Source organism: Balaenoptera musculus, chromosome 19, assembly GCF_009873245.2.
Source record: "Balaenoptera musculus isolate JJ_BM4_2016_0621 chromosome 19, mBalMus1.pri.v3, whole genome shotgun sequence".
Lineage (NCBI taxonomy): Eukaryota > Metazoa > Chordata > Mammalia > Artiodactyla > Balaenopteridae > Balaenoptera > Balaenoptera musculus.
The window spans coordinates 32,398,510-32,522,990 of NC_045803.1; the positions used below are offsets into that span (position 1 = coordinate 32,398,510).

Sequence of the window (124,481 nt, forward strand, 5' to 3'; positions counted from 1 at the left end):
AAAGGAGATTATCCTCTGCATCTGAGTTGGCCTCATCCAACTAGCTGAAAGATCTGAAGAGACAAATTGAGGTTTCCAGAGGACGAAGCCGTCAAGGCCGCGGGTGGCAGTATCAGCTTCTTCTCAAGAGTTTCCAGCCTGCCGGCCTGTCCTGCAATGTCAGACTCACCTAGCCAGCCTCTACAATCATGTAAGCCCATTTTTTTGAAAGACAGAAACAAGCAAATAATCTCCTATGGGTTCTTTTTCTCTGCTAGAACCCTGACTGATAAAGGGTCCCAGCTCTGGAGGTTAGGAGTCCTGCCTGGTGCACCATACTGACCAGTGGGGTTGCTGCCAGGCAGGCTGTGTCCCTTGTTCAGAATCAGGTGCCCCCCGGCTCTGCTTGAGACCAAAGGCATATGGGGGCGGCTCCAGAGAAGGTATAAGGCTTTGCTCTGTGCCTCACAAAGAAGGTTTCCCGTTCCAGAAGTGGGCTGGGCAGCCTTGGGGAAGTGGGAAGAGGCGGCCTCCGCTGGAAGCACATCCTTAGGGTGGAAGGGGTGGGATATAAACAGTGCAGGGAGCACGAAGTGAGGTGGGGCTAGCTGTCTCCGACGTGACACATCCAAGAGTGGCTTTGCCCGCAGTGGTACCCAGTGGCCCGGCAGCAGCCAACTCGGACGCTCTGATGCCTGTTGTACTCAGGCAAGCCTGAGTGTGCAGGAGCTTGCGTTCCCTGCCACACAGCTGGCTGAAAAGCACGCAGGCAGGCACGTGTCATGGGGTCAACACTCACAATTATGCACTCAGGACCTTCCTGGTGCCAGGTGTTCCTGCCCTCATGGAGCTTACATCCTGGCAGGATGACAGAAACTAAAGAAGGAAACAAGTGGACATAAAATGACAAGTACTGGCTGGGGGAAAAAACAGAAAAGAGAGTAATGGGATGGGGGACATTCTAGATAGCCGGGGGTTCGGGGGAGGACAAGTGGTTAGACAGTGGTCAGGGAAGGCCTCTGAGGAGGTGACACCTGAATGATGAGCTGGAGCAAACCAAGCAAAGATTTGAGGAAGAGTCTTCCAAGTAGAAAGAGAGGCGAGTGCAAAGGTCCTGAGGTAGGAACAAGGTCAGCATAGCCAATGCCTTAGAAGGTGGCAGGCGACTGAAGTTGAGTGAAGGGATCCAAAAGTGGGGGGACAGATCATATAGGGCCTTCTAGGCCATCGTAAGGAATGTGGGTTCTAGTCAAAGTGAGATGGGATCCATTGGAGGAGTCATAAGGGAGGGAACAGTATGGTCTGATGGATTATAGTTCAAGGAGCTGGAGTTTTACGGGGGCAGAGAGGGAGGAGAAACGATTTACACACAAGGGGTATAGGAGGGAGGACTGCTCACTGAGAACCTGCGGGGAAGGCCTTAAATCCAGGGTCAGAGCAAGGAGCTGAGGGCATGGAGGAGAGTGCCAGTGACGACAGAAGGCAGGTGGGAGGATTTGGGGTCAGGGAGGACTGGGGGGTGGGTTGGCTGAGGGCTGCAGGGAGCTGCAAAGGGTAAGAGTCCTTGTGTGGGCTGACTGGGAGACCCGCATCTAGGTGGTGCTGGAGACAGACAGGGAGGCGTTGGCGGGATGAGGCCAGAGAGGTCGGCCCTAGGGAAGGGCAGAGGGTGCAAGGGCAGGAGAGCTGGTTTGAGCCCTGGGGCCTCTCCAGGCTGAGCCCCTGCTCCCTCATCCAAAACATAGGCCCCTAAGATATACAAAACTGCTCTGTCCACCCCACAGGGGCCATGAGGCTCAAAATAACGCAGTGTTCTCCAAAGGTGGCAAACGTGCCCTGGGATGGGTGTGCAGAACCAAATCTAGAGGGTCTGTCCCTTATTTTAATAACCGTGTTACTTTTCAATGTATTAGATAAGCGTATTTTTCTACTTAAAGTGGAGATATGAAGTTCCCTTTTAAAATACATTTAAGTAAAAAAAGCGAGTCAGTTTAAAAGGTTAAGTAAGTAACAGTCTAAAGCATGTGCAGAGAAGGCAGAAATCACGGCAGTAGTTTTTGAATGATGGAGGTCAGGAAACACTAAAAGCTTTGTGAACATATAGCCCGTGAAAATGTTTAAAAACAAAAAAGACACGAATCTCATCGCGATCGTTTGTGTTTGGGTGGCTCTCATGGGTGCATGTGCACATGTGTGGGCGTGGGCGTCTCATAGGCAGATGTAGCTGGGTTGGTGTGTATCAGCCTGTGTGTAGGGGGCCCACGTGTGTACGTGGGATGTGCACATGTGCACGCAAGTTTATCTGCATGTACACACGGATTGCTTTATCTGGGCAGGGGTGTGGGTACAGGTACACCAGGTATGCGAGCATCTTGAATTACAGCCGCCTCCCCCCTCCCCAGCCCTCAGTGCTACCCAGTGGCACTGGGCTGGGCCGGAAGCCTGGGGCCAGCTGGTCTCCAGCCACCAGGGGGGCAGCAGAGGCCGAGCAGGGCCTTCTTCAGGACAGGTCTCCTCTGAGTTTGGCATGCGAGGCCCTCTGAAGTCTCCCTCTGTTCTGTCCCCACTTCCCCTGATCGCCCCAGGCCTCTGCCAGATTAGCCAGTGGCCCCTGGCTGAGGCTTGCTGGAAGACCTAGGACTCAGAAAGTGGACCTGTGGTCGTAAGTGGTTTGGGTCTCCTGGGGTCATGGGGGAAGGGACCCGGGTCCCTGAGGCGCTGGCATCTGGAATTCCGGGGGGGTGTACAGCTGGCTGGTCACTTCTGGCTCTTCTGCAGGCTGGGCTGTGGGTCTCTTCTCAGGGGTGCTCTGTAGCTGTCTGTCTCGCCTACTCTCAGCCCCAAGCCTGTTCAGAATACAGCTGAACCCTTGGGCTCACCCCTGGCTTGTGGGGAGTAGGCCCCTCCGAGGCTCCCAGGTTGGCATCGCAGGGGCAACTGGATCCTAGAGCCCTTCGGCTCTGTCCCCGCATCCAGGGCCACCACCCGCACTAGCAGGGAGGAGCACCCCCAGGTCAGCCCAGTGGCGGCAGCGACTAACCAAATCCCGGAAGCTCCTCACCGTCTTTCCATCCACAAATACGTAATGAGGTCCTACTGTGTGCCGGGCACTGCTGCAGAAACTCACCTTCTAGTGATGGGCGACTTCTTCCCTGCCAGCCTTGAGGACCGAGGCCTCGCTAGAGCAGAGTATATTAACACCCAGCAGCTTTCCTCCCAGCTTGGAGAAGAGGATGAGCCATGATGATAAGGCAGCCGACTGTGGGCCAGGCAAGCAATACCTCCTTTAATTCTCCCACCGACACTAGGAGATGCGTAAAATCCGCCCATTTTATGCTTGAAGAAACTGAGGCTCTGAGAGGTTAAGTGGCTTACCCAAGTCGCACAGCCGGTGAGTGGCCCACGCTGGGAGCCACGTGTAGCCTGCTCACATTCAGAAGTTCTTTCTTTAGAGACCCCTGGGCATGGCGTAGACACAGCCGCCTACGCTTTGTTGTGACTGAATATGAAGGAGCAAGTCAGTCTCCCAGGGACTCAAGGGTGACTTTATCTCCCCCATCCTTGCCCTCACCCCCCACCCCAGGGGACCAAGTTAACAATCTAGTGTGCGTCCTTCCAAATAATCCGATATGGACCTACATATACATAATCAGGGTCTGGGGCTGTCATCATTATCTGCTTTAGAGACATTTTTCTCCCTCAGTGAAACTGTGGTAAACTGAATAATGACCCCCTCCCCCCTCCCCCCACTAAAAAGATATCCCCGCCCTAATCCCTAGCTGACTTTTTGCACTTTTACAATCATCATGATGTAGGATTCCATTTATACAAAAGGTCCAGAGCAGATTTGTGGTTGCCAGGGGCTGGGGGGTTGGGAGGAGTGACTGCTTATTGGGTATGGAGTTTCCCTTTAGGGTGAAGAAGATGTTCTGGAATTTGACGCTTGCACACATCATTGTGAATGTACTAAATGTCACTGAACTGTACCTTTTAAAATGTTAAATTTTAAGGTATGTGTATTTTACCATGATAAAAGTAAATAACAGGATTAAATGAGATAATGTAAACAGCATATAGCTCAAAAATATAGCTGATATGATGATGATTATTAAGTTTTAAGAATTTAAGATGCAGGGTTCTAAGTTTGAAGGGATAGATTTTTTTAAAATCTTTTTTTGAAATATAGTTGATTTACAATGTTGTATTAGTTTCTGGTGTACAGCAAAGTGATTGTTATATATATATATATTCTTTTTCAGATTCTTTTCCCATACAGGTTATTATAAAATATTGAGTATAGTTCCCTGTGCTATACAGTAGGTCCTTGTTGGTTATCTGTTTTATATATAGTAATGTGTATCTGTTAATCCCAGCCTCTTAATTTATCCCTCCCGGCCAGGGATAGATTTTTTTTTTTGGTTTTGGTTTTTGGTTTTGGTAGGTTGCTTGGTTGGTTCTATTTGTTTTATTTTGCTTTTTAAACCTTTTTTTTAAAATAAGTTTATTTTATTTATTTATATATTTTTGGCTGCGTTGGTTCTTCGTTGCTGCGTGCGGGCTTTCTCTAGTTGCAGTGAGCGGGGGCTACGCTTCGTTGCGGTACACGGGCCTCTCATTGTCATGGCTTCTCTTTGTTGCAGAGCACAGGCTCTAGGCATGTGGGCTTCAGTAGTTGTGGCGTGCAGGCTTCAGTAGTTGTGGTCCACGGGCTCAGTAGTTGTGGCGCACGGGCTCAGTAGTTGTGGCTCACGGGCTCAGTAGTTGTGGCTTGCGGGCTGTAGAGCGCAGGCTCAGTAGTTGTGGCGCATGGGCTTAGTTGCTCCGCTGCGTGTGGGATCTTCCCAGACCAGGGCTCGAACCCAGGTCCCCTGCATTGGCAGGTGTATTCTTAACCACTGTGCCACCAGCGAAGCCCTTATTTTGCTTTTTAATCCATTACCCCCTGGGCCTCTCACACTCCCGTGCCAGGCCCCCCAGCAGCCAGCTGCACTAAAGGATTGGCATGCCTCCCTCTGCTGTGGGTACAGCCACAACCGCCAAAACCCTGGCCGGGGCACCCTCAGTCACTGCCCTCCATGACCCCAGGAGTGGAACATGAAAGCAGCCAGGAGGACAATAGCACGCCAGGGAGTCTTCCGGTTCCTGGGAAATGGAGCCCAGGAACGAGGCTCCCGAGCCCCAGCCCGTGGATGGGGGTGTTGGGGATTGCTGGGCGGAATCTCTGGCCTCCAGCCCCCCCCCCCCGGTGAGGCCAATGGGCACATGCCTGCTCATCATACCCTCGTGATGACTGTGGGTATGTACCCCCCAGGGGCTGGGTGCCCAGGGGAAGTAGGCCCCCCCTAGCTGGGCCTTGGGAATCAGTGAGGCTCACCCAGTTCTGTGAGTGAGTGTATCACATGCGGCTAGGGAGGGCGAGAGTGGGCTGGGCAAGCCCTCCCTTTGTGGATAGCATCCTGTCACATCCTTGCGGCCCTGGCACCCTGCCTGAGGACTCTTGAGAAGGAGGAATCGGCTGTTTGGTCTCAGTTGCTAAGGGGAATTCTTGGCCCCAGCTGTGAGTAAAACACTGTATGTTACAGTTTTTGAAAAATAACACATTCATGTGACCCAAAATTCAAAAGGCATGGAATTCCCCCACCCCTTTCTCCCAGACACCCAGTTCCTCCCAGAGGCAGCCCATGTTTTCAGCATCTTGTGTACCCACCCAGAGATACTTTGTGCCAATCAAGCAAAAGCCTATATATAGAACTCATTTTTTTTATTGGAGTATAATTGCTTTACAATGTTGTGTTAGCTTCTGCTGTACAACGAAGTGAATCAGCTGTATGTATACATATTGGGTCCACTGCCTTTATCTCCTTGGATGCAAAGGGCAACGGTCAACATTTTCCCATTTTACAGATGAGGCAACTGAGGTTGAGAGAGAGCCAGTGACCAATCCACGGTGACACAGTGAGTGAGTCAGGGGCCAACTAGACCCGATCCCTGACTCCCAGTGTGTGCTCCTACCCCACCCGCCACTCGGGGCTCGGGGACTTGTGAAAGCCCTCTGCACAGAATACAGACCTTATAGTTTAAGTCCTCCTTCTAATGTCCATCAGCTTCATCATCTAGAATATGTTAGTGCACCTCTCTGAGCTCAGATCTCTCGCCTCTAAAATGAAGATAATAATTGATAGCTCCTTATGAGTTTATCATAAGAGCCAAATAAGATAAAGCATGTAAAGAGCTCAGCACAGCACCTGGCTTTTCTATGCCATTCAACAAGCTTTTATTGCGGGCCTACTATGTGCTGAGCACCTACTATGCGAGGATCCAGTGCAGCCACAATCCTGGCTCAGGGAGCTCACGGCCTAGCAGGCTCACAATAAGAGCTCAGTGAACGGTGGATGTTATTATTCAGCAAATAGTCATCTTGCCTCCTGGTTCTGGGAAGTGGAGGTGAGACCACGGTACCTGAGTCTCCACCCAAGTCTAGACTGTGGGACCGTGAGAGGAGGGGCCGGCATCTTGTTCCCCACCCTCTGTGTCCCTGACTAGGGTCACATTAGTTGAGTAGGTGCTCAGTAAATATTTGTAGAATGAATGTGCAGAGGCAAAAACCTTCGTGGAGGAAAGCCCCTCACCCCCCCGCCACACACACACGCACACACACATGCACGTACGCACACACACACACACAGGTTGCTCCAGGACGGGAGGACTGACAAGTGACTTGATTTCCTTTTCTCTGTGACTTTTGACTATGCAGATACCAGTGTTATATTTTAAAACTCAATTGATTAATATTTAAAAATGGAATGGCACAAGAGCTCATCCATGGTGAACCATGCTATGTGTCCAGTGACTGGTACTGAAGAGAATTCAGAATGGGAGGGGATGGCAAGGACGAGGTACGTACTCCAGGAAGGCGTCCTATAGAGGGTGGCCACAGAGACTGAGACCGTGGCGCTGGGAGCCATGATCATTGTCAGCCTGGCTCCTGTTACCATCTTAGGACGTGGGGTTAAGTTCAGTGTGGCAGAACGCCGTTCTCGCGGTGTGCCCCCAGGCCTCCTGCCCTGCTGGGCCTAGGCTTCCCAGACCTCTGGAGCTGCAACTGTGAGGTGCCAGGTGAGTGCCAGCACCTCCGTCCGTGTGTTTGCCTGTCGGTAGAGCTCCCGGCGGCGCGGGAGGGGGACACTGACGGTGAGTGCGCTGCTGGGCCTGCGTGTGGCAGGCGTTCACTCAGAGTTGTTCCCTTCCTACCTCTCAATCCTCTGGAAGCCAAGGACATGGGAACCCAGCTGGCAGGAGTGGTCCCGACACCCCCAAAATTCTGATTCCAGGCTACTGTAATCGCAAAGAGAACTTGAAGGGTGCCAGCATGGGGCCAGGGGTGTACTCCAAGATAGCCCCTGGCCTCATTCTGCCCCAGAGACAGGCTGTCGGTGATGGAGGGGGTTTGGGAAGCTCCAAGGAGGGCAAAAGCTCTGGGGAGACAGCAGGTCAATGGGGGCAAAGAAAGAGCCCAAGGTGGGGAGGCCCTCTCACTGACTGCTGTGTGGCCTCAAGCAGCTCGCTTCCTGTCTCTGGGCCTCAGCCTCTTGCACAGTTCAATAAGGGAGGCTAAGTGCAATGATCTCTAAACCAGAATACCGAAGCGTGAGGCACGTGCCCCTGGGGGCGTGCAAGATGATGCTGCGTGGCACACAGATGCGGCATTAAGTGCCCTGGTACCAAATTCCAGCGAGGGAAAACCCACAAGGCTGTCTCCCTTTTTGAACTGAGTTTTGATTTACATGCAGCAGCGTGCCTCAAACTTAGGGTCACTGTCAAGAGAGAGTATCTGGCAACAATGAAATGTCTTCATTTTATTGTCATTATATGTTAGCCTCTTTCTAGTTATGGCAAAAGAGATAACGTTTATTTTTACATACATTTGTTTAAGTAAAAAAAAAAAAGAATAAATTTTGTTTTAAGTATTAAGCAATTATCCAGATACATAGGAGAGGGCAAACATGGTGCCAGGTGGCAGAGGGGAGACGAGCAGAAGGTGGGAATCCCGGCTGGATGCCTGGCTCTGAACCTGAGAGAAGGCCGGAGGGGCAGCGAATTAGGCAAGACCCTCTGCCCCGGAAGTGCCTCAGGTCCCGTGGGAGCTGTGCAGACATGGGTTCCGGGTGGGCCCGCCCACGGCTGCCCGAGAGCCACGCTCGCTGCCTCTCTCCTGCCCCCAGCCCTGCTGGGCAGTGACCGCACCGCCCCAAAGGCATTTTGTACCAGGCGTTGTGTACCGACTTACCAAGCCTGCCCTCCTGGGGTGTAAGTACCACCACCACTGCTCTGTGCATGCATCTGTCTGTCCACCCATTTGTCTGTCGGTCCAGGGCTCCTTTGTGGGGCACCCACTGAGAAGGAGACTCCCTGGCCAGAAGCCAGCTCTGATGCAGGGGCTGCCACACTGTAGCCCAGAGAGAGGACAGCCCTGGGCTGAGTGGAGCAATCCTCACTCTCTCCTGTCCTCACCTTCAAGTCAAGCTCTTTGGTGAGAAGGTCCCCGAGGGGCTGCAAACAGCCTGATGTGGGAGTTTGTGGTTTTCCTGGGACCCAGGATCATTCTGGGGTTCGAGTTAAGTTTCAGAGCAGAGCCAGGTTGAGGGTCAGGTTAGAAGGTGAAGGTTAGGAGGTCCGTGTGTATTTGGTGTTGGGGACCCTTCCATGGCTGGAGTCAGGGGTTAGCATGAGCCCAGGATGGCGAGGCTCTGTCACTCACTCGCTGCTGTGTGACCTTGGTCAGCTCCCCTACCTTCTCTGGGCCCCAGCCTCTTAAAATAAGGGCATAGGGAGGCTAAACGCAATGATCTCTAAAATGGAGGATCTCAAAGTTTGAGTCCCAGGACTACACACTCAGTTTGTATTTGGGGGAGGGGGTGTCCTGGCACAGTCTCGGTGACGCTGGGCTTAGTGTGTGGCTGGGTTCAGAGGCTGCCATTTGACTAGGATCATGGGGTTCCTGTGTGTTGGGATCCAGAGGCTAGGATATGACTGGGATCTCTGGCCATGGTCAGGGGTCAGAGCTCTCTCTATGTGCCCTGAGCGTAGCCATCTAACTTATGCCAGAGTGAGGCCAAGTCCAACCCCTCATCCCAAAGAGGCTGAGCCACAGCTGAGGCCAGGGGACAGGACACTGGTCCTGGGCCTGCAGCCCCTCACCACTGCCCTCCCTTCTCATGAGCCAGGAGACCACCAAGGTGATCCAGACAGCCTCCAGCGATATCAAGGGCAAAGGGCCATGGTGATCCTTGGCCAAGTGAAGTAAGGTCTGCACAAGTGAGTCAGGCCTGGGGGTGTGAACAGTTGGGGATTGGTGGGGAGTAGCCTGAAACTTGCCCCCAGCCCCCAGAGAGGAAGGGCAGCCAGGAGAACTCAGACCCCCCCACCTGACTTGGTACCAGGGGCAGAAGCCTGGTATTGCACAACCTGCCCCCACCATGCTTCTTCAACCCACTCACCCGTTCCCCCAGTGCCCCTGTCGGGATTTATTGGAATGTATCAGTCTCTCCAACAGCCCCAGTAAGATTCGGGCCTTAGAACGGCCCTTTCTCTCCCCTACTGATGGGGTCTTTTTTGGGTAGAGGGAGGCAGGGTAGTAAGATCTCTTGGCAAACTGAGTCTCCTGACTTTACCTGGGCTGAGGCTGTGCTATAGGCCAGGCACCTTTACAAACAATACCTCATTTTACCTTCAGCACATCCCTCTACTGGCCCTGCTTACTGAACAAGGAAACAGGAGCTCAGAGAGGCTAAGCAGCTTGGAGGTCACACAGCGAGGCTAGCAGCGGCAAGCTCAGGTTCCAACCCAGGTCTAAGCACTAGGCTTGGCCCCTGGAACACAACACATCCACCTTCTGGGCCCCTCAGGCTTCAAGGGAACAGGTTCCATGTCTGTATGTCTGTGTGAGGCCTCAGGGATGGGGAAGACACTGTTCAGGGACCTTATCTTTGTCCTAAAACTAACCTCATCTTCCCCAACCGCCCCCCCCCCACAGCCCCCCGCAAGGACAAGCTCAATAAAGGTAGACTCTGATTTGCACAGGTAACCAACCTGGTGCTGGAGTCGGTGTAAACACTTTACTACCACTAGGGGGCGCTGGCGACGCTGAATGCCACCGTTACCTCTCGGGAGGAAAGCACCTGCCACCAGCAGCTGGAGTGGGGGTGTCCCAGGTCTAGTGGGGCGTCCAACGGGGCTGCCCCAGCCCCGCACTCTCTGTGTAACATTAGGCTTCCGTTTCCCTTCTGTAAAATGAGGATAAAGCCATCTTAGACCTACATCACAAGAGGTCAGAGATGGCAAAGTTGCCTGGAGAAGTTAAAAGAGATATTACCCTGAACAAATCATCAACAATTCAATAAGACCAGATTTCCATAGAATAAATTTCATTGATACATAACTTATCCAAAATAAACATGGGTGGAGTAGAGATTAAATGTGATTGACCATGACTGATATTAGGTGAAGCTGGACTCAGCTCCAGGAGGATAGGACAGGACTTTGCCCACTGCATCCCTGGGCAGCGCAGGATGACAAGAAGTGGAGATGTGACAAAAACACCCCCTTGCCTCTTCCCAGGCCCCCGACGCCCTTCCTTATTTCCCTTTGTTCTCCCAGCGTCCAGATCAGCCACCTGTCCGTCGCCAGCAGCCAGGTAGAGTTGGTGGAAGACAAGTCCACCAATGTCTCCATTCAGAATGCATCTGTGATCTTCAAGGGGATCCTGGGGCGCCTGGAGATAAGCATTCCCATTCAGCTGACATGCCTCTCCCTGGCCCTCTCTGGGCTGAGGGTGGAAAGAGGGTCTTGGGCCGTGACCTCCTTGCAGGTTGAGGGTTGATCAGTCTGTTGACTTTGAAATCGATTCTACTGACCTTCAGATCAACACACATAGCTGAATATGTGTCCTACTCCCTCTGGGGAGGCAGGGAGGCTGGACTCCAGGAATCGGCCTCAGTGGAGAGGGAAGGCTAGGCAGACTGAGGATTCTGAGGCTGTCAAAGACGGTCCAGCCTGGGAAGTTTGCTGGCTGGGGGAGCCCAAAACTAGCCTAGCTCCTGGCTGGCCTGGGCAGCACATGGGTTCTGCCTGGAGGCCGAGGCTGCCCTGATGTGGTGTCAGGGGACTCTGCAGCCTGTGATTCTGGCAGTGTGTGGACCAACGCCCCTGAATGCTACCCATCTTTCCACAGGCTGCTCCTGCATCTCCAAGGGGAGCGCAAGTAAGTACGCTGCCTCTGTGGCCCCCATTTCTACTTGTGCCCCATCCTGTTAGCATGAGCCCCAGGAGTATGGAAGGGTGGTGTGTCCACTGCCCCCCCCCGAGGGTCAACCCCAGACCATGCCTGTGGCAGCCAAACCTGGGGGATCAATCTTTTCAGTGGGGTCATTACCTACCTCTCCCCATCAACACCCCCTTAAAGGCTGGAAAAAAATAATCACTAACAGTTACTTGCTATGAGCCAAGCACTTTTCCAAGCCATTTGCATGGATTAGTTAATTACATCCTCACAACCCAACCCTGGAAGGTAGATTGTGTTATTAACCCCATTCTTACATATGGGCAAACTGAGGCACAGAGAGCTTAGGAAGGAAAGAAAAACTCATATCTGCTGGCATCCCAGGCATCACACAAGCTCGTAGCTACAATTCCTAGCCAAGCTAAGTAACTGGCTGAGGACACACAGCTCGCCACTAGGAGGTGGGGGCAGGATTTGAACCCAGCAGCCCCCCTGACTCTGGAACCTGAGATCCTGAGTACTCTACTCAGATCTTTGTCTTGGCCAACCCTCTGTCAAATTGCTGTGAGCAGCCCTGATTCAGGCCCCTCTCTGCCCGTGGAGCAGATGGACACATGTGTGAATCTGGATTCAGGCATATCCATGTGTGTGAGTGTAACAGGTATGAACATCACGGGCAGTGGGGCCTCCCGAGGGACTCTGGGCTGGTTAACACTCAGGTCTGAGGCTCCTTCTGAGGCTCAGTGTTCTTAGCTGTGAAATGGGGTTATAGCTGGGTTATAGGAGGATTCCAAGGCTGGCAGAGCCCTGAGCAGTGCCTGGCACACAGTAGGCACTCAGTGGATGCACAGGACTGGATCACCGCAGCACTTGCTCCCTTCAGGCCCAGGTGGACCAAGCAGCTGTTCGCAGACTTCATCTCCTTCACCCTGAAGCTGGTCCTAAAGGGACAGGTGAGTGGGGCTTGCCTACCCCGCTGGCCCAACCACTCGTTGTGGGGAGCAGTCCAGGGTTATGCCCCAAGGCTGGGTCCTCCTCCCCCCATTGCCCTTCCCTGAGAAACGGCCACCACTTCCCAGTGTGGTCAGTCCCCTGTGCCTGTTCCCAGCACTGCCACCCCCACGTGGCCCTGCCCCTCTTCTGGTCTCCTTGCCAGCCTGGTGAGCCGCCTGCCCTGTCCGCCCCAGATCTGCAAAGAGATCTGCATCATCTCCAACATCATAGCCAACTTAGTCCCGACAAGGGCTGGTGAGTGTGCTTTGGTCTGCATGCCTTTGAAGGTTAGTGGTGGGAACCAGGAGGCCACCTTTGGTCACTGTGCAACCTTGGGACAGTCATTGCCCCTATCTGGGTCTCACAGCCCCTGTGTGGCTCTACCGTTTGGTGATTAGTTGTGGTCAGGCTATGGCAAGTCGCTTCCCCTCAGGGCTGCAACCTGTCAGGCTGTGACCTTGGGCAAGTCACGTAACCTCTCTGAACCTCAGTTTTCTCATCTGCAAGATGGGGGTGGTAATAGCAACTACCCCATAAGGCAGCTGTGAGAATTGAGTGGAAAAAAATGTATATAAAATGCTTAAGATGGTACCCGGCCCAGTTGGTCCCTATTATTACTACTGCTATTACTAGCCTGGTACCCCCAGCATGAGCATACTGTCAATTACTTCTCAAGCAGCAGTAAACAACGGGTGAAAGCTAAGAGGAAGGAAGTGGTTTGGAGATCTAAGACTCCCCTGCCCTTCCCTGAGTCTCTTCCCTCCCTTCCCATACAGCCTTGGGCTAAGGGGAAACTCCCACAAGGCTGTGCAGTGAAGAAAAAACTACTCAGGACCCAGGAAGGAAGGTAGTGCTAACATCCCATTTTATGGATGGAGAAACTGAAATTTAGGGAGTCGAGGGGACCACCCCCCCCAAGCTGGGAAGCAGAAGAGCAGAATTTGAGCCTGGGCCATCTAAAAATTCCGAGTCCCTGTTCTTACTACGTCATAACTGCTCCCACTGTGGTTGGCCAGCAGAGGGGGAGGTGGCCAGGCTGAGGGATGCGCCCGGCTCTTTGGACCCTGGCACATAGTAGGTACTCAGTGAACAGAGGCAATGAAGGACAGTGAAACCCCACTGGGTAGACCCTCTGGGCTCCTGTCGGGGCCTTAGGAGGGGAGACCCCTGGCGGCACCAGGTCCGGGGCAGTGTGGGCTGGCAGTGTAGGGATGGAAGAGGGGGTGGCGTGAGCGTAATTCTGTCTTCCTGAGTGCTAGATCCTCCCCCTGCCCCCACTCCCATCACTGCCCAAACCTGGAACAGGAACCTTGCTCATCTCTCTGGGAACACCACGCCAGGGGCTGTGCCATCAGAGTGCATGTAGCAAAGCTAATGCGAGGGTGAGGCCAGCCTCCCCGGACAGGCCCAAGCAGCTGCCAGAGCACAGACAGGGCCAGGGGGCCAGGGGGCCTCACCAAGGGCATGGCTCTTGATGCAGTACTACTACACTCCCCCGCCACCCTCCAGCCCTCGTGCTGGTTCTGCACCAGCAGTTGGAAACTACCTCCCGAGGGCCGAGTTCGTCCTGCTGTCTGCTTTTACAAATAAAGTTTTATTGGCTCATGGCCACGCCCACTCATGTAGATGCTCTTGCCCATGACTGCTTTTGCCCTGCAGTAGCAAAGTGGAGTCGTTGCACAGAGACTGCGTGGCTCGCAAAGCCTAAGATATTTACTATGTGGCCCTTTACAGATAAAGTTTGCTGACTCCTGGTCTGGCCTGTTGAACTCCATGACACAGACCAGAGCTGGGGGTGGGGGTGATCTCCAGGTTTCTCTTGGGAGAAGATTAGGAGGAAAATTAGAGTAGCTCATGTTACTGGGCGCTCTCCCACTTTTACCAGATTGTTCCATTAAATACATAGCTCTGAGGTGGATGCTGTCATTGGAGACGAGGACACGGAGGATGCTGGGGGTGAGGCTCGGTCCCTGCCCACGGATCACCCAGCAGTAGAGGGCTGGGATTACACCCCACGTCTCCGACTCAGAGTCCCACACTCTGAACCACTCTTCTAAAAGGGCTCCTGCAGGGCAGGGCCACCCAGACAGACAGAAGTTGAGAAGAGAGAGAATGGCAAAGTGCACCCTGTGCACCCCAGGACCCATTTTACAGATGGGAGCCCTGAGGCTGGAGGCACCTGTGAGTGTTGGGCAGGGGCAGGAGGAGCAGGTGAATCAGGGCAGGCCCCCCATCCTGAGGCTCCACCCTGATCTCTCCCTCCCCACAGCCGACATCCCCTCGGTTGGAGACATCGGGTGGACGTTTCCCTGACAGGATTGCCTGTCATCAAAACCACCCACCTAGGGTCCCATCACGAGGTGGGAGTGGTGGGAGGGCAGCTTCCACGCCCTCTCCAGCATCTGTTATTTGTAGACTTTTTAAAGATGGCCATTCTGACCGGTGTGAGGTGGTACCTCATTGTAGTTTTGATTTGCATTTCTCTAATAATTAGCGATGTTGAGCATATTTTCATGTGTCTATGGGCCATCTGTTTGTCTTCTTTGGAGAAATGTCTGTTTAGGTCTTTGCAGCTCAGAATCTTAAGCTTGCCCTTGACCTGCTCTTCTCATCATCTGCATTATTGAGTCCCTATTATGTCCTCAGTATTTCTGGAGCCTGTCCACTTTTCTCTGTTTCCATCTCCACCTGGGACAGGCTACCATTATCACTTGTGGGGACCCATCTACAGCCTCCTGCGTCCTGACATCTCCTGAATCTGTTCCCCACAGTAGCCTCCAGAAGCAAAGCTGATTGTTCACTTGTCTGCTTAAAACTCATCAAGAATAAAAGTCTTAGGATAAAAGCAAAATTCTCTGACATGGGCTCCAGGGTCATGTATTTTCTGGCCCCTGTTTACCTCTCAATCTAGTTGTTTTGGACTCAGCATAAGCATTCAGTTTAAGGGATGGTGTCTTTCGTCAGCTTTGCAAATTTCTCAGCCACTCTCTCTCCAATTATTGTCTCTCCTCTATTTTTTCTATTCTTAACGTCTTGAATTTCCACTAGATGTATGTTGGGCCTTCTCATTTCATTCTATGTCTCTTAGTTGCTCTGTCATAGTTTCCATCTCTTTCTATCTCTATGCTAAATTCTGAATCATTTCTTCAATTATCTCTTTCAATTCACTCATTCTTTTTATAGCTGTGTCTAATCCGTTTACTCATTCACTGAGTTTTTCATTTTAAAATTAATAATTTTCATTTCTAGAAATTCTATTAAGTTCATTTTTTAAAATTGAAGTATAATTGACCTTCAACACTATGTTAGTTCCAGGTGCACGACATAGCGATTCAACTCTTCATTGTGGTGCGTGGGCTTCTCACTGCAGTGGCTTCTCTTGTTTCAGACCACGGGCTCTAGGCACACGAGCTTCAGCAGTTGTAGCCCACAGGCTTAGTTGCTCCGCAGCATGTGGGATCCTCCCAGACCAGGGCTTGAACCCGTGTCCCCTGCATTGGCAGGCGGATTCTTAACCACTGCGCCACCAGGGAAGTCCCCATTTATTTTATAACTGGAAGTTTGTACCTCAGTCTCCCTCACCTATTTCATTCATCCCTCCAGCCCCCTGCCCTCTGGCGACCACCTGTTTGTTCTGGGTATCTACGAGTCTGTTTCTGTTTTGTTATGTTTGTTTTTTAGATTCCACGTGTAAGTGAAATCATACGGTATTCGCCTTTCTCTGTCTGACTTACTTCACTTAGCACAGTACCCTCTGGGTCCATCTATGTTGTTGCACATGGCAAGATTTCACTATTTTTCATGGCTGAGTAATATTTGTTATACCACATCTTCTTTATCCATTCAACTATTGATGGACACTTAGGTTGCTTCCATATCTTGGCTTTTGCAAATAATGCTGCAGTGCACGTGGGGGTGCATGTCTTTTTGAATCAGTGTTTTTGTTTTCTTTGGAAAGATACCCAGAGGTGGGATTGCTGGATCATATGGTAGTTCTATTTTTAATTTTTGAGGAACCTCCATACTGTCTTCCATAGTGGCTGCATCAATATGCATTCCCACCAACAGTGCACAAGGGTTCCCTTTTCTCCACATCTTCCTGAGTTTATTTTCAAGTTTTCCTTTTCAAATCTATCTTTTGTTTTTCCCCCCTGGAGTCCTATGCTTTCATTATGGCTCTGTTTCCTTAATCATGGAAAAATTCGTTCCTTTGTAGTTTCTTCCATGTTCTATTACGTCACAGCCTTGGGGTGCTCATCTTCTTGTTGGCTGTGTTTGCTAGCTCCCTCTCGTGGTTTCCTTGTGTGGCTTGTAATATTTATTTTCTTAGAAGCTCACCTTTAGCGGAATTTGGTTTTTCTGTGGACAGACTCTGCTCCCTGAATCACCCACATTTTCCTTAGAGAATGATTTTGCACTTATTCCTGCCAGGGACCCCAAAGGTTACATCATTCATTCCTTCCTGTTTTTGTAGGTCATTTCTCAGTTCAGGAAGTCCTGCACCATGCTGGCAGTATAAATACTTACATAATTCAGAGCTGCACATCTGAATTATGCTGAACCCGAGCTGCAGGCTCGGGTTCTCAAGTTATACCCTCCCAGACCCACCTTGACGTTTCTTGTGGCTTCCTTTGGTGGGTGAAGTCATTTGGTCTCCTTTTCACTGAGAGGAGGTATTTCCATCCCCCCTCCTCATCTCACTTCTCTCCCTCTGACAGTGTTAAAACCCCATGCTAGTGTGGTCTGAACCCACATCCAGTGCTTGTGTCTCTGGGCCACCTTACTTATGGTTTTAGCTCTCGTTTCCCTCTTTATCTTTAGTACCTGGGATTGTCCCTTTCTTTTGTTTGAGCTCAGCTGTGTATTAAATAAAACTTTTTGTTGCAAGGTACCTATTGGTTCAATTTTTTGATGGGGAGAGGTCTCCCTGAGCCCAGCCCAACAGTCTGCAAATCGGAGGTCCTGCCCACCTGCCCACCTGCCCAGGCCACCTCGAGCCATACTTCCCAGCCCCTGGCTGCCTGTGCATTCTGTGCATTGACCATGCTCCCCACCCACCACAGGGCTTTTGCACATGCTGTGCCCCCCTGCCCAGAGGCGTCCCCTCTTCCTTGCCCCATCTCATTCCTCCTTATCCTCAGGGAGGGCCTCCCCATTCCCTAACTAGGTGAGATTTGCTCTCCAGGGCTCTCAAACCACAGCCCGGTGCATCCGTCCTTTAAGACGCTCCTCAGGTGCCATTTTACATTTAGTTCTGGGATTATCTGATAAACGTTGAGCCTCTTGAAGGTAGAGACCAGGTCTATTGAGCTCTGCACTGTCCCCCATATCCTCACCCAGGGCTGAAGCATAGTCAGCATTTCATGAATATTGTTACACAAAAGCAATGGCAGCTTCTTTTGGAGGGTGACCATGCGCAGGTCCTTCTGCAAGTTCTTTATGTTGATTCTCTCATTTAACCCTTGCAACAACCCTTGGAGGTAGGTACTATTATTATCCCCATTTTACAGATGAAGAAAGTGAGGCACAGAAGGCCTTTCCACACACTAAGAGGTGGGCAGGGCAAGGGATTACTTCACTATCACAAAGGTGAGAAAACCAAGGGCCAGAGAGGGCAAAAGTAATGCCTAGATCACTGGCAAATTAGTGATGGGGTGTCGTGGGCCCCAGCCACTGCCCTAGCTGCTTCCTTTTTTTCTCAGCCCTGGGAACCCCGAGTCAGCTTTGTCCCTTGTGTCTCCAGAGGCAGTGGCCACAGCTGTTCTGATGGGCCCCAATCCTAGCCATGGGACCCCCTCTGTGTCTCCCACTGCTTTCCCATAGCTTCCCTGGCAACCAGGCCCAGGTAACTGTCTACAGCCTCAAGATGTCCAAGCTCTCGTGTCAGAACAAGGGTATCATGGTTCTTCAATGATGGTGTAATTCCCCTCCCTACGCCCAGGCAGGCAACTTTTTGTGGCTTACACATTTTTTTTTTTTGACCACACCAGCAGCATGTGGGATCTTAGTTCCCCGACCCGGGATCGAACCCATGCCCCCTGCATTGGAAGCACGGATTCTTAAGCACTGGACCACCAGGGAAGTCCCTGCGGCTTACATTTGAAGAGGTGAAGTGGGTACAGACAGAGGAAGGCAGGGAGATGGGGAGGCCGGTAGTTGGTAACCCCTCCACAGATGGACCTTTGAAACCTCCAAGTTCTTCTCACTGCTTCTGCTGTGATTGGTTGTTTCTAAAACATGGCTGTCCTCCTGATCATCAAAATCACACAATACAAGTTATGAATGGGGCACACATGGGGGTTTTGACAGTTTTAGTAATATCTTATTTCTTAACCTGGGTGGTGGGATGTGGGTGCTTGTAACATAGGTCCCCAAACCACTGTCCATCTCCATTAGGGCCACATGACTTTCCAAATCCAGAATTTTGTGTATTTTAGAAGGTAGTACAGGTACATGCACACTGGATATATTGCAGGACACCCCCATGGGATCTGGGGTGGCACCCCACAATCAAGTCCATTGATACTTCTCTGCATATGAATTTTCACATAAAGCAAGGTAAGTACTATAAACAGCCTTCCATCCAAATGGCCAGGTTTGCTGACAAACTTAAGAAAAAAACTTGTAGCCTTCAGAGCTTGTTTGATTTTGTCATTGTAGGTAAGGAATTGATGATCAGTACTACTCCTAATGCCCCTCTGTATGTCTTCAATATTTCTTCATACATGAAAACGACAGACGAAAGTAATGTAGGCACATAGTGGAAAACAGAGAAAAGTATAAAGAAAAAACCCACCACGGTCATTCACAACCATGGCACATTTGTCATAACTTAAGAGATTAATGCTGGTATATTGGTATTAACCAAACTCCAGACTTTGTTTGAATTTCACCAGTTTTTACACTGATATACTTTTTCTGTCCCAGGATCCAATCCAGGTTAGCACATTGCATTTAGGTTGTTTTTTTTTAATCTTTAAAAATTTTGTATTATTTACTTTTTTTTAAATCTAGGAATCTGAAAAGTTTAGAGTACTCTTAACACCCAGCTGTAAACTCCACCTCCCAGAATATCCCATTTCATTTCCCCTCCCCTGACTTTTCTTAGAGTGCCCTCTTGTTTCTGGCTCCTGAGGACTTCCCTTCTTGCTTCTGAGTCTGACTGTGGACATGCATGCTTTTTAGGAATCTGTTAACCAAGACTTCCATGTGCTGGAGTGCTTCCAGAAGGCAGTTTGAACTGGCTCTTAAGGGGCAGGGAGAGAGCCAAGCGCAGGTGTCCTGGCTGGGGAAGAGCAGTGACAGGACCAGAGGGAGGACGGAATCCCAGTGTGGCTGAGGGAAGGGTTGTTTGTGGGTAAAGGAGTTGCAGATCAGGCCAGGAGTTAGGTTGAGATCATGTCAAAGGGACTTAAAAGCCAGAAGGAAGCAGTAGAAGCTCCAGAAGGCTTTGGGGTGGGGTGTGGGAGGAGACGCCTTGGTTGGCGCTGGTGCGGGATGGCTGGATTGGGGAGGCGTCAAACTGAGTCTCTGCTAAAATGGTAGAGAGCGGCGTGGCCCTCAAGGGTCAGCTGGACTCACCCCTTCGCTGTACAAAGGGAGTTCCAGAGGCTGAGAACTAGAAGGACGTTTGTTCAGGGTCACATGTCACATTCATATCAGAGTCAAGAGTTTCTGTGGCCCCAGCATTTTTATGTATGGATGGATGTATTTTCAACAATATCTGTTGAGTTCTTACTCTGAGCCAGGCCCATATGGTTCATGACTTTGTGAAGCTTATAGTCTAGGGGACATAGGCGGAGATAGATAATAACTAGCCAAACAAAAGACTATATAACCACTAATTGTGCCTGGAGCTATGAAGAAAAAAGGGGTGGGTGGTTGGGTGCTTATACAACTCATAACCCCAAATCAAGAGGCTATTTGAAAGTTATCTAGTGCTATGGGTCTCAAACTTTGGCCTGTATCAGAATCACCTGCAGGGGTTGTTAAAACACAGATTCCTGGGCTCATTCTCAGAGTTTCTGGTTTGGTGAGCCTGGGGTAGAGCCTGAGAGTCTGCATTTCTAACAAGCTCTCTCCCAGGTGGTAAAGCTAATGCACCTGGTTGAGGACCCATACTTGGTCTCTGGAGTGTAAAAATGCAGCTAAATCCAACTGCCAGCAGATGAAGTGTCACCTTGTTTTGCTGATGGTTTCATTTTAGAGGTGGAGGAAGTGAGCCATGCGGGAAAGTCCTGGTGCCGGTTCAAACCAGGAAGAAGCTGTTGGGAATGTGGATGAGTGAGAATCCAGGAGAGGACATGCCACATAATCCCCAAGCGGCAGGTCCTGGGGAACTCCCTTTTGTTTGTAGAATATCAGTGCTAGGCTGACCGCAAGAGTCCCCAGGGTCCACCTCTCCCCACACCTCTCCCATCGCTCAGCATAGAGTTGAGGGTCCTGGGCTTGGGGGTTGCTCTCTGCTCTGAGGAGGGCCCCTGCTCACAGTGAACCTGGTTTCTCTCCCCAGGATACCACCTGTTGGGCTGCAGTCTGCAGGCCTGCGAGCCTTGTAGTTGCCCAGCCTCAAGACCATCGGGGATCTTGGACAGGGGATCTTAAGCAAAAGGTCCTGGAGCGACACCTCACCAGTTATGGCCGGACAGGGCGGGGTGGGGCGGGGAGAAGGAGGCTACCATTCATAGGGTAATTGACATCAGGTGGGGTCATCAGTTACCAGGGAAACCAGCATCTGGGGCGTGTCCCTCACGGGCCCTCAGGTTAACCACCATCAGGAGGGCAGTTGTTTCCCTTTAATAAACTAGCAGGTGAAGCCACTCTGGCCTAAGGATTAAAACAAGCACTAGCCGGCCGTGGGGGGCAAAGGCGTTAACGTGAGTGTGGTGGAGGTGAAGCGGGGACTGGTCGAGCACCGGATGTACAAAGAGAACTTCTCGAGTGGCCTGGCCACACACCATCACTACCATGCAGGCCTCCTACTCCAGGAAGGAGATCTTCTTAAGCCTCTTGGATTCCCAGTATGTCTGCAGAGAGGGGGTGAGTGGTTGACTCAGCAAATCCCTCCCTTGTCCCTCTGATGTCAGGCACAGGATACTGGTGGGGAAATATGGCTCCTTCCCTCCAGGACTTAGGACCTGACTTCTGGAGGGAGAAGACTCCTACCTAGAGTCTTAATTCAGAGGAAGAGGCACCATGAAGGATGGAGGGAGGGCATAGCCAGAGGAAGGGCCTGCCCGCGCAAAGGCCTGGTGGCTGGAATGGCAAATCTCATGAGAGAGCCCAAAAGGGCTCTCTATGGAGGGCCCTAAATATAGACTGAAGCACTTGGAATAATTCCTAGAGTTTCTTTTCTGGGGGATTAGGAGCACAATGGAGGGCCAAATTCTCATCTTTTTGACTTCAGGATTAAACGGACTTTTTCCACGTTGACCAAGGTAGGTGGTCTTGGGTGCACCTGGAGAAATAAGCGCCATAGAGGGACTTCCCAGGCGGGCCAGTGGTCAAGGCTCCGCACTTCCACTGTATGGAGCAAGGGTTCCCGGGGGAACTAAGCTCTCGCATTCCTTGAGGTGCGGCAAAAAAAAAAAAAACACAAAAAAACCCCATGTACCTCATGTGCTTAAAGAAAGCGGATACAGAGTCCTAAAGGAACGGGACCAGATGATCCCTCCCTTATCTTGTGACCCTTCTTGCTGTGTGTCTGTTGGGAAGACACTGAGATTGCAGAGATGGAACCCTGGTGGTGTGGATTAAGGGGGTGGGGAGGGCAGGAGAGCACTGGCCAGCTGGCCGCTCCCCGGGCCTTGGTTCCTTGGACGGGATGCAGTCACAGCCCTCCCCAGGGCCTAGGAGGGACCACGCGGGAGAGGTACCATTTTGGGGGTGGGGACAGGAGGAGAGGGTGGGTTGAGATGTAGTTTTTCATGGGCATATGGATGAATGCCCTGCAGGCTGTGGGGCCGTCTGCCTCGTGGGTCACCTCTGTGCCCCAGGGAGCGCCCACAGTGGGCTTGTGATCTGAGGAGCAGTGTTGAGCCCACCCAGGACCTCCTGTGGACCAGGGTCACCACAGTGGGCACCCCTGAGGTCATGTCTCGAAAGTCTGGGCTGGAGGAGGCTTTGGGGACACATGCCTGACAGGGAGGCTCTCATTCATCTTCTAGGCCCTTCCCAGGCGGAGCTGCAAGTGCCCCTGATTCTCCAGTCATCGAAGCTTAGCCGTCCTGGGTCCTCTTCCCTCCAGGTGCCTCCTCCTGTGGGTGGCAGTGCACACCCCTGACTTGGCCAGAGCATGGATCCCTGTTCCTGCTTCACTGGAGAGTATTGTCTCTGCCACCCCACGGATAGCTCAACCCCCCTTAAGGGCACGGGTCTCCTAATGGCACCTGATGTGGCAGGAAGAGCCCTGGGCTGGGAGGCTCGTTCACGCCCGGCCCCGAGCCTCAGTTTCCCTTCCTATAAAATGAGAGAGTTAGACTTGATGATCCCCAAATTCCCTTTCCATGCTGACCTTATAGGATATTTGTCCACATGAGATGACTCTAATGGTGGAATCTCAGGCTCCATTACTGGGGCGTGCAGGGGGTATTTGGAGAAGGCCCTGCCCAGAGCTTTCTGTTTCCCCACAGGACGTTGAGCTGACCCTGCCGTCTTTTTGAATATCTGCCTGTGCGTGTGGCTTTGGTAGAGAGAAAGGGAGCAGGAGCTGTCTGGGTCTTTTTTTTTTTTTTTTAAGGAGAGGTTATTCATTTATTCATTTGTTCGTTTATTCGTTCATTCGTTCATTCATTTATTCATTTATTTATGGTTGTGCTGGGTCTTCATTGCTGCGCGTGGGCTTTCTCTAGTTGCGGCGAATGGGGGCTACTCCTCGTTGCGGTGTGCGGGCTTCTCATCGCGGTGGCTTCTCTCGTTGTGGAGCATGGGCTCTAGGCGCGCAGGCTTCAGTAGTTGTGGCGCACGGGCTTAGTTGCTCCGCAGCATGTGGGATCTTCCCGGACCAGGGCTCGAACCCGTGTCCCCTGCATTGGCAGGTGGATTCTTAACCACTGCGCCACCAGGGAAGCCCTGGCTGGGTTTCTTAGCCTCCCCATCGGTCAGCAGAAAGCATCTCTCAGACCATCTCTCTTCCCTCCCCCACAGCACTGGGCCCTTTCACCCTCTTCCCCACCCACCCACCAAGGTCCCATTTCCTGTTCTGACCAGCTTTCTGCATGAGGTGTCACTCATTCTGTGTTCCACATGGCTCCAGTGCTGGATAGGAAATATGGCACCATAGGGGCTTCAGATCCGGAGGATGGCAGGGAGGGTAGGGGGCCCTCACAGAGGTCTGGTTTCTGGTAGAAGAGGAGGAGGATGGCGCCTCTAAAAAGCAAATCAGACGTTTAACATGGAAGAGAAACCTCTCATGAGCACCAGCCAGACCACCTTGTGATGCTCAGAGCGTGTCTTCTTCCCACTCAGGCTAGAATACAAAAGGTTTCTTTCTGCCAGCTCAGTCTTGGGAGGTACCAGGCTCCAGGGAGGGTGTGTGAAGAAAATCCCTCGCTGCCACACTGGCCAAATGGAAGGGGGAAAAGCATAGGAAGACACTGGCATGTGCAAAGTCCCTAGGAGGAACCATGAGAGAGTCAGGAAACTAAAGGAGGCCGGAGTAGCACAGAGAGCAAAGAGGAGAGGGAGGGAGAGGAGGTCAGGGCCCACATCATGAAGGTGCAGAGGGGGCCTGGCCTTTATTTTGGCGGGCAGGAGAGACGGCCAGGAGGCAAGATCTGGGGTGGAGCTTCGCAGAGGGACACCTCTTCAGGTTTGGGAAGACTTGAGGGGAAGGCACCATCTTCTGAGCCCGGTTCCTTCCTCCTTGGTCCCCTCTAAATGCTCTCTTGGGCCTGTTTCTCTTCCTCCCTCAGGGTCCAAAGCAAGGGTCTGACCCACTAAGCTGACCAGGCGTGCTCCTGGGGGCTGGAAGGCAGGGCAGTCCCCAAGTCCTGAGTCCAACATGGAAATTCCAGGCCTTGGGATGTAAGCCTTCAGGATAGTGACACCAGTTGGGAGACTCACTCTACCCAAGAGATAACCCCCGAGGGGGTTGGGAAGCCCAGGCCCCCAACTTGATGCCCCAAGAACAGTATCAGGATGACCTGGCAGCCCTGGGCAGCTCCTTCCCCAAAATGAAAACTTTCACCATCACAAGGGGCAGACCGAGAGCTTGCTTGGAGTCTTGCTCCTTGTGGACCCCAGCCCAGCTGGGACCCTGGAAGGCCCTGGGGCTCATTTCTGCTCCAGAAAGGTGCAGCCCCTCAGCTTCCTTCGCCGCCCCAGGCGCAGGAGAGTGTCTCAGCCAGGTCTGCGCAGGAGGACTTACAGACGTGGAAGCCCAGAGCTTGCCAGGACAGCACCAACCTGCTGGACCCCTCCCAGTCCTGACCCTTCCATCCAAGCCCAGAAACTCAGACCTAGGCCTACGACAAAAGACCGGGAAGTCCCCCAGCATGGGTGGGGGCATTTGCTGCTTCCTCCAGGGAGGAAACAAGGGCTGCCCAAGGCCAGGTCCTGTGGAAGCACATCCTGCCACCTGGGCTGCTGACCCAGGACAGGATAGGCCCCTGGTATTCAGGACCAGCCCTGGGCAATGGGGAACGCAGAGGGCAGGCTTGGCCTTCAAACCTGGGTCCAAATCCCAGTATCCTGAAATACTAATTTTGGGTCCCTCTGTGCCTCAGTTTCCTCATCTGTTAAATGGGATGATAATAGTACCTTCCACATAGGGTTCTGGTAAGGACTGGGTTGGCCTAGAGGGAGTATCACATGGTGACCAAGAGCAGGGGTTCTGGAGCTGCCCTGCCTGGGTCCAAATCCAGGCTCCTGCGCTGCTAGCTGTGTAATCTCGGCATGTTACCCTCTCTGTCTCTGTTTCACCTGTAAAAATGGAGATAAAAGGGCTGCCGTGAGGATTAGAGGAGCCCATGTACCCGGGACACATGTCCTAAGTGCTTACAAGTGCCACCTATTGGTTACACTGCACGGAGATGGTACTTGGCACACAGAGGTGCCCAGCAAATGTGGGCTCCATCCTCTGGTCCCCCTGACTCTCACATCTTGTGTTTCCTACCCCCAAATCCAAACACCCAAGACTCCCTTGGATCTCCCACCAATAAAATCTTATTAGCTTGTTCACACTCAAGCGTAAATGATGGACGGCCATTTAATTTATACCAGGGGAGCATATGCACACCTTCAGCCAAAGGAGCAATGTGCTGATGGTGGACTCCAGGCCACAGGCCAGGCTGGGGGTAGGGGGCATTTGGGAAGGTAGCTCTCCCAGAGTCCTTCAATGATAACCTCCTCAGCAGACCAGGTATCTCCAGGCTGGAAAGGGTATTGGGTTTAAGACCCAGCTCTGCTCCTGATTGCTGTGTGACTTTCAGCAACTCACTTGACCTGTCTGAATCTCAGCTTCCTCATCTGCCTAATGGGATAACTTGTCTTCTGCCATCCTCAAGGGGCTGTCCAAAATTAAATGCATCTGAAAATGGTCTGCATTTGTCTCTCAGGATTGTGGTTATTTGTCCGCGTGTCCATCTGCTCTTCCCAGCCTGGATAGGGAGCAGGTGTTCAGGCCAATAACACAGCAGGTGTTCAGTGAACATGAGCTGAACCGCACATCCTGATCTTGGGGCATAATCCCTCCACACCCAGTCACAGCCACATTCGCATTCTCATCCATTCCCCACCATGTCCCGCAGTGGCCTGGGGAAGCTTGGAATACCCCATTTAGCAGATGAGGAAACTGAGGCCTGGGGAAGTCAGGTTATTTACCTGAAGTGGAGGAGCTGGGAATCACCCACAAGCACTCGACTGCAAAATCCATGCTGTCATGTGATTTCTGGATATCAGAGTTGGTGCCGGAAGGGGAGCAGTTTCCCTTCTCACAGGGATGTGGGACCGGCAGAAGGAGACAAAAATACAAGGACACCTACTGGCTTCAGGCACAGGCTACATTAGCCTGAACTTTAGGTCATCAGATTCTCGTGACCTCTCTGCGTGGAGGGGTTCTTATCCTACAGATGGCAAACTTCAGGCTCAGCGAAGTAAAGGCATTTGGCCAGTAAGTTGAAGAGGAGGACTTGAAGCCAGGGGTGTCTGACACTGATAGTTGTGCCTGTGGCCATTACCATGCAGTGCCCTCACCCACACCCACACACACCCGGCTGGCTTGAGGGGCAGGGGGATAGAAGATCTGGGAGTGAACGCTGCTGCACCGTGGGGATGTCACGGGAAGGTGGGCGGATGATTTTCCTGGAGGGCAGACCTGTCCACGGGGATGGATATATCCTCTGCAGGACAGGAGCTCCTGTCCCCGGAGGAATGCAAAAAGCCAGGGAGGTTGTAGTCAACTCTGAAAGGGTAGCGGACTAGTGGCCACTCAGGGCTGCCGCTGACCCCCGCCTGGGGGAGGCTTCTCACCCTCTTTCTGCTCCTCCTTTCCTCTTTGTCCCATCTCTTCCTCATCTCTGCCTGTGTCCCTTGTGTGACTTGGACAAGTTCCTTCACCTCTCTCCTAAATTCATAGCGTTTAACACCGTCCAGAGGGCCAAGGGCTCAGTAAGGGCAATTATGGTCGTTTTTCTTTTCTCCCCTCCCTTCATCCTGGCGAGCACTGAAGAAAAGGAGGCTGGACCCCCTGGGTTCTAAGTCTCCTCCTGCACAGGGAGCATCTCCTTCCTATCCTGTCCCATTCCTTCTTAGTCTCCAGGGAGGCAGGGAGAGCCGAACTCAGCCCGGGGTCTACTGGCGCGACCCGGGTATGCCAACCCTCATCCCTTCGCCTCAGTATCGCGTCCACGAAAGGGGCGAGCGCTCCCCGCGTCCCTTGGTGCCATCTCTGGGTGTCCTCCGCACAGGTGGCTGAGCTCCAAGAGGCGCGGGACGCGGGCCCTGCAGGAGCGCGTGTGCTGCCCCCGCCCATCCTGCGCTCGCGCCGGGGCACCGAGAACCCACGTGATTTCCCGGCAGAGGCAGCCGGCTCTCCGCACCCGCCGCCAGGCTGCTCTCCGCGCCTACTTTCAGTTTCGTGCGGAGCGCGGCGAAGCCGGGAGCGCAGCTGGGAGCGCAGCCGGTGAGTGCCCACCACTTCGCGGGGCAGTGGGACCCGGCTGGGGCGAGCGGCGCAGGGAGGTTCGGGGTGCAGACGCCGCGCGGAGCGGGGAGGAGGGGATGCCAGAGGACTCTGGAGCTGGACGTACCCATGGCCAGGTAGCTGACCTGATGGATGGTCGGGGCCACGGACGGCTGGACTGATGACCGGGTGGGCAGATGGGGCGCCGGTGGCGGGGCAGCGCTCAGCCTGCCACCCTGCAGAGTTTGGGGGATGAGTTTCGAGCCGCAGAGGAAAGCAAGTCTGGGTCACCCGGGTTGGGTTTCGGGACCCGGCTGCAGTTCCCGCTCCCTCCCATTCCTCCCCACCTTCGCACCGCTCCTGTCACCTCCTGGAGCTTCAACTTCTAATTGCCTTTTAAAGAATTCAAGTCCCGCTGCTCACTGCGTGGGACTTTTTAGCCTAAAAGAGCTTTTTGTGATGGACAATTCCAAACAGGTGCAAAAGTAGAAGGAATAGGGGCTCCCTGGAGGCAGCAGTGGTTAAGAATCCGCCTGCCAGTTCAGGGCACACGGGTTGGAGTCCTGGTCGGGGAGGATCCCACATGCGGCGGAGCAACTAAGCCCGTGCGCCACAGCTACTGAAGCCCACGCGCCTAGAGCCCGTGCTCCGCAACAAGAGAAGACACCGCAATGAGAAGCCCGCGCACCGCAACAAAGAGTAGCTCCCGCTCGCTGCAACTAGAGAAAGCCCGCGCGCAGCAACAAACGCAGCCTAAATAAATAAATAAATAAAAATAATAAATAAAAGTAGAAGGAATAGAATTAGGTTGAGCTGTACAAATATGTCAGTTTTGATATAACCAAGCCCCACGTAACCGCCACTTAGGCTTCAACAGTCATCACCCCAGACCAGCCCAGTTTCGTCCCAACCACACTTCATTTTGAAACAAATGGCAAACAGACGTAACAGCATCTCAACCGAACTTTCCCACAATGTACTAAAATAAGGAGTTTTTAAAAAGACATAACCACAGTACCATCAGCATAACTTTAAACATTTTAACAGTAATTCCTTAATGTCAGATCTCCACAGACTATTCCTGATGAACGTTTTAACCTCATAAGTAATAGGTGAATACAAGGGTGCCCTTTTGTTTACATGGGTGTCGTTTTGCTACTTGCTTTTTGCGTTTCCAAGTCGTTTTCAGCCATTTTCTCACCCGGGGGGCGAGGACCTGGAGTTTGCTGGGACGGCCATTGGGGAGGTTCAGGGAGGCCCCCCACCTTCAGCACCATTTGCATCCATTTTATACGTTGGGATTCTTATGTTTCCTTTTTAAGAGGTAGGGGGTTCTGCAGGCTTCAAAAGCAGTTTGAAAAGCAGCACTTCCCAGCCTCCCAGACCTGGGGACGGCAGGAGGTCAGGTGCACCCCGGGCCAGTACATGGAGCCTCATCCCTCCAAACTGCTTTTCTTTCTAAGAAGCAGTAAGCTCAGTAAACACTAGGCTTGGTCTCTTACCAGAGAACAGAGGCGGGGTAAATATGATTTCATGGTGCATGCAGGCCTCCCATCCAGCGTGCTTTCCTCAAAACTTACCGATAGCACCGACTGGTCATTGATTATGCCCACCTGCCTCCCCTCCAAAGCACAGCACCAGGACTTCCCTGGTGGCACAGTGGTTAAGAATCCGCCTGCCAATGCAGGGGACACGGGTTCGACCCCTGGTCCGGGAAGATCCCACATGCCGCGGAGCAACTAAGCCCGTGCGCCACAGCTACTGAGCCTGTGCTCTAGAGCCCGTGCTCCGCAACAAGAGAAGCCACCACGGTGAGAAGTCCACGCACCCCAAGGAAGAGTAGCCCCCGCTCTCCGCAACTAGAGAAAGCCTGCACAGCAACAAAGACCCAATGCAGCCAAAACAGAAACAAAAACAAAAAAACAAAGCACAGCACCAGCTTGATTGGAGCCTGGCATGGGAGGCAGAAGGACCAGGGCTCTCAGCACCTTGAATTTGCTTGGTGACCATGGACTATTTTATCTCTCAGAACCTCGGTTTCTCATCTGTAAAATGGGGATGATAACATGTCCTTCAAAGTGTGTTTCATGGGTTGGATGAGATGAGGTATCCCTGTGCATGGGCAACCTCAAGGTACCGCACCAGCATGAGGAGTGATGGGTCCTTGATGAAAGCAGACAAGCGGAAGGGAAAGTTCTTTGGAAGAGTTTCCCAATATGCTTAGCCTTATTCCTCCACCAGATACAGAGGTGCCTGGATGTTTGTAGGGCCAAGTCAGTCTCCTTACACCCAACACATATACCCACCTCCCCTCTGAGAAAAATTCAGCCAAATTACTTAGTATGTCTTCCCCTGTCTGTTATGGATTGAATTGTGTCCCTGAAAAAGATACGTTGAAGTCCTAACCCCTCTACCTCAGAATGTGGCTTTATTTCGAAAAAAGGTCGTAGCAGATGTAATTAATTAAGATGAGGTCATACTACAGTAAGTGGGTCCTTAATTCAGTATGAATGGTGTCCTTATAAGAGAGGAGGCCAGCATAGGAAAATAGAGACACACGGGGAGAAGACAGCCATGTGACACAGGCAGGGATTGGAATGAGGTATCTACAAATTAAGGAGGTCCAATGACTGCCCAGAAACCACCAGAAGCCAAAAGAGGCATGGCAGGGCCCACCCCTAGAGGCTTCAGAGGGAGCATGGCCCTGCCCACACCTTGGTTTCAGGCTTCTGGCCTCCAGAACTGTGAGAGTATAAATTTCTTACATTTTAATCCACTCAGTTTGTGGTTCTTTGTAGCAAAGCTAGGAAACTAATTTGCCATCCCAGAATCTCTCCTCTGCTTTCCACACAGAGTCCCACTAAGGATTAAGCAAATTAAATACAGGTGCAAATACTTTGTAAATACTTTTTGGAGGCCTTCTAAGGATGTAAACTACGGGTTTTCTTTACCGGATCTATTTTTTGAGTGTTGCTGGTAGCCCAAAGTCTATCTTGGATGAAACTCAGTCTGCAAGGCAAACACCCAAATGATTTGAGAAGGAAACAAACAAACAAAAAGTCTGAAAAATCGATCAGTCTGACGGTTAGTGCAGGCTGTCTGGAGAAGGGAAGGCTTTTGGTCTCTCAGACCACCCTGAAGATCATATCTCTGCCATCCACTGCCCTTAAAACCAGGAGGAAGTGGTGAGGCCGGCAAGCACTTGGTTATATGTGGGACTTGTTACCCATAAAATAAGCATGCTTATGTAACCTGTATGCCATCTGGGGTTTCCTAGATCCTTGAGAGCCGGGTGAAATTGTCATGAACCCCCATTATGCTCCTTTGGGAGGCCCTAAGTATTCTCAAGCTCTCTGTGGATCTGGAAGGTGGAGATGAATGTCAGTGTAGTTCTTCTGGCCACCTCTGACCCCAGACTCTTCTGCTCTGCAGTCATCCTCTCTCACTAGTAGAGCAGGGCATGAAGCCAGTAGGTTTCCTGGGGTGAAAAGATGGGAGACCTGGGGAAACCTGAGTTCACTCGTTTACCCTGCCTGTTTCAACCCTGATTCTCTGTGATGGGACTCCTGCTACATCCTGTGAGTCACTCCAAAGTCTTCTGATAAATTCCCAGACACAGGAGTCTTTCCCAGAAAGGTTTTTAGCAGCCCTTCCGGCTGGGATGCCTCTGACATTTGGCAAAGGAGAACCTCAACGAACTTGAGGGAATGTTGAGTTCACACTCAGATGACCTCTATTCTCAGTTTGGTTTTCTTCCTTCCAGACTTTTTTCTATGTGTGTATATTCCTATCTTTTTTAATGGACTCATAACATAAAAACCAAAATGGAGTTACACTTTTTAAACTAAATAACGTGGAATTATGTATTAAAGGAAGATTAAATGCTATGATATCCTTTTTTTAATTGTTTAGTTTTTCGTAGCTAGTACATTCACATAGTACAATAATATAAAACAAATAAAAAGGTATGTGATGAAAAGTAAGTCTCCCTCCCTCCCCAGTCTCCTGGCCACCTGATAACCCTTCCTGAAAACAACCAATGTTATCAGGTTCTTATGTCTCCTTCCAATGACAGTCCAGGTGGGCACATGGAGATAGATAGATTATATATATATATGTATATACATATATATATGTGTATATACATATATATATACACACACACACACATATATATATATATCCCCTTCTCACAAATGGTAGTATACTGTATAAAGTGTTTTTTATCTTGTTTTTTAAAATTTAATGTAATTTGGAAATCTTTCCACATCAAAACAAAACAAATCTGCCTTTTTTCTTTTTCTTTTTAACGGCTACATAGTATTTCAGTGCATGGTTGTTCCATAACTGATATAACTGTTGTTGGGCATTTAGGTTGTTTCTCATCTCTTGTTATTTCAATCAGTGCTGTAACAAATATCCTTGTTCAAGCATTGTTTTTGCCTACGGGAGAATAAATCTTTAGGGAAAACATCCAAGAGTGTGTTTGCAAGGTCAAGGGGAAAATATGCAGTTTGAGCTTTGATAAATCTGGCAAATTACCCTCCTTAAGTGTTGTACTAATTTTCACTCCCACCAGCACATATGAGGAAGCCAGCTTCCCACCCCTTCCCCAACACGTGTTATCAAACTTCTCCATATTTGCAGATCTGGTAGACAAGTAATGGTGTCCTATTTTTTTTTTCATTTCTCTTATTATGAATGATTTTGGGCATCCTTCAAATATTTAAGGCTCACTTATAGTTCCTTTTCCATAAACTGTTCATATCCTTTGCCTACTTTTCCATTGAGTTGTTGGTCTTTTTCCTATTGAGCTGTAAAAGCACTTTACAAATTAAGGAAATTAGCTCTTTGTAGTATGAGTATACTGTCATCTTAAGTGGCTGCATAGTTGTCCAAAGAATGGCTGAACCGTAATCTTTGTTAAACATTAAATTGGATCTTGTTTTCTCCTACTACATATGGACTGTTTCCTCTGTTTTATATAAAAAAAACAAGAGGTGACATTTTAATTCTTTCCATAGCCCTTCCCAGAATTCCTCTCAGGGAAGGAAGTATTTCTGGAAAAATACCTTGATAGGATTGGGTGGGTGGGGCCTGTGTGCAAAGAGGTCAGCAGGGACCAGGACATGGGGGGGCGGGGCAGACTCGCGGCATGGAGCATGTATATGGGCTGGGAGTGCAATATTTGCTCCTGAAAAGAAGGAAGAAGGAGAGAGGAGAGAAGGGAGGATGAGGAGAAGGTGGAGAGAAGGTAGGCCACACAGGAAGAAGACCCCCAGAAACTTCTTGGGGGTAGGATAGCCAAAGGGCATTTTCGCTAGGGTGATGCCCCTACTTCCCACGAGGTGGGTAACTGACAGCACAGACTCCAGCATGGGCTCCGCTCTGCAATCATTAACCCGCTCAGCACACATTTGCTGAGTTTCTACATGCCAGGCCCTGCACTAGGTACTGGGCTACAGCTAGGAGTACGACAGAGTCCCTGCCCCGGGGAGCTGATGTGCCAGCAGAAACAGACAGTACACAAGTACAAAAAGATGTGTGGTAGACCTCAGGTAGTGGCGACTATGGTGCAGGAAGACAAGGCAAGCAAAGGGGCAGGCATGCTGGGGGCAGAGGGAGGGTTGTGTTTGGAACAGAGAGGCCAGGCATGACCTTTTCATAAGGGGCTTTTGGGACAATTGAGGGGAGTGAGGCAGGGACTCATGAACCATGATGGTGCCTGGAGTGGAGAAGGGAGGGGAGGAGGGAAGGGAGGGGGAGGAGGAGGAAGGGAAGGAGGAGTTGATAAACTCACAGTTGTTAAAGCCTCTTATGAGTGAATTGTTTACCTGTAACTTAACAAAGGGCTGGACCTGGAGCAGGAGCCCTCTGTCAGAGGAGCTCTGCCGGTGGGGAGGCTGTAAGCTTCCCCAGGCCATGGTATTTCAGGTGGCTGTCTGAGCCAGGTCATCTGTAGCAGGAAAGATGGCGCTGCCCAGGTTGACATCCAGCCTTGCGATGAACATCCTGGTGACCAGAGCTCTGCTCACAGTCTGGATGGTTTCCTTCAGCTCCGTTCCCAATGTGGACTTCTAAAGCGATATATGGACTTTATTTTTATTTTTGATTTTTTTATTGTGTTAAAAAGACATAAAATTTCCTATCTTCACCATTTTTAAGTGTACTACAGTTCAGTGCTTTTAAAGACATTTACGTTGTTGTGAATCCATCACCACCATCCATCCCCATGACTCTTTTCATCTTGTAAAACTGAAATCCTATGCGCATTACCCAGTAACTCCCCATTCTTCCCTCCCCCCAGCCCCTAGCAACCAACATTCTACTATCTATCTCTATGGATTTGACTACTCTAAGTATCTCCTATAGGTGGAATCATACATTATTTGTCTTTTGGGGACTGGTTTATTTCACTTAGCTTACATGTCCTCAAGGTTCATCTATACTGCAGAATTTCCTTCCTTTGAAAGGCTGAATAATATTCCATTGTGTGTATAATCACATTTTGCTTATTCATTCACCCATCAATGGACACTGGGTTGCTTCCATGTTTTACCTATTATGATCAATGCTGCTATGAACATGGATGTACAAATATCTCTTCAAGACCCTGCTTTTAATTCTCTTGAATATATATCCAGGATCCAGGGTCGTAGGGTAATTCTATTTTGAATTTTTTGAAGCACCTCCATACTGTTTTCCACAGCAGCTACACCATTTTACATTCCTACGAAAAGTGCACAAGGGTTCCAGTTTCTCCACATCCTCACCAACACTTTTTGTTTTCTGTTTTTTAGATAGTTGCCATCCTAATGGATGTGAGGTGGTATCTCGTAGTTTTGATTAGCATTTCCCTAATGATTAGTGATGCTGAGCATCTTTTCATGTGCTTATTGGCCATTTGTATATCTTTGGAGAAATGTCTGTTCAAGTCCTTTTCCCATTTTTGAATTAGATTGTTTTGCTGTTGTTGAGTTTTAGTTCTCTCTATATTCTGGATATTAATTCTTATCAGATATATGTTTTGCAAATATTTCTCCCATTCTATGGGTTGCCTTTTTACTCTGTGGGTAGAATCTTTTGATGTATGATTTTTTAAATTTTCATGAAGTCCAATTTTTCTGTTTATTCTTTTGATGTCTATGCCTTTGGTGTCATCTCCAAGAAATCACTGCCAAACCCAGTGTCACAGCTTTCATCCTATGTTTGCTTCTAATAGTTTTATTATTTTAAGTCTTAGGTTTAGGGCCTTGATCCATTTTTGGGTTTTTTTGTTTGTTTGTTTAAATTTTTTTATTTATTTATTTTTGGCGGCATTGGGTCTTCATTGCTGCACGTGGGCTTTCTCTAGTTGCAGTGAGCAGGCTTCTCATTGTGGTGGCTTCTCTTGTTGTGGAGCCCGCCTTCTCTAGGTGCGTGGGCTTCAGTAGTTGTGGCTCGTGGGCTCTAGAACACAGGCTCAGTAGTTGTGGCGTGTGGGCTTAGTTGCTCTGCAGCATCTTTCCAGACCAGGGATTGAACCCGTGTCCCCTGCATTGAAAGGCAGATTCTTAACCACTGTGCCACCAGGGAAGTCCCCCTTGATCCATTTTGATTTAGTTTTTATATATGGTATTAGGTAAGGGTCCAACTTCATTCCTTTGCATGTGGATATCCAGTTTTCCCAGTACCATTTGTTGAAAAGACTGTCCTTTCCCCATTGAATGGTCTTGGCATTCTTGTCAAAAATCATTTGATTATATATGTGAGGGTTTATTTCTGGGCTCCCTATTCTGTTCCATTGGTCTGTATGTCTGCCTTTATGCCAATACCACACTGTTTTGATTACTGTAGCAAGTTTTGAAATCAGGAAATGTGAGTCCTCCAGTTTTGGTTGTTTTTTTTTTTTTTTCAGGATTGTTTTGACTATTTGGGGTCCCTTGAGATTCCATATGAATTTTAGGATGTGTTCTTTAATCTCTGCAAAAAAGAAGTCATTGGGATTTTGATAGGGATTGCATTGAATCTGTAGATCACTTTGGGTAATATTGACTTTTTTTTTTTTAAGGAAAATACTTTTTTAGTTTTAGTTTTAGTTTTTTAATATTTACTTATTTATTTGGTTGCTCTGGGTCTTAGTTGCAGCTCACCAGCTCCTTAGTTGTGGCACGTGGGCTCCTTAGTTGCCGCTCACCAGCTCCTTAGTTGCCGCTCGCCAGCTCCTTAGTTGCAGTATGCGGACTCCTTAGTTGTGGCATACGAACTCTCAGTTGTGGCATGCGTGTGGGATCTAGTTCCCTGACCAGGGATTGAACCTGGGCCCCCTGCATTGGGAGCATGGAGTCTTAACCACTGTGCCACCAGGGAAGTCCCAATATTGACATTTTAACAATAGTGAGTCTTCCAATCCATAAACATGGGATGTGTTTCCATTTATTTATGTCTTATTTAATTTCTTTCAGCAACATTTTGTAGTTACATTGTACAGATCTTTCACCTCCTTGGTTAAGTTAACTTCTAAGTATTTTATTCTTTTTGATGCTATTATAAATGGAATTGTTTTGGTAATTTCCTTTTCAGATTGTTATCTTTCATATTTAGAAACACAACTGATTTGTTTGTGTTGACTTTGTATCCTGCTGCCTTGCTGAATTCATTTATTAGTTCTAACAGGTTTTTTGTGGAGTCTTTAGGGTTTTCTACATAGAAGATCTTGTCATCTGCAAACAGATTATTTTACTTCTTCCTTTGCAATTTGGATGTCTTTTATTTCTTTTTCTTGCCTAATTGATCTGGCTAGAACTGCCAGTTCTGTGTTGACTAGAAGTGGTGAAAGCAGGCATCCTTGCCTTTTCCTGATCTTAAAGCAAAAGCTTTCAGTCTTTCACCATTGAGTATGATGTTTGCTATGGGTTTTTCATATATGACTTTTATTATGTGGAGTAGTTTCCTTCTATTCCTGGTTTGTTGAATTTTTTTTATCGTAAAAGGGTGTTTAATTTTGTCCAATGTTTTCTTCTGCATCAATTGAAATGATTGTGTGGTTTTTTTTCCCTTCATTTTGTTGATGTGGCATATTACATTGATCAATTTTCATATGTTGAACCATCCTTGCATTCCAGGAATAAATCTCACTTGGTCATGGTGTATAATCTTTTTAATTTGATGTGCTGAATTTGGTTTGCTAGTATTTTGTTGGGGATATTTGCATCATTGTTCATAAGGGATATTAGTCTCTAGTTTTCTTGTAGTGTCTTTGTCTGGCTTTGGTATCAGGGCAGTGCTGGCCTCCTAGAATGAGTTAGGAAGTGTTCTTCCTCTTCAGTTTTTGGGAAAAGTTTGAGAAGGATTGGTATTAGTTCTTTTCTAACTTTCTGGTAGAATTCACCAGTGAAGCTGTCAGCTCCAAGACTTTTCTTTGTTGGGAGATTTTTTTTATTGCTGATATATCTCCTTACTAGTTATAGGTCTATTCAGATTTTCTACTTCTTTGTGATTTAATGTTGGAAGGTTTTGTGTTCCTAGGAATTTGTCCATTTCATCTAGGTTATCCAGTTTGTTGACATACAACTGTTCATAGTATTCTCTTACAGTTCTCTTTATTTCTTTAGAATTGGTAGTGATGTCCCCACTTTCTGATTTTGGTAATTTGAGTCTTCTTTTTTCCTTAGTCCAAAAGGCTTGTCAATTTAGTTGAAGTTTTTGAAGAACCAACTTTTGGTTTTATTGATTTTCTCTATTATTTTTCAGTTCTCCTGTTCCTTTATCTACACTCTAATTGTTATCCTTTCCTTTCTTCTGCTAGCTTTGAGTTTAATTTGCTTTTCTTTTCTAGTTCCTTAGGTTGTAAAGTTAGGTTGTTGATTTGAGATCTCTCTTGTTTTTTATTGTAACATTTATAGCTATAGTATTTCCCTTTGGCACTGCTTTTGCTGTGTCCCATAAGGTTTGGTATGTTGTGTTTTTGTTTTCATTCATCTCCAAGCATTTTCTAATTTCCGTTGTGATTTCTTCTTTGATCCATTGGTTGTTTAAATGTGGGCTGTTTTGTTTCCACGATTTTGTGAATTTTCCAGTTTTCTTTATGTTATTGATTTCTAACACCATTGTGGTCAGAGACTGTACTTTGTATGATATCTATTTTTAAAATCTATTGAGATTTAATTTGTGCCCTACATATGGTCTATCCTGGGAAATATCCCATGTGCAATCAAGAATGTGTATTCTGTTGTCGTTGGGTGGAGTATTCTGTATATATCTGTCAGATCTTATTGATTTATTGTATTGTTTAAGTCCTCTATTTCCTCACTTATCTTCTGCTTGATTATTCTACCCATTATTGTGAGTGGGGATTAAAGTCTCCAACTATTTTTGTAAAACTGCCTATTTCTCCCTTCAGTTCTGTCAGTTTTTGCCTTGTATGTTTTGGTGGTCTGTCATTAGGTATGTAAATATTTATAACTGGTATATCTTCTTGCTGAATTTAACTTTTTATTAACATATAAAGTCCTTCTTTGCCTCTTGTAACCTTTTTTTGATTTAAAGCCTACTTTATCTTATATTAGTACAACCACTCCTGCTCTCCTTTGGTTACTATTTTCATGGAATATCTTTTTCCATCCCCTTACTTTCAATCTGTTTTTGTCCTTGAATCTCAGCTGAGTCTCTTGTAGACAGCTATAGTTAGATCATGTGTTTTTATCCAGCCAATCTCTGTCTTTAGATTGGAGAGTTTAATCCATTTACATTTAGGTTATTACTGATATGGAGAGACTTATTTCTGTCATTTTGCTGTTTGTTTTTTATATGCCTTATAGCTTTTTGGTGCCTTATTTTTTGCATTCCTCTCTTTTTTTTGTGTTTAGTTAACTTTTTGTAGTGAAATGTTTAAATTCTTTCTTAATTTTCTTTCGTGTATATTCTATAGCTATTTTCTTTGTGGTTAACATGGGGATTACATTTAACATCCTAAAGTTATAACACTCTGCTTTGAATATAGTGGCTTAACTTCAATAACATACAAAAACTCTGCTACTTTACAGCTCCATCCCCACTGCTTTCTGTTGTTGATGTTACAAAATTACATCTTTATACATTATGTGCCCCAAATATAAAATAATAATTTTTAAAAAACACATTAGTCTCCCAGTTTATGAAGAAAACAAGATTTGGAATTACAAACCAAAGTTACAGTACTGTATACTAGCCTTTACACTAATAATTGTTTTTCTTTACATGTAATAGTCTCTTAAGTCCTGTAAAAAACCAAAAGTACAGTTACAAACTATTGCTACAATAATACTAGCTTTTATAATTGTCCATGTACTTACCTTTATTGATATCTTTATTTTTCCTTATGACATTGAGGTACTGTCTAGTGTCCTTTCATTTCACCCTGCAGGACTCCCTTGAGCATTTCTTGTTGGGCACATCTAGTGGTCATGAATTCCCTCAGCTTTTGTTTATCTGGGAATGTCTTGATTTCTCCCTTACCTTTTTGTTTTGTTTTTTTTTTTTTTGGCTGCATCAGGTCTTAGTCACGGCACGCGGGATCTTCGTTGAGGCATGTGGCATCTTTTGTTGTGGTGAGCAGGCTCTTCGTTGCAGCGTGTGGGCTTCTCTCTAGTTGTGGTGTGCAGGTTTGTTTTTTTTCTCCTCTCTGGTTGTGGCACACAGGCTCCAGGGCATGTGGGCTCTGTAGTTGTGGCACGCAGGTTCAAGAGTGGGTGGGCTCCGTAGTTTGCAGCACGCGGGCTCTAGTTGAGGCGCACGAGCTCAGTAGTTGTGGAATGCGGGCTTAGTTGCCCCACGGCATGTGGGATCTTAGTTCCCTGACCAGGGATCGAACCCATGTCCCCTGCATTGTAAGGTGGATTCTTTTCCACTGGACCACCAGGGAATTCCCTCTCCCTTACTTTTGAAGGACAGTTTTGCTGGATATAGCATTCTTGGTTGTCAGTTATTTTCTTTTTGCACTTTGAATGTATGGGCCTACTGTCCTCAGGCCTCCAAAGTTTCTGAGGAGAAATTTGCAGATAATCTTATTGAGGAGCCCTTGTATTTGATTATTCATTTCCCTCTTGCTGCTTTCAAAACTCACCCATTGTCTGTGGCTTTTGAAAGTCTGCTTATAATGTGTCTTGGTGTGGGTCTCTTTTAGTTAATTTTACTTGGAATTTATTGAGCTTCTTGAATGTTTATATTCAGCTTTTTCATCAAATTTGGGAAGTTTTTAGCCATTATTTCTTCAATTTTTCTCTCTGTCCTTTTCTCTCTCTTCTTCTGGGGCTCCCATAATGTGTATGGTGGTCCACTTAATCATGTCTCACACATCCCTTAAGCTCTGTTCACTTTTCTTCATTCCTTTTCTTTCTGTTTCTCAGCCTCGATAATTTCCTTTGTCCTATCCTGAAGTTCCCTGTTTCTTTCTTCTGCCTGCTTAAATCTGCCCTTGAATCCCTCTATGAATTTTTCATTTTAGATACTGCATTTTTTCAGCTCCAGAATCTCTTTTTGGTTTCTTTTTAGGTTTTCTATCTCTTTATTGATATTTCCATTTTGTTAACACATTTTTTTGACTTTCTTAGTTCTTTAGGCATCTTTAAGGCAGTTGTTTCAAAGTCTTTGTCTAATATATCTGTCATTAAATTTTTTTCAGACAGTCTTTTGAATTGATTTTTTCCTTTCAGTGGGCCATTGTTTCTTTTGTATGCTTTGTGATTTTTCTGTTGTTGTTGCTGAACACTGGACATTTGAATCTAATAATGTGGTAACTCTGGAAATCAGATTCTCCCCCTTGCCAGGGTTGCTTTTTTTTGCTTTTTGTTTTTTGTTTATCGTTTTTGGTTTTTTGTATCATTGTGAACTGTCTTTGTGCCCAGGATCAACCTGAGGTGTTAATGCCTTCTTATGTCTTTTCATCTTCTTATGTCTTTGCTGAGCCTTTCCTTGGGCATGTGCAGTCACTTTGTAATGTTCCCCATATGTGCAGTTGTTTCTGAATGTCCTAGTCTTTAATGTCTGGCTTCCAAAAGGGGAAAAGGAAAATTGAAGGAGAGAACAAAAGGCACAGGCCTTTTAAATCTCCCGGAGGTCAGTTCAGCTGGAGGGGGAGGGGCTTGCCACCACGGAGCTGGTGGTGGAGTGACAACAATGGCTGCCTGCTTCTGTCTGCACCTCTGAGATCAGAAACAGCAGTCAACAATTATGGTACAAATCTCCAGTATCTGGAGGACAGGGTCCTTTTTACCCACCCTCGCTCCTGCAAACTGCGTGCAAGCTGCTTCAGGAACATGTGCACAGCTGGCTGCCACAAGACCTAGGGGTGGGGGTTGGCTACCTACTACTGTACTAAGAGCTGAAATTGACCAAAATGAACCCAAAAAAATTTTTTTATTGGAGTAAAATTGCTTTACAATGTTGTGTTAGTTTCTGCTGTACAATGAAGTGAATCAGCTATATGTGTACCTATATCCCCTCCCTCTTGGACCTCCCTCCCTCCCCATCCCACCCATCTAGGTCATCACAGAGCACCAAGCTGAGCTCCCTGTGCTATACACTAGCTGTCTATTTTACACATGGTATTGTATTTATGTCAAACCTAATCTCCCAATTTAAAATTAACCAAAATTTAAGAGTCCAGATTAACCCTGGAAGCTGTAAGCTTTCAACAGACTCCAGAGTTCCAAAACAGTTATACCAGATTCTGCTCATACAATCTTTGTCTAAGTGAGGAGACAGATTCCTGGTGCTTCCCACTCTGCCATCTTCCCCGAATCCTCACTGGAACCATTATTTTCAAAATGTTTGAGACCGTGTTGCTAAATTTCTCTCCTAGAAGACTGTGTGGCTATAGAGGTTGCAGGCAGCTGGAAAACTGCCTGATCCCTCAACACCCATCTCCTGAGGGGAGGGATGGAGCTTGTACCATCACGAAACCCCAAACCCCCATCAACCCCTTGCCTGGGCGGTTCCTTCTGCCCCTCATGCCAAATGGAGGGAGGACTCAAATCATGGTGAGCTGGTACTCTGAGGTATTCAGATCTTGTCACTGCATCTTGTTTGAAGAGAGAAATAGCTTGCCGTTTTATTGGTCTCACAATAGTCTTTTCCCTAAGTTCTTGAAGGTGTCCTGTGCATTTCTCAGCCTCAGAATTCTCTTCTTGAAATGCGCAGGTGAAGGTTTGCCTTGTTAGAGACTTACACGGTAGAGTCAGCAGGATGACGTTTAGGAGGTGCACGGACGAGGCGCTGGCTGAATCATAAAGTGAGAGCAGCTGTCCTCTTTTCACTTCTCTTTAATCCTTCCTGTTTAGTCAAGGAGAAAATCTCAGTTGGCTGCTAATGTCTGTAAGGCCTCTCACACTCCTGATCACCTTTTCCGCAATGCGAGGCCAGGCCTCAGGCCTCAGGCAGCAACACCCAGGTCCCGTTCAACGGGCATCATTTTGGTTTTTTTTCCCTTGGGTTTCTTTTAGGGGTTATCTTCCATGCAGGACAAATGATACTTTAGAAAATCAAGTTCAAAGTGAAATGATTTCTAGAAAATTTTTAAGGAAACGCTACTCTGATTCTCAGATAAGGCAAAAATGTCCTCCAACATGGGTAAAAAAGTCTTGGAAATTGTATTTCTTTCCCTAAAGGGTAAGATTGTGGGAAAGTTCACGTTCTATAGTTCCGCAGTGTTTAGGACTTTTCATATGAGTGCAGATTATGTTTTATAGCAGAAAAATAATCAAGAGCTATGGGAATGATCATTTCGTTTGGAAAGATCATTGGTTGAAGGCAGTATGGTGCTTCAGTTAGGAAAGCGCCTCTGGGTTCAGCAGAGGTTTTAAATCCACTCTTTGCTTCTTGACTTCCCAGAGTCCATTTCTTCACCTGTACAATGAAGGCAATATCTGCCTTGAAAGGTTGATTGAGGATCCACTGAGGAAATGCAGGTGGAATACTGTAGCATGATGCCCCACCTGTGCTGAGAACCCAATATATGAGATTAGCATCAACTAGCATCAGCTGCAGATGGGCAGTCCCCTCATTGTGCTGTAATCTTTATATGAATTATTGTCCCCCATCCTCAGAATGACCCTGTGAAGTAGATGCAAAATCATCACCGCATTTGCCGGTGAGGAACATGTGGTACAGGGAGGTTAGGAAACTTGCCCTAGGTTGCGCAACACAACATGTTGAAATCAGGATTTGCACCCAAGCCTCCTGACCCCAAAGGCTCTTTTATCAGCTCCACAGATCCCTGTGAGATGGGCTGATATTAACCCTGCTTGACATACAAGCGAGCCATGGTCCAGAGAGGGCAGGGACTTGCCTGGTGTCACCTAACAAGTCAGTTTGGGGCAGTGGGGCTCAGAACTGAGGCTCCAACCAACCAATCCCCTAACCCCCAGTCCCAGCCCCAAGCCTTTCTTCTACCCGTGTTTTGCGTGTCTGGCATGGGAGAACGTCGGTCAGGTGATCCATCCCGGAAGCAGAATTCCTCTTCTAACTTAAAAGAGTCCAGCTTTCTGGTCACTGATCTTCGGTCTTCTTTCACTTTCAAAAAAATGTATTCAGTTTAAACCATACAGGTAATACATGACTAAATTCTCTTTTCAGAAAGCTAAACACCTTATACATCAGGCTGAAATCCCCATTACTCACTGCTTCCCGCCCCAGGTCTGTCCTCTCCCAGTTTGAGGTAACTAGTTGGGTGTGTTGCCTTCCAGAACTTTATCTAAGCCTTCGCATTAAAAAAAACAAGCAAGGGAATTCCCTGGCGGTCCAGTGGTTAGGACTCTGAGCTCTCACTGCCGTCGGGGAACTAAGATCCCACAAGCTGTGCTGCACGGCCAGAAAAAAAACCCAAAACAAAACAAAGAAACAACAACAAAAAAAAAACCCAAAACACTTAAATTGGGCTCACTCACTGCGAGGCCCTGTCTTAAGTGCTTTACGTGTATTAACTCATTCACAACCCTGTGAGGAAGGTACTGTTATTATCCTTGTTTGATAGATGAGAACATTGCGGCTCAGAGAGGCTATACAACCTGCCTGAAGCCTCACAGCCTAAAAATGGTGAAAAGTTTAGTCCCAAACCTAGACAGCCTGGCTCCAAAATTCATGCTCTTACCCTCTAAGTTATAAAAACATGTTATTATAGAACTGGAATATTGGTGTTTTGCTTTATATGTATTCTTCAGACAAATGATGTCATATTATACGTGTGTCTTGTCTATTCAGTAATACATATGGAGGATCCAGCCGCATCAGTGGCCTTCATGCCCATACCCCAGAGGTGTGGTAAACCAAACTATATTAGGTTATGAGTTATTCAAACGCAGCTGCAGGATTTTCCTAGTGCACTCTGTGCCTTGCGGGCCATGTGGCTCTCCCTGTAGCTTTCTGCCAGGCAGTTTGGTTGTAGAGTCAAAGGGCGGACACATTTTTTTTTTTTGTGGCCGCGTTGGGTCTTTGTTGCTGCGCACGGGCTTTCTCTAGTTGCGGTGAGCGGGGGTTGCGGTGAGCGGGGGCTACTCTTCGTTGCGGTGTGCGGGCTTCTCATTGGGTGGCTTCTCTTTTTGCGGAGCACGGGCTCGAGGCTTGTGGGCTTCAGTAGTTGTGGCTCACAGGCTGAGTAGTTGTGGCACGCGGGCTTCAGTAGTTGTGGCACACAGGCTTAGTTGCTCCGCGGCATGTGGGATCTTCCCGGACCAGGGCTCAAACCCGTGTCCCCTGCATTGGCAGGCGGATTCTTAACCACTGTGCCACCAGGGAAGCCCAAAGGCTGGACACATTTTAAGTTTTAGAAATCATTGCCAATTTGCCTTTGAAAGCGGGCAGACCAATTTCCAGGCTGTGAATTCGAACCTCAGGATCTAACTTCTCTCCTTTACATCCCGAGCCTTCATCCCCTAAGTTCCAAAACCAGCACAAGATTCCTCCGGCATCCTCACTGACCGCATGGCTGGAGATGAAGGGGGATCTCCAGACCTCGGCTCCATTTTCAGTTTGGTGTGGGCACGAGAGGAGGTGGCAGAGCCCCGAGCTGGGGCCTGATGGGAAGTGCAGGAGGAGTGTTAGTTATGAGCAGAGACCCTTAGGGTCTCACCTAAATATGGCCACCTCGGTGACCTTCCCATCCCCAGCCTCTTAGAAGGCAAGAATCATTCGGCTGTGGTTTGCTGGGGAAGCAAGACACCGGGTACAAGGGAGCAAGGAGCCACTCTCCCCACTGGGAGCGGAGAGCTGGGTGACAGCGTGGCCTGGAACAGTAGTCCCCAAGCTCACCTGGGCTGCTTCCAAAAGTGCTGATGCCTGTGTTCTGCCCTCAGAGATTGTGCTGTGATTGACCAGGAGTGTGGCCCATTGGCAGTTTTAAAACCCCAGATGATTCCAACATGCAGACAAGTTTGGGACCCACTGCCCAGGACTGTGCTGGGCAGGACCCTTCTCACGGGGGCCTCACCGGCCACTTCCTGTGGGTTCTGGGCCCAAACTGCCAGGGCTGAGCGGGAGAGGCAAGGCCACTACCTGGCCACCTGCTGTCTGAGCCAGGCCAGGGCTGCCTGTGGACACCCCGGTTTCGGGAGGGGGGGGCAGGGTACATCCAGAAACCCTAGGGGGTCTTTTGGTGGAGAGTCTGAGCCTTCCAAGCAGGAAGGTAGCTGGAGTAAAGGAGACGGTTTCAATTCCAGTGATGGGGGCTGGGACCCAGCTTCCTGGTTTCCAGTGACAAGGAGAGAGAAGCCTTGCTGGATTTGGAACGGGGACCGCCCAGGCCTGAGGCCCGGAGTGCAGGCTTGTGCCACCTTCACAAGGGCTTTGAGGCAAGAAGATGTTCAACTCCCAGCTCTGGGACTGTCTAGCTAGTGACCTAGGGAGGTCCCCTCACTGCTGGGAGCCTCGGTTTGGGCTTTGGTAAAGCGTGTGACTGCATTTTAAGTCCTGCAGGACCCTGTCATTGTGAGGGACAATAAAGATGATTGTTTTCAAAGGAACAGTACGTTCAGAACAATCTCCTACGTCATCATCCCCCCACGGAAATGTGCTGGGGCAAGGACCCCTCTTGCCCACTATGCCAGCTTTTGTGGGTGAGGGAGGAGATAGCCGCTGACGTCCCCCTGAAGGTAACTCCCGTGGGGCCCCATGAGAAGAGGGTGATTCCTGGGGTGGGGCTGCATCGGTGCCCCAGAAAGAGCCCACTGGGTCAGTCTGGTCCCACTTCTGCTTCTTATTTGCTGTGAGTGTCAGCAAGGCCTTCCTTTCTCGGGACCTCTGTTTCCCAATCTGTAAAATGGGCCTGGCATGGACCCCACTGCCAGGATTCTTCCAGCTCTCTTCCCCTTTGCATCTGGGCTCAGGCATCCTCTGAAGCCTCGGACTGTGATCAGCCACCCTGGAGGAAGCAGAGGCCCTGGGTTCCCGGTCGGCAGCCCTGTAGGGCTTGGCGTGGAGGATTCCCAGAGGGCTTGAGGGCCTCTGTGGACTCTGGTCCACCCTGGGGTCCCCAGGCCTGACCTGTCCACTCAGTCCTGAGAAACCAGCTTCAGCAGCACTTTCTTTTCTCAATTTCGGTGATATTTTGGTCCAAATGTCTCGAGTGGCTGTCATGGCCGGGGGTACTGACCCCACCAACCACATCCTTCCTGATCCTGAGGTTAGCATTGGCAGCCTTCTTATTTCTGTCCCTCTCTTCCCGCTGCCTGGCCTCAGTCACCCCCTTCTGTCCTCTTTTCTCCCACCCGGGCCCAGGAGCTGGGGCAGAACCCCGGGGTCTGCCAGTGCCCGGGGGGGGGGGGGACAGGGCTTCCAGCCTCCCACAGACCCTGATCCTCGGCCTGACCCTCCCAGACAGCCCCGGGAACAGGGACAGCTGGTGGTGTCCCCCTTGTAGAGATGAGGAAACAGATCCCAGCAAGTGGGAGGGGTGCTGCCAGCACCTGTTACTCCTGAGCCCCAGCCTCAAGCGGGCTTCCTCTCCATCCAAGCAGGAAGAGGGAAGAAGCAAAAGAACAACAGCCAGAAGCATGTGACTCAAACCATATCCTCTCCTCCCTGCCTTCCTTCCTTCTACCCTGTGCTAGGGGCTGGGGCTACATAGGAAACAACAAGAATAGCAGCACTGGTAATAATAGCTAATGGGCCAGATGCCATGTCAGGGGTGTTGCCTGCTTCATCTCCCAGCGACCTGGCCAGGTAGCGCTTATTACCCCCAAGGCGGACCCGGCTGGTGCTCCCTCTCCCCAGTCTACTGGACGCCCTCCTAGGCCAGTCCCCCTCCCCCCATCCATTGTGGGTGTAGGCCCACTAACACCTGCGCCCTGCCCTGAAGGATTGCCCTTGGCTGATAGAATGCCCCTCCTCCACCCCATAGGCATGGCCCGTAGCCAATGAGTGACAGATGTGGCAGATATGGGCAAGGGAACAGCGCAGCCCCCTTGCCTCTTGGCAGGACAAACTCTGGAGTGTTGTTCACATCCCAGAGTTCCCTGTGGTCAGGCTAAAGCTGGACTGCTCCTGAAACCACATCTTTGCCTAACTTCTTCCCCCACCCCATCCTGTTTCCCTTCCCACCTTAATAAATAACTTTGACAGACACCCCTGTCTTGGGCTCTGCTTTTAGCAGCCTGACCTAGAACATCCCCATTTTACAGATGAGGACGCTGAGGTACCAAGCCATGGAGTAACCAGACCATAGCCACACAGCTGGTAACTGTGTAGTAGAGACTCAAATCCAGGGCCCTGGTGCCAAGGTATTTGCCCTTATCCAGAATCAGGCAGTGTCCCTGCCCTGGAGGTGTACCCAGCTGCTGAAGGAAGGGCGGGCCAAGAGGAAATGATGATGCAGAGTGACAAGCCCTGCTGTGGAGGAGAAAGGAGAGATTGCTAGGGAGGGAAGCCCAATATTGGGGGTGCCACTCGGTCTGGGAAGGCAGCTGGGAAGACTTCCCTGAGAAGGGAGCAAAAGTCGATTGGAGCTAGGTCCAGAAGGATAAGGAAGAGTTTGCAAGACGGAAAAAAAGGGCAGGGCATTCAAGGCAGAGCAGGGCATGTGTGCAAGGCAGGGAGTTGTGAAAGAGGATGGCGGGGTGGACATGGGAAGATCACACCCATGGAAGCATGGTCACATGGCAGGGCAGCAGGGGTGGTGTGAGGGGGCCCGGGGATGGCCAGGACCCAGACGGTGAAGGACCATTTGTTTATTCATCCTTTGAGCCTTTCTTCGGCACCTGATGTGGACCTGCTTTGTGGAAGTCATGCTAACGTGGTGCCACTTCGTCTTGCAGGTGGTGGGAAACTATAAGAGGTTTAGACAGAAATGAGGCCAGACCAGAGCTGAGTTTTAGAGACAACTATGGCCAGAGGCGTGTGTGCTGGCGTGCGTGCACGTGTGCATGCATGTGGACTGGAGGTGGGGGGTGTCTCCAGGCGCAGGGAGCAGCGAGGGCAAAGGCCCTGGGACTGGGGCAAAGGAACTGGCTGTGATTTCTCCACTCCACCCCCTAACCTCCACGGCAGTGGCGTTCCCTGGATGGCAGGAGAGATTCCCCAAGAGCACAGCGATGAGGGCAACGGAAGGGGCTGTCTGCTTAAAATTGAAGCCAGGATGGAGTGATCCTTCCATGCCCACCCCTCAGTGAGACTAGCACCCCAGCAAGGCCCTTTTCCCTCTTGCTGTCTGGACCTCGAGTGGCAGGAGCACCGGACTGCAAACCCACATGCCTGGGTTCCCTTGGCATGCTGACTGTTTCTGATTGTGTGATGCTGGGCGTTTCACTGCCTCTCTCTGAGCCCCATGTTTGATCGCCCTATCCCAGGGATGCATTGGTGATTCTTAGAAGTAACACTGTTTTGGTTTTTTTTTTAATAAATTTATTTATTTTATTTTTTATTTATTTTATTTTTGGCTGCGTTGGGTCTTTGCTGCTGCACGCAGGCTTTCTCCAGTTGCGGCGAGCAGGGGCCACTCTTTGTTGTGGTGCGCGGGCTTCTCGTTGTGGAGGCTTCTCTTGTTGCGGAGCACAGGCTCCAGGCGTGCGGGCTTCAGTAGTTGCAGCACACGGGCTCAGTAGTTGTGGCTCACGGGCTCTAGAGCGCAGGCTCAGTAGTTATGGCACACGGGCCCAGCCGCTCTGTGGCATGTGGGATCCTCCCGGACCAGGGCTCAAACCCGTGTCCCCTGCATTGGCAGGCGGACTCCCAACCACTGTGCCACCAGGGAAGCCCATAACACTGTTTTTTAGCTGGAGATCCCGGTGCTAAAATGCAAATATGAAGGCTTGAGAGTTTATTGAGGTTTATTTTCTTTGTTCTATTAGCAGCGCTCCGCTATCTTGCTTTCTGTAGAACAGTAATAAAATTTTATGCATTTGGGTAACATGAACCCATAAACTTATCATCATTTAAAATTTGTTATTTAAATTCATATTTAAATTTAAAAACTGCTAGCTATGCATGGAGAAACTGATAGAAGCACAATGACTAAGAATGTCTCTCTCATTCTCTGATGGCTACCCCAAACCACATAAATACCAACATAGGAGATTTGAATGACAACCAGTATAGGTGAGGTAATAGATATACTCGATTTTTAAAAAACTAATCTTGTTTAGGTAATACATGCATACAACATAAAATTCTAAAAGTTCTCTTCCCTGGGGACAATTACTATTATGAGTTTCTTCTAGAAATATTCATGTATTTAGAAACATACACATTTTTTTTTCTTTACGCAAATGCAGCATAGGTACCCTATTCTGCCCTTGACCTTTTTTAAAATGTGATATATCTTGTTCCGTATCATTCCACATAGTTCTGCCTCTTTCTTTTTAATGGCTGCGTAGGATTTCATTGCATGGCTGTGCCATAATCTTTTTTTTTTTTTGGCCGCTTGGCCTGCGGGATCTTAGTTCCCCGACCAGGGATTGAACCTGTGCCCTCAGCAGTGAAAACGTGGAGTCCTAACCACTGGACCCCCAAGGAATTCCCAGGACCTTGTTGTTTATCTGTTCTTCTAGTACTTTCATGGTTTAACTTTTTACATTTAAATTTTGACTCCATCTAGACTTTATTTTGGTATAATTTGTGAGACAGAATTCCAACTTTATTGATAAAGAGTATCTTTTAAATGTTCAAGGAATATTTTTAAACTTCTCATATACCAAGCCAAAAAGGGAACTCTCAACCTATTCCCGATAGCAGAAATTATGTAGGATTTATTCTTTGTACAGTATAGTAAAGCAAAAAATTAATGACAAAGATTTTTAAAAGAACTCACCCCTCTATTAAATGACTCAGTTCAAAATTATAATCTACTAGTAATCCAATATAAATTTGCTATAAACAATATAAATTTACGGAAATTGGCCAAAAGTTCTTTTAAAAGGAAAAAACTCAAAATGGCCTAAGGCGTAAAGTTCAGAAGTTTAAAGAATAACAGTCTCAGTAAATCAGGGGAAAGAAATAAGAAAATAAAAACAAAAATTATAAAACTAGAGAAGGGAAAATTCTACAGAATTGATAAAAGAAAACAAAAGTTTGTTTTTAAACATAAGAGATACCAACTGCTGGCAAATTTAATAAGGAAAGAAAGACAAAGTAAGAGAAACTAAATTAAGTACAAAAATGTGAAATTTAAAAGTACAAGAGGGAATTCCCTGTTGGTCCAGCAGTTAGGGCTCCGCGCTTTCGCTGCCGATGGCTGGGTTCAGTCCCTGGTCGGGGAACTGAGATCCTGCAAGCTGTGTGGTTCGACCAAAAAAAAAAGTACAAGAAAAATATTATACACAACTGTGTGCTGCATACTAAGTTTGAACATTCTTGACGAACTAAGCAAATTTCTCAGAAAAAAACCCATAAATTGCCAAAAGTTAATTTAAAAATAAGTGGAGGGGCTTCCCTGGTGGCGCAGTGGTTGAGAATCTGCCTGCCAATGCAGGGCACACGGGTTCGAGCCCTGGTCTGGGAAGATCCCACATGCCACGGAGCGGCTGGGCCCGTGAGCCACAATTGCTGAGCCTGCGCGTCTGGAGCCTGTGCTCCGCAACGGTAGAGGCCGCGATAGTGAGAGGCCTGCGCACCACGATGAAGAGTGGCCCCCACTTGCCACAACTAGAGAAAGCCCTCGCACAGAAACGAAGACCCAACACAGCCAAAAAAATAAATAATAAATAAATAAAAAAAAAAAAAAAAGGTGGAAAACAACCAACACAGTAAGGGGAATGTTAAAGTTATCACATTTGATTTTTCTTTTAACTGTTCAAACCACTTGATGGTGTTGAGAAGAACTTTGGCTTTTCCTCAGGGTGCGATAGGAAGGGGCAAATGTATGTGGCATGGGCCACGTTTTAACTTGACCATCTGGCTCCCTGTGGAGGATGTTGGTGGTAGGCCTCCTGGCGCAGGAATCCAGGTAAGAAATGATGGTGCCAGGTCTAGGTAGCAGTGGGGGAAGTAAGATTCTGTGATATGCTTGGAAAACTTAAGCCACCTTTGGCCTGAGCTTGAGGAAGCTTGAGGCGGCCCTTCACTGAAATGGGGAAGGGACAGTTTGGGAGTGGAGATCAGGAGCTCAGCTTTGGACCGGGAAATTTTTTTTTTTTTTTTTTTTTTTGGCCACACCCCACAGCATGGCATGCAGGATCTTAGCTCCCTGACCAGGGATCGAACCTGTGCCCCCTGCAGATGAAGCATGGAGTCTTAACCACTGGACGGCCAGAGAAGTCCCCGGAAATTTTTAAATGCATAGGAGGTATCCAAGAGGAGTAGCTGTGAGAATTAAAATAGATACAGCCTAAAGGCACTTGCCTGGCATTTAGCAAATATTCATTACATTATCTGTTCAACTTTTTCAACACTTTCCCAGTGAAAATGTAGTTTTGTCCCTATAACACACACAGAAACATTAAACAAAAAGTAGAATAAAGTATTTCCTCGGTGTGTATGAATTACTTTTTAATTTGAATTTTCAGTCTCTGTCATACTTAATGCAGATATTTATCCTCACTTATTGCCTTCCTAATTCTGTTTTCGTTTTAGTGTTTCACATCATGTAGGGAACTTCCATTCATGTGAGAAGCGCTGATAGTTTCTTGTGCTTACTCAGCATTGTGAATTTCTCTTCCTTACACACTGAGGAAATATCTATTCTAGTTTTTAATGTGAACGTTTTATGGCTTTGAAAAAAAAATTGAAATGCACCTGTTGAAAAGTTTTAATGGTACAAAGTGGTCCAGAAGGGAATGGTCGTCCTTCCGTATCCCTATCCTCGGTTGCTCAAGTCCCTTACATATAATGGCGTAGTACAGTTGGCCCTCCGTATCCGCGGGTTCCACATTTGAGGATTCAAATCCACAGATGCAGAACCCACAGATACAGAGAGTGAACTGTACAGTGTAAAGGGCTCTCCTTTGCCTGCATCCCCCAGGTTCCCTCCCCAGACACAATCCTGTCACCAGTTACTTGTGTAACCCTAGAGTTGGTCTCTAAGTACGCAAATGCACACAGCACATTTAAAACATCCATGTGCCATAGCTTTCAAAAGTTGAATTCACTTACTAGTATACTTTGGAGCTTTTTTCACTTAGCATGTTTTTGCTGTTCATCCATGTTGCAGTATGTATTGTTACTTTGTTCCTTTTTATTCCTAAATAATATTCTATTGTATAGATAGATATACCATATTTTGCTTATTCATTTGTGAGTTTTTGGACATTTGGACTGTTTTCACTTTTTAGCTATTAGGGATGATAAACATTTGTGTACATGTTTTCGTGTAGATGTATATTTTCATTTCTCTTGGGTATAAACCTAGGAGTAGAAAATTGCTGGGTTATAACTCTCTGTTTAACATTTTAAGGAATTGCCAAACTTTTTCAAAGTGGCTGCACCATTTTGCATTCCCACCAGCAGTATATAAGAGTTCCTGTTTCTCCACATCCTCATCAACACTTGTATTATCTTCTCTTTCATTACAGACATTCGATGGGGGTGTGAAATGGTATCTGGTTGTGGTTTTAATTTGCCCATACAGAAAAATTTAATTTAATTACGTAACTAAAAAATAGTTCTTAAAAAAAAAAAGGAAATCCCCTGGCAGTCCAGTGGTTAGGACTCCGCACTCTCACTGCCGAGGACCCAGGTTCAATCCCTGGTCAGGGAACTAAGATCGCACAAGGGGTGCAGCACGGCCTATAACAATAATAATAATAATTCTTTCCATTTAAAACACTTGTATTGCTATGTATTTTTTATATAGTTGATTTACATTCAATGTTGTGTTAGTTTCAGGTGTACAGCAACATGATTCAGTTACACATACATATATATACATATATATATTCTTTTTTTTAATAATCTCTTCCAATTTACCATTATAGGTTATATATGTGCTGTGTTTTGTTTGTTTGTTTGTTTTTGACTACATTGGATCTTCGTTACTGCGTGCAGGCTTTCTCTATTTGTGGCGAGTGGGGCTACTCTTCGTTGTGGTGCGTGGACTTTTTATTGTGGTGGCTTCTCGTTGCGGAGCACAGGCTATAGGCACGCGGGCTTCAGTAGTTGCCACACGCGGGCTCAGTAGTTGTGGCATGCGGGCCCTAGAGTGCGCGGGCTTCAGTAGTTGTGGTGCGTGGGCTCAGTAGTTGCGGTGCGCGGGCTCTAGGGCACACGAGCTCAGTAGTTGTGGCACACAGGCTTAGTTGCTCTGCAGCATGTGGGATCTTCCCGGACCAGGGCTCGAACCCACGTCCCCTGCATTGGCAGGTGGATTCTTAACCACTGCGCCACCAGGGAAGTGCCTGGTACCATAAAGTTTTAATGACAGTTACTTTATAAAATGCCTTTGTTTGGAAGCCTCTCCATTATTGCCTGCCTCTCCTAATGAATAGTCTTTGATATAATTGCCTTCGTTTTTTTTATTTTTATCTAATTCTAATTCAAAATGTTTATTATGAAATAGTTAATACATACAAACACTTGTCATTATCTGCCATTTTTTGTCTAAAAGACCATTATTATAATTTTACCAAGTTCTCAGAAGTATCCTACTGTAATATATTGAAGGCATTGCCTTAAATATGTCTATTAACTTAGAGGGTTTTTTCCTTTCGCTTTCTGTAGTCACAGGCAGGCTTGTCTTAGTCCAAGTCCAAGGTCAAGGTGCCCGCAGATCCGGTGCCCAGTGAGGACCCTCTTCCTGATTTGCAGATGGCTGCCTCCTCCCTTTATCCTCCTCACGTGGCAGTGAGCAGGGAGAGCAAGCACATCTCTCCTGCCTTTTCTTATAAGGGCACTAAACCCATCATGAGGGCTGCATCCTCATGACCTAATTACCTCCCAAAGGCTCCATCTCCAAATACCATCACACTGCAGATATAAGCTTCGTCATGTAAGTCTGGGGGGAACACAAGCATTCAGTCCATAGCAAGGCTTTATTTCAATTTGCTCATGCTTCTCTCCATTTCTTCTGTTAGAATTTGACAGTTTTCTTTTTAAAAAAACCATTATTACCTCAGTAGCCCTTCAACAGGCCGTGTTTTTTTTTTCCTTGTTTCTAACTACAGTACTTATCTCTGTTATATTAGAATATGCTCTCCTTTTTAAAAATTTATTTTATGAAGTGTAGTTGATTTACAATGTTGTGTTAATTTCTGCTATATGGCAAAGTGATTCAGTTATACATATATATATATGGTCTTTTTCCTATACTTTTCCATTATGGTTTATTATAGGATATTGAATATAATTCCCTGTGCTACACAGTAGGACCTTGTTGTTTATCCACTCTATACGTAATAGTTTGCATCTGCTAACCCCAAACTCCCAGTCCATCCCTCCCCCCACCGCCCCTCCCCCTTGGCAACCACAAGTCTGTTCTCTGTGAGTCTGTTTTGTAGATAAGTTCATTTGAGTCATATTTTAGATTCCACATATAAGTGATATCATATGGTATTTGTCTTCCTCTTTCTGACCTACTTCACTTAGTATGATAATCTCTAGTTCCATTCATGTTGCTGCAAATGGCACCGTTTCATTCTCTTTTATGGCTGTGTAGTATTCCATTGTGTGTGTGTGTATATATACATATATACATATATATACACATATATATACGTGTATATATATATATATATATATATACACACACCACATCTTCTTTATCCATTCATCTGTTGATGGACATTTAGGTTGCTTCCATGTCTTGGCTATTGTGAATAGTGCTGCTATGAACATAGGGGTGCATGTATCTTTTCGAATTATAGTTTTATCTGGGTATATGCCTAGGAGTGGGATTGCCGGATCATATGGCAACTCTATTTTTAGTTTTTTGAGGAACCTCCATATTGTTCTCCATAGTGGCTGCACCAGTTTACAACAGTGTAGGCGGGTTCCCTTTTCTCCACACCCTCTCCAGCATTTATAGACTTTTTAAGGCCGGCCATGCTGACCGATGTGAGGTGGTACCTCATTGTAGTTTTGATTTGCATTTCTCTAATAATTAACAATGTTGAGCATCTTTTCACGTGCCTATTGGCCATCTGTGTATCTTATTTGGAGAAATGTCTATTTAGGTCTTCTGCCCATTTTTTGATTGGGTTTTTTGTTTTTTTTGTTATTGAGTTGTATGAGTTATTTGTATATTTTGGAAATTAAGCCCTTGTCCGTCACATTATTTGCAAATATTTTCTCCCAGTCCGTAGGTTGTGTTTTCGTTTTGTTTATGGTTTCCTTTGCAGTACAAAAGCTTGCAAGTTTGATTAGGTCCCATTTGTTTATTTTTTGCTCTTATTTCTATTGCCTTGGGAGACTGACCTAAGAACATTGGTACGATTTATGTCAGAGAATGTTTTGCCTATGTTTTCTTCTAAGAGTTTTATAGTGTCATGTCTTATATTTAAGTCTTTAAGCCACTGAGTTTATTGTTGTGTATGGTGTGAGGGTGTGTTCTAACTTCATTGATTTACATGCAGCTGTCCAACTTTCCCAGCACCACTTGCTGAAGAGACTGTCTTTTCCCCATTGTATATTCTTGCCTCCTTTGTCAAAGATTAATTGACCACAGGTGTGTGGGTTTATTTCTGGGTTCTCTATAGAATGTGCCCTCTTGATGTGGATTGATCTAAAGTCTGGAACTTTGTTGTTACATTCGTCATACTTCAGAGATAATCAGCGCACACTAGTCTGATCTTTTGCCTTTCTTCCGTTCTTCCATGTACTTTTTAGCCATCTTTTTCCTTCTCTATTCCTTATTGTTAGACAAGATCTCTAAAGCTGTATTACGTAGGCATTTGTGCCAGAGCGTCATTTTATTTTATTTTTTATTGAGATATAGTTGATGTACAATATTATGTAAGTTACATGTGTACAACATAATGATTCACAATTTTTAAAGGTTATACTCCATTTATAGTTACTATAAAATGTCAGAGCATCATTTTATTGTCCTCTTGGTGAGATAGTGATCGATGCCTCTGGGTTTTCTCATTAAGAAGGATGTTTGCTCTTGATTATTTAAAAACTTCTTCATGATGTATTAAGAGAGAAGACTGCACATTCTAAGCTCTTTGGAGTTTTATTAGGAAAGGAAGCTGACATCTGTGGTAAGGATTATTCCATTTTCATCCAATAAATTAGCTGTAATAAGTCTGCTGAATTTGAGGGGCCTGCAGTGACGTCACAAGTCACTGTAAGGGGAATGTGCAAGTTGGAAGAGGAAGAGGGGCATCCTCTGGGCTAGATACGGCGGGAGGTGACACCAGGGAGGGCTGGGCTGTGAACAGTCCAGGGACAAAAAGATTCTTGGTTGGGGAAGAACAAGATCTGTACCTGAAGACGAGGATACTGTTTCTGGGTTGATGTCCTCAGCGGTGTCATGGGTAGGGGTCAGCGCCTTCTTTACAGAATTCCTCTTGGAACTTGGAATAATGATGGGGAGAGTGCACTGTCTCCTCTCTCTTAGGGGCCTGTCCTATGGAAAGAACCTGAAAATCCAGCTCAGGGACTTGGCCCAGGAACCCATGAGACCCTCTCTGTGGACATCCTAGAACATCTATGATGAACCAGGAAGCCAGGTAGGTGATCATTCCCCTTTGCCTCCTCTCCTTCCCTCCCATCCACTCCTTCATCCCCCACCCTCCTACTGCCAAGACTGCTCCCTACTGCTCCCTGGACTGCCCCCAATGTAGCAAAGTTACCCTTAGTCACCCTTCAGCATGAGAGTGAGAATCATCAGACACAGAACATCAGCAAGGGCCTGCGTCAGCATCTACCCTTTTCATGGATCGTGTGACCAAGGGCCTGACAGAGAATAGATTTGCTCATATTAAGAGTGTATCAGTTAAGATAGGCTACTGTATGCTGCAGTAACAAACAACCTCCAAAGTCCCCGTGGCTTATGACAGCAAAAGTTATATCCTGATCTCAGTTCTCGTCTAATATGAATCGACTGGGGCCCCTAGTCCGCATTATCCTCTTTCCTGGACCCAGGCTAAAGGAACAGCCAAGATCTGGAATACTGCTGGCCACTGTGTTAGAGGAAAAGAGAGAACAAGGTGAATCACACGTTGGCTCTTAAAACTTCTGCACAGACATGACGTGGGTCATTCTTTAGCATATTTCATTGCCAAAGCAAGTTTCGTGGCCATACCCAATTTCAAAGGGGCAGGGAGATGCAATCCAACCAAAGGCCTAGAAAGAGAGTATCTGTGAACAGCCCTGATTCTGTGAACAGAGAATTAGTTACAGAGCTGGGACAGGCACACCCGTCTCCTAACTCTGGGTCTGAGGCTCTTTCTACTTTAAACCTCTGTCTCCAAGGCTATTTCCCACAGACTTTCACAATGACCAGTAATAATGTAATGTGCTTTTTCTTCCAGGGATGGTTATTTTTAAAGAGCTTAAGGTCTTACCGCCAGGGGATAGAGCACTCATGGTGGAAACAACGGCATCATGTTAGACTGGCTGGAGGGGAAATTTGAATTTGAAGGACTTTCCCAGAAATTATACCATCCAGGCACTCCTCACTTCCACCTGGCACCTTGCTGCCCTGGATGATTTCTTTATGGGCCACATGATTTTGGACATTATAGCCCAGAAAAGAAGCTGTGCCCTAGGCCATGGTCACATCCTTGTGCCAAGATCACACAAAGGGCAGGGATTAGCCCTTGTCTGGTGCCACCTAGGGATCCCAAGCCTTGGACATTTACTGGCCTGAGAGGTAAGAAATCTCAGTTCTGAGCCTGGCTCTGCCATGGACTTGTATGATGACCTTGGGCATGTCCTTTACCCTTCCTTGGCTTAGTCTTTCCATCTCTTCAGTGGGGATGGTGATCCCTGCCCACGCCGTAGATGTGAGCATGTTTCATGAATTCTAAAGCCCTGTGTCTGAGCAAGGAGTTGTTGCTATTAGTTTAGTTGGGGAAGGGTGACCAGAGGGAGCTGGGGACATGTGCCCAGTAGGCCTCTGCCGAGGGTCAAGGGAGAAGCTGGGGTCTGAACCCCAGGACACATGGTCTTTGCCCCAGCCTCTGGGAGTTGGTAAGGCTGGCCCCTGGGCAGGCCTCCTACCTTTTTCAGAGTTAGAAGTGGAGTCTCTGGAGTTGTGATGATTAGATGAGACACATAAAGCACGTAAAACAGTGCCTAACACATAGTAAGTGCTTTCTGAGTGTTTGCCTCTATTATTAAGGAAATAGTACCAGAAAGTACATTTGGAAATGTTATAGTATATTCCACTATATTATGGATAACCAGTTAGTTAATCTCCCACTGTTGGATATTTAGGTTGCTTCCAATTTTTAACTATTAAAAATAATCTTGCAATGCACAGCTTTGTAACTAAAAATTCTGTGTACCTCCATGATTGTTTCCTAAGGCTAGAGTGTTAGGAATGGAATTGCTGAATCAAAGGGCCTACAGACTTTTTAGGCTTTCCCTACATGTGTCCCTTGCCTTATATTAGTACTCCTACCAGCAGGTTGTTTGAGAGTTCCAGTTTAGAAGGGGAGAATTTGCTTAGAGAGAGAGAGGAGACGGTCTGTATTAGCTAGGATTATATTTCACTGTGAAGAGCAGAAAGGCCCAAGCAACAGGGGTTTACACAGAATAGAAATGTATTTCCTTGTCATGTAATAGAAATTCAAAGTCAGAGAGTCCAGGGCAGGAAAGCTTTACCCTCCATCTTCCTCAGTACTGGCTTCTACCTCATAATCCAACATGGCTGCACAAGTTTCAGCCATCACATCGGCATTCCAGCCAACAGGAAGAAGCAAAGAATGATATAGAACATTTCCGCCTACATCCCATTGGCCAAAATTTAATTACATGGATACATCTAACTCCAAGGGAGGCTGAGAAATATAGTCTATTCCAGATGACCAGGGAATATTCAGGGGTTCTAGTACTAAGGAAGAAGGGAAGAACAGATTTTGGGGGACAGCTAGTTGTCTCTGCCATGAGCTTAGCTCAGACAGAGAGCAGCACAAATGGGTCCATGGAAACAAGAATGAGTAAAGCATCGTCAGGGCATTATCCACGGGGGATGAACTAGACCATTCCAGAGCCAATACATAGGCACAGATTAATTTTGCAAAGGATGCAGAAGAAGGAGATTAATTTCTGGGACCGAGCTCTGGGCAATGGCATTGAGACTCCACGGAGAGGCCACTTCTTTGTCTTCTGTGTCTGTCTCTTCTCTTCCCCTCAGATGTAGGGGGTGGTTTTTGACTGCCCCTCTTGGCTTCCCCCTAGCTGAGTTGTCCCCCAGCTCACCTGCCTCCCAGCTCACCTGCCTACCTGGTCCCTGCAGGGCCGGGCTGCTCATGGACCCCATTAGCCTCCAGCTGGGCACCGAGAACCTGTGCGGATGTCTCGTGAGGCTGCTCAGCAAAGACCCAGAATGGCTGAGCGCCAAGGTGAAGTTCTTCCTCCCCAACATGGACCTGGGCTCCGGGGACCAGTCCCCAGACCCCACACAGAGGGTCATCCAACAACTCAACAAACTGCACACCCAGGGTCAGACCACCTGGCAGGAGTTCATCCACTGCGTGTGCATGGAGCTGGACGTACCACTGGACCTGGAGGTGCCGTTGCTGAGCACTTGGGGCCACGGAGACGGTAAGAGTGGCCGTGAGAAGTGCAACGCCGCCAGCTAGCCCCGGGGCGTGGGGAGCCAGAGAGGCCCAGGCGAGTCCGGGACCTGTCTGGCTCAGAGACAGTATGGCCAAACCAGGAACAAAATTCCATGTTTCTGCGCACCTCCCGGAGCAAATGCCCTAACACCACCAAATCCGCTGGGGACCTGGAGGACTCCTCCTTCCACCTTGTACCACCCCAGTTGCCCAGAAAGGCAGGGTGCACAGAGAGAAAGGACCAGGTGACTTCTTCCTGCCAGGAAATTCCAAATAGCCTGTAATGCCCAAGAGGTTTCTTTTCGCAATGCAGTCAGAAACAGTCATAGGGAGAGCCCTCTGACTACTGCTTCTGCGCAGGCTGATTGAACTCTGTTCTGTCCAGCGAACGTTTCTTGGGCTCCTTCTATTTACACAGCACCGTGAGGAAGCCCAGAACACTGAGGGGTGACGGTGTCCTTGGAGAGAAAGTGAGAACTCACTCGAGAACTCTACAAGGAAGAGTGCAGGGCAGGCGGGGAGGCACAGTGTACACACGCGTGGACACACACGTACGTGCATGCACACAAGCAGGCACAGACGTGTGTGCGTGCACACGTATACCTGTATGTGCACAAACCTTTAGATACGCACATGTGTCTGCCCCCAGCTGCCTTCAAGGCTCACCACCAGCTGTGCCCTCCACAGATCGCTGAGTGTAGATTTCTCCCTTGCTGGGAACCTACCCTGAGGGATGAGCCCCGAGCCAGACATGGGGCCAGAGCTGGTCCCAAGGCATCCTAGCACATGCCCATAGCATATTATCTCCTCCTCTCTTCCAGGCTTCCCCAGGCAGCCTGAAGTTGGCGAGGAAAGCCAACCAGACTCTCAGCTCCACCCTGGTAAGGCCTGGGGTTGGGGAGTGGGAGTGGGGGTGAGCATGCTAAGTCCTCACCTCAAACCCAGAGCAGGCGGGTGGTGGCTGGTCACAGCCGTTTCCCATAAACCAGCCTCCTCATCCTTGGACCCATTTGCACGCTTCCCAGGTCCCTCACCACGACTCCCAGCCTCACCTGCACCCCCTCTCTGCCCCTCAAGGCTTTGGCCTGTCCTGATACATGTTCCCAGGGGTCTAACCTGGAGCCTCCTGGGAGAGTCTGAAGTTGTCAGCCCTTGACCACTGCCAGAATCACCTCTCTGGTTTCACTAGGGGAAGCCCGTTCTCACTTCCCTGTCCCCAAGCCTCAGGGCCTCGTGCTCCAGCCCCACAGACTCAGGCCCCTCACCATTCAGACACCCGCAGGCCTGACACTAACCCACAGACTGCCGTCCACACCCAGGGAGCCCCTGACTGATTTTCTGATGGAGCACAGAGAGGTCAGCGATCAGATGGCCCACCTCACTGATTCAAAGGCCGCACTCTATTCAGAATCTTTCTTTCTTTTTTTTTTTTTTCTGTGGTAAATTACATGGCATCAAATTTACCATCGTAACTACTTTTGAGTGTACAGTTCAGTGTATTAAATACACTCACATTGTCGTGCCACCACCACCATCCATCTCCATAATTCTTTTCATCTTGTAAAGCAAACTCTACCCATTAAACAGTAACTCCCCATTCATCCCTCCCCCAGCCCCTGGTAACCACCATTTACTTTCTCTCTCTATGACTTTAACTACTCTAAGTACGTTGTATAAGTGGAATCATACAATATTTGTCCTTGTTGATGGGCTTATTTCACTTAGCATAATGTCCTCAAGGTTCATCCATGTTGTAGCAGGTGTCAGAATTTCCTTCCTTTTTAAGGCTAATATTCCACTGTATGTGTAAATCACATTTTGTTTATCCTTCGGTGGACTCTTGGGTTGTTTCCATATTTTAGCTATTGTGAATAATGCTGCTATGAATATGGATAAACAAATATCTCTTCAAGACCCTGCTTCAATTCTTTTGAGTATATATCCAGGATCCAGGGTCATATGGCAACTCTATTTTTAAGTTTTTGAGACACCTCCACAGTGTTTTCCACAGAAGCTTCACCATTTTACATTCCTACCAACAGTGCACAAGGGTTCCAGTTTCTCCACGTCCTCACCAACACTTTTTTTTTTTTTTTTTTTTAATTTATTTATTTATTTATTTATGGTTGTGTTGGGTCTTCGTTTCTGTGCGAGGGCTTTCTCTAGTTGAGGCAAGCGGGGGCCACTCTTCATCGCGGTGCGCGGGCCTTTCACTGTGGGGGCCTCTCTTGTTGCGGGGCACAGGCTCCAGACACGCAGGCTCAGTAGTTGTGGCTCACGGGCTTAGTTGCTCCGCGGCATGTGGGATCTTCCCAGACCAGAGCTCGAACCCGTGTCCCCTGCATTGGCAGGCAGATTCTCAACCACTGCGCCACCAGGGAAGCCCCTCACCAACACTTTTTATTTTCTGTTTTTTTGATAGTTGCCATCCTAATGGGTGTGAGGTGGTATCTCATTGTAGTTTTGTGTGTGTGTGTGTGTGTGTATAATAGCATTAATTTTTTTTCTAAATATTTTCTCAAGCTATAGAGATTGTTTCTACTATAGTAATTGTTCTAAAGTTACATAAGGCAGGTTTCTGTACATAAAAGAACAGATATTAAAGCCAAGTCAAAACATTGAACAAACTTAATAGTATATGTATACATACATACCATATAAACATTTGGCAGAGATGCTCAAGTGCAGAGCCTTACATAGGGTAGACAGTTTGAATAAATTATATGGGCAGGCCCTGCTAATGCTGGACCTATAGGCTGTGTTGGGAATTTTCTTCCTTTCACCCCCAAATTTATTAATTCATTGAGAAAACATTTATTGCCATCCACTGGGCTAGACTCTGGACCCAGGTCCTCAAGGGAAAAAAAGCCAGGAATAAAGATTCCTCAGCCTCTTCCCTGAGCCAGAGGAAGTGAGGTAGTATGGAGATGTCAATTTTAGGGACTATGTTATACAGTCTACAAATAAGGAGTTGTATTTGCGGGGCTCAAAGGCAGAAGTACTTCAGGTACTACTTGCCTGAAAGTCGGTATGCTGTCTCACAGGAATCCATATTCTAACCCCCAACGAATGTCTCAAAGTACTTTGACTACCCCTTCTAGTCACCCTGACGATGATCTCCTCCTTGAATAACTATTCTGAAAACAACAATAGTTTATTAGTTCAATTCAAGCTTTACTTAGTTTTCCTGCCATTTCACTAGAGAAGGTTATGGGAAGTAGATCGTAGGCACAATTTGCACTTTCTTCTTATATGTGAACATTTTTCACAGGCATGATTATTATACAGTTATGATTAAAGCCAAATGTAGCAGTGATGACAAATTAAAGATTTGTGGTATCACTGCTTAACTATTTCTACCAGTTACCTTGGGATTCTGGAACAAAGCATGCTACGCCCCTTTTTCATTATCTGAAAAGTGCCTTTTAGACTTCTCTATAATCCCTTCACTTCTCATTGTAGTTTTGACTAGCATTTCCCTAATGATTAGTGATTTTTAAAATTTATTTATTTATTTATGTTGCACTGGGTCTTAGTTGCGGTATGCGGGATCTTTAGTTGCAGCGCGTGGGGTCTTTAGTTGTGGTGTGCAGACTCTTAGTTGTGGCATGCAAGACCTAGTTCCCCGACCAGGGATCGAACCCAGGCTCCCTGCATTGGGAGTACGGAGTATTACCCACTGACCCACCAGGGAAGTCCCAATGATTAGTGATGTTGAGTGCCTTTTCATGTGCTTATTGGCCGTTCATATATCTTTTTTGGAGAAATGTCTGTTCAAGTTCTTTGCCCATTTTGAATTGGCTTCTTTGTTTATTTGTTGTTGAGTTTTAGGAGTTCTGTCTATATTATGGATATTAATCCCTTATCAGATATATGTTTTGCAAATATTTTCTCCTATTCTGTGGGTTGCCTTTTTACTCTGTGGGTAGGGTCTTTTGATGTATGATTTTAAAAATTTTTATGAAGTCCAATTTTTCTATTTATTCTTTTGATGTCTGTGCCTTCGGTGTCATCTCCAAGAAATCATTGCCAGTCCCGGTGTCGTAAGCTTTCATCTTATGTTTGCTTCTAAGAGTTTTATTGTTTTAGGTCTTACATTTAGGCCCTTGATCCACTTGGAGTTAGGTTTTGTATTTGGTGTTAGGTAAGAGTCCAACTTTATTCCTTTGCATGTGGATATCCAGTTTTCCCAGCATCATTTGTTTAAAAGACTGTCCTTTCCCCCATTGAATGGTCTTGGCACCCTTGTCAAAAATCACTTGACCATATATGTGAGGGTTTATTTCTGGGCTGTCTATTCTATTCCGTTGGTCTTTATGTCTGTCTTTATGCCAATACCACACTGTTTTTGATTACTGTAGCTTTGTAGTAAGTTTTGAAATCAGGAAGTGTGAATCCTCCAGTTTTGTTCTTTTTCAGGATTGTTTTGACCATTTGGGGTCCCTTGAGATTCCACATGAATTTTAGAATGGACTTCTCTATTTCTGCAAAAAAAGGCATTGGGATTGTAATAGAGATTGCATTGAATCTATAGATCACTTTGGGTAATATTGAAATTTTCAACATTAGTAAGTCTTCCAATCCACGAACATGTGTTTCATTTATTTATGTCTTTAATTTCTTTCAGCAACATTCTGTAGTTTTCATTGTACAAATCTTTCACGTCCTTGGTTAAGTTAATTCCTAAGTATTTTGTTCTTTTTGATACTACTGTAGATGGAATTATTTTGTTCATTTTCTTTTCAGATTGTTCATTGTTCATGTATAGAAATGTAACTGACTTTTGTGTGTTGACTTTATATCCTGCTACTTTGCTGAATTCATTTATTAGTTCTAACAGCTTTTTTGTGGTTGTCTTTGGGGTTTTCTGCATACAAGATCTGATCATCTGCAAACAGAGATAAGTTTACTTCTTTTTTCCAATTTGGATGCCTTTTATTTCTTTTTCTGGCATAATTGCTCTGGCTAGAACTGCCAGTTCTATGTTGAGTAGAAGTGGTGAATGCAGGCATCCTTGCCTTGTTCCTGATCTTAGAGGAAAAGCTTTCAGTCTTTGACCATTAAGTATGATGTTTGCTGTGGTTTCAGAACCTTTATTTCTATAGAAATATCGACTTTTACTTATAGCTGTGCACGGCTGTAACAGAAAACATCCATCCCGTAATCCTAGCTCCCCAGTAAATCAAAACTGTTTGATACCTGGTCCCTCTGTCCCTTATCACTGAGCTGGAATACTTGTCACCTGGCTGTGACCAGGCCTGGTTGATATTTAGCTAGTGAGTCCGTTACTAGTAAAAGACTCGTTAAAATATTGAAATACAAGGGAATTCCTTGGTGTCCCAGTGGTTAGGACTCGGTGCTGTCACTGCCGAGGGCCCAGGTCCAATCCCTGGTCGGGGAACTAAGATCCTGCAAGCCGCTCAGCGCGGCCGAATATATCTTACACTGATTCCAGCCCCTCTTCGGGACCCCTAGGTTTCCCTGCAGACCAGCATCTAAAAATTTAACACCTGGCAGGGCAAGGGGCCTGCTGCAGCGGCCATTCTGATTAATCACCAGTGCCTGGCTGTACGAGTGTCCTGCTTTACTTCTTAAAATTCTTCCATAGCCCTCTTTCTTTCTTCCTCCCCTCCTTTCTGTCTCCCCTTCCTTCTTGTTCTCCTTCTTCCTTTCTTCCTTTCCCAACCTCTTCAGAAAGGTATTAAAGCGACTCTTGAAAATCCATGCAACCAGACAAGAACTCAGGAAACTAGTAAGAGAAGTGAGGAAATTTGGAAGATGTGAAATAAGGGGGATAAAACACACTGGTACAGGAGGGAGGGCACAGGCCTGACCAAGCCTCGTGGAAGCTCCACTTTTCCAACCAGCAATGCCCTCGACAGAGCTGGGTGCTTTCCAAGCCATTTAGTGCTTGAGGCTATTGGCTGTGGGCCCTGCTTCCTGCATTCTGGGCTGGGAGATCCCCAGGCCCAGAGCCTCCAGCCCTCTCACTTGGGCCTGGGACCCCTCTGCAAACAGGAGCTGATGCTGATGCAGCCTTTGCCTGCTGCCTGCCTTCACTCAGTCCCTGAGTGTGGATATACTTGTCCGGCTGTTGCCTGTCTGTGGAATGGAGCTCCCTGAAAGTGCCGGCTACCCCCTCAGCCCAGGCCCCCAAACCTCACCCCTTACTCCTTCCTTCATTCTTTCCAGGCCTCAAGCGGCCTCACCAGAGCTGTGGGTCCTCACCTCGCCCAAAGCAGTGCAAGAAGCAGCAGCAAGGTGGGTACCAAGGTGGGGAGGGACCCGAACACTGGGTTGGATTGCCTTGGGGCAAGGACACAGATCCTGGACTCTGTCCCCTGATAACAGGCTTCCAGTCACGCGCCCCCTGACTCTTGTCTTTCAAGCTCCCAGGAGGGAAGAAGAGGAGGTCCTGGGTGGGCAGAGGAGAGAGCTAGGTCTGGCAAGGAAGCACCTTGCCCAGTGGGCCACAGCGGGGCTTCTCCAGAGATGGCTCAGCTGAAGGAGCTCAAAGCATCCCAGCAGGTCGCAGCTTCACCATCCAGGCTTTTCCGGGGATACTCCCACGCGCTCAGGGTTGAGGGAGCTCCAGGGATGTGACCAGCATGACCTCAGAACTGGGCTCCCATTGGCCAGTTTAGGGCTGAGCTGGATAGCAAGGCAGAAAGAAGCCTTGAGGGCCCCTGGGAAGACATGGGGGCTGCTGAGGACCGGTCAGGCCGGGACAGAAACTTCTGTCATTCTCCACCGGTTGTCCCACCAGCTGGGAAACCCAGCCCCATGGGGCATAGCCAGAGGATTCACAGCTGGTCAGAGGATTCATATCTGTATAAAATAGGACACTATGTCGGGCGCCCCCCCAGCAGGGGTATCCAGTGTCCCCCAACAGTGGCCCAGGGCCCTCCCCTGGGCCACCCAAGATCTCCCAAATGACCCAGCAATTAAAGTCAACAGCCGGCAATGTAGGTATTGACTATTGACCAGCTTCCGCAGTTCTGATTGTTCAGTGTCTGGGCCCACAGGGTGCTCGTGCTCATCCTGGGCATCGCACAACTGAAATACTGTGGGCATGGGGGCCGCAGGCAGGTTACTTCGATCTCACAGTAAAAGCTTGTTCCAATTTGATATTGCAAAGAAAGTGCCCCCTTTCCCCTCCCCCATCTCACTGCAAACTTTACACCACTTACATTGTTGCAAAACAAATAGAGCCGTGGTCCACACTTCCCCATTCCTCCTTCCCTGTGTAAATGGCTGCCAGAGCCTGTGCTTCTGTAGAACCAATTAATTCTAGGAATTTGGGGGGCACAAGAGCACCTGTGTGCTCTTGCCACCCCCCCCCCACCCCCATACGTACACGGCCAAGGCTACAGGCTCCCAACAACCCGATACTGTGGTGAGCGGCGCGGGGAGGCCCTCCGCTCTCATGCAATCTCCCTGTCCCCTGCAGAGCTGGCCAAGAGGTACCTGCAGCTGCTTAGAACTTCTGCCCAGCAGCGCTATGCCGACAGGACCCCCGGGCCAGGGCAGCCGCTTGCCTTCCCCCAAGCCTACATCCCTCCAATCTTGCAATGGAGCCGGGCCTCAGCACCCTTCGACACTCAGGAGGGGGCCATTACAGGGGACCCCAAGGCAGAAGATGGCACCGACGTGAACATTCGGGACCTCTTCAATACCAAGGCCAACAGGGGCCCAAGAGTGACGGTGCTTCTGGGGAAGGCGGGCATGGGCAAGACCACGCTGGCCCACTGGCTCTGCCAGAAGTGGGCTGACGGTCAGCTGGACCGCTTCCAGGCCCTGTTCCTTTTCGAATTCCGCCAGCTCAACCTGATCACGGGTTTCTTGACGCTCCCCCAGCTCCTCTTTGATCTGTACCTGAGGCCTGAGGCTGGCCCCGAGGCTGTCTTCCGGTACCTGGAGGAGAATGCTAACGGAATCCTGCTCATCTTTGATGGGCTGGACGAGGTCTTCCACCCCTGCTCCAGCAAGGAGACTGCAGGCCCTGAGGACCCAGCATCAGCCCTCACCCTCTTCTCCCGCCTCTGCCGTGGGACCCTCCTGCCTGGCTGCTGGGTAATGGCCACCTCCCGTCCAGGGAAGCTGCCCGCCTGCCTGCCCACCGAGGCGGCCACGGTCCACATGTGGGGCTTTGACGGACCGCGGGTGGAGGAGTACGTGAGCCGCTTCTTCAGCGACCAGCCATCCCAGGAGGCAGCCGTAGCAGAGCTGCGGACAGACAGACGTCTCTGGAGCATGTGTGCCGTGCCCGCTCTGTGCCGAGTCGCCTGCCTCTGCCTCTACCGTCTGCTCCCGGGCAGCTCTCCGGGCCAGTCTGCGGCCCTCCTGCCCACCATGACCCAGAACTACGTGCAGATGGTGCTAACCCTCAGCCCCCGAGGGTTCCTGCCTGCCGAGTCCCTGCTGGGCCTCGGGGAGGTGGCCCTGAGGGGCCTGGAGACAGGGAAGGTCATCTTCTCTGCAGGTGACATCCCTCCACCCGTGATGGCCTTCGGGGCTGCCCTCGGCCTGATGACCTCCTTCTGTGTGTGCACGGGACCCGGGCACCAGGAGACAGGCTATGCCTTCACCCACCTCAGCCTGCAGGAGTTTTTTGCTGCCCTGCACCTGATGGCCAGCCCCCAGGTGGACAAAGATACACTCTCCCAACATGTCACCCTCACTTCTCGCTGGGTGCAGCGAACCAAAGCTAGACTGGGCCTCTTAGACCACCTTCCCACCTTTCTGGCTGGCCTGGCATCCTGTGCCTGCCGCCCCTTCCTCAGCCTCCTGGCACAGCAGGACGAGGCCTGGGTGGGTACCAAGCAGGCAGCAGTGGTGCAGGCACTGAGGAAGTTGGCCACCCGCAGGCTCACGGGACCAAAGGTTGTAGAGCTGTGTCACTGTGTGGGTGAGACACAGGCGCCTGAGCTGGCTGGCTTCACAGCCCAGAGCCTCCCCCATCAAATGCCCTTCCACAACTTCCTGCTGACCTACGCCGACCTGGCCGCCCTGACCAACATCCTAGGGCACAGGGATGCCCCCATCCACCTGGATTTTGAGGGCTGCCCCCTGGAGCCCCGCTGCCCCGAAGCCCTGGCCGGCTGTGGGCAGGTAGAGAATCTCAGGTGAGAGTAAGGACAGGGGAGCTCTGGGGAGGACCTGGGAACATCCCTGGGAGAGAGCTGGACTTTCGGGAGAGCGGAGGCCAGCCAGTCTCGGCAGAACCCTGCTGAGGAAGACTGAGGAAGAATCTTGAATATCAGAACAGAAAGGTCCCTCCGTACTGCCCCTTAGCCTGTGACACAGTGAGGAAGCTCCTTGCCTCTCCAGGAACTCTGGGGTCCAGTTAGATCTCCTCTAGTCATGGTTTCTGGATTCAGTCTTTCCCTCTCTTTCTCTCAGTCATGGGCTGGAGCATCTGACCCAGGCTGTGCTATTAGAGCCTCTTTGCTTTGGACAGGGTATTTAAGCTCTCAGCCTGAGTTTCTTTATCCCTAAAATGAATCAGTAATAATACCTACTTCACAGGGTTGTTGGGAGAATGAGATGAAATAATGCATGAAAAACACTTCGTGCCACAGTTCCTGGCACAGAGTAGAGGCTCGATATGTGTAGTAGCTAGAGAAAAGTTTAGGCTGCAATAACAAAGAATCCCTCCCCCACATAGACAGTGGATTCAATAATGTAGTTGTTTTTGTTGTGTTTTCCATAAGTCTTCTCTTATGGAAGACTCAGAGGTAAGTGGTCCAGGTCAGTGGGATGGCTCAGCTCCACATGGCCATGAAGAGACCCAGGTCCCTTCCATGGTTGCAGCATAATCTCCTTGGGCATCTTGATCTGCATGGTCAAAGCTGGGTCACAGACACATCTGTGCTCTGGCTTGGGGGAAAGTAAAGAGAGAACACGGATTAGACATGCCCAATGTGTTAAAGCTCAGTCCTGGAAATAGAGCACATCCTTTCCACTCACATTCCAGGGGTGACAGCACAGTCGGAGTCGTATGGTCACACTGAGCTGCAGGGGAGGCTGGGAAACACCACCTCTGGCTGGGAAACCATGTTCCCAGTTATAGCTACAGTGGAGAATGGGTTTTGGTAGACGATTAGCAATGTCTGCCATGATATGTATTTGTTACTACTACAATAATTACAGCAACAACTACTACTATTGCCATTACTGGATTAAATTCCATCTCTCAGAGGAGGGAATGGATGATGAACTCTAAGTCCTGCCCACCATTGATCTTCTGCCACTTCACCTCTTCCTGTGGCAGCTTTAAGAGCAGGAAGTGTGGGGACGCCTTTGCCGAAGCCCTCTCCAGGAGCTTGCCGACAATGGGGAGCCTGAAGAAGCTGGGGTGAGTCAGGGCTTGGAACCAAGATGGATCCTCAGCCGGCGATGCTTGGAACTCTCCTCCCGCCCCTCAACCCTACACAGGGCAGATTCCTGGTCTATCCCCTTTCCCATCCCCATTCTTCCCACTATCTTTGCTTACCCTGTAGGTTAGCAGGAAGTAAGATCACTGCTCAAGGCATCAGCCACCTGGTGCAGGCTTTGCCCCTCTGTCCACAGCTGGAAGAGATCAGGTGAGTGATCTCCAGGAGGGCTCACTGGCTGAGGGGAGGATTCACTGTCCAGGTCCCAGGGCCCCCCCCCTTGAGACTGGACTGGGTCCTGTATATTGCATTAGGGTCTGGCCACTACTTTTTCAGTGAGACCCAGAGAGGAGAGGCATCAGTCCAAGAACTGGGTGGGACTGGATCCAAACACAAGGCTCCCAGAGACCCCAGAGAAGTGCTAATATTTTGGGACATCTTGAAGGAGCTTGAGTTTTGAGGGTCCCTCCCTTCTTTCTGTGACCCTGAGAGAAGGGATGGCGTTGTGTAGGCAGGTGCTGTGTGGGTACACATAAAGGCATGAAACACACACATACACCCACATTCATGCACATATGTGCACACACACTTGCACTTGCCTGCTCACTTAAGTATATGCCACACATACATGCACATGTGCAGCACGCACATGCCTGCACACTTAGATCCACATACACATCTAAGCACGTATGTATGAATATACTCCTGCCCTATGTCTGTGATGAGTGGCCTGAGAAGGGTGGGACCAGGGATCCTCCTCAGCAGCTCTCTGGCAGGACCACTGCTACCTAATATGGCACCTTTATGAGATTTAGAAAAGACACTCTTTCATCCAAGCAGATGCAGCCCAGCACTAGGGTGCACTGCTTGTTGAGTGGAGCATTAGCTGGTCCAGAGCTCTGCTCTGTCCCCTCTGCTGGGTGTCTTTGTTCATGATCACTCTGGGTGATGGGGGAAAAGATTAAGGTCACTCACGGACTTCCCTGGTGGCGCAGTGGTTAAGAATCCGCCTGCCAATGCGGGGGACACGGGTTCGAGCCCTGGTCCGGGAAGATCCCACATGCCGCGGAGCAACTAAGCCCGTGCACCACAACTACTGAGCCTACATTCTAGATCCTGTGAGCCACAACTACGGAGCCTGCATGCCACAACTACTGAAGCCTGCACTCCTAGAGCCCGTGCTCCGCAACAAGAGAAGCCACCGCAATGAGAAGCCCGGGCACCAAAATGAAGAGTAGCCCCCGCTCACTGCAACTAGAGAAAGCCCGCGCACAGCAAGAAAGACCCAACACAGCCTAAATAAATAAATAAATAAATTTATTTAAAAAAAAAAAGATTAAGGTCACTCTCAATAATTAAGAAAGAAAAGTAAATGTCAACAAGTTCACTATTTCTGATCCTTTGTCCTGACCAAGTGATTACACACAGAGGCACCCTTATACTCCTCAGCTGTTTTGTCCCTCTAGCTAGGAACCCAGGCAGGGCTGTTTGTGGACCCCATTTGCCAGGTGGGGAATGTGAGGTCAGAAAGGAAAGTGCTTGGCCTAGGGCTTTGGGTGAATCAGGGCCAGAGATGAGGCTGGAAGCAGCTTCTCCTGCATCCCAGTCTGCTCATCACCTGGGAACCAAGAGGCCCTGCTGAACTCAGGCCTCAGGCACATCCCAGACAGAGCCTAGAGAGCAGGGTGCTGGGTCCCCTCATCCCACCTCATGAGGCCTTCACAGTCCATCATCTGGATCCCTTGGGCCACCAGGCAGAAACTCTCCCAGAGGGACTGAACTGGGATGGAAGTGAGGCCATCAGAGGGCCTTTCCTCCTAGCTGGGCCTGCTGGATACCACGAACTTCTCGTGGGCCCCTATCTTGTGTCTCCTGCATGAGGATGGCCACGCCTGTCACCTGCCACCTGGGGCTCCCAAGTCTCCCAACCCCAGGGCTGAGGGACTGGGCCTCGGTCTCCCTGCAGCTTTCGGGACAACCAACTCAAGGACTGGGAGGTGCTGAACGTCGTGGAGGTGCTCCCTTGCCTGCCGCGGCTCCGGAAGCTTGAGTAAGCTGTCTTTCCACCACCCCCGCCTGAGTCACCTCCCCCTCCTCCCTTGGAGAGCAAAGAGAGTCTGGGGTGGATGGGATGGGGGATTCACTCCTGACACCTTTGCCACAATCATGCAGGCTGAGCCTCAGCAATGTCTCCGCGTCAACCCTACTCTCCTTGACGAATGTGGCGGTCACGTGCCCTACCGTCAGGATGCTGCAGGTCAGGTGAGCAGGAGTGGGGTCCTGGCCTTCAAGGTCTTGAGAAAAGGGGAGGAGAAAGTGGGGATGGGAAAAGGAGGAGGCCACTGGTCTGTAAGACCTACGTGTGCATGCATGAGTCTGTTTTACTCACATCAGTATCTCCAGAGCCTACCTCAGGCCTGGCACCTCGTACTCAATAAACAGTGAATGAGTGGAAAGATAAATGGATAGACGGATGGATGGGTGGTTGAGGGAATGAATCAACAAATCTAGGAACAATAGGCAGAGTGGAAAGAATCCTGAGTCCCGTGTCGCTCTCCGTGGTGCTGAACTAGCCAGTTCGGGTCACGGGGTAGATGACGTGTCATGCTTCTTAATCCCAACACTGTGGCTCCTATAAAAACTCTCAGCATTCCTAACTTTTATAATTTTTGTAGCAAAAATTGTTTTCCTGACTTTTTAAAACGCTCAGGATTCATCTAGCAACGACATAGTCACAATTTTACATGTCTGATATTGAGCACTTTTGCCAGTTCTGTTGTTTCTCTGTCGATTACAAAATCAGCTTTCTCTGGATGTTTGGGGCAACACAGGGTGCACAGGTAGGGGGTGATGTACTGGTTTCACGGCTCAGTGTCTGACCCTGCAGGAAGGCGGACCTCATCTTCCTTGTCTCCCCACCCACAGAGACGGCTACAGAGCTACAAGGGTAAGAAGCTAGGGATGGGGTGGGTTTGGGCTCATTCTGAGAAGCAGTCTGGGCTTAGGTAGTTGTGGGGAAAAGGGGCAAAAAGAGCTTAGGAAGAGCTGGAATGCGGGGATTTTTCTTTCCCCTGGGAAATGACTGACTTCTCAGAGTTGGCCAAGGACTTAGCTTCCTCTAGTGTCTCTGGACCACATCCAGCTCCTGTGATGAGCGGGCATCATCAGAAGTCTCAGAGTGAATCAGACCCTTAGGGAGGACATGAAGATATGGTGAGACTGGCGATACTATGCAGGGAAAACTCTTCCAATTAAAAAAGGAGGAAGGCAATTATGGTACCAACATCTTAGACTTGTTCTGAGAATTAAATGAATTAACACATTTAAAGTGCCTAGAGCATTGCTGGCATCCAGTTGCCATTCAAGCGCTAGCTGTTCCAGCTGTGCGTGGATTCCAGCTTGGCCAGTCCTTACTGGGCAGAAAGAGGGAAGTTGCCTTCCCATGAAAGAACTTTCTGTGTTTCCCTCACACCCCTCCCTGTGAGACTCAGAGACACATGAAGTTGTATGTCCTCATGCAAGTCCTTTCCCTGCTCTGAGCCTCAATTTCCTCACCCATACAGGGATCTGGGAGGACCAATGTCTTTTTACCCTCTGACTGCATAGAACTATGATGCCCAATACGGTAGCTACTAGCCCATGTGGCTATTTAATTTTATATTAATTAAAATTAAATAAAATGAACATTTCAGTTCATCAGCCACTTTAGCCACATTTCAAGTGCTCAATGGCCACAGGTGGCTAGCGGCTCCCATAGTGGATGGAACAAATAGAAAACATTTCCATCATTGCAGAGAGTTCTTTTGGACAGCACTGATCTAGAAGTCTATGGAAATCCATGATGTTCCAGCATCCCTGCAGCCCCAGTCCTCCCCTGGCCCAGTTGGAGAGAACACTTGGCGGTGCCTCGGCTTCCCACAGCCTGCACCCACATGCAGGCCATGCTCCTGGACTTCTGATTCACAGATGGTACATCTACAAATGGAGACTGTGGCATCTTAGACAATAGCAGCTTCTTTTCACTAAGCTTGCACTTTGTGCCTACGCTGGGCACTTGACCATACATCGTCTCATTCAATCCTTCCATCACTCTATGTGTTGGATGTTGTCATCCCACTTTAGAAAAGAGAAAACTGGGGCTCAGATGGGTGAAGTGACTTACCCAAGGCCATACAGCTATATATGGCAGAGCCAGAATTTGAATAAAGGTCCCAACTGACCTTAAACCTTTTTCCCTGCTGCTTCGCTGAAGCACCTTTAGTACCTTCAGGCAACCATCTTTGTTATTCATTCACTGTGGGTCATGCTATAGGGTCTTCAGTTCCTAGAAACCAAGGGAAGAGGTTTGGTCCATCAGGCCCTGGACTCCTGAGCCCAGGCCACTGTTGGATTTGTTCTTGCCAGAGACCCAGACCTACAGGGAAATGCCAACCAGAGGAAAGAGGCTCAGAGGAGAAGCCTGGCACTCAGGTACCTCAGTGGGATGGGATCCATTGCTTTGAGGGGAGGGATATGATATGGGGGGAGGGTTCCTACCCAGAGGAGGCATGGCAGGGGCAGGGAAGATAAAGGGAAAAGCAGATGTGGAGCGGGGAAAGGACATGAGTAACCCATCCCGGCCTGAGCAAGGAGCACTTGTCATAACAACAATAATAGCTGTAATTTAATGGGCCCTTGCTTTGTGCTTGGCACTGTAGTATTTTATATCCATTACCTCATTGTGATTCTTTTGAAAACCCTGCAAAGTACACATTATTAGTCCCATTTGATAGAGGAGAAAACTGAGTCTCAGATAGGTTAGGTGCCTTATCCCAGGTCACCCAGCTACTGAAAAACAAGGCCAAGATTAGACCCAGGCCTGCCGGCCTCCTGGCTCCTCCAGCTCCTTCCTGGTAGCTGCACTCAGAGCTACAGGAGGCATAGTGTAGCTTCTTACCTTGAGCCTCTCGTCCCTACCCCCGCCGCAGGCTCCAGAAGTGTCAGCTCGGGGTCCATGATGTGGAAGTACTCATAGCCCAGCTCCGGGAAGGTCCACACCTGGATGAAGTGGAGTGAGTATCATGGGGAGCGCTGGGACAGGAGACAGAAAGGGAGGGCAGGGCAGCGTAGGCAAGGCCTCAGCTTTGGGTGGACGGTGTGGGGAAGGGCATGCCGCTTCATTAAGAATTTGGGGGAATCAGATCATCCTAACAGCGACCATTATTTAACACCCGTCCTGTCCCAGGTGCTTTTACATACATCCTCTCATTTAATCCTTATATCTCTATGATGTAAGTACTGTTACTATGTGCATTTTATACTGGAGGAAATTAAGCCACGGAAAGGTAAATTTGCTCAAGGTCACAAGGCTAGGAAGAGTCTAGGCCAGGGTTCAGGCTCAGACAGTCTGGCTCCTGGCCTCATCCTCACTGAGATCTGCGAAGCAGAACCCTCATCACATGTAGGTCTTATCTTCCAGCCCACAGCCCTCAGGGTCCCCTCACCCTGTCTTCCTCCCAGAGTAGCATGAGATGACCTTCTCTTTTTGGACTGGAGAAATTCCCATGATGTCCAGCTCCTGAGCAGAGCCTTTGAGAGTGGGGTTTGGGGATTGGTGGAGGTCCTGTCATGTCACCAGGAAGGGACCCCTGCCACGATCATCCCAGGAAATCAAATGGGCATGAAGGTGGGGTGATGGAATGCCATCATGTATTTTGAGTGGCCCCACCCTAGGGCGAGATGGAAGGGGTGAGGGCTGCCTTGATGACCAAAGCTTGAGCCTTGACCTTGTCCCATGGGGAGAACCAAGACAGGATTAGAAGGTGGTGTTTACCCAACTCACATACTTCCACCCACCTCGCCACCACCAAGCCTGTCCCTCCCCCAGTTTTCTCACCTGCAGGTGTGCCCCGTCACCCAGCTGGTCACACAGACCAGACGCCTCTCAGCTCCCTTGCCCTCCTCCTATAGCCAGTCATCCTGAGTCGACCTACCCCCTATATAGTTCTCAAAACCGTTCTCTTGGGGACTTCCCTGGCAGTCCAGTGGTTAAGACTCTGCCCTTCCACTGGAGGGGACATGGGTTCGATCCCTGGTCAGGGAACTAAGACCCCGCATGGTCTGGGACTAAGATCCTACATGCTGTGCAGCGCTGCAAAAAGAAAAGAAAAAGTTCTCTTTTCTGCATCCTCTTCATCCACCTCCCTAGTCCAGACCACTCTCATCTTTCACTTGGATACCTCCGCACTAGGCTCCCTGCTTCCACCCTGGCCGCCTCCACCTGGCAGTGAACTGCCTTTTACTGCCTGCCCCCTTCCCAGTGCTCAGGATAAGCCCAAATCCTAAAATCCTGTGTGATCCAGAACCGTGCCCCCAACCCCACAAGCCCCATCTGACCCCACCCTCCCACTCCATCTTGAATGCAGACATACCGGCTCTTTTTCAAGTCCTCTAATGTGCTATGCCATGGGATCTTTGTGCTGTTCCTACTGCCAGGAACACCCTTCCCCCATCTCTCCCACCCTTTACCTATTGAACTCCTAGTTTTTCTAGCAAGTAGCTCAAACATCAGGGAAGCCTTTCCTGGTCCCCAGACTAGATCAGATTTCCCTATAGGCATGGAGCTCATCACAAGAAGTCATTATGTAGGTTGCAGCATAAAGAAACAGTTGAGGATGGGGTCTTGAAGTCAGGCTGCCGGAGTTCAAATCCCAGGCCCAACTTTGAGCAAGTGTTTTAACCATCGGTTAACTCATCAGTAAAATGAGGATAATAATAGTGCCTACTTCGTAGGGTTGTTATGAGGATTAAGTATCCAATAATTGTAAAAGCATCCAGGACAGTGCCAGGCATGTGGTACGCAATCTTTCAATGTTCATTATAATTGAGTCTCATTTGTTGGAGGGATGCTTTGCCTGTGTGAACGCTGAGGGTTGAGGGGCAGCACAGGACATCAGACCCCTCTGTCTCAGCCTCTCAGGGAACCGGCTGGAAGATGAAGGCTGTCAACTGATGGCGGAGGCTGCACCCCAGCTGCACATCGCCGGGAAGCTGGAGTGAGTGGCCCACCCCACTGTTGGCTACCAGGGAGGGCCCAGGAGAGCCCCAGCTGGTCCCTGCCACCCCTGGTCCCCGTGCCCACAGTCACCAGAAACAGGACTGCTCCACCGACCGGCTCTGCTTTTTCCCCCAACTCCAGCGTAGTTGGAGTGGTTCAACCATGCCTTGCCTTTGCCTCTGGCATGAGCCGCTTTGTTCCAGTTATTAAAATCCCTTGAACATGTAGAACGTGTTCACTGTACATCAGTAGCTTGTATTCCAGTTTGTCCTGACAACAGCCCCGGGTGGGGCGGGGTGCAGAGTTGCACTGGGGCAGCGCTAGGGTATTGGGTGGATGGGTGCTGGGCTGTTGGAGTGGGAAGTGGTGCAGTGGGATATAGTTTTGGGGTGAAGGAGTGGGTGGTGGAATGAGAAGAAAGGATAGTAGGCTATTGGGCGTGCTGTGGTGTAGCACGTTGTGTGCTAGGGGTGCTATTTGGGGGGGTGGGATGTGTTGGGGTCTTAGCATCAAGTGGGAGTGGGAGTGGGGGAGTGTTGAGGTTAGGGTGTCAGTGGTTTGGAGTCTTGGCTTTGCATTTAGACCCTGGCTCTGTCACTCAGTAGCTTTGTGACCCTGGGAAGGTAGCTTCATATCTCTTGGCCTCAGGTTCCCCATTGGTAAAATGGGATTTAAATGGTGGTTATTTTTCAGAGCAGAAAACTGAGGATCAGAGAAGCAAAAACAGCGAGTCAGCTCCTACTGCTCCAGCTGGAGAGCTTTATTCTCTGTGTGGGGCAGGAGGTCATATGCCTCATGGCTCACCCTTTAAGACCCCCCTGGTTGAGGACCCAGGACATTCCACGAGTGACAGCCAGCCAGCTGCTGAGCCAGGAGGAGGCGGCTGGAGCTGTGTGGGGCTGGGGACTCCAGCCGCCCGCTAATGGCTGTCTCCCTCCTCCTCTCCGCAGCCTCAGCAGCAATGGGCTTTCTCTGGCCGGGGTGTGCCGTGTGCTGAGTGCGGTGAGCACGTGCCGGACGCTGGCAGAGTTCCACGTCAGGTAGGGACTCCCAGTGGACCACCATCACCCACTCTCACCTCTAGCGTGGAGCTCTTGGGCTCTCCTGTCATTCTCTCTAAGTCCTTGGGATTCTTTCTGGCCCCAGGCCTCTGAGACCTGTAGAAGATGCTGCTAGTGCCCCGCCCAGACCCCCTTTACAGCTGGGCGCCCGTTCCCAGCTGCTGTGGGTGTTGGCTGCGCACAGCTTAGACCTCCTCCAGAGAAATGCCCTGGGCCGATAAGAGCCAGGGATGCCTGGGAGGTTACACACCCCCTTATCCTCCCAACCAGGAGTGGCCAATGGCAGAGGCAGAGGTATAACCCTCTGGCCCCCTTACCTCCGGTGGGACAAACTTTTAGTGCTATTGACGTTACCAAGTCCAAGCTCGCTCTGCTCGCCGCACGGACAGGCCAATGAATCGGAGACGAGGTGCTGAGGCAAGGAAGGCGACTTTATTCGGAAAGCCGGCAGACCGAGAAGATGGCAGACTAGGGTCTCCGAGAAACCATCTTATCGGGGTTTGGATGCCAGTTTCTTTTATAGAACAGAGAGGGGGAGGAGATGAGGAAGTAAAAAGGCCATAAGTTTTGCAAATATCCCCTGGAATGCCCAGCCTTGGGGAGGGGATGTGTTAATTTCTTCTTTCCTGCAGCCGGCCACAGGTGGGCGGGGTCAGGATGCTTCCCTGAACAAAGGCACTTTGGTTTAACATTCAGGCAGAGGGGCCGGGTTCTCGAAGGCAGGCCATTATGTACAGACAGTATCCTTTTGGCGAACAAAAGCAACGGGAAGCAGAGGTTAAAGTAAAAGAAACAGATCCAACAGGTAGTCAGATTTGGCTCTTCTGTTTTACATTCATGCTCCCTGTGGGATCAGGCTGAGGACCTGCCCTGTTCTGCTTCCCTCGGTCCCTTACTGGTTTCTCCTGAGATCAGGCCCTCAGTACATCATGTACACAGTGACCAAGTGACTGTGCTTCTAAGGGAACCCGACCTCAGACAGGGCCCAACCTTATTTCTGTAAGTCTCCGCATTCAGTCTGGGCAGCTGAGGACAGATGCTAATTAATGTCAACACAGTCCCCACCCATAGGGGCTCTCCTGCTTTCAACACCCCTTAAAGGAGGAAAGGGAGACCAGATTCACCCACGAGGTGGTACTAGGGGCCTTGGTTCACTGTATATAATGATTCAGTAAAGGCCCCTAGGGCGTTCCAAATGACACTGCATTCACTTCTAGGAATTTATAATGAAGAAATCACCGTGACTGTGCAAACACTTTGACCTGCGGGATGTTCACCTCAGTATTGATTATAATAGGAAAAAAATGAAAATAACTTAAATCTTTAACAGTAAGATATTAGTGATACTAGTTAAGTAAACTAAGTTGCCTCCAGAGAGAAGAACTGATGGAACCATGATATAGCTGCAGCTTTAGTGTGGAGGGATGACTCTGGCATATTAAGTAAACATAAAAATTTTAATTCATCAGGGGGAATTCCCTGGTGGTCCAGTGGTTAGGACTCGGTGCTTTCACTGCCGTGGCCCAGGTCCGATCAGATCCCACAAGCCACGCGGTGTGGCTAAAAAAAAAACAAAAACAAAAACTTAAAAAAACATTTTTTTAATTCCTTGTTTTTATTATAAAGCTTTTCAATCAAACTGAAAGCTAGAGAGAATGGTATAATGAACTCCCCAGCTCCCACCAATAATTATCAACATCATGCAACCCTTGCTTCATCTGTCCTTTCACATATTAATTTTTAAAAGGGAATCTGTAAATTTAATCCCATCTTTGAAGAAAGAAAAGGAAAGAGTATTAACTGCATTAAGAAGACAGAAGACTTGAAGGACCCACTCCACATGTTATTATCAGTGATAATTGATATGTGGAAGAGATTGTGGGTGATTTTTCTTTATTTTCTTCTTATTTTACTATATTTTCTAAGTTCTCCAGAGGGAAGAAGAATAACTTTTGTCATAGGAAATATATATATAACATTCACTTGGAAAGGCGAGGTTAGGGATGTTCTGGACTCTGTGTCTGTCTCGACCTGGCAGTGGCCTCACCGCACAGGGGTGAGTACCCTCAGGCGAGAGAAGACATCAGGGCAAAGTCAGAGGAAGCGCCGCAGCTAGAGGCAGGGGGATGGCACCTTAGAGGTCCCTGGAGGCCAGGCTAAAAATATGACGCAGCAGCAGCTGGGCACCCCCGCAGCTGCCTCCTCTCTCCCCTCCTCTCTGCAGCCTGCTGCACAAAACTGTGGTCCTCAAGTTTGCCCCAGAGCCGGAGGAGCAGGAGGTGACCCAGAAAAGGTAGGGCCAGGACCGTCCCCTCCTTGACCACCACAGCTGGACAGTGTAACTCAACAGCCGGGGGGCCTTGACAAATTCACGAAGGCACAAGAAGCCAGCAGGCTTGGCTGGGGATGAAGCCCTGAGGGGAGGCTCAGAGGACAAACTGCCTCCCCATTTCCCAAGTGGTACCTGAAGAGGGCCCTGGGATGCCAGATGCAGACGGCAGACTGGGGCAGGGGTGGGGTAGCCAGAGAGCTACGCGTGGGAGATGGAGACCCTTCAGCCTAAACCCAGAGGATCGCCTGGCCTGCAGCTCTGCTTCTGGTCAGAACTTCTGGCTCCCTTTGGCACAAGGACCCTTTAGAGGGTGTTTGCCTCCACCAGGGTTCCTTCCTGGATTGCGCCAGGCCAGCACCTGAGCAGAGACTCAGCTCTTTGCTCCTCAGTGTGCACCTACAATCTCTTCTGTAGGGTCTGAGCTTTAGAAGGCTTGCTTGCAGCTGAGGCTGACATCTTTGAAGGCACTGCTGGTGATGAGATTAATGATCCTAAGAGCCAAGGTTAACTGAGCACTTACTATGCACCAAGCAGCAAACTCAGGCAATTCACCTATGTTCTCCCAGTACCAGGCTAAGTGATTTGTCCCAGGTCACACAGCCAGGAAGCCGAGAAGCCCAACTGGAACCAAGGTCTGACTGTCCCCAGGTCTCATATAGGGATTGAATGGTGGGAAGTGAGTTTAAGGCTGGAGTGTGAGGCAGTGGATGAGGTGTCTGCTCAGCATGGCCTTGGTGTCTGTCCCTCCAGGGCTGCGTTTCCTGACAGCCTTACGTTCCAGACGCCCTCTGATCCGCCCCTGTGCGCCCCAAGGATCAGGTACCGTGGTGGCCTGCAGGCCCTGAGCATGGTTCCCGCCTCCCCACTTCCTGGGCACAGAGCCTGTCCCCAGGTCCCCAGTGCCAGGTGCTCCCCAGAGGACACAACCTGCTGTCATGTCCTGGTTTTCCTGCCTCCCGTCTCCCCCGCCCAGCCCAACCCAGAAGGGGCTCACACGGCAGACCCCCAGTCACCTTCCCTGCCCACGGTTCCCACCCCCCTTAGCTCCCCCGACCTCCAGTAGCTGAGGGCTTGCGGGAACTCTGGACGGAGAAAATGGGGAGCATGCGGCCCCTTCGTTCCCGATCCTGCGGCCTAGGCCTGGGGACTCAGCTCGGCCCCCCCAGGGCTCCCATCACAACTCTTCCAGCCTCCTCTCTGATTCTGTGTCCATCTGAATCCCCCTCCCTGTCTGTCTGTCCTCCTCTGGCACTCAATTTCTCTCTCAGTCTCTTTCTGTGTCTGTCTCCTTCCCTCCCTCTCTTATCTCGGTGTCTCTCCATCTTGGTCTCTCTCTGTGTCTCTGACTCTCTCTGGCTCTTCTCTGCCTGTGTGACATCTCACGTGTGCTGTGTGTTGGTCCCTCTTTGCCTGTCCGGGTGCCCGATGCGTCCCAGTCCCCTTTCCACAAGCCTCTCTGCCTGTGTATCTGGGGGTGGGGGGCCCCGCTCGCCTCTGTTGAGCGGGGCAGGGGCTGCAGGGCTGTGGTCCTACCCTCCCTAGGCTGACACACTGTGCCCTGCAAGCCCAGCACCTAGAGCACCTCTGCAAAGCACTGGGAGGAAGTTGCTGCCTCTGTCACCTCGAGTGAGTGGTTGCTGGAAGGCGGGTGGTGGGGCCCATTAGTGGGTAGGTGTTAGTGTGTTGCGTTTTGTTCTGTGTTTTAAGATTTAGGGTCATCTATTCTTTCCCCGCTGCAATCAGGAACCCCTTAGAGAACCTGGTGAAAGTTGTGACTCTTCCCCCTAAAGTACAGGTTCCCCCATATTTGACACTCTCTGAAGCCCAAGCTTCAGGAACCCCAAGCTGAGGGGTTACCTCAGGGGTCACAAACCTGAGGATAAGAACCCGAGGGGAGGGACTTCCCTGGAGGTCCAGTGGTTAAGACTCCACGCTTCCAATGCAGGGAGCGTGGGTTGGATCCCTGATCGGGGAACTAAGATCCCACATCCACATGCTGGGAGACCCCAGCTGACCCCGTGCCATGTGCTGAGATCCGGCCTGGCAGCCCAGGACCGTATCCCAGTTTCAGGAGAAGCTGAGTGACTGGGGTGGAGGGCAAGCTCCTGCTGTCTCCACCCTCCGCCCTCCGCTCACCTGTCCTCCGCCCTTGCCCCTCCCAGCTTATCAGGCAATGCTCTCGGGGACAAAGGTGCGGCCCTGCTGGCTCAGCTGCTTCCGGGGCTGGGCGCTCTGCAGTCCTTGAAGTGAGTAGCCCTGTGGGCAAAGCCTCTGAGGTTTGATCTCATCGGGATGAGAGGAGGTGTGTGGGAAGCGGGGGATGGAGATGACGGGGTGGGGGATATTCTGTGTCCCATCTCACTCCCTCCCGGGGTTATCGTAAAGATTACATCAGACAATTCACGTCAGCCACCCGGGCCAGTCCCTGACGCATGGCAAGTGCCCAGGACAGGGTAGTTACTACTGCGTTTCTCACTAAAATAGACGCTGGTCTCTGTGACTCAACGATCCAGCTTCTGAGTTAGGCCTTCATTTCTCAAACCTGTCTCCCTGTCTCTGCGCAGGCTCTCTGGGAGGCCCAGGCAGGCAGGGCTGGGAAGTATTACCTGATTAATATAACAGCTGGCAGCCATTCTGGCCCTGGGGGGCGGGGAGGGGCCGTTTGACGGGGTGGGGGGGGGGGGGGTGGCTGGCCAGGTAGGCAGGGAGGGTTTGGACTAGAGAAGACACCCAGAAAGGGTGTCCGGGGAGACTTGGGAGCCCTGAGCACCTGGCAGAGAGGGGGGAGATGTTCGCTACGGGAGGGAGGCCCTGGAAGGAGGCCGTGAACCCCCAGACTTTGCCTGCAGCCAACCAGAGTTTCTAGGCCCTTAAAGGTCCCCGTGTTCCTGGCTCACATGCCCCCTCCTCCTCCTCCCTGTCTCTTCTGGGCCCAAGGGAGAGGCCTCCTGGCCTCAAGAACCTGGTCACAGACCCTAGGTTCCCAGTGTCCCTGGACAAATTACATCACCTTCTCTGAGCCCCTGGTTCCCAGTCAGTTAACACAGAAACTCTGGAGGCGGTGGCTATGGTTTTCGCTGTAACCAGTGCTGTGGCCTGTGGGCACTGCCTGCTCAGGCCGCCTTTCGTTGGGAAGCTGGGACCAGAGGAGGTTGCCTCTGTTCCCGTTCAGGGCCTGCGGGGGGTCGGGGGGCGGGGAAAGCCTCGCTGCCATTGCAGGCAAATTTTATGCAAATTGGAGCTTTCGGGCAAATCCCCCATGACCTTCTCAATACTGAGAATGCCTGGTGTGATCCTGGCCTGTGAGGTCTGCACTCGCCTGCCAGTCTCCCAGTGCCCGAGGAGTGCAGCGTTAAGTGGCAAATATAAACCACCAGGACAGACTGACCACGAAAGAAAGGGAAAGCTCTGTCCCTGCTCCTTGAACAAGAGGCCCCACATTTTCACTTTGCACTGGGCACTGCCCCTCCTTGATCAGGTGGGGAAACTGAGGCACATGTCTGGCTCATAGGCGGAGGGAACCACTGAGTTCCAATCTCAGCTCTGTCACCAACATGTCTCATAATCTTGGGCAAGACCTTGCTGCTCTCTGGACCTCAGTTTCCCCATCTGTGCAATGGGGAGTTGGCAGAGGTGCTCTGACCATCCGGGGTTCAGTGTGTTCCATCATCTGGAACAGGGAGGGACAGCCCTCCCCTGCCCTGTGCTCTGACCACAAAGAGGGTGTTTTTGAGTCCTGAGTGACCTCTGTCAGCATCGTCCCTCTGATTCTCCAGCCTCAGTGAGAACGGTTTGTCCCTGGATGCTGTGTTCAGTTTGACCCAGTGCTTCTCTACTCTGCCGTGGCTTTTGCACTTGGACTTCAGGTGAGAGTGTCCCTGGGACCCCACTCTGTCCCTCATCTGTCCCATTCACGATATAGCATCCTCAGAGCCCTGGTATGATACCAGGTCCAGTGAACATGCAATGCGTGTCTGTGAAATGAATGTATAGACGAATGAGTGAAATATAGCTCCAGGGACACTCAAATTTCTCCAAATTCACCACGGGGCACAATCCATCGACTCTCCCGTACTTACTCTCTGGATTGTTCTGGGAGACTTTTAAGGAAACTGGGAGCTCCCTGGTGGGAGCTTGAGTTCTCAGGGACCCGCCTGAATTGTGGGGTCTCTGGAGCTGATGAGAGTGTAGAAGGGAAGGCACCTAGCCAAGCGGCCCCGGGGAAGGCAAAGCAGATCATCCATGGTTTCAGGTGAAGTCCATCTATTCCTCCCCTCCCCCTTCCAAGAATGGGTGTTACGGTAGCAGACAGACCAGGTTCAAATACAGGCTTACCACTTACCTGCTATGCCGCTTTGAGCAGGTCACTGCATCTCTTGATACCTCAGTTTCCTCATCTGTGAAGCAGGGGTAAGAACACTTCCTTAAAACCATAAACAAGACGAAAAGACAACCCTCAGAATGGGAGAAAATATTTGCAAACGAAGCAACTGACAAAGGATTAACCTCCAAAATTTACAAGCAGCTCATGCAGCTCAATATCAAAAAAACAAACAACCCAATCCAAAAATGGGCAGAAGACCTAAATAGACATTTCTCCAAAGAAGATATACAGATTGCCAACAAACGTATGAAAGAATGCTCAACATCACTAATTATTAGATAAATGCAAATCAAAACTACAATGAGGTATCACCTCACACTGGTCAGAATGGCCATCATCAAAAAATCTACGAACAATAAGTGCTGGAGAGGGTGTGGAGAAAAGGGAACCCTCTTGCACTGTTGGTGGGAATGTAAATTGATACAGCCACTATGGAGAACAGTATGGAAGTTCCTTAAAAAACTAAAAATAGAACTACCATATGACCCAGCAATCCCACTACTGGGCATATACCCTGAGAAAACCATAATTCAGAAAGAGTCCTGTACCACAATGTTCACTGCAGCTCTATTTACAATAGCCAGGACATGGAAGCAACCTAAGTGTCCATCGACAGATGAATGGATAAAGAAGATGTGGCACATATATACAATGGAATAGTACTCAGCCATAAAAAGAAATGAAATTGAGTTATTTGTAGTGAGGTGGATGGACCTAGAGTCTGTCATACAGAGTGAAGTAAGTCAGAAAGAGAAAAACAAATACCATATGCTAACACATATATATGGAATCTTAAAAAAAAAAAGAGTTCTGAAGAACCTAGGGGCAGGACAGGAATAAAGACGCAGATGTAGAGAATGGACTTGACACGGGGACGGGGAAGGGTAAGCTGGGACGAAGTGAGAGAGTGGCATGGACATATACACACTACCAAATGTAAAATCGATAGTGGGAAGCAGCCGCATAGCACAAGGAGATCAGCTCGGTGCTTTGTGACCACCTAGAGGGGTGGGAGAGGAAGGGCGGGAGGGAGACGCAAGAGGGAGGAGATATGGGGATGCATGTATACATATAGCTGATTCACTTTGTTATACAGCGGGAACTAACACACCATTGTAAAGCAATTATACTCCAATAAGGATGTTAAAAAACAAAACACTTCCTTACCTCACAATTTTATTGTGAGAATCAAAGGAAATCATATCGGTGGTGTGCTTTGTATGTATATTTACTGTCCTATTTGCTGAGAAAACAGGCCACTGTCCAGGTCTTCCTTGACCCAGCCTGTCTGGTCTCTTGCCGCTGCCTCGGAAGGGGGCCCTTGGCCCTTTCTCAGGCTGCCGCCTCCTCTCTGCCTGCAGCTCTGAGAGCCAACGCGTCATCCTGAGAGGTGATGGAAGAGACAGGTAAGGAGGGAAAGCTCTGAGGTTGGGGGGCCTCCCCTCTCTCTCTCTGGTCCCCATTTCCTATAGGTGCCCCCAACCCGCAGGCCCATGCTGACTGTTAGCCCAGGTCTGGCAGGCTGGAATTAATCACTTCTGTAACCCCCTCCCCCATATAAATATGCAGTAATCAGCTGCTTTCAATCTTTTCTAAGAAGGAGTGCACATGGGAGGGAGGGGCTGACGGGAGATGCTGCAGCAGAGCAGGTGTTAGGAGAGCGGATGTGTGGGAGGGTAGAGGGGAGCCGCTGTGTTTCTGCCACTGAGGACCTTTGCAGCACTTTGCAGCGTCCTGACTTCATACGAATCCCTGCCCTTTCACACTCTGAGTGTCACATTAGAGAAGCCAAGAACCGTTGGTGCTCTGAAAAAGTTTCCACATCTTTGCAGTAAACAAGTTATTTCTCCGCAGGTGTTCCCGGCTGCCCCCTAGTGGAGCCCGGCACCCTGGTCTCACATGGGCAAAAGCACAGGGCTCCTAAAGCGGGGCCAGCTGGGCAGAGTGCATTTCCAGCTAATGTGTTAGAGAAAAACACTGCCGTAGCAGGTGGGCTGCCTGAAGCCGGGGTGGTATTGCTTGCCGAGCTAGGGTCTCCATTTCTGGGAACTCTCTGGGTTCTTGAAGCCAAAAGAATTGAGGCACAGAGAAGTGGATGATACCTACAGCAGTGGTCAGAAAGAGGAGGGCTCTGTCCTAGCTCCCCTCGACCTGCTCAGGTGCTGCCCACCCGGACGGGTATAAGCTGCTGGCGTCCTCACTCTGGCTTCCCTTCCCTGGGCCTTAGTTGCCCCATCCTTACAGGGAGGGGCTTGACTGTCCCCAGGGCCCCTTCCAGCCCCGACTAATGAGTCTAGTCTTCCAATGTGGATGCTTTGAACTTTCCTTTCAAAATGATTTCCCCGCTCAGGGATCTGTTGGCTGCTGGATCTTTGCCAGAGTTCCAAGCTGGAGCCCAGTTCTTGGGGTTCGGTCAGCGCCGCATCTCCAGGAGCTTCTGGTACCATCTTACCCACTTCTCGTTTAGGGGTAACCACAGTGGGGTAAGGGGTGAGGGAGTGGAGAGCCTGGGGGCTGGGAGAGAGGGGAAAGAGAGTTTGAGAGAAGAGGGAAGAAAGACGGGCAAGTGTGAGGGCTGGTGACGGGGCTGCTGGCTTCAGCGTTCCCTGTAGAGAAGATTCTGTGTTGTTTTCTCCGAAGACTTCCCAGCTCTGCCATGAGGGGCTGCGAGACCCTGGCTGGGCTCCTCCCCTCTCTGGGGCTTGATTTCCTCACCTAAGAAGAGAGACACGTTAGCTGGGGCCCGAACAGGGTTCTCTGGGGACGGCGTGGGCGGGATCCCAGGCAGGCGGGACAGCTCGTGCAGAGGCCCAGGGGAGTGAAGGCTTGGCTCTGGGGAAGCATTTCTGTGTGGCTAGAGCTTATTATACGGGGAGAGTGGAGGCGAGTGAAGACATGGGAAAGGCGTTTTGCTTTTAGCCTAAGGATAATGGGGAGCCACAGAGGGTTTTCAGCACCGGAGAGGCTGGCCAGATTTGTATTTGTTAAAGATAAGACGCTGGCAGGGTGGAGGATTGCAGGGAAGCAAGAGGGGGAGCCCAGGGGGTGTTCAAGTGGCCCAGGCGAGTGACAACGATGGCCTGGATGTAGGCAGGGGCAGTGGGGAGGACTTGGGACTGGACTAGGGCAGCTGGGCGCTCAGGGGGCCTTGACTGTTTCTGTCGGAGCCGGGGGACTGGGGGCTGTGAGGGGTGGAGAGTGTGCCCTGTTGGCACTGCAGGGGCTGGCGGCCTGCAGGTTGGGGAGGGGAGTTGTTGGGAGAAGCGGAGAGCCCTTGGGGCTGGACACGGACCCTGAGCCCTCCCTGACCCCCTCGCCCTGCCCGCTGCCCCTTTTCAGCCTCAGGGAATGTCAGCTGGAGCCCCTGAGCCTCTCCCGCCTCTGTGAGACTCTGGAGAAGTGCCCGGGGCCTCTGGAAGTCAAGTAAGTACGGAAGACACAGCCCCAGGGGCACAACGTGGGCACCTGCCCGGTGACCTGGGGTGGGGTGTCCTGGTTAGAGACCAGGTGGGTCCCTCCTGGTCCCTTCCTGCCAGACCCCATAGCCCTACCCCATGGGATTTCCCTAACCCATTGGTGGAAGGCTCCTTGCCTCCCAATGGCCCCAGCTTCAGGCACCTCGTCCCTCCCACTGAGAGAGGCCGTGCCGGGCCCGGGGCTTCATCTCCCCATCGGCTCAACTCAGGGCACCTGGGAGCCCCAGTCTGCCCCCCTCCACCTCTGGAGCCCCACCCTGGCATCCAGATGGGCCTGTCTCTGTGGCTGGAGCCTGTCATTCTGAAGGCTCCTCCTCAGGGCATCCCCCAGCCCGGCTTACCAGCTCACCCCAGAACACCTGGGTCTGTGACCGGAGACTGGGCTTAGAATCAGGAGTCCTGGCTCAGCCTCCAACAAGCTGGGTTACTTTGGGCAAATGGCTTTAACCCCTCAGGCCTCAGCTTTGTCATCTGCAAAGTGGTCGGTCAGACTTTCCTTCCCTCGTCATTGTTGTAATTTTATTACAATAATCACCTTAAAATAAAGAAACCCAAGACAAACCTCCCTCATCTAAATAACCCCGTCCCTCATCAACTCAGTGTTGTCATTTGTCCTGGTGACCTTCTCCATTTGCATATACAAGTTTTTTCCTGTTCGAAATCACAGGCCAGCTGCGTTCTGCGGTTTCACTTTACATCGCCCCATATGTGTTTTTCCATTTTGCTACAGGTTTTTTTTTTTTTTTTTCTTGCTTTCTGGCTCCGGTCTCAAATGCCCTCTGGCCCTTGCAACAAGCTCATTATCCATGTGGACACCTGGGGTGTGTCCTTCCATACCTCTCTGCATGTTCAAACACTTATGGATACGGAGGAAGGGGGTTTTGATGTTAACAGATACAGGATCTTAACAAGATTTGCAGTGAACTTTTGTCTCATAACAGAACATTGTGGCTTTCCTGGAATATCAGGATGTGTGGAACCAATGAATTTTCAAATAAACCATTTATTTTAGAATAGTTTAAGGCTTGCGTTACAGAAAAGTTGCAAAACTAGTGCAGAGAGTTCCCCCCACACTTGCCCCTGGTTGTTAGTATCACTCATCACCATGGTACGTGATGTGTACATTTTGGCATTCCAAATGCCAAAATAAAGGTAAAGGTTCTGTTGCTTAAAAAAAACCCAAAAACAAACAGTGTGTAAACCCCATATTGACCCCAAGCAGAGGCCATAGCACTGTGTGTATTTGGGGTCCAGTGGAAAGCCACCGGTGTTTGTGGTCAGACCACCCCTCAGTGAACGCCTCTGCTCTGCCTGTGCTCAGAGCCCCAGGCCCAGTCCCGGGACAGAGCAGGTAGAGCTGAGCCTACAGCCTGGGCCCTGGCAGAGGCTCCTCGCTTCCAGTTCCAGAACCACAGGTGGCCCCTTCTACTGTTCCCCCCAAGGTGAAGCTGGGTCCCCCTTCAGCCAGACAGTAATGCGATGGAAATGGACCAGGCTCCTGGCAGCCCCAGTGAGAGGAAAGGGCAGCCTGCAGGGGACAAAGAAACAGGGACAGAGAGAAGGGGCAGCAAAAGGGGAGAAAGCAGAAGGAAAATACAGTCCAAACGCCTCTGGGGGTCAGGAAGTGGCTCCAGACGCCCAGGGAGGGCTGTATATAAACCCCAAGGTGCTTAGAAACTCTGGTTGACCCAGTCCTCCAGCCAGAGCAGAGACCAAAGGATGGGTATCAGGAGCTTCTCCTAAGTGGACTGGCTTCTGATGAATTCTTGGGTCAGGGACCCAAGCTACCCTGCATCTCTCCTTTGCTGACCTGTTACGTGCCTGAATTGCCACCATTATGTTCACTACTTTGGGTTAAAGCGGCATTCTCTTCTTAACAGGTGTGTTCTGCAGGGTACCAGTCTTCATGGCCCTCAAAATGATAATCGTACTAGTCCATGCCTTTTGGGGGAAAAGTGTCTACTATAGCCCCTTAGAAATTCACAATGCACAAGGACAGATTAAAGGCTCTGAGAAGTTCTGCAGCAAAGAAAACTAATGGGGCTTAACCCAGCATTTTCCAAGCATATATGACCTTCCTTTTCCTCCAGCCTCAATGATAACTCAAGGATCCCAGTGTTCAGAGGGGCTGTTTTGGGCAATCCTGGCTTAGGACCCATCTAGCTTTTCCCAAGATTTCCCCACCTCATTCAGATGCTTTGTTTCACAGATTGTCCTGCAATGTCCTGAGTGACCAGAGCCTGGAGACCCTGCTGCACCACCTACCCCGGCTCCCTGAGCTAAGCCTGCTGCAGTAAGACTGGTTTCCCCATTTCACTGTGCAGGGCTGAGGCTCTTGCATTGCAAAGCCATCCCCTTCTGCCCCCTCCCCGCTTCTCTTGGGCTGTTTCATCATTTTACCTGTTACAACTGGGAGCTCAAGTCTGCTTCTAGCTCTTCCCTAATACCTTATCAACCTCAGGGGGGAGTTATTTGACCCCTCTAAGCCTCAGTTGCCTCATCTGACAAATGGGACTAATATTCTTCAACCCTTCCCCCAGGGTTGGGATTCAAACAAGATAGTTGCTCTAAAAGCACCTTGAAGAATGGAAGGCCTGTGACAAATGGGCCATCATTCTTCTCTCCACCCACAGAAAGGTCACCTACTCCTATAAAGAGACTTTATAGTTGTAGGTCATGTATATATCACACACCAGTTTTTTTTTTAATTTATGTATTTTATTTTTTAAAATTTATTTTTGGCTGCATTGGGTCTTCATTGCTGGGCTTTCTCTAGTTGCGGCGAGCGGGGACTGCTCTTCATTGGGGTGCACGGGCTTCTCATTGCGGTGGCTTCCCTCATTGCGGAGCATGGGCTCTAGGCGCGCGGGCTTCAGTAGTCGTGGCTCGCAGGCTCTAGAGCGCAGGCTCAGTAGTTGTGGAACATGGGATTAGTTGCTCCGCAGCATGTGGGACCTTCCCAGACCAGGGCTCGAACCCGTGTCCCCTGCATTGGCAGGCAGATTCTTAGCCACTGCGCCACCAGGGAAGTCCCCACACACCAGTTTTTTGTTTTGTTTTGTTTTGTTTTTCACACACCAGTTTTTAAAGGTCACCATCTAATTCTGTACAAGGGGAATTTAAGCAGCATCCCCCAAAGTATTTAAAACTCTATTTTCTAATTTCAGCTCAGACTGGTTAGAATTTAAAAAGGATTTACTTTAAATATTTTTCCAACAGGGGGCAAGAGCAGCTACAGCTGATATGGAAAAATACAACAGAAAATTAAATCACACCATTAAAAACATCAGTATAAGTACTCCTGCTAAGGATCTCCGGGACACCTGAGACAGCTGACATCACATCCAGGATCTCACTTATCCCTGAGTCCTTTGGGGAGGGGAGGGAGGAGATGTGTGACTTCCCAGAGGTGGGCAAGTGTGGCAGAGCCCATGTCAAACTACAGCACCCACTGTGGTCCCAGCCTGACAGGAAAGGATGGATCAGGAAGGGCTCCTTTGGACACAGAGGCTGTGGGCTAACATGAATAGATAGGAAACCTCAGACCAGAGAGGGACTTCTCTATGCCCAAGTCACACAGCATCAGCCCCCAACTCCTCATCTGTCTTTGGAATGAGGTAGGCAGCCTGATCCTCACCAGTGCTTAAGCTTTGTATTGGGTTGGCCAAAAAATTCATTCGGGTTTTTCTGTAGTATCTTACAGAAAAACCCAAACAAACTTTTTGGCCAACCCAGTATTATTCAGTCCATACTGTTTGTGCACTGCTGTGGACCAGGCACTGCTTGGGGTGCTGGAGACACAGCTGAGAGAGAGAAAAAAAAAAAGACGAGGTCCTTATCTTCTTGGAGCTTACCTTGTAGTAGAGGGAGCTGGTCAACAAGCAAAGTGAAAGCAAATAAGATGAATTCAGAGAGTGATAAAGTATTTTTCTAGAGAATGTGGTAAAGAGTGATTGTGGAGGTGATTTAGACAATGGCGGGGGTGGTCAGGGAACGCCTCCGAGGAGGGACACTGGGGTGCTACCTGAAGGAAGAGAGGGAGCCAGCCTTTTGAAAAGCAGGGAACAGCATTCCAAGGAGGTGGAACAGCATGCATGAGGCCCTGAAGCAGGACTGAACTCAATGGGCTCAAGGAACAGGCAGAAGGCCAGTGTGGCCAGAGCACAGTGTCCGGCGGAGTTGTAGGAGAGAAGGTAGAGAAATGAACCTGGGCCGGGTCACACAGGGCCTGGTAGCTGTGGGGAGGAGTTTGGGATTTTGCCCAAGGCAGAGGAAAGATTTGTGTTTTCAAAAGCTTAGTCTGGCTGCTGGGTAGAGAAGGGACCCAGGACAAGCGTGGAAGTAAGAGCAGGGAGGGGGCTGTACAGCCAGGGTAAGAGATGGTGGGGGCTGGGAACTGGTGAGGAGAGAGGGAAGTAGGTAGATTCAGGGTGGATCTTGGGGGTGTAACTAACAAGACAAGCTGATGGAGGGTTTATGGAGTGAGGGAAATGGAGACACCAAGGATGCCTCCAAGGGCAAGATGGAAGCATCTCACTTTCTCGAAGGCAGTGGTTCACAGCTGGGGGGTGATTTTGCCCTTCAGGAGACATTTGGCAATGGAGACATTTTTGTTGTCATGATGGCAGAGGGGGTGGGAGGTCATGCTACTGCTGGCATCTAGTGAGTAGAGGTCTGGGATGCTGTTAAACTTCCTACAGGACAGCCCCCAAATCCAAAGAATTATCTCTGTAATGCTGAGCTTGAGAAACTCTAAGGACCTAAAGCTTCCCGCTCCTTGTCAGCAAGGACTCACTTATGAGTGCTTGGGATAAAAACAATATAATAATAACAACAAGCGTGAGTATCATGCTAGGCAGTGCACAAGCTTGATATGATTCAGTCCTCATGACACCCTAGAGGAAGGTGTGTAAGTAGTTCTGTTTTTCAGGTAAGGAAACTGAGGTTCAGAGAGGTTAAGTCACTTATCCAAGGACACACAGCCAGTAAGCAGAACTAGGACTCAAACCTCAGTCCACTTGACCTCAAGCTCCTATTTTTCCCTCCTGAGTTCCTGTCTCCTTCCTTAATGCCTGGCTGACCCACCAGTCCCCCATCCTTTTCATTCGCCTCCAGCCTGTCCAGGTTTCTTGCCCACTGATCTTGCTTGGTTCCAACTTGCTCACATAGGACCCCGCCCCTTTCCTTCTCAGGCTGACCCAGATGGAACTGTCCCCGAGGAGCCCCCTCCTGCTGGCTGACATCTTCAGCCTGTGCCCGCGGGTTCAGAAGGTGGATCTCAGGTGAGCGTTGCCCTGGGACAACCGGAACCTAGGAGGGTGGTGCCTGGAGTCTGCTGGATGTGAGGGGCTAGGATGGAGATAGTGGGACCCAAGTCAGAGACTCAGCTGCTGGAGGAAGGGGGCCTGCCCCCGGGGGGCATGTTGAGGCTGTGGTCAAGGGTGGCTGACGCAGGTGCTGTCTGCTCCAGGTCCCTGCATCACGCGACCCTGCACTTCAGGTCTAGTGAGGAGCAGGAAGGCGGGTGCTGTGGGTAAGTCCCCCGGAACCGTGCCCGAGCAGCCAGTGGGGATTGAGGACGAGCAGACTTGCCTCCTGCATGTCCAGAGCAGAGGACAGACTGAGGGTCAGGCTCCGTCATGGGCAAACAAGGAGTCCACAGCAGATTGGATTAGAGCTCAGGGGCCTGGTCTGAGGAAAAGGACTCCACAACCTGCCCCCCAAGCTTTAAATCCCCACCCCACAAGGGCCTGGCACCTTGGGCAAGTTCCTTAACCTCTCCGATCCGCAGCTTCCGCAGCTGGAGAAGGGAGACGCTATATTGCAGGCCGCTGGCAAAGAGGAATTGAGGCAATGTGTAAAGCACGAGAGGCACTCACAGATATGAGTGTCCCCCTGCACCACACCGCTGACTCTTGGACCAGTGCTCTGTGGTTGCCTTGGTGAGAGGGGAGCCAGCATTGCACAGGATAATGGGGCCAGAGAATAACCTCTAAGTACAGAGATGACATTTCTGGTAGCTATTTGATGCCACTGGCTCACCGAGTGACCTTGGACCAGACCCTTCTCTCTGCGTCTCAGCCTCCTCAGCTGCGAAATAACAATAAATAAAGAGCTGATGTTTGCTGAGCATCTGTAGGGCACCATTCTAAGAGCCTCATGCAGATTACGTCCTATAAGCCGCACAGCTGTGGTCATGCAGCAGGAAGGGGTACAGCTGGGACTTGAATCCAGGGAGTCTTATAGCACTTCTGGCCCAGGGGCAGGCAAACATTTTCTGTAAAGGGTTAGACTGTAAATATTTGGGGTTTTCCAGGCCATAGGGTCTCTATCACAGCTATTCAACCCTGCTGTTTTAGCCTGAAAGCAACACAGATAATATGTAAATGAAGGCGTGTGTCTGTGTGCCAGTAAAACTGGAGTTATGGACACTGAGACTTGAATTTCATGTAATGTTTATGTGTCATGAAATGTTACTCTCCTTTTGATTTTTTTCTCAACTGTTTGAAAATGGAAAGACTATTCTTAGTGTGCAGGTCTTATAAAGCAGGCGATCTTGGGCTGTAGACTTTCCAATTCCTGTCTTAACCCAACACTATCGTGACTTCTAGAATACCTTCATAGTTTCCCAGTCTGTGATTTCCAAAATGTAGGAAAAGACCAGGATGGGATGATTTTTAGGAGGTTGGGCCGATAGTAGAGTACTTCAGCTTCATTGAATTCCTCCCTTTTCAATTCTCTGATTAAGGCCAAGAGGAAGCCTCAGTTGGGTGTTAGCGTGTCTATAACACCTTTTAACGTTTGCTAAGCTCCCTTTTAAATAAAGAGAGAGCTCTCAGCAGGTGCCAATGTCTGGCTTGAATTTAATGATGATATTTTGCTCTCATTTCCTGTTTCCTTATGCTTATGGTCTGTTTGGGGCAGGCAATGCCAGTTTTCCATTGGAGTGAGTGATCCAGGGTTTCCTTTTCCAGTAAATGCATTAAATAAAAAGAATGAGCTGATTTAAAAATAGGAAGTAAACAGTAGTGTAATAGGGAATTTAGGACTATGGAAAAAATCATGAAGGAGAGTAACAATGATAAAAATTTTAGATACTGGTTTTAGGTACTTTCTCATTTTAAGATTTTTTTTTTTTTTAAGTTGCTGGCTGGCTATAAGTTGTTCATTTACCTTATTGTGTAGTCTCGGTGTAGGCCTCTCAAAGACACTCACTATTACTTTTGATTCCAGCATCAATAACCCTCTGCAGGAGCAGACCTCACCCTTAGTCTCCTCCCCTCCACCCTCATGTCTGTCCATTAAAGTGACCCCCAAGAGCTGTAGTTCACCTTGAATCAGAATCAGTCTGGAGAGCCTTGTTCCTAGAGCTTTTAATTCAGCGCGTTTGGGTTGCGTTCCCAGAATATGCCTCTTACCAAGTTCCCAAGGGATGCTGGTGGGGCTGGTCGGGGACCACACTTTGAGAACCACCTCCCCAGAGGGAGAATGTTGGTGGGATCTGCTGTGGAGGGAGGTGGGAGTGGTGGATGCTGGATGTTTCCAGAGAATCCAAGCTTGGGTGAGGCCCCGCTGAAACTCAGAGGCCACACCCAGGACTAGCCAGGGCAGAGGGTCTGAGTGGCCCCATCCCCGGTTTGCACCCCTTCCTGCAGCAGATTCACAGGCTGCGGCCTCAGCCAGGAGCACGTGGAGCCGCTCTGCTGGTTGCTGAGCAAGTGTGAAGACCTCAGCCAGCTGGAGTAAGTCGGGCCGGAGGAGGGAGAGGAGCCCGGGAGCGTGTGCCTGGGTGGCACCGAAGGGGTGTGTGTGCATGCGTGCGTGTGTGCACTCAGCACCTCTCAGGACCAGCTAACAGGGCATGGGATGCCGGGAAGCAGTCACGTCCACATGGTTTCTCTGTCCCCATTTTATCCCTACCATTCCCCACTGCCACCATGGTGGAGCTAATTCAGGGTATGCCCTTGATCTAATTTGGGGAGCCCTTCACAAAGGGCCACAGGAGCCCCTTGGCCTCATGTTGATCAGGGCACTGGAGCTCTGCTGGCTGGTGGGGCCTGAAAGAAGGGATCCGTTGGTTTGCCTGGCAGGTGGTTAAGAGCAACAAATGCCTCAGCCTGCAGAGGGCCCTGGAGGGTGGGGATTTGTGGGCTCTCGTATTGATGTGAAGTGGTATCTGTGTGGCCTGTCTTGGGTACCCAAATAGTGAAGCCCGCATGGGTAGGTGAAAAAAAGCTAATACCTATTGAGTAGTTTCTCCACTGTCCTAAGTGCTTTACATATTCTTCTTATCCTTCCAACAACCCTAAGTACTATTGTCCCCATTTTATAGATGAGAGAACTGAGATTCAGAGAGTTTAAGAACCTGCCCTGAGTCACACAACTAGTACGATGCAGTCTTTGCTCAAAACTGTTAGGAGTCCAGCTTAGGACAAGCAGGATGTAAAGAGAGCTGTCTACCCGAAAAACCACAATTTAAGTTCCTGTTGTGATGTAGCCAAGGAGAGAAATGTGGCTGATGAAAATCATGTATTTTAAAGAAAGATGAATAAGCAAGATGTCTTTAAGTTTTTCTGTTTTTTCATCATAGAGGGAACTTTTGCTTATTTTAAAGATGACTTTATTAAGTGGCTTCCTGAGACAAACTAGTTTTTCATTTTTAAAATTTCTCAGGAAAAGACAAAATAAACAAGGCTTAAAAGTGTCATAATCAGGGGCAAAATGAGTTCGAAGATGCAGGACAAAAATCAGATATTCCCGGGCACGCTGATTATATTGTTTCTGAAACTGTAGCTAAAACCATAGAACGCTACAATGAAGGGAAATAAGAAAGTCTTCCAGTGCAATTTCAGATATTGCATTCTCAAATTAAAAGAAGAAATCTGATGGGTAAATGCATCCTCCAAATATCTTTCTTTTCCCTGAATTTACTCTTGTTCAAAAATTATGGCTCGCAACGGATGCAGGCCAAGTGCATAGTAAAAGCGAATTGGTTTTTCTCTAACCCCTGAAAGCCTGCTGGAGGCACATGAGTCCTGGGAGTGGTCACCAGATACTGAAGGGGAAGATGAGGCCTGGTTAACTGTGGTGCTGGTGAGGGGGGTGGTGGTGATAATTCTAGTGGTGATGGAGGTGGTGATGCCGAGTAGCAGCGACGGGATGGTGCTGGTGGTGATGACGGTGCTGTTGGAACAGAAGTAGTGCGCAGTGGTGGAGGGGATAATGGCGGTGCTGTTGGAACAGAAGTAGTGCGCAGTGGTGGAGGGGATAATGGCGGTGCTGGGTGGGTAGAGTAGCAGTGATGGTAACTGAAGAGAAGGCACGTCTGAGCACCAACAACCTCCTCGTACCTCTTGCAGCCTCTCAGCAAACCTGCTGGGTGATGCCGGGCTCAGGTGCCTCCTGGAATGTCTCCCTCAGGTGCCCATCTCCGGTTCACTTGAGTAAGTGACGAGCAGCCTCAAGGACAGCAAGGGGGAAGACTCCCCAGGGCCAAGACCATTAGTGGGCTTCTTTTGAGGCATCCCTAGAGAACTGCAGAGGACAAGGGCTGGGGAGGGGAAAGGGCTGATTCTTACCTTGACCCCTGCCTACCTTGGGTCCTTTCTTCCTTCCCTCATTGCCCACTATGGGCAGAGCTCCCACCAGACACCCAGGAGAGGCTGTGACTAAAGCTTGGTGACCCAAGTTGACTCCGGGTAGGAAGCAACAGTTCATCCCTAACCAGCTTTAGGATCTCAGTTGTCCTGGCTTTTGGTCCATCCCATCCCTGAAGCTCCTCTGACCAAATCTATGGGACACGGATTTGGGGATGTCACCACAGCAGGGAGGGTCCCTAAGAAGTCATCCTCACTCACTCAGTCTCCCCAGTGACCTGGGAGACTGGTGGCCACAGCCAGGATACAACCCGTTGCTAGGCAACTGGGCTTTGTGCTCTGGGCATCCCTGACCCCTGTGGGGCTGGCGTTGCCAGCCTGGCCTCATCATCACCCGGTCTCAGACCACAGGGGCAGCTCTCAAAGACTCATAGTCTGGTGCCTGACCTGCCCCGTGTGGGGATAGCGCCCCTCTGGCCTCTCTCTGGACCTCAGTGTCTCCACCTGGAGAACGGACACTCAGACATTGCGGACGCTCCTCTGGGAGTTGACAGCTGGAAGGGAAGAGACGAGGGGGGCTGGGCAGGGCTCCACTGAGGTGCTTCCCCCCACCCCCCATCCTGAACCTCTTTTCTCTTCTAGTCTAAGTCACAACGGTATCTCTCAGGAAAGTGTCCTGTGCCTGGTGGAGACTCTCCCCTCCTGCCCACGTGTCCGGGAGGCCTCAGTGAAGTAAGGAGATGTCGGTGCCACTTGCTGATGGTGGGGAGGCAAGACTCGCACACTCAGTGGCCCCCCATCTGTGTGACTTGGGCAACCTCCGCCCCTCTCTGAGTCTCAGGATTCACTGAACGTGGGATCATAGTTTCCATCCTCTGAGGCCCGTGTGCCACAGGGCCTAGGGAGGCCACGGGTTAGGGAACACCAGGTTTGGGGTCCTTGTAGAAGGAGGTGGGAGTCTCCTCGGGTCGGCACGGGTCTCTCCTCTGGTCGGCAAGGGTCTCTCTCGTGGCTTCCACCCGCCCTTGCCACTGCAGACCCAGCCCCCTTCCCTCCTGCACCCCCTGATGCCTGGGTCCCAAGGATGCCGGCGAAGCTGGGCCCTCGGCTTCCATACACCCCTCTCTCTGCAGCCTGGGCTCCAAGCAGAGCTTCTGGATTCACTTCTCCCGACAGGAGGAGGCTAGGAAGACACTGAGGTAATTTCTGGTCTGGGGTGACGGGAAGGGGGGACGGGGGAGAGGAGGCTGACCCTGCGGTGGCCTCCATGCCTCCTTCCTCTCTGGGTCCTCTCCTCCTTCACACACCCTGCTTCAAGCTACTGCCTGGGTTTGCCTCTCCCCCACATCTGCCCCCCAGTCTCCCCATACCTCCAGCCCCTGGGCTGGGCCTTTGAGTGGTATTTGTGCCCCTTAGCCACATCCTAACTATAAGTCTGGAGGCTTCTGAGTTAAGAGATCAGACTCTGGAGCCACTTGGGATAAATCTTAGTTCTACCACTTACCAGCTGTGTGACCTTGGACAAGTGACTTAACCTCTCTGTGTTTCAATTCCTCATCTGTAAAATGGGAATAATAGTGAGACCTACCCTTTAGGGTTATTGTGAGGATTAAATGAGTTAATATATATACAGTGCTTAGAAAGGCCCTGGCTTATTTGAGTGTTGTATCAGTTGTTTATTATTACTGTTATTATTATTCCCCCTGGTAGCCTTGAGCTCTGTCTCTCTCTCTCAGCCTTGGGTTAGTTCCTCTACATGTCTTACTTCACCTTTGGTCGTGGCCTCTGAATCGGTCCACTGCCTCTGGCTAGGCCTCCTCCACTCATCCCACAGCACCTGGAGGGATCTTCCCAACACACACATCTGACTGTGGTACTCCATTGCTCTAAGCCCTTCGGTGGCTCCCAGTGGCCCTCAGGATAAAGTCCAAATTCCTTAACCTGGCCTTCTCCCTCAGAGTCTGATCTGCTGTCACCTCCCGCCGTGTTCTTCCTCACTCCCCCCCACTCCACACACACACCACCCTCACACCAAGTATATACACACCACATACCACACCCCCACACACACACAGCACATGTGCGCACAAATTCAGCCACGAGGGATCTTTGTTCACCAAACACGCACTGCCTGATGAAGCTTCCCTGCTTCTGGGTACTCAGCCTGACGTTCTCTTCCCTACCTTTTCTGAGATCAAATTCTCCTAATCCTTTAAGACCCAGCTCAAATGTCAGCCCCTCCTGGACACCTCTGGTGGCCCCTGTCCTATGAGAGGGAGCGGCCCCGTGGTGCTGTGCTGGGCCCTCTTCTCAGCCTGTCTGTCTGTGAGACAGTGTTCCGAGGCCTGTCTGCCGGCCACACGGGGCCGGGCAGCGGGAGGGCAGGGCCACAGCCAGAACCCCAGTCCCTCCTGCCCCCAAGGGAGCCTGGACTAGGGTGGTACTGGAGACGAGTGAAGCGGTCATGGGTTTGGGGTGTGGAGTCAGGCTGACTTGGATTGAAACCCGAATCTGTCCCTACTTCTTACCAGCTGTGTGTCCTTGGGTCGGTCACTTTCTCCATCTGTAGGTGACGCTCTTGGGGTTCGGTGAGATACTGCACATAATGCAGACACTCCTGCGTGCTCACATGGTGCACCCAGAGGCTGGCACAGGGCCTGCCTTAGAGTCAGGGCTCAGTAAATGACTGACTCCTCGCACTTCCTTGGGAGGTGGTCTCTCCAAAGAGAAGAGAAGGGCAGGGGTTGCGTCTTTGGCCTTTTCTCAGGCCTTTGGTCCAGGCCTTCGCCCTCAGAGGAGGCTTCCCCATGGGTCCTGGCAGCAGGACAGCAGTCCCAACAGGCCTCGCCCAAGCTCTGTCCCTTGCCCTCTGCCCTCAGGCTGAGCGAGTGCAGCTTCGAGCCAGAGCACGTGCCCAGACTGGCCACTGGCCTGAGCCAGGCCCTGTGGCTGACGGAGCTCACGTGAGTGACCAGGCCCAGCCCGTGGGGGCAGCTGAGGGGTGGAGAGTCCCTGCCAGAACCTCTCTGGTAACTGACCTCTGTCTGCAGGCTGACCCAGTGCTTCGTGGGCCTGGAGCAGCTAACCATCCTCCTGGGTCTGCTAAAGTGCCCGGAAGGACTGCTCACTCTGAGGTATCGCCTGCCCGTGACCCTGGGAGGGGGCCGTGGTGGGAATGGGGGGCAGAGGTGGGCTCTGAAGTATGGGTCCCCCCGAGGTCATGGTCTTAGCCGTTTCCTGCATCCAGAGCCCTGCCACCTGGATGTAGACCCACCCTGCCCATTAGTCCCAGAAACCCCCTCAGGCTCAGAGAAGCCTCCCTCCCCAAGGTGGGGCCTATATTTGGGGACTTCAGAAAAAGAGGAAACTGAAAAGGACACCGAGCTGAGGTCAGAAATAACATGTAACAAATATCATGTTTGTATGTTCACTGTGATCATTTTAAAACTTTCAGAAAAACAGAGAAGTTTCCAAAAAGTAGAAAAACAATTTTGAAAACTCATATTCTCATCACCTAGTTTTGACAGTTGTTCATGTTTTTCCATATTTGCCTCGTATTTTTACTTTTTAGCTGAAGTGTCTTAAAGTAAGTTATAGATCTCATAAAATATCACTCCAAAATATTTCACCACAAGTCTTTAAAAAATAAGGACATTTTCTACATAATCACAGTTGAATTAGGACACCTACAAAAATCAGTAGCAATTCCTTAGTGTCAGGTAATACCCAGTCCAATCTAAAATTTCCCACTCTCCCCAGATGGGACGGCTGGCTCTTTGGATCCAGGATCTGGTTCAAGGTCCACATTTGCATGGAGTGGTGATGGCTCTTCGGACTCTTAATGGGTGAACCGTTGACAAAACCGGTCCCCTGTGCTGTAGACCGTCCCACTTTCTGGCTCTGTCTGGTGCTTCCTTGTGATGTCATTGAGTTTGTTCCTCTAACCCCTGACTTTCCTGGAACTGGAAAGGCTCTATGGGATTTGTGTCGAAAAATACGTACTTCATGGCCAATGCTGTGCACTTCTCAACTCAGCCCGTGATGAGGCATATAGAGTCTGGTTGTTCCCCAACATGACATTTTTAAAAATTGTGTTAGAATACACATAACATAAGATTTACCATCTTAACCATTTTTAAGTGCACAGTTCAGTAGTGTTAAGTACATTCACATTGCTGTGTAACCGAAACTTTTCATTCAAAACTGAAACTCAGTACCCATTACCCGCCCCAATTTCCCCTCCCCCCAGCCCCTGGCTTTCTACTCACCTTTCTACTCTGTTTCTGTGGATCTCAGTCCTCTAGGTGCATCATACAAGTGGAATCATACAGTATTTGTCTTTTTGTGATGGGCTTATTTCACTCAGCATAATATTCTCAGGGTTCATCCTTGTTGTACCATATTATAGAATTTCCCTTCCTACTTAAGGCTGAATGATATTCCACTGTGTGTACACACCACATTTTCTTTAGCCATTCATCCATCAGTGGACATTTGGATTGCTTCCACCTTTTGGCTATTGTGAATAATGCTGCTACGAACATAGGTGTACAAATATCTCTATATCTCTGCTTTCAATTCTTTGGTGTAGAATCGCTAGATTACCCCAAATAGCATTTTAAAATAAAACTTGTCTTACTCTAAAAATAATGTGTACTCCTCGTAGAAATTTGTGGAAAACCCAGAAGAATGTAAGAAGAAAATAGTACTTTGAAAAAAAAATTCAACATAACTTTAGAAGCAGCAATGTTTTAAACAACTCTCTTTTTCCTGCTTCTAAATTAATGCATACAGGGACTTCCCTGGTGGTCCAGTGGTTAAGACTTCGCCTTCCAATGCATGGGTGTGGGTTCGTATCCCTGGTCGGGGAGCTAAGATCCCACATGCCTTGTGGCCAAAAAACAAAACATAAACAGAAGCAATATTGTAACAAATTCAATAAAGACTTTAAAATAATGGTTCACATCAAAACAAATCTTTAAATTAATGCATACACATTGTAGAAAGTTCAGAAAATATTGAAAACTAAAGAAGAAATAAAATAAAAACCCTTCAGGAGAATTCTACAATTGAAACAATCACCATTAACATTTAATATATTTTTCTCATAGCTCTGTCTCCCTGTTCCTCACCATATGTGTTTTTCCCTTTCCATATATATTTTTCCTTTTTTAAATACAAAATTGGGATCATGTTTCATATACAGTTTTATTTCCTTATCTTTGCAACGTGACGTTATGTAGACCTTTTCTTAAACCTAAAAATATTGTTTAAAAAAATAACATTTTCCCTTTGGATGGTTGCATAACTGTTAGAACAAGGATGATGTTAATTTTCTGTTTTATGCTTATGCCTAATTTTAAATTTTATTGTTTTAAAAATCAGCAAAACCCAAAAAGCCTCTAGGCAGCCCCCTTGACACTTTCCTCCCCACCCCCACTAACCCTAGGCGACCTCTGTCTGTGTCCACCTCTGTGACAGGGTGGAGGAGCCGTGGATGGGCAAAGCCGGGGTGCTCACGCTGCTAGAAGTCTGTGCCCAAGCCTCAGGCAACGTCACTGAAATAAGGTAAGTCCAGGGAGGAGGCCCCTCAAGTTCTTCATCTTTTCATGACCATTGGGACCATCCGTCATCTAGACATTGGTCTCTTGCCCTGTGGGGTAATAGCTGAATCCCTAGTGAGTTCTCTGGGTCCCCAAGATGGCAGAAGCTCCTGGGGCATATGTGAGGGGCTACACATACTTGTTGGGACTTGTGCGGTCGGCAAGCCGCAGGGCCAGAGAGAGGAAGGCAGCCCCGGGTTCAAGACACAGGGCTGTTAGATCCCAGACAGACACTGCTGGAAGTCCCTGCTGGTTGTCTGGAAGGGGCCCCTGGTGACAGTAACACACACCATGGCTCTGTGACCAGAGGTGCCAGAATCCCATGGACTAGCTAAGAGCAAAGGCGCTGGTGTCTCATTGACCTTGTCCAGGTCCCCAGTGGGTCTGGGAGCTCAGTCGGCTGAGCAGCCCCAGTCCCAGCACAGCCTATACGGGAAAGCTGCTGTGGGCCTCACGCTGGCTACCCCTTCCCTCCTCAGCATCTCCGAGACCCAGCAGCAGCTCTGTATCCAGCTGGAATTTCCCCATCAGGAGAACCCAGAAGCCGTGGCCCTCAGGTGGGACCCAGTACCTGGGGCCCCAAGAGAGAGGCTGGTGATGGAGGGAGGGGGAGAGAGGGGTACTGCTGCTTCTGACCAGTAATTCTCATGCCCCTGCTCAGAGTCCTTTGATGCCCAAAGTCTCTACATGGCCTGTGAGATCTGGCCCAACCTACCTCTTCATGCTGTCTATCCCTACCCCAAACCCTAGTCTAGGCTCCAGCTAAGCTTCCAGTACCTTAAACACCACCTTGCTCTCTTTGACCTCAGGACCTTTGCACAGGCTGTTTCTTGCCCAGAATATTCTCTCCTCCCTTTCCTTCTTCATCCTTCTTCACCTGGCTAACTCGACCTCATCCTTCAGGTCTCAGCTTAAATGCCACCATCTCAGGGAGGCCCCTCCAACCCCCCCAGACTTAGTCAAGTCCTCCCATCATCCATTCTTACAGAGGCCTGGGTTCACAGCTCCTCTAATCCATATAGCAAGTTTTTGGAAATTAAAATGTCACCTCTTTGGGGGAATGCAGCCCTGCAAGTATACATTGTGAGGACTAGACCATACCTGGATCTCAGCCCCAACTCACTTCCTTGGCTGGGTCTCCTTGTGCAGTGAACAACCTGCACAGCCATACCAGGTGCCCCATCCTGACCTCTCCTTCATAGTACTTCCCATGATTGATTAGTAAATTGGGGGACTTTATTTGATTAGCATTTATTTACCACCGTAAGAAACGCTCCTTGCAGGTAGGGACTGAGTCCCCAGTACTGAGCCGGGTGTTCAGAAGCTGCTGCCTCCCTCTCCACCTCCAGGCTGGCTCACTGTGACCTTGGGACCCACCACAGCCTTCTTGCCAGGCAGCTGATGGAGACCTGCGCCCAGCTGCGGCAGCTCAGGTCAGCACCCCGAAACCCTGTCTGGGGCCCTGAGTTCTCTGATTGACCCCAGAGCCCGCTCCAGGCCATAGGTGAGAGGCTGGCCAGTGCAGGATGGGGATGAGCAGAGCCTGGGGCTGTGCTAGCATTCTTGCTTCCCTCTGCAGGAAAGACTCACACCTGGCCAGTGGGGGAGAGCCCCAGGGTGGCAGAGGGGAGCCCTGCCCCACTGGGAGCTCTTGGGTGGGCCTTGCCCCTCTCTTGGCCTCCCCATCTCTCTGTGATGTTTGATCCCTGAGGTGTGTCCAGCCTGAAATCCTCTGGAATATGCTTGGGCCTTTTCAGCTTGTCCCAGGTGAACCTCTGCGAAGCCAGTGCTCTGCTGCTACAAAGCCTCCTGTTGTCCCTCTCTGAGCTCAAGAACTTCCGGTATGCAGACAAGACTTTCACTCAGGGCCTCCCCCGCCCGCCCCCTGCAGCTCAGCCCCGCCCCCTGCAGCTCAGCCCCGCCCCCTGCAGCTCAGCCCCGCCCCCTGCAGCTCAGCCCCGCCCCCACACTACCTGTTCTCCCCAACCCTGCGCTCAAAGGAGCTCTGTGTCCCCATCCCATGGGCTGGGACCACACATGACCCTGGAGATGATGCCAGGGTTCATGGTCATCTACATGGCCACGTGGCACGAAGGTGATTCCCTTTTGAATGCTCTTTCTTTTTCTTTTCTTTATTATTTGGAAATAATTGCAAGCTAATAGAAAAGTTGCGAGAAGACTGAGAAGAACCTCCATATGCCATTTTCCCAGATTAACCCTTTGTCATTATTTTTTCACATTTGCTCTTTTCTTCGCTTCTTCCTTCCTCACCCTTCCCCTCTCTTCTCCACCCCCCCTTTCTTGTTCTGAACCATTTGAAAGTTGCATAATTATGCCCCTTCGCCCCTTAATATTCCAGTGAATTTCCTAAGAACAAGAACATTCTCTCCCCTAATCCAGTAAAAGTATGAAATTCAGGCAATTTAACATTGATATCCTACTATTATCTAAACTACAGTTTATATTCCAATTTTGCCAATTGTCCCAATAATGTTTATTGCTTTTTTTTTCAGGCCTGGATTCCATCCAGGATCACACACTGTGTTTAGTTGTTATCTCTCTTTTGTCTCCTTCAATTTGGAATATGTCCTCAGCCCTTCTTTGTGTTTCATACTGTCATGACATTTACATGCCAGTTACTTTGTAGAATGTCCTTCTGCTTGGGTTTCTCTGCTGTTTCCTCATGCTTAGATTTAGGTTCTGCATTTGGGGCAGGAATATCACAGAGGTGCTGCTGTGTTCTTCTCAGTGTGTCACATCGGGAGGCACATGATGCCTATTTGTCCCCTTACTGGTGATGTTAACTGTTATCACCTGGTTAAGGTGGTGTCTGCCAGGTTTCTTCACTTGCAAAGCTACTGTTTTTCCCTTTGTAATTAACCAGTTATCTGGTAGGAAGATACTTTAAGATGATGTAAGTATCCTGGTCTTCCTCAAACTTTCACCCACGAATTTTAGCATCCATTGATAATGCTTGCCTGAATCAAATATCAAGGATGATGGTTGCAAAGTGGAGCTTTTGTAACTCTCAGTTCTCTTAATTCAACCGATCGCATCAGGGAGAAGGTCTCCTTTTGGTACCAATATATCTTTAACACCCTCTCCAATACTTGCTACATTTTTTGTTTAAATAAAGATGCAGAGCTCATGGTAAACGACAGTAACTAGCTAGACTTTACAGTGATGCCTGATTATGGCAGACATTGTGAAGTTGCTACCTGAATGACTGTGGTTTAAAGAAGTATTCAACTAGTCCACGTGCCTGCCTCCAAGCTATATCTTGACTTAAAGATTCCCTGATGGGAGAGATTTATGAAGGGAAGGAAGGTCCCCTCCCACTGCCCGCCAGGAACCATTCCCCACCCCACCTCCTTGCCCTCTGCCACCAGCATCCAGAGCTCCCAAGACCCAGAGCTCCTACCTGACTTGCCTCCCTTTGACCCCCACCAGGCTGACCTCCAGCTGTGTGAGCTCCAATGGGCTAGCCCACCTGACATCTGGTCTAAGCCACTGTCACCACCTGGAGGAGCTGGAGTGAGTTGTGGGGTGGAAGGGTCCGGGAAGGGATGGCCCAGCTAAAGGCAAGGGGTGGGGAGGACAGTTGTGCCTTTGGTTAAAGTGGGTGGTGGGACTTCAGCCTGTCGCTTTTCTCCCTGATGAAGCCCGGCTACTCTGGGTGTGGCTTGGGGAAGGCTGAGCGCTGGATTCTTGGTCCCGACTTTATCACTCACTCAGAGTGACCTTGGGCGAATAACTGTGCCTCTCCAGACTTGGACAGCCTAATCTGTAAAATGGGGCTTATCATCCTTCTCTGCCTAGAGCGGCTCTGGGTGTTGGGTAGAGAGAGAGCTAAGGGGCAGAAGGGATCATTGCACGTGTGTGTGTGTGGTGTGTGTCACTTGTCCCTGGCTTCCTCTGGTGCAGCCCTCATTCCAGGGCATCCTTTCTCAGCTGGGTCAGCTGTGACTGCAGTGCCCACCTCCTCGGGGACCCCAGAGCCTGACCCTTGGGGCCAGGAATGTCCCTGTGGAGCCCGGATAGGAAGGGTGGTCTGGGATCTGTGGACCCAGAGCCAGCCTCCTGGGGGGACTGAGGTGGTAAGGGGGGCTGATTTGACAGCTCAGCTCCAGGGGCTGGGCAGGCTTGTCTAACCCTCACCTCATGCTTGGTCCCCTCCAGCTTGTCTAACAATCAACTTGGCGAGGAGGGCACCAAGGTGCTGACGCGGGCCCTTGAGGGCAAGTGCTGGCTGAAGAGGCTTGAGTAAGTGGTGGTGGTTAATGGGGGTGAGAGCGGGGGAGTTGGGAGCATGTCTAAGAACCTTTGCATCTCTAGTGAACACCACTGTCAATCTCCTGGATGGACCCAGGTGAGCTGAATGCCCTCCCTTTTCCTTCCTTACCTGGCTCTGGGTGTTATCAAAATGCTTCATCATAAGAAACAGAATACTCAGTCAAAGCAACCCGACCCAGAAATGTGTTAACTCATGTCACAGAAAATAACAAGGCAACTGATTTCAGGCTTGGTTGGATCCAGGTTCTCTATTTGTTCCCCCTCCTCCCTCCCTCCCTCTCTCTCCCTCCCTCCCCACCCCCCATCTCTTGACTTCATCCTCAGGCAGGCCGTCCCTGCAGCTGCAGGTTCACTTTCAAGTGGAAAGGGAGCACCTTTTTCCCTGTACCTACAACACAAGTCCCTAGAATGAGTCTCACTGGACTAGCCCAGGTCACATGCCCACCCCTAAACCAATCACTGTGGCTCTAAGCACACGATAATCTGATTGGCCAGATCTGGGTCACATGCCCATCCAATTATCTGGACTGAGTCAGGGGTGGTATTTCAGGGGACTATTAACACAAGACAGGGAAACAAACTCTGGGCAGAAAAAAAACCCATAGATGACCACTGCCATTTGCCTACAATCGTTTCCTTAGTAACTGGCAACTTTTACTCTCACCTATAATTTGGAGTCACCAAATTCTTAGAAACGCTGGAAACAGCCTCAGTCTAAAGGACAGGTCCCCATCCTGCACAGACATGACAGTATCGAGACAGAACACTTGACAAGGCATCTTCTGCTTTTAATCTCTAGGTTTATCCGTTGACCAAAAATACACATGAATTATAAAAAGTTCCATCATCATAGAAATATGTAACAATGAACATGAAATCCCTGGCAATGACACCCCCTGGGAAAACTTCTGTAAATGAGCAGTTTGTGAGTTTTCCTCCAGATTTTTTTGGACACATTTTTGAATACAGTTTAAAAGCAGCTCTCTGACTTTTTGCCCCTTAACAATGAATGAAATTCTTCCACTTTGTCCCTCTTTGCATATCCTGGCAGGGGTCAGGGGGTGGTATTAGGGAGACCTTTGACCAGAGGGTCCAACTGTCTTCCCACTGAGATGTTTCTTTGGCTTCCCCCCATGTGCCTGCACCTCTGCTCAGCCTCCCATTCTTCTGGAAGCTTTTATTTGGGGTGGAGTTGGAGGCCCAGTGAGGTCATTCATTGGCTCATTCATGCGTTTAACATATATGTGTGTTCACCTGGGCACCCGGGCCAGAGCCAGGAGCTGGAAGTGCTTCAGAGAACAGGACATGCGGGATCTTAGTTCCCTGACCAGGGATCGAACCCATGCCCCCTGCATTGGGAGCGCGGAGTCTTAACCACTGGACCGCCAGGGAAGTCCCAATGATTCCTTTCTGTCTGAAGGAAAGGGATGGATCTTCACTCCCCAGAGACCTCTTCCAGTTTCAGATCTGTCATTTCTGAGTGTCTCCTCTCCAACAAGCAGCTCCCCTCAGATCCAGCCAACTTTTCCCACCTGTCCATCAGGGTGAAATGGTTAGGGGTGTAGGTGCTAGTTAACAGCCACACCACCTGGCATAGTGACCAACTGTCCCAGTTTAGCTGGGACTGAAAGTCCCGCATCCTGGAAAACTCCTCAGTTCTGGGCAAACCAGGATGGTTGTCACCTCTCGGTTCCACCTCTTCGTGTGTGAGCTTAGGCAAGGTACTTAACCTCTCTCTGTTTTCTTCCTCATCTTAACTCTGGGGATAATAGCTGGACCTACCCCCTCAGTGATTGTGAGGATTAAATGAGATCACACACATGAAGCACTTAGAGCCTGGCACAGAATTCACACTCTACAAGTACTGGCTGCTATTATTATTATCATTATTATTATTACTGTTATTATTATTATTCCTCTCTCCTGCCCAAGGTGGGGGCCGTAAGGAGCATGATCCATGGGTAACACATGGTTGGGCCCAGGAATGGGAATCCTACAGCCTTGGGTTCTGTTCCTGATGCTGCCACTTTCTGTGTGTGACTGCTGGGCCTCAGTGTGCCTCATCTGTAAAATGGGGATAACTGTATATCACATCATCTCTAAATGGCCCTTAGTATGCACTTGGTATGTGGTCGCTATGATTACTGATCAGTAGTCTGGGTCTAGTGTGATTCAGAATATAGAACTGCTGCCTGGATGACTGTAATAACTCTTACAGAGAAAACAGCATTTGGATTTCCCAGTGCAGTTTTGTCTGTACAGTTTTGGGGGTTTTTTTTACACTGTGTGGATGTAAGTGGCTGTCTTGGAGATCACTGGGCATTGCTGAGCACTCAAGGTCTGCGTCAGGGACCCAAGCCCAGCATGCCAAGTCCTCCTGTGGCCTCCTCTCCTCCAGCCTCAGCCACCTCCCACTGGGCGGCTCTACCCTGGCTGCACTCACTCAAGGACTAAGCCACATGACCCTCCTGCAGAGCCTCCGGTGAGTGACCAAGTGACCCCATGGGAGTGAGTAGGAGGAGGTACTTCCAAGTTCTGCTGGGACCACCCATCTAGGGAAACACTGGGGCCCCTCTCTGAGAACCCTCTGTGGCTCCTGTCCTCGGCACATTCCTATAACCCTCCCAGGTCGGTGTCACAGCTCTTGCCTTTTACTGTCACCAGCTTCCTCTGCGCTACAAAAGTGACCTGAAGGGGCTGAGCCCAAGTCCTAGGACAACCCTTCATGTGCACAAATTCATCCTCTGTTCTTGTTCATGTTTCTGATTCACGGATGTGGGTTGCCTAGATTCTGCATTTCAAGCTCCCAGGTGATGCCAGTTCTGGGGGCCACAGACCACACTTTGAGTAGCGATGGTCTAGCCTCAGAGCTGATGACCTTGATATTCTGCCCTTGTGCCCCTGGCCACTTTGAGAAACAAATAGCACATGTTCTTTTCATGTGATTTTTCAAAATATGAAATATTGTGACTCTAAACAAACCCAAGCAATGACACAAAGCACTGTTTTGTTTTTATCCAAGTCCCCGCCCCCCACTCTGGCAGGGTAGAGCGTGTAGGAGATGAGCTCAGAGTTTGGGGGACCAGGTCATTTCACCCAAATTAATTTACCGAAAGGCAGTTCCCTAAAAATTAATTTGCAAAACAAAAGACAACAAAACAAACAACCCTCAGACTAATACTTCTGCATCAGCTGTTTTGTTTCGTTTGTTTTTTCCCCCCATTCACAGAGGCAGGGTGTGGTCAAGTGCAGAGAAGACCATAAATAGACTGGGTTTAAGGAAAAGCCCACTATTTTTATAGATTAGAACAGGATGAGCTGTGAGAGACACGTGAAACTGACATTCAGCCGGGCTGGCCTGAAGATCCCTGACATAGGGGCTGAGGCAAAGCCTGGCCAAACCAAAAAAATGTGGCCACTGCTCCAGGCCAATGGCTCTGGCCTTTCATTTCCACCTTGCCTGTGAGGCCCTGGGAGTCTTTGGCCCATCACGGCTCCTCCCTGGGCCTCCGAATTCTCCTCTGGATATTGGGTACAGTCTGCCCACCTTGCCCATCCCCCTTCCTCGGAAGTTTTGTGACTGACATATGAGTTCCTGGATATGTAAAGGCTTTGCAAACTGTAGAGTTCTTAGCACTGCACTTGCAAATGCCTTTACTCCTGACTAAGGCTTCTTGGCCCTGCTTCTCCAGTCTGAGCAGGAGTGATATCGGTGACGTCGGCTGCTGCCACCTTTCGAAGGCTCTCAGAGCTGCCACCAGCTTGGAGGAGCTAGGGTGAGTTGCCTGTCCCTCCCCCAGACCCAAGACAACTTTGGCAGGGGAAGATGACAGAAGCAAGGGGCTCCTTGAGGACACTCTTCACTTCTGAGTCTCGTCACCTTCACCCACTTATATACTGCATCACCCCAGACCCAGAACCTCGGGAAACCCAAAGATAGGATATGAGAGTGTTGATTGCAGCAAGAGGGATTTAGGTCAGACACCAGGGAGAACATCCTAAACAGAAGACAAGAGTTTGGAGTCCTCACCCAACATAGGGTGAGGGGACTTTATCACTGTGGCTGAGGCCTTTCTCTAGACATCGGCCTCCTCTTCTGGGATGAGGACACGGACAGGATGAGATGGGTGGCAGGCTGATGGTTGCAATTCCCCTGCTGTTCTCTCCCCAAGCTTGAGCCACAACCAGATTGGAGACACCGGTGCCCAGAACTTAGCTGCTGTCCTGCCGGGACTGCCTGAGCTCAGGAAGATAGAGTGAGTGGCCAGCCCTCCTGACAGGGGTCCTCAGCAGCTACACCATGGTCCAGGGAGACTCTGGCTTCCCCCCCTAACCTCAGTGTCCAGGCCCTGGGGCTGGTTACCTCCTGGAACTGTTGATCTGGGGACCTTGAGCCAGCCCAGCCCCTGCTCCTCCCTGGGCCTCTCTGTCCCATCAGGCTGGGACATTGTGTGGCGAGAGTGCTGTCTCTTAGGGCCCTAGCAGATGTGGTGGGGTTGGCGGGGGACGGGGGAATCAAGGGTCTGACGTCTGCCCCTCCTCAGCCTCTCGGCGAATGGCATCGGCCCGGCAGGGGGAGCGCGGTTGGCGGAGTGTCTCCCGCTTTGTAGGCGCCTAGAGGAGCTGATGTGAGTGTCTGCCCGGGTGGGCTGCCCTCTGTGTCCCCGCAGGCCACCTGGCCCTTGGGTCCCCCAGTGGGCACAGGGCAGGTGTCTGGGGCAGGCCAGCCTGGTGCTCAGTTTCATCCCCTCTGCTCTTCCAGGCTCGGCTGCAACGCCCTGGGAGACCCCACAGCCCTGGGGCTGGCCAGGGGGCTGCCCCGGCACCTGAGGGTCCTGCAGTGAGTGGCCCCCTGCCCGCGGTGTGTGCAGGGTTAGCGGGAGGGGTTCCCCGAGGAGCACTAGGGGACCAAGGCCCCCATCGGCTGAGCTGCCCCGCCTTGGGGGAAACTGTGGCGTGTGCTGGGGCTGGCTGCCCCTCCCCCGCCTGCCTCTCCCCCGCCTGCCTCTCCCCTGCCTCTGGAGTCTGGGGCAGGGAAATCAGGAGACCCAGCCTCGTCCTGGCTCTGCCACCAGCCCCCTGTGGGCCCTTGGCCGAGCCCCTGCCCCTTCTGAGTCTCAGTTTCCTCATAGCTCAGCGTACCCTGTGAGCCAGTCTCCAAGGGTGAGTGAGGAAGGGTCAGCAAAGGGCTATGCAGGAGAAAAGCGCCCTGCCACTCTAGAGTTTATGTCCATGGTCTCATTAGAGCCCTGTGAGGCCGGGATTTCTACTTGCTCCATTTTCCAGGCAAGGGAACTAAAGCCCAGAGAGGTGTGGAAAGCTTACCCTATTAATACGTGAAGGAGCCAGGCCTTGAACTTGGGATCTCAGACCCCAAACCCAGGGCCCTTGATACCCACCCAGGTCCTGTGTGGGTGGGGAGAGGGGTTAGGGTGGCAGTTACCCAGAGACTGTCTAAGGTCTGGCAGTGCAGCCTGAGACAAGGCTCAGGCTGGGGGGATCTAGCCCCCCAGTTCCCATACCTGGTCCCCCAGGCTCCCCTCACCCCTTCCCTTTCCTCAGCCTTCCATCCAGCCATCTTGGCCCAGAGGGGGCGCTGAGCCTGGGCCAGGCCCTGGATGGATGTCCACACATGGAAGAGATCAGGTGAGTAGGGGCCGCGGAGCCTGGGCAGGGGGCCGGGGTGGGGGTGGGGGCGCGGTCCGGGGCTTCCTCTCATGGGTGTCTCCCCTGCCCTGCAGATTGGCAGAGAACAACCTGGCCGGAGGGGTCCCACATTTCCGTCTGGGGCTCCCACTGCTCCGGCAGATCGAGTAAGTAGCCTCCTCTGACTACCGGGGAGCTGGGGTGCAGTAGGGGCAGTCCTTCTCTGGCTGAGCCTGACACCTGGGAAGGCTTTTGAAGTGACAGAGGCCTCAGGTATGGGGGGAGCCTGGAACTTAAAAAAAGGGGGCACTTTCCTAAGACTCCCAGCGTGCCCCAGATGCTGGCCACTCTGCTCCCTCCTGCTGTGATTGCAGGGTGGGGAGAGGGGCACTAGGCTGAGGGTGCCCCTGACTCAGATACCTCCATCCCACCCCCTTCTCCGTCTCCAGCCTGGTGTCGTGTGAGATTGACAACCAGACTGCCAAGCCCCTCACTGCCAGCTTCGTGCTCTGCCCGGCCCTGGAGGAAATCATGTGAGTGCTTGGGAGAGCCCTGAGCTGGGCAAGGCGGGCACCTGGGGGCCTGGTTCCTTCCTCCCTGGAGGTCTTCCCATCTTGTACAGGGAAGGTCATTCTTGCTCAAAGCTCCTCTCGAGGAAGTTTTAACACTTGAGCTGCGAGTGTTGTTTGTCTAAGCTGTTCAGCCTTTCCTGCCTGTTTCCCCACCTGTGGAGGGTGAGGGGCAGTGGACCAGATGGAAATGGTTAGGACCATTTCCCGATTGTCCCTTTGGGAAGCATCTGGATAGACTACCTCACCGGGTTTATGGAGCCTTGATTTACGAACCACCTGTTGGTAGTGAGGAGTGGCTGAAACCAGCAGGCCCCCCGACCTGCCCACTGGCCATGCCCACCTCCCCCTTGGCCGTCAGAGGTGCTCGGACCTTGGGACCTGGGAGTACTGCCTCAGGGATAAACTAGATTGCCAGGACTAGCCTGGGACCCTGAGCATGGTGGAAGAAAATGGGATTTCCTTAAGTACAGGACACAAGGGATTACAAGATTTTAGGTTTGCATCCTAAAGATTTTAATTCTTCCCATTACTTTACACCAAAGAGAAAGTCTCAGATCAGGGCTAACTCACCAAACACTGGTGATTATCCCTTTGTAGCCAGCAGGGGGCAGACCACAGGGTTAGCACCTTAGGAAGGACGCAGGTTCCAGCTAGAAGTTAATACCATTGTTTGCACTGTATTTATCCTTGTAACTACCTTCTACTTAGGGTCCTTAACACAAGTCTTTCATTGATAGTAGTGATAAATGTTTCCTAAGATCAGTTTCTTAAAGTGAAAAAAAAAAAGAGGGGACGGAGGACTGATTTAAAGAAAAATATGAAACAAATAATATAGGCGGTACACGGATGTAGCAAAGTCAGGATGGAGGCACATGCACGGTGGAAGTTTGGATCATGATGTTTCCACAGACCTCGTGTTCTGAACTCTCAGGACAGCCAGCTCCTAAGCTGTCTGGGTTCCGAGGGATGACCAGCTCGGGAATGGGATTGGGAGGTCGGAAGGAGCCTCCTGTGCCTTGTAAAGTCTTCAGGGAGGGCACGCAGGACCCCGTGGCACTCCCCCATCCCTGTGGCCCCCAGCCCTCCCCACCTGCCCCCTGTCTCTACCCTCACTGCTCTCCTGCCACTGACATTGGCACCCCTACCCTGCAGGCTGTCCTGGAATCTGCTCGGGGATGAGGCAGCTGCTGAGCTGGCCCGGGTCCTGCCGCGGATGGGCCGGCTGAAGAGAGTGGAGTATGAGGGGCACATCCGGGGAAGCCAGAAGGGGGTGGGGAGGGCCAAAGGGGGACCTGTGTCCTGGGGAAAGCCAAGAGGCCACTGGCTCAGGCCCCCGACTCCCAGGAAGCCCTCCTGGACTTGCTCACTCCTGTCCACTCCAAGCCCCTGTCAAGCTTAGCTCTCCCTGGGTCCCGGCCTTCAGGCTTCCCGCTGCACTGTTGAATGTTGAGTTCTCTAAGCACATGCGTGGGGAGCCTTTGTCCCCACCCCCGACCTTGGCACAGGGAAGGGACACAGGGAATCACCCCTCCGGCCGCCTCCTCCCCATCTCACCATCTCACGTCAGTCTCTTTCCTCTTCCTCCGCCGTCCATCGGGAAGCCTGGAGAAGAATCGGATCACAGCTTACGGAGCCTGGCTCCTGGCTGAAGGGCTGGCGCAGGGCTCTGGCATCCAAGTCATTCGGTAACAGGACTTGCAGGGGCAGGGATGGCTGGGGCTGGGGTGAGCACACCAACCTCTACAATGTAAAGGCACCTCCTGTAGGAGAAGGCAGGACCTGGGTCGGGAATTATCAAAGGAGATTTGGACCGCACCATCAGGGATTTGGCAGCAAGCAGACCTGGATCAAATCCCAGCCCTGCCTGTTGCCGATTGCGTAACTTTGCATCAGTAACTCAACCTCTCTGAACCTCAGTTTCCTCCTTTGTAAAATGGAGGTAGTGATAGTATCTACCTCAGAGAGGTGCTCGGCAGAGTAAATGATTATATGAAGCACTGAACGCAATGCCGGGCACGTAGTAAGCACTTAAAATGGTAGCTATCACCAGGGCCACCACATACAGTTGTATAGGTGGTGCACTGAACTTCAGGGTATTGCATCTAAGGGACACCACTTACATAGTAGACGTCTAGTACACTACTAGAGTAGTAGTGAAGTGCCTCGCTCTATAAAACTCAATATATTATGACAATTTCAGACAATGGACGTAAAGTGTCTTACAGAAGGGGAGCTTTTTCCTTATTTGTCCAATGTGTCATATGAGCATGGCCTGGGGAAGAAGCTAGCTCCCGGGGAAGAAGATTGAGTGAAGGGGACTTCCCTGGCGATCCAGTGGTTAAGACTCCACGTTTCCTCTGCAGGGGGCATGGGTTCGATCCCCGGTCAGGGAACTAGGGTCCCGCATGCCGTGCGTCGCAGCCAAAAAAAAAAAAAAAGATTGAGTGGAAGAAGTCCGGGTGGGCATGGGGGATACCATCTCCCTAAGGTAGCCATACTGGCCCAATACCTGCTCCTGCCTGCCAGGTAACTCTGGAAACAGCTCTTCCCCTTTGGGGCCTTGGTTTCCCCATCTGTAGGTAGGACGGAGGGCAGAGACAAGACAGTAGGTGAGCAGCTCCCAGTGCTGAGTGTCTGTCTCTGTGCCCCACAGCCTCTGGAATAACCCCATCCCCCGGGACATGGCCCAGCGTCTGCAGAGCCAGGAGCCCAGGCTGGACTTTGCTTTCTTCGACAACCAGCCACAGGTCCCTCAGGGCACTTGATGGCTCCCTGGAGACCTTTCGAGTCCAGCCGAGTGATGCCAGCTTCCACCCACCAGGACAGAGGACTCGGGAAAAGAGCCTCAGCTGGCTGTCCCTGTACCCTGCCCCACGAGGGAGAGACACGTTTTTCCTGCAACAGCCTTCGGGGAGGACTTTTTTGGCAACAAAGAGCCTAGTATAGCCAATAGACTACCCTACATCCCATGGGACATGCATGACCAGTCAGAAACATGTAACACAATGAGCATGTCATGGTGTGATGCGTGACACAGGTCACACGTGACAGCATTCCATGGGACATTGCATGAAACCTGCAGTGTGGCCTGTGGGTTAATGTCATGGGTCTTAGCACTACATGTGATTGGTGGTCCATATATAAGACATGACAAATGTCCATGTCATGTGCCATGTGGCTGGCCAGATGCCCTCAGGCTGGTCCAAGATCTAATTTATTACTTTTTTAAACCAAGTATGTATTTATAAATTGCATTTCCAGAGCAGCTAAGCCAGAAAATGTCTTCCGCCCAGAATGGGATGGGGAGAGCATCCAAGCACTGACCAGCCCAGTGGCCCAAGGGCCAAGGCCCTGGGCCAAGCCAGGGATTTAGCCATGAGGCTTCCAGATGAGTATCCTCCTGCCTCAAGCCTCAGTTTTCCCATCTGTGAACTGGCTCACCCACTCTCCCTTAGTTTCCAAGGACTTTAGGCCCAGGTCCAGGTAGAGCCAGCCTGACCTTGGACAGGCCCAGTCCGTGCTGTGTAAGGGACGAAGCTAGGCCTAAGGGTGCAGGGGGTGGGGACTGCCAAAATATTCAGGTAAGGCCACTGGATCAAGCCACTACCTCAGCAGAATCTGAGTGAGCTCCCAGGGGCTGCATGTGTTACACAGTGTTCTCATTACTTCCAAGAGGGCCAAAGGGTGGCCCTGCTACACTGTAAGCCAAGTTTGACCAATAAATGTGGGTGATCTTCCAGCCTCTAGCCTGAGTCTGATGTGTCCCACCACCTCACCAAAGTCAGAAGTGGTTCATCCCCTGCCCTGGGGACTGCAGAGCAGGGCAGACTACAGAGAGAGATGCTGAGAGGAACACTGGCCTGGGAGTCAGGAGGCATGGAGTCAAGTCCAGACTCTGTCTCTATATGTGGTCATGTGATCGTAGGCAAGTGACCTCCTCTCTCCAGAGCTCACCTGCACCATGAGGGTATTGTAGAAGCTCACAGTGTTAGAAACAGTCTTTGTTTGGCTTGCATTATATTTACACTCTTTTCTGATTTAACTGTCAGTATTTTAAATTGAGAACTTTGACCCAAAATTCAGATTTTCAGCTTCTCGTAGGTGCTAGTCCAGCATTCCCACTCAAGAGTAATCTGCTGGGGATGTATGACTGTGTCCTTTAGATGTGGCACACATCCCTCAGTTCGCCACAGTCCCCACCACTCCCCAGTGTATCCCCCCTCACTATTGCTGCTTGCCTGGTCCTTGTGAGAGCCTGGGAACTCCTGGCTAAAGGATTTCCACAGGCAGGTGGTACATCAAGAACATGGCTTTGGAAGTCAGACGGGCACAGAATGGAATGTGACTTGACCCCTTGCTGCCTGTCTTCAGGGCCAGGAACTGTTTCTGTACAGGTTCGTAACACCCCCTGGCCCCCAGGACTTTCAGAGGGGTAAGGGAAGCAAAGTGTGCAAAGTCCCTAGTATGAAGAAATAGGTACTGGTTACATGCTCGTTCTCTTCCCTTTTAGGGCTGAATGTCGTATGAAGTGAAGAGGTGTTTGAAATGGCAGGAGAACAGCACCGCCTCTCCATCACCTACCTGTGGGTTGAACAAGTCCATATCTGGGGAGCCTTCCTCCAGAGCTGCACTCCACTGTGAAAAGTGGAGCAGGGAGGGTGCAGTTACTACTGAGCACCACCGGAGGGCAGGCTGGCCCACTGGCGAGTCCTGAGATAACTTCACCACCGTACCCAGAATGAAGTTAGGAAGTGATGCTAGAGGCTGTTCCCACCTGGCTTGGGAACCTGGGATGTCCCAGCTGGCTTGTGGTTCACCTAGATGGCTTGGCCCTGACCATTGCCACCCTCCATGTTGTCCTCGGTCCCCCGCCAAGCATGAGGAGAAAGTCCTCCAGCCAAGTGCCAAGTACCCACACCCCACACAGGGGCACTCTTATCGGGCCAGGATCAGGGCACACCTGGCATCAAGTGGGGCCATCAGCCTGGTCCTGGGGGAGGGGATGGGCAGGTAGAGGATCCAAGAAGTTTACCTGGAAACCTTGAGCCCCAATTCAGTCTTTCCCTTCCGGGAAATGATGCCGAGGCCATCAGGGTGCACCTTCACGCCAAGGGGGTTGTACTGCTTCCTCCCCTTGCCTAAGACTGGAGTATGAATTCCACAAAGCCTGAGGAGCCTTTGACCGGGGAGGTCACAGACGAGGAAGGAACAGAGCACCGACCAGAAGCTCCAGCCCAGGTGAACCGCACACCAAACAGAGCCCAGAGCTCAGAGACACTTCATTTGCTGCTTATTTGTTTTCCTTTTCCCTTCTTCTTTCCCCTTTAGCTCTGCCCAAGTTCTAAACTCCAAGAAACTTGCAGCAGCTGCCCTGAAATACACCACAGTACTGTCGGCACTGCAGAGTCTCCTGGGCCCAAGTCAGGTGCGGTCACCATGCTCAGTTCATTGAGAAACTTCCTCTCCTGCCACCAACTTGTTTGGAGGCCTGGACTATTTTTCTACCCCATGCTGATGAGGTCTCCCTGCCCCTTTCCTCCCCAAAGTAAGCTCAGTTTAAACAGATCTATGAAAACAGATAAAATTCAAAGAAAAGTAAGGCTCTGGACCAGTAAGCAGTGTAATCAAAATGGTGCTCCCCGTTTCTGCGCATGACTCTTCCCACTAAGAAGGTAATCGGGCTGGTAAGTTCCCATGTCTAACTGCCAGGCTGGGATCAGCTCATTTTGCTGCTTTGTCACTTGGCTTCCATCCTATGGTTTTACAGATTGAATATCCACCTTTCTGATGGGAGTCACAGAATCTTCCTTCCCACTCCCGCCGGTCTCAAATCCTGCCAAATTGCCCCCTCTGTCCTTCCCCTAAACATACACGTGTCTGAAATCCACCGTCCAGGCCAGTACCTCTCGAACTGAAAAATCATAGTTACAGACACTGCAGTGTGCATTGAATCATCTGTGGATCTCGTTAATTTGCAAATTCTGATTCAGCGGGTCTGGGGCGGGGCCTGGGATTCTGAATTTCTAAGAAGCCCCCAGGTAATGCTGCTGGCCCACACTTAGTGAAACTGCAGACCGGTGAGTAGATCTCAATCCTGACTGCACATTAGAATCACCTGGGGAGCTTTTTAAGCTGCCTGTCTAAGACTAGAGTGGTATTTAGAAAGCTCTGCAGGTGGTTCTGATGTGCAGCCAGCGTTGGAGGCCCACTGGTCTGGAGTACGCTCCCCCTCAGAGAGGCGAGGTAAGCCTTTGCACCTACCTTCCTTAGTTTTTGTCCTGGTAGATCCTGGTGACCCTCCTTTCCCAGATGAGGACACCGAGACCCAGAGATTTTTCCTAACTTGCCCAAAGGTAAGCTAGTAAGTATAGTAAGTGAAAGCTAGTAAGTGGTAGCACCAGGAATTGAACCTGGGTCTTCACAACCTTTTTTTTAAACTTTTTTTTCTTTCCAGTTTTATTGAGATATAATTGACATACAGCACTGTATAAGTTTAAGGTGTGTGATATAATGACTTGATTTACATATATTGTGAAATGATTACCATGATAAGTTTATTAACATCCATCATCTCCTATAAGATACAAATAAAAGAAAAAAAAATGTTTTTTCCTTGAGATGAGAACTCTTAGGATCTACTCTCTTAACAGCTTTCAAATTTTGTGACTCTTAATCCCACAGGTGCTGCCCCAGTTTCCTCATCTGTATGGTGAGGGCACAAGCAAAATGAGTCAGAGCACAAGGACCTACTTTCTCCAGCTGCAAAGATGACCTTATGCTTCATCTCTACACTCCCTCAGGTGGGATCTGAATCCTCTGTCGCCTGCCTCACCTGGTTACGGTTCTGTAGGGCTTCACCCTCTGGAACCTCCTCTAGACCCATAGCCACAACCTCAATAACAATGTCCTCCATTTTACAAATAAGGCCCAGAGAGGAACAAGATTTGCCCAAGATCCCACAGCAAGCATTCAGTGGAGCTCAGATTCCAACTCTGGAACACTAAGGGAGGGAGGGCGTTGAGGTGACCCTGGCTGGGGACTTAACTGGTCTGTGGGTCTGTATGTTCAAAGAGAAGGGTCCCCAGGAAGGCGAGAGGGCCATATGACCTTCCTGACCTTGCCTCTGCCCCCCAGCCCCTCCCTTGCCTGGCCAAGGCCAGGCCTGAGGGCGGTGGCCCCAGCCAGAGCTGTGTATGCCCTCTGGACACATCCGGAGCGTCCTAGAAAAGACCTTGCAGTGGCTGGTTTGGTACAGATCCTCCCAGGACTGGGCCCAGGGACAGCTGGTCTTCCTCCCACCCCCCCAGCCACGCCAGTACAGCACCCCACCACCCCAGTGTGTCTCGAAGCCCCCCAGAGCTGGAGTCCTCCCTCCCCTTCAGCCCTTGGAAGCCACACCTTATTGCTCATCCCACACAAGCCCCGGCCCTGCCCTGGCTGCCCAGAAATCAACTTTTGCCCTGAGGAGGAGGTGACAGAAGAGGAACTTTCGCAAGAGAACAGAGGCCAACTGGGGTCCCCAGGTTGAGTCCCCTAAGCCAGAAGTTATCAGTCTCCCGGGCTGTGCCCATAGGCCCCGCCCCCGCACACACATGCATAGTATAGTGCAAGACTGGGGCTGATGGAAATGTCTGGGGCTGACTGGAGGGCCTGGGGAGGTGGAGGGAGGCATGGGCATCCTGACCCTGGAAGGGGATATCCCTGCATTAGAGTGACCACAACCCTGGATCTTAAAAGTAGCAATAACAACATGCTAGCCCTGGGGTCTAGGCATGCGTGGTATCAGGCTAGACACCAGATACTAAATCGATCCTTACATTTTACACAGGAGGAAACTGAGGCCCAGAGCACTGAGTGATGTCACCCAGGCAGTAACTGGACAGGCTGAGATTCAAACCCGGGGCCATGACTCTACGCCTGAGATGTAGGAGTGCCGTGAGCCACACCCACCTCTCTCCTTGAGATCCCTGAGGGGATGTCTCCATCGCTGATGTGTCTCCACATCAACCCCCTTTGTGGGCAGATGGTATTTTCCAAAGATGGCCACTATAATCTCTCCCCGCCCACATGCTCTTCCTACAAATGACAATGACACTCCTCTCACCTAGGGGCGGGGTCTATGGAGAGAGCCACTGACTACAGCAGAAGTGACATTATATGAATTCCAAAGCCGAGTCCAATAAAAGATAATAAGGCTTCCACCTGGTTCCCTTGGGATACTCACTCTTGGAACCCAGCCACCATGCTACCAGGAAGCCCAGGCCACATGGAACGGTCACGGTAGGTGTTCCAACTGAGGTCCCAGCTGACAGCCAGCGTCAATTGCCAGGCAAATGTGTGCGAAAGCCTTCTAGGTAACTCCAGGCCCTGTCATGGTCTGACTGCAACTGTTTGAGAAATCCTGAACAAGAACTGCCCTAGCTGAGCCCAGAGGCCCCCCAGAGCCATGAGAGATGATAATGCTTGGGGTGATTTGAGATGTAGCATAGATAACTGGGACACCCTCCATCCTCTCCCCGCTCACATACACCTGAGTCCAGCCAGGGCCTGCTACGCAGGTGGTGCTATTTCAAGTCACTTTAATTCACAAGCCATACGTGCATGCGTGCACATACCCTAATATCAGCCTATTTAGGGAAATTGAGGCCTCCCAATTGTGCACAGAGAAGTCTCTACCAGGGAAAGGAAAGACTTCAACATTTTGTAGTAACAGCCTTTTATTGTGTGTGGATTAAAGACAGACTGCAGAATCAACCCGTAATGGACACTTGGCCTTAAACAACTGACCTCTGGGCTCTCCTGATCCCTGACATTTTTAAAAAAAGCTTTATTGAGATATAATTCACATACTACAGCACTCACCTCTTTAAAGCATACAATCAATGGTTTTATCTACAGTTGTGTAACTATCACTATAATTTTAAAACATTTAAAATCATTGCCTTCTTTCTCTATGGCTCTGTCTAGTCTGGACATGTCATATAAATGGAACCATACAATATGTGGTCTTTTGTGACTGGCGTCTTTCACTTAACACAGTGTTCTCAAAGTTCATCCATATTGTATATACGGCATACCTTTCTGTGGCTGAATAATATTCTGTTGTATGGATAGACCACATTTTGTTTATCATTCATCAGTTGATGACCTTTGGGTTGTTTCCACTTTTTGGCTATTCTGAATCATGTTGCAATGAACATTCATGTACAAGTTTTTGTATGGATGTATGTTTTCATTTCCCTTTCCTAGGAGTGGAATTGCTGTGACCTGTGGCCTTTGTACTCCATCCCCTTGGCCAGGGATCAGGTATCTTTTTCCCCCTCAGCAGGCCCAACTACCTCATCCTTCAGGTCTCCGAGAGGAAGCCTCGCTGACTCCTCTGGCTGAGTTGGGTCTTCTGAACAATCCTGCCTCAAACCTTTGCGCTTTTCATACAGTAATATGATTGCCTGGGCCATGGTCTTGCCCCTGAGAGGTGAGCAGCTTGAGGTGAGGCACTCTCTGCTTGGGTTCACCACTATCCATCCCAGTGCCTGGCTCTCCTGCTCTGGAGCCAGGAGAGGAGAGGGATTCTGGGGGCCAGATCAATCAGAAAAGGCTTCCTGGAGGAAGAGGGGCTGCAGCTGGGTCTAAGAACACCTCGATTGGTTTGCCCCACAGCTGGGCTGAGGGCTTTGAGGACTTTAGTTGGAAGAAAGATGAGAGTTTGGAGAAAAGAAGGATGGATGGAGGTCGGGGTTGGGGTGGCGGGGGGAGGCAGGCAGAGAACGAAGCCCAGAGCCCTGGGGCTGTTTAGCAGCCGCCCTCTAAGGCTACAAAGTGCCTGTGACTCAGACGTGGAGGGAGGTTCGCAGGCTGCAGCGTGAGTCTCCCAGTTAACCCTCACCTGCCTAGAATGGAAAACCCACAACCCAGGTGCTCTGCGTTAACTCCCAGATGCCCAGTCCGTGAGCCCCGGGGCCAAGGGCTTTCTTTGGACGTGGTCTTGAGATCCCTGAGCCAGCTCTGTCCCCCACAATCCGGTTAAATGAGGCTCCTCTGTCTGAGGCACTGGATAGGGAAGAGGGGCGGGGGGAGCGAGCACATAAATACTGCCGAGTGGCCTGCAGCACGAGCGCCCAGCGACAGACGAATTTCTTAAGAATTGGTGCCTCTTCTAGGGAAAAGAAGGCCACCGCCGAAGGGCGGACTCGGCGCTAGGGTCTCAAGGACCCGCTAGACGCCCTCCCGCTGACTAGCCCCAGGCACTGTTGGAACTGTGTTTATCTTATCGTCTCCGTCAGAGAAATAACGCTTGTGTCATCTTCCCAGTCCCTGGCGATAACAAGAAAACGCCGAGCTCTTTTACTATCGAAAGAAAAAAAAGGAAGAAAACACAGCGATCGTAGTGCTGCCCAATACAGCCCAGAACCAAACCCCGTGGTGTATCCCCCGAGGGTGCAGCGTTGAGCCGAGCAGCCCGTGGGGTCGAGGCTGCAGGCGGCGCCCTAGGGCCTGGCAGGCCCGGGCCGACCCCACCCCTCGGATCCCGCGTCGGCAGCCCTGAGCGCACAGTGCGGACAACTCGGAGGTGCCAGCGGCTCGGGCGAGGCCGGCCTGGGGCGAGTGCGAACCAGCGGCGTTCCGATCCGCG

At 49.9% G+C, this 124,481-nt stretch overlaps 1 protein-coding gene across 3 annotated transcripts; it reads left to right on the forward strand.

The window, feature by feature from the left end:
• Window positions 1-27,329: 27,329 nt before the first annotated feature.
• Window positions 27,330-116,664, forward strand: NLRC5 (NLR family CARD domain containing 5). 3 transcript variants are annotated; one of them, XM_036834845.1, is made up of 50 exons: window positions 27,330-27,371; window positions 56,305-56,416; window positions 57,221-57,561; window positions 59,152-59,459; window positions 60,295-60,354; window positions 65,666-65,734; window positions 66,924-68,598; window positions 69,747-69,830; window positions 69,976-70,059; window positions 71,816-71,899; window positions 72,022-72,111; window positions 72,737-72,796; window positions 74,254-74,319; window positions 74,817-74,900; window positions 76,800-76,883; window positions 77,836-77,925; window positions 80,171-80,239; window positions 81,029-81,097; window positions 81,821-81,904; window positions 82,441-82,524; window positions 84,055-84,144; window positions 86,024-86,068; window positions 87,013-87,102; window positions 88,002-88,085; window positions 90,348-90,431; window positions 93,331-93,420; window positions 93,609-93,671; window positions 95,794-95,880; window positions 97,498-97,581; window positions 98,377-98,466; window positions 98,868-98,933; window positions 100,614-100,697; window positions 100,785-100,868; window positions 103,216-103,302; window positions 103,817-103,894; window positions 104,687-104,770; window positions 105,095-105,178; window positions 106,788-106,871; window positions 107,517-107,600; window positions 110,029-110,112; window positions 111,323-111,406; window positions 111,803-111,886; window positions 112,175-112,258; window positions 112,393-112,470; window positions 113,193-113,276; window positions 113,372-113,443; window positions 113,726-113,809; window positions 115,001-115,084; window positions 115,450-115,533; window positions 116,502-116,664. In XM_036834845.1, the coding sequence occupies exons 4-50, from the start codon at window positions 59,165-59,167 to the stop codon at window positions 116,611-116,613; spliced, it is 5,607 nt and encodes a 1,868-aa protein (XP_036690740.1). In that variant the 5' UTR covers window positions 27,330-27,371; window positions 56,305-56,416; window positions 57,221-57,561; window positions 59,152-59,164; the 3' UTR covers window positions 116,614-116,664. The 3 variants fall into 3 exon arrangements, with proteins under 3 accessions (XP_036690740.1, XP_036690739.1, XP_036690741.1); XM_036834844.1 differs by lacking the exon at window positions 57,221-57,561; XM_036834846.1 differs by lacking the exons at window positions 57,221-57,561; window positions 60,295-60,354.
• The last annotated feature ends 7,817 nt before the right edge of the window (window positions 116,665-124,481 follow it).

Excerpts from the sequence above, each read along its gene's own strand:
- NLRC5 (XM_036834844.1), top strand. The coding sequence starts at position 56,397 with ATGATGAACCAGGAAGCCAG. Across the intron at positions 74,901-76,799 it reads CCACACCTGGATGAAGTGGA|CCTCTCAGGGAACCGGCTGG; the intron begins GTGAGTATCATG and ends CCTCTGTCTCAG. Across the intron at positions 100,869-103,215 it reads GAAGGACTGCTCACTCTGAG|GGTGGAGGAGCCGTGGATGG; the intron begins GTATCGCCTGCC and ends CCTCTGTGACAG.